Below are 142,360 nucleotides of genomic sequence, written 5' to 3'. Positions count from 1 at the left end.
GTCAAGGTATGCTGAAGATTTCGAAAGAGGTAAGAAACGGCCTCACAAGATTTTGAGATACTTTTTATTGACACCAAGACTTCAGAGATTTTATCAATCATCGAGAACCGTCGAGGCGATGATATGGCATCATGAGATGAGAATTTCTAAGGATAACATCATTAGTCATCCAACTAACTCTATAGTTTGAAGAAAATTTGATAAATAATATCCTCATTTTGCTAGTGACCCACACAATATTCATCTTGGCCTAGCATCTGATGGTTTCAATCCATTCGAGACCATGAGCAATGCTTACAGTATGTGATCGGTTGTGCTAATGCCATACAATGTTGCACCATGAAAATATATGAAAGAGCCATTTATATTTTTATCATTACTTATTCCTGGAACTACAACTCCGAGTAATGAGATAGATGTTTATCTGCGACCCCTAATCAATAAATTAAGAGAACTTTGGGAGATTGGTGTGGTAACATACGATTCAATCAGTAAAAAATTTTTTCAATTGTATGCGATGATGATGTGGATAATTAATGATTTTTTGGCAAATGGCAACCTATCTAGATGGAGTACAAAAGAATATTTGACATGCCCAATTTGCAACGGTGATAGCTATTCTATTAGACTGAAGCATGAAAGAAAAATTACTTATATGTGTTATCATCGATTTTTACCATCTAATCCTTCTTAGAGAATCCGTCAGAATTGATGCTTCAATGAAAAGTCAAAGATACATAGGCCACCTTGTGTGATGAGCAAATATGACATATTGGTACAACTAGAGGCCATTGGCAGTGTCAAATTCAATAAAATTTCTAGAAGTCACAAGCGAAAACGTAATGAATTAGAGTTGAACTGGATGAAGTGGAGTATATTTTTTGAATTATCTTATTGACAATATCTCCTATATTATTATAACTTAGATGTTATGCACATTTAGAAGAATATTTGTGATAATGTTATTGGGACACCTCTTAACATTAAAGAAAAAAATAAAGGATAATCTGAATTCTCGACTAGACTTAGAAAGAATAGGATTATGGCATGAGTTGCACTTGATGCCCCATGATGATAGAAAATTCTTAATGCCAACTATAAGTTATACATTACACGGAGATGAGAAAACAAGATTTTGTGAGCAGTTAAAAACTGTAAAGTTTTCTGATGGTTTTGCCTCCAACATTTTAAGATGTGTGAACTTGAAAGATAGCAGTATCTCGGATATGAAGAGTCATGACTCTCATGTTATGATACAGCATCTTATATCCATTATGATGCATAGCTTCTCCACCCTAAAGGTACAGAATGTATTTATTGAATTAAATATTTTCTTTCAAAAATTATGTTGTCGAAAACTCTCAGTTGATATACTTGAGAAGCTTCGATCAGACATTGTCCTAATTTTGTGTAAGCTCGAAAAAATTTTTTCTTCCTCATTTTTTGATATTATGATACCCTTGGTAGTTCACCTTCTAAGGGAGGCTTTGCTTGTCGGGCCAGTTCGATACCGATTGATGCATCCTATTGAAAGAAAATAATATTACAAAAAAAATAATTTTTTTTACTTAGTTTGCAACCATTACAATTCTAATTACATGTATTTTTTCAGAATTATTTTTATCATTTTGTATGTGTAGATTTTTGTATAAGTTGAAACAATATGTGTGAAATAAGACACGTCCAGAAGGATCAATTGCAGAAGCATATATTTTCATAGAATATCTTATATTTTGTTCGATGTACCTTGATGATATAGAATCACGATTCAATCATGAAGAGTGCAATGTAGATAAGGAGTGGGCCAACATTGAATCTATATTATCTGTTTTTAAGATTAATGTTCATCCCATTAGTGGAAGAAAGTGCAAATATATAGACATAGAAGAGCGCGACCTGACGCATTTCTATAAACTAAATAACTATGAAAAAATCTATCATTTTATAGATTAAGTATTTTTATATAATCAACATTATATACTTTTTATGTGACAAAATAAATAATAAGCATGTATTTATTGTAGAGAATATAAAGACATATTATTGCAACAAAATAATAGAGATATCGAGGGACGACATTAAAGGAAGTTCGCAACTTGATTCAGACAATATGTAAGTACTATGGTAATTTTATTCAATTTTTTATCGTATGTAATATATACAGATGATTTATCGTAACTTATACATATGCTGTTGTAGATGATGTTAATGTATCATAATAAAAAAGATGGTGCAATCGAGGATCTATATGATTTGGCATGCCATCTCGATCCTAAGGTTTTATATTATAGTTCATGTATTGTTGGTGGCATGAGATTTCATACAAGAGATTTTGATATATAGAGGCAGACTCAAAATAGTGAAATTTTGATATTGGAAACCAATGGAGATAATGAGATTGAATATTATGGTATCCTAACAGACATTATACAGTTAAGATGTGGGTCAAAATGATTTGGTTATGATCTGTTTAAATGTCAATGATGGGATATTAGCAATAATAGGACTAGTATTCATAAAGATGCATATTGCACAAGCATCAATTTTGCGAGAACATGGTACCAATCCAATCCTTCATACTTGTTAGTCAAGCAAAGCAGGTAATATACCTAAAGGATACGAGATATAAGGGTGAATGCCATGTTGTACAAAGGATTGCACCAAGGGATTTTTATGACATACATGTTCATTCTGAGATAGAAACAGATGAAGATTTCTTTCAGGAGAAATAGAATATAGATGACTTGGGACAATATAGTATCGATATTGATAGCGCATCTACTCCGATTAGGGATGACGTGTAATCTAATAATGTTAATGTCAGTGAATTAAATCTGAATGTGTCGGAGGATGATGATGACAACTTCATAAATAATGACAAGGAAGATTATACATTGGTGGATTATGATAATGAAGATGTTGATAATCCTTCTGATAAAGATACAGACATTGAATAATAATATGTAATTTTTCAAAAAAAAAACTCATATATCTTATATTTCATACATCATTTAGTATTAATATAATTTTTATCCATATTATATTATCTTTAATATATTATTGATACAGACATGCCATCAGGAGGCCGATCACACAAGGGGCCCACATTGAGATGTCGGTGCATCTTCATCTCAGCAGCAGTCATATCATCTTGAGGTAGGTACATCATCTCCTGCCATGATAAATTGATTTTATATATTATAATTTTTTATATTTAATTTATTTTAATTTTTTTATCATGTGTAAATAACTAATTTTAAGCTATGCCACCAGAAGGACGATCTGATGGGAGAGCCACATAGAGATGTCGGTACATCTCTATCTCAGCAGCAGTCACATCATCCTGAGGTAGGCACATTATCTGCCATGACAGGTTAATTTTATATATTATAATTTTTTATATTTAATTTACTTTAAATTTTTATCATATATAAATAATTGATTTTAAGCTATGCCATCAGGAAGATGATCTGATAAGGGGGACCCACATAGAGATGTCGGTACCTCCTCCTCATCTCAACAGCAGTCTATCGAGACATGCATATCATCTCCTACCATGATAGATTGATTTTACATATTATAATTTTTTATATTTAATTTATTTTAAATTTTTATCATATATAAATAATTGATATTAAGCTTTTATTTTGCTACAGCTGATACTGTCATTAGGCAGACTCATGGAGCCATCAGAAATGAGAAGTTGGAGGAGTGGAGGAGGGCACATCCTAGAGAGAGGATGAGGATTGTCATCCCATCGGGATATATTCTACCACTTCAACACCATATCAGGGATCCGTACATATGCAAGGTTGGCATTATTGTCCGAGCATACGATCCCTTAATGATGTTCGACTGGTGGAGAGTTACGAAGCCACAGAAGCAGATCCCCCTCGATCATTTATAGGTAACTAAATATAAATTATGTTGTATTTTAAATACAGATATTTCTTTTTATTTTATATTGAATTTGATAAATATTTAATTTTTATTTTTTTAAATCTCATATGTGGTACATTATTTATGCAGCACGACTTTGATATTGAGGAGATTGATATCCAATGCATGCTGGAGGCTATCCTTAGGTATATGGGGAGGTTGCTTAGGGGGTTCAGATATGGACTCCATAGCCACTGGAAGAAGGTCTTCAATGCATGTGGGGCGACAGCGGCATGTGAAACTGAAGCGAAAATTCAGTGTAGGGGCAAAATGATAATTTTAAAATTTTTTCAAAATTATTATTTTACAGTAAAATTATTAATTAATCTCATTAATTAATACTAATTAACTCTACACTAGGATCTAAATATGATACAACAGCATGCATTTAAATTTGAAATTCAAATTTGAAACAGTAAACTTTTTACTGTACTGTGTTCAGAACACATCACCTTTTGCGGGTAGTCGATCACCATAATCTGATCACCGTCTGGGGGCTCTGATCATCACATCGTAGCCACACTAGTGTCTGGTCTCTGCGGATCATCCACACGAAGCTCCCGTCTGATCGGCTCCTCACGAATGCTAGTTCGTGATTTCACCCTTTTGATGGCTGATGTTGATCGAACTCCTTCAATCGATGTGTGCCGACTCCTTGGATGCTCTGGATCATCTGCATGGTTGGTTGAGAGGCTGATGGATCTCTTCCTAAAATTTGGTGGACTCACGACACTCGTGGCACACCAATCTCACTTTCCGAACCCTAGGTAGAAACCCTAGGGTACACACTAAAAATCCTGCGCCCAATTTTTTTTCTTTTCTTTCTTTTTCTCTCGGAAGGTTTTGGACCTTCACCTCATGCACAAGGCTTCCTCACGCCCCACTTTCTTTCTCATAATTTTTCTACACACGCCCCAGCTCCCTATCTCTTTTAAAACAGTTCAAAACGTGTCTTATCCGCGTGAGAGGATAAAGACAAGTCGTTACACATTTGAATTCAAATCAAATTTGAATTCAAATGAAAATCAACTCATCCCTATCCACTTGTGGTGTGAGAAGAGAAGGGCATGGACTCTTTGTGCATGGAAAGGTTTCACGAGAAACTTTTTCTCGTGTGAATTATGTGGCACACAAGATGGATAAGCTTAAAGGCAAAAGAGATAAGTTATCTATTCAAATTCAAACACGCTTTGAATTTGAATGGTTAACTAATCAGCTTTATCCATCCATATGGTGCACAAGAGTGGGCGTGAGAAGGGCTTTGCGTGAGAAAAAATTCATGAGAAGTTTCTTCTCGTGAATTTAAATGGGCGCAGAGATTTAAGGTGGTGCAGGGATTCAAATTCAAATGGTGGTTTGATCTTAATTGAACCAACCTAATCAAAATAGGTTAAGCACAATTAGACTAAATTAAACTCAACTTAATTAGGCTCAATAAAATCCTAATCAAATCAGAAATTGACTAAGCCCAACCCCTGATCAAATCAGGGACCAAACCATCTCGACGATTAGGTCAACTCTTAACCTAATCGGGTCAAACCCAATTGAATCCAATTCAATTGGACTTGATCCAAAAATAATTGCTCAATCAAATTGAGTTAATTAATGATCAAATCACTAATAAAATCTCTCATAATTATTGAGTCCAAATTTGATGGACAATCGGGTATCAAAATCCATCAATATGAAACCTTGATCGAAGAGTTCAAATTTCAAATTCAAAATTTGAAATTCAAAATTTTGACCCCAGTACCCAAAATGTGTGGAACTCATGATCAGAGAATCTTAATTCTCAACATAGAGTCCCAGACACATAAGACTCATAATCAGCCATCAGATCAGAAAGGAACCTCTAATGTGTGTGACCCCGCAGGTTCGAACCTAAGCCGGTAGCACAGGAACCAATTCCTGTACTAATCGAAGTGACCATCTAGCAATGGTACCCGACGATCGGATAGGTCGAATAGTCACAATCGCAATATTCAGAACCTACATGAATATGGTTACCGTATAATTCATCCCTTTTGACCCCTGTGTTTAGGATGACTCAGGGTTAAACTGTTAACCTTGATGAGATCATCCGAATCGTGCTCAACTCAATTAGTCCTGTGACTCCTCACTAGGACTACCCTGGCCAAGATTTTGCTAAATTAAAATACGACTGTACACAGCTCCTAAACTGGAGTGGTCAATCCCATCTTGACACACACACCGACAAGTCAAGTACTTGACTACACCCAGCAGCCTTCCATCACTGAATTAAAAATTCAGGTAGTCCAGTGCCTAAGTGCAGTGAGTTGCTTGCAAGTCACCGTGGCGGTCTTAGGTCGGAGGGATATTTATACCCATATCCCATCGGAGCAAATCTTGACAGCAGAAATAGCTCCGGAGTCGGTCACGTTCAGTGCAGATATACCATTACATCTCACCTGTATGCCATACCAGTGTCTCCACACTCCTTGGTTAAGAGGACAACCAACCCATATGGCACACAACGACCTATGCTCGATAAACGTTGTCGTCCTTGGTAACAACGTATCATTTGGTCGTGAACAGGTTTAAGGACTAAGCGACAAATCCTCCTTTGTCGAGTCTAAATTGTCCTAAGGACTTCACCACAACACAGGAGTTCATTAGAAGATGAAATATTTGTGATGAAAAAATACCAAAATAATTTTTATTTATTTATAATTCATGTACTAATACAAAAGGAGCACAACCGTCAACAGGCTGACGATTGGCTTTGGGATACTATTTCCAACAATCTCCCACTTGGCCTAAAGCCAATCGGTGTAGTATCTAATACCCATCTTCAAGCCACTGATCCTTAGTATTTCTTAAATACTTCAGGATGGTTTTAACAACCTTTCAGTGATTCTCCCCTAGATCAGATTGGTATCTACTCACTACCCCTAGTGAGTATGCCACATCTGGTCGTGTACATGTCATGGCGTACATGATAGATCCTACTGCCGAAGCATATGGAATTCTACCCATACGCTCTCTCTCTTGAGGTGTTGTCGGACAATCCCTTTTCGAGAGAAAAATTTCATGGCCTATCGGTAGATAGCCTTTCTTGGAATTCTCCATGCTGAACCTTTTCAGCATTGTATCAATGTACGTGGACTGGGATAAGCCAAGCAACCTTTTGGATCTATCCCTATAGATCCTCATCCCTAGGATGTAGGAAGCTTCTCCCAGATCCTTCATGGAGAACTGTGACGATAGCCAAATCTTTATTTCCTGTAATGCGGGGACATCATTCTCGATTAAGAGAATGTCATCTACATACAATACAAGAAATACTACTACTGGACTATTAGCCCACTTATAAATGCAGGGCTCTTCTCCGTTCTTAACGAAGCCATACATTTTGATCGTCCTATCAAAACGTATGTTCCAACTCCGAGATGCCTGCTTAAGTCCATAAATGGACCTTTGCAGCTTGCATACCTTAGACTCATCTGTGGATGTGAACCCTTCAGGTTGTATCATATACACCTCTTCGTCCAGCTATCCGTTTAGGAAAACTGTCTTCACATCTATCTGTCAGATTTCATAGTCTAGATGGGCAGCTATCGCAAGCATAATCTGAATGGATTTGAGCATTGCCACAGGAGAAAATATCTCGTCATAGTCTATACCATAACGTTGACGATATCCCTTGGCAACCAGACGGGCTTTATAGGTCTCCACCTTACCGTCTGCGCCCCTCTTCCTCTTGAAGACCCACTTACACCCTATGGGTTTCACTCCTTCGGGTGAGTCAATCAATGTCCACACATCATTGACCTTCATGGACTCTATTTCGGATTTCATGGCCTCTAGCCATTTCTCAGAGTCAGGTCTCTGCATTGCATCCATGTAGGTGATCGGATCCTCATCATTTTCATCAAGTTCGACAGGATCGCCATCCCGGATCAAGAAACTATAGTATCTGTCCGGTTGATGTGGTACTCTACCAGACCGCCTTAAGGATGCATAATCAATGGGCTCCGGATCTGATCTAATCAAATCCAGTTCAGGTTCAGTAACATGTGTCGATTTTTTCACCTGTCGAACTTCGTCAAGTTCGACCTTAGAGGCAACAGTTCCTTCACTAAGGAACTCTTTTTCTAAAAAGATTGCCTTAAGGCTGACAAACACCTTTTGCTCATCAGCAAGGTAGAAATAATACCCTTTGGTCTCTTTTGGGTACCCTATAAAATTATACTTGTCAGACCTAGGTCCAAGCTTGTCTGTAATTAAACGTTTAACATAAGCCGGACACCCCCAAACCCTAAGGTGTGAGAGTACTGGCTTACGTCCTATCCATATCTCATATGACGTTTTGGCTACAGACTTACTCGAAACTCTATTTAGAAGGTAACAAGCCAATTCGAGCGCATATCCCCAGAGGGAGATCGGCAGACCAGCAAACCCCATCATGGATCGAACCATGTCCAATAAGGTCCGATTCCTCCTTTCAGACACACCATTATGCTGTGGTGTTCCAGGAGGAGTCCACTGAGAGAGAATCTCATTCTCTCCTAGATGCGTCAGAAACTCATTGGGAAGGTATTCACCTCCTCGATCAGATCGAAGAATTTTAATACACTTCCCAGTTTATTTTTCTATCTCATTTCGGAATAGTTTGAACATTTCAAATGACTCTGACTTATGCTTCATTAAGTAGACATACCCATACCTCGATAGGTCGTCTGTGAAGGTTATGAAGTAGAAATATCCATCTCTTGCACTTGAGCTCATAGGTCCACATACATCAGAATGTTCCAGACCCAAGAGTTCACTGGCTCGCTCACCTTTTTCAGTAAAAGATGACTTGGTCATCTTTCCAAGAAGACAAGACTCACAGGTTGGAAGTGATTCACAATCACCAAGTTTAAAAATTTCTTCTTGAGCCAACATGTTTATCCTATTCTTATTGATATGACCTAGCCTACAGTGCCAAAGGTGGACTTCTGACACATTATCTATTCTAGGGCGTTTACCAAAATTTTGAACCACATTAACAGGCTGTGATAGTAAGTAAATTTTATTATTTAATTGTCCAACAAACATTGTAACACCATTCAAAATGATATTGTAAATTTTTTTTTTATTAAAAAATTATAACCGTACATAGCCAAAAGGCCTACAGAAATAATATTTAATAAAAAGCTTGGACAATAGTGACATTCATTTAGAATTACATTACGAGAATTGATTACAAGACTCATGATTCCTAAAGCTAGAACTGGAACTTTGCTTCCATCTCCAACATTCAGGAACCTCTCGCCTTCATCAAATCTCCTACTGACCTGCAGACCCTGCATCGAATTACAAATATGATAAGGGCTTCCGGTATCCAATACCCAGGCAGTAGTATCACAAATGGCAGCAATGAATGATGAGTTCAGTCGCAGGTTTGAGAACGCCCAGCCACAGGAGATGCTTCAAATGTTGAACGACTCTTTTGGCACGCCTGACGACGTTGAAAGAAACAAAACTAGTTGTGCCATTTTCAATGCTCGGATGAGGGATGGGGCCTCAGTCACTAATCATGTACTGTACATGATCGAGATGATTGAGTGCCTAAGCAAATTGGGTTTTTCTCTGCACGAGCAGCTCGGTAATGATGCGATCCTTAATTCCTTGTCCAAGTCCTTCCTCCCATTCCTTACTCATTTTCGAATGACAAAGCCTGCAGTAAACTACCACGGGTTGTTGGGGTTACTGCAGAACTTTGAGAAGGATCACCAGCTCCATAAGGAGTCGGTAAGTGTCTCGGATCGCCTTACTAGCATTTGGAGCTGGCTCCTCAGGTGCTGGATCCGTTACTACATAAAGGATCCGCTCATGCTCAAGAACGATTTTCAATTTTCGATACCAGCTATCGAAATTAGGTCCCATGAACTTGTCATTATCTAATAATGACCGGAGCGACAGGGTAGTGGCCATAGCTGTATAAAGAAAAACCAGACCTCTATTAGTACATAAATTAATACTAAAGATTTGGACTTTAGTCTAAAGTTTTTCTCAATATTTTTACGAACTGGTAGCCTCAACCTCCAATTCGAAAAATTACTTTAATTCCTTAATGGGTACTAGAATCCACACAGACTACACACGAGCCCAACTTTGGTTGGTCAACCCATGTGCATCTATGGGTAGGTTCTTAACCAGTTGTTTCTCTAAACAACTTCTAATAATTAATTTTGCCCAGAACCTAATCAGTAGGCTTTGGCCTCCACTGAAAAGATCTAGTTAGGTCCAACCATTAACATGACTTAATTTGGTGAATCAGACCAATAAATGATCAGATCCGACTTTGGCCAGCCAACCTAACCACCATCAGAAAGACTCAACCAAATTATCATATTATGAATGATAATTCCATTAGCCAATGAGCACCAGGCCTTTGGACCTCCAATGATCATTGAACTAATGGACTCATTATTACTCACTTAATGGGAGGCATTGACTTAGTTATCATTATAACTTAATCATTTTAGGGACCTAATAATTTTTGAGGATTTTATTAAAGGATAGTAGAGAGGAAATCATCCAGCCAATTTCAATCCTTCCACTGACTTCACCAAGTCAGATTAAAAAAAGATTTAATTAAAGCTGGCATTAGAAGCACCTAAATCAGTCACACTGATTTACCTAATGACATGGGTGAGCTCTAATCACCAAGTGATCTAATCAAAATCTAACTTACCAGATTGGCCAGGTAAGTGAGATCAGTGGTGGGGATTTGCCATTAACTCGTCAATGATCGAATCAATGTGAGTAGCTCCCGCTTAAGAACCACTGGTCAAAACTGTCGAACTTACCTTCGACACCAACCGGTTCATTAGTTTTAATTTTGATCAACTTAGTAAATAGGGCTCTACCGCGTAGCCATGAATTAAGTCCATCTTGGTCTAGTTAAAGATATGGACCCATTCAACTACAACCATCGAAGTTGAGTCTAGAGTATTCTTGACCTAATCTAATTCAACTTTTGATTAGATTTGACCAATTACTCCATTTAGTCCATTTTTAAGCTAACCTTAGGTCTAACCCAATTATGGACCTAATTCATCTAACCCATTGACCCATAAGTTTATGCAATTGTCTTAGGTCTTAATTCACAATTCTAGACCTACTAGACAACACTTAATTCTTTTAATTAAGTACTTGGGCTGATGGGTCAGGGTTTGACATTTCGAAAATAATTTTTAAATTTTGAAAGATTTTATTTTCTGTTCACCAAATGTGTTGACTAATTTCACAAACGGTTCAGCACAATTCATAAACAGCAATCCTATTGCTCATTTCATAACAGAAAATAACTCAAAATAAATCATGAATTTTTTTTTAGATCTAATCTAACACATTCATGATAAATTTTATAATTAAGTCCTTTCGCTGCTTCATCAGCATGGGATATAATTGCATCGGCACCCCTACCGCCATAGGAGACTCCATCGAATGGGATAAGAGGGCCTTTAAACTCTACTTTTCTCCTGTGACCGGATGGCCATGGCAACCAACCCAATTAGATTACTTGCTACTTGGATCAAGTATATCTAAATATACCAATTTCAAAATTTAAATTTTGAATTTCAAATTTCAAATTTTAAATTTGAGATTTCAACCAAATTTCAAATTTCGAATTTCCAATCTTTGAATTTTAAATTTTGAATTTTGAATTTCAAATTTTAAATTTTGAATTTTGAATTTCAAATTTTAAATTTGAGATTTCAACCAAATTTCAAATTTCCAATCTTTGAATTTTAAATTTTGAATTTCAAATTTCAAATTTTGAATTTTAAATTTTAAATTTAAAATTTCAAAATTCAAATTTTAAATTTTGAATTTCAAATTTGAACTTATACATTACACCTTAATCTACGCATGCATATGTATATCATATTCTAGAACCATGCTCTGATACCATTTGAAGCGAAAATTCAGTGCAGGGGCAAAATGATAATTTTAAAATTTTTTTAAAATTACTATTTTACAGTGAAATTATTAATTAATCTCATTAATTAATACTAATTAACTCTACACTAGGATCTAAATATGATACAACAGCATGCATTTAAATTTGAAATTCAAATTTGAAACAGTAAACTTTTTACTGTACTATGTTCAGAACATATCACCTTTTGTGGGTAGTCGATCACCGTAATCTGATCACCGTCGGAGGGCTCTGATCATCACGTCGTAGCCACACTAGTGTCTGGCCTCTGCGGATCATCCACACGAAGCTCCCATCTGATCGGCTCCTCACGAATGCTAGTTCGTGATTTCACCCTTTTGATGGCTGATGTTGATCGAACTCCTTCGATCGATGTGTGTCGACTCCTCGGATGCTCTGGATCATCTACACGATTGGTTGAGAGGCTGATGGATCTCTTCCTAAAATTTGATGGACTCACGACACTCGTGGCACACCAATCTCACTTCCCGAACCCTAGGTAGAACCCTAGGATACACACCAAAAACCCTGCGTCCAATTTTCTTTCTTTTCTTTCTTTTTCTCTCGGAAGGTTTTGGACCTTTACCTCATGCACAAGGCTTCCTCACGCCCCACTTTCTTTCTCAGAATTTTTTTACGCATGCCCCAACTCCCTATCTCTTTTAAAACAGTTCAAAACGTGTCTTATCCGCGTGAGAGGATAAAGACAGGTGGTTACACATTTGAATTCAAATCAAATTTGAATTCAAATGAAAACCAACTCATCCCTATCCACTTGTGGCATGAGAAGAGAAGGCATGGACTCTTTGTGCATGGAAAGGTTTCACGAGAAACTTTTTCTCGTGTGAATTATGTGGCGCACAAGATGGATAAGCTTGAAGGAAAAAGAGATAAGTTATCCATTCAAATTCAAACACGCTTTGAATTTGAATGGTTAACTAATCAGCTTTATCCATCCATATGGTGCACAAGAGTGGGCATGAGAAGGGCTTTGCATGAGAAAAATTCACGAGAAGTTTCTTCTCGTGAATTCAAATGGGCGCAGAGATTTAAGGTGGTGCAGGGATTCAAATTCAAATGGTGGTTTGATCTTAATTGAACCAACCTAATCAAAATAGGTTAAGCACAATTAGACTAAATTAAACCCAACTTAATTAGGTTTAATTAGGCTCAATAAAATCCTAATCTAATCAAAAATTGACTAAGCCCAATCCCTGATCAAATCAGGGACCAAACCATCTCGACGATTAGGTCAACTCTTAACCTAATCGGGTCAAACCCAACTGAATCCAATTCAATTGGACTTGATCCAAAAATAATTACTCATCAAATTGAGTTAATTAGCGATCAAATCACTAATAAAACCTCTCATAATTATTGAGTCTAAATCCGATGGGCAATCGGATATCAAAGTCCATCAATATGAAACCTTGATCGAAGAGTTCAAATTTCAAATTCAAAATTTGAAATTCAAAATTTTGACCCCGGTACCCAAAATGTGTGGAACTCATGATCAGAGAATCTTAATTCTCAATCATAGAGTCTCAGACACATAAGACTCATAATCAGCCATCAGATCAGAAAGGAACCTCTAATGTGTGTGACCCCGCAGGTTCGAACCTAAGCCGGTAGCACAGGAACCAATTTCTGTACTAATCGAAGTGACCATCTAGTAATGGTACCCGACGATCGGATAGGTCGAATAGTCGCAATCGCAACATTCAGAACCTACGTGAATATGGTTACCGTATAATTCATCCCTTTTGACCCCTGTGTTTAGGATGACTCAGAGTTAAACTGTCAACCTTGATGAGATCATCCGAATCGTGCTCAACTCAATTAGTCTTGTGACTCCTCACTAGGACTACCCTGGCCAAGATTTTGCTAAATTGAAACACGACTGTACACAGCTCCTAAACTGGAGTGGTCAATCCCATCTTGACACACGCACCGACAAGTCAAGTACTTGACTACACCCAGCAGCCTTCCGTCACTGAATTAGAAATTCAGGTAGTCCAGTGCCTAAGTGCAGTGAGTTGCTTGCAAGTCACCGTGGCGGTCTCAGGTCGGAGGGATATTTATATCCATATCTCATCGGAGCAAATTTTGACAGCAGAAATAGCTCCGGAGTCAGTCACGTTCAGTACAGATGTACCATTACATCTCACCTGTATATCATACCAGTGCCTCCACACTCTTTGGTTACGAGGACAACCAACCCATATGGCACACAACGACCTATGCTCGATAAATATTGTCGTCCTTGGTAACAACGTATCATTTGATCGCGAACAGGTTTAAGGACTAAGCGACAAATCTTCTTTTGTCGAGTCTAAATAGTCTTAAGGACTTCACCACAACACAGGAGTTCATTAGAAGATGAAACATTTGTGATGAAAAAATATCAAAATAACTTTTATTTATTTATAATTCATGTACTAATACAAAAGGAGCACAATCGTCAACAGACTGATGATTGACTTTGGGACACTATTTTCAACAGAAACACCCCACAAAAATATTTCACATTCCGACTGGGATCTCCTATGCAACAAGTATGAGGACCTTGCATACCGGATATAACTATTATATATAATAAAAATGTGAATTATTGAATTGATGTGGTATGGTAATATGTTCACTCATATCTTGAATGCATTTGTTTATTAGGCTTTTTACGAAAAGAATATAGAGAACTGATCGAGACTCATTGTGATGCATTATGGCGGATCAAAGTCATTTGCACAGCATCAATATGAGCTGATAAATGTATATACATACATCTCTAATGATTTTTTAGAATATGTATGTGTTTGTGTGCTTACATTCATAAATTTTAGAGGGACATCGAGACAGGATAAATGTCGAGGCGGATTGAAGTCTACCAGAAGATCCATTATCGGGTGATGGGGGAGTAGCTTTCTGAGACTAGAGAGAGGTATGTAAGTATTAATTGATTAAGTTCTATATTTTAATTTTATTATAAAGTTTAAAATTTTGATTATATTTATTTTTTTCTTTAATTAGGATCGAATGATGCATATACAATCACAGCCCACTGCTGAGGGCTCCGTTCCATTCACAGATGATGATATCTGTGATGAGATGCTTGGTAGGAGATCGAGTTATATTACGGGATTGGGATATGCGGTTGTGGCTCCTAGCTCCTCTAGAGCATCATATATTTCTTATGATGGTTGTTTGTGTGAGGTAGAAAGGAGACATGAGGAGGAGCATCGTAGACATGATGAGGAGATAGCGGCCCTACAGCACACCAACATTCGGATTATGTCCCAACTTGAAGCATTTGGGGCGAAGCTCGATGAGTTATATCACCGTATGCCTCCCTTACTGACCTTCGACATCCCTGCTGATGCCTATGATATTGACTCTATCGATGATGATGGGTGTCCTCTTATGATCGATATTATTTTATATTATTTTTAATTTATATATTTTTATTATTTAGTAAATAATTAGTTTACTAACTTAATTTTTTATATTTTTTAATCTATTGCAGGTCTGTGATACGGCTTGGCATGTGGAGTTTAATTTTGTATGGATGTATATATTTATATTTGTATGTATATTACAAATAAACATATTATATGGTTGTATATATACTTATTTTGCTATCTGTGTGGTTGTAAAAATTAACATAATATTTTGCTATATATATATATAGATTGTGTCATTGTTAAAGTGAAATGAATTTGATTTTGGCATATGTGTGAATGAAGAAGATAGTATACATATTGTATATATTTATTTATCTATAGATTTGCAAGAAAAAATTATAAAAAATTGATATGAAAGCAATCAATTTTTTTTTAGGTTAAAAAGATAATTAACAATGCAAAGCAAGCATAGGTAAATCTCTTTGACGATGCTAATTAGCGTCGGTAAATGATCCATAGCGTCACTAAGGGGCATGCTGGTATGCCGTGCATGCCACTATTAGTGACGCTATGGACATTTATCGATGCTAATTACCATCGCCAAAGGGATTTACCTACGCTTCTTTTACGTCGCCCAACAGGCCAATTAGTGATGCAAAATAAGCATAGGCAAAGTCCTTTGGCAATGCAAAACTCTGACACGCCCCGGCTTCCTGGCACACCCTTTGGCGATGCTATGGAATATTTATCGATGCTTAATTGGCGTCGCCAATAATTTTTTCCAACGGAAAATTAGCATTGTAAAATATAGACTTTTGGCAATGCTTAATTAGCATCACTAATTATTTTTTCGATGAATATTTTGCATCACAAAAAATGGACTTTTTGCAACATTTATTTTGGCATAGGTAAAGTATTTACGTCGCTAAATATATTTGCCGATGCTTTTTAGGCATAGATAAATTGACTATAGCCGATACTACTTTTGCGTCACTACAAAAACTTTTTATCGATGCTTTTTTAAGTGTAGATAAATAATCAACGATATTTTTTATAAGCATCAATAAAAATTAATATTTGCTGATGAAAAAAATAAATGTCGGTAAATGGAATCAACGACCCTCTTTTTACCGACGCTTATTTGCCGACACATTTTACGTTTGTAATTATGTTTTGCGATATTGTTTGATATTTAGTTATATTTTTTTTGTATAGCTAATTATCTTATTTCTTGTAGTGATAAGAGTAGGTACATACGTATAGAAAGTAAGAGGAAATAGAAATTAGAGGATGTTGTGGATTTATAAGGTCGCCATTATGAAGTTCGGCTTGGAAACTCGGCATTGTCCTGTTAATTGGGAAGCGTCTGAATGAGAATTAGGATGCTCCTTTCCAGCGTTCCAATATATCCTTCGATCCAATTTTCTAGTACGTTGATTGTCTTTTTTAGGGTTTCCCATGGAGAACTCGCTTCCCATCTGAAAATTGTAGAGTTTCTTTCCTTCTAGATTTTCCATAACAGAGTTGTGAGGAAGCAGTCCCATTCATCAGGTTTTGTGGAGTGCTTCCTTGTTCTCCATGAATTCCACATGTGCCATCGGGTATCTGGGAGTGCTGTAATTGATAAGCATGTCTGTATTTGAACCCATATTATCCTTGTGTAAGCACATGTGATGAAAATATGGCCTGTCGTTTCGTCCATTTCTCCACACTTTATGCAAGTAACTGATTGGCACCATTTTCTTTTCCTCATATTCACCTTTATTAAAATTTTATCGTGAACAGCTAACCAGTTGAAGACTTTGGTTTTCTCCGGAAAAGGTAGGAACCAGTTAATCTTTATAAACTGTGATAATTTTCCTCCATTACTGAAAAATCTGTGGCTGTCTCTGACCGTGAATCCTTTGGCTGTGTTCCACTTCCATACCATGTGATCCTGTTCTTCCTTCAAGTGTGTGTTCTGTAGAATTTGTGATAGATAGCTTGTTTCCTCAATCCCCCTTTGACTCTGAATCTGAATTCCTTCTTGCTGCTGGTGCGTCGTTTGAAGAAAACCTGCTACCGTTGCGTCCTTATTTTCTGTGATTGGGTATATCATCGAAAACCAGTTTTTTAACGGAATGTTTCCCATCCACGCATCGCCCCAAAAGCTAATTTGCTTTCCATTGCCCAAACCAAATTTTACACTATGGAAGGACCACTCCTTTGATCTTTCGACACTTCTCCATGTTGCTGATAGGCGCCTGCAATTTGTTGAGGATACAATGCTTGGAGCCTGCTTTTTATAGTAGCTCTCGTGGATGAGCTTCCTCCATGGTCTTGACTGCTCTGTGAAGTATCTCCACCAGCGCTTCATCAACAAACATTTATTGAATAAGCGTAGATCAATTATTCTCAATCCTCCGTATGTTTTTGGTCTGGTGACCATTGCCCAGTTGGCAAGGCAATGTCCCCCTCTTGCAAGTTTTTTCCCCACGCCATAGGAAATCCCTTCTTTTTCTCTCAATTCTTTGAATTACTTCAGCTGGTAATAAGAAGGTTGATATCCAGTATGTAGGAATGGCTCTGAGAATGGCATTTACGAGTTATATAGATGATTCTTTGAATTATATATATGATTTTTTGCCCTTAAAAATCTGATTCAGCTCCTAAAATCCAACAAAGGGAAGACGTGTTAAGTTGGCAAGATCCGTACGTTCACGTATATAATTGAAAAAAATAAAAAAACTCGAAATAGTATGGAATTCATGGAAATTGCTGATCCCAGAGCAAGCACATGATACACGCATTGTTTCTTTTTTTTTTTTTTTTTTTTTTTTTGGGAGAAACATGAAATATGCGTTGGGTCGAAGCTGCTTTGTTTCACCGACATGCTATCCGTTACTTTTAGTGTTGTCTTTTTTTTTTTTGGTAAGTCGTTACTTTTAGTTTAAAGGGCATCACTAGCCGGACAAGAACATGAAGTGACGACAGAAATAACGGATCTGCTGGCCCTTCAATAGATTGCCAATTTGGGAGTGGTCTGACTCCAAACTTTCACAGCTCTAGGAAAGGCAAACGCGTCTATATCTCTTCCGGTCACCCACAGGTCCGAAACTTTAGGAGCAAGACTTGATGATACACAACAGCTCACCAGCATGCGAACCCACCGCAAAAACCATTAATGGCGGACCCTCTTAACTTCAGTATGTGGTTTGTTTTTTGTGATTCAGTTGTTGCGGTTTCAATGAAAGCCTAGCTAGCAGCTGAATAATTCTATCCAGCGCCAAGTAGTTAATTATAATATTCACCATAATAGATTCATATTCTTCAACTTATTCCAACCATCCAGCAAGTGAGAATGCTACATTAATCTCACCCCAAAGTCCTGGAGGAAAAAAACTTCGTTGCAACGACGATACTATGTCAAATGTATCACAACCCAATAAAAACACTTCTATTTCACCGATTGCCATGTATTTCACCGATTTCTATGATGACACCCAATATTGTCCCTCCGATTTTCTACTTTTGATTGGTTGTTATAAGTTTGATATGATATCACTATTGCAACCAATATTTACTTAGAGGACATGTTGTTTTACGTGGTCTGACTCACTGGTTTATTACGAGCAGCATATTGCTGTAAGCTTCTCTCATGATACATTTGAACGAAGCTCGAGACTCTGGATTTTGTAGGCCGATGTCAGCTTTTATTGTGAACCAAGTCATTGGCTTAGGGTCGGGCGAGAAAGGTGAGCAAAAGTGTGCGAGCAAAAAAAGTGCATAGGCGACAAACTCTAATACAGTCGTTAAAGTTTTAGAATAAAATTTTTTACTATATTCAAAAAGTATCGCAGGATGCCGTGCATATATTGAGATATCCATAAAAAAAAAAAAAAAAACAGTTATATAATATTTATCTAAATTATTTAAATATTTTTAAAATTTATCTATTTTTTAAATATTTTAATAAATATATATAAATATATATAATTATTTATTTTTTAATAAATAGTTTTGAAATATGCACAGCATCTTACGTACCGTAGAAGATCCATTCTCGTTTTGGAACGGGATAATGGTTATAACGAAGCTGCGATGTGGAGCTCTACTGGACATTCCCAGTCCGGTCAACTGGGTACATTCCGTATCTTTGATGCATTGATCTAGCCGGCCAGGTTGCATGTGATCCGCGGGTGGTTGTGCTACCAAACTGCTTCGATCGTGGTGGTCGATCGAGTTTTGTTTTTTATGGCAAGCGAGGCCAATCAAGTTCACCATCACCTAATCTTGATCTCTAGATTAATATAATTGTATAAAAAATTTTAATATTAAAACATAACTGGGTTTTCTTTAGACCCTTTTTTAATAAATAATTATTTTTGGTAGCACTTTTGCAATTCAACCGGAGGGGGGGGAGGGGGCTGGCTTAGACTAAATGGCAATTTTGAATTTTGAAGAAGAAATAGGGTTAGGTTTGAAAGAAAAAGATAGATAAAGAAGTAAAATATTATCAAGTTACTATTTTATCCTCGTATGAAATATGTGGTTGTCATGAAGGAGAGCATGAGATAAAGAACTTTTTCACGGGATAAAATTCTCATATATAAGAGAAAATCTTAGTTTGGATATTAAATATATTTATTTTTTATAATAGTAAAGCAAGATGAATGTATTGGAATTATATTTACCAAAATATTTATAATCTCTTGTGTGATCAAGACTATTGGTGCTTTTTTTTTCACCTATCTTAGCTAACGTCAATATTAGATCTCAAACAACAACCTTAAATATATCCACAAAGCTTTACATGCTAGCATATTTAATTATCATTTTGAAATACCTTATCTTCAATTAATATACTTCAATTATTCGGAATTCTTATTTTGAAACAATGAAACCAAAAAAACATTTTTAAAAAAGTATAATTATCAAATTTTATAATTAAATAAAATTATCTTCAATTATATTTGAAGATTTTTCATTAATTCATTCTATGTTCTAGATGTACTCATGTGCCGTACAGTATGCCCATGACAGGCATAATAATTTCTACTTATAGTCATAATTAATTCATGATTCAACTACAATTTGGCCAAATATGATATTTTAAAATTTAAAAAAAATAAAAAATATTAAAAATTAAGAAAAAAAATGGATAACAGAAATTAAAATAATAAAATAAAAAATATGATTTTTTAAAATAATTTTAAATTTATTTATTTGAGAAATAAATATAAGAAATGCAGAAATAATAAAAGATGGTAAAAAAGATCACCACCATACAACTATAACAACATGAATAATTTATAAATAAATCATAAAATTTATGCTAGTTAAGAATAATCAAATATTTCTGATTCAATTCATTTTTCAAAAACTAATTCAAAAAATTATTTGAACTAGAAAATAAAAATAATTATTTTTTAAATAATTTGGAAAATATTGTAACTAGGTTTCTGCAATATTTAAGGTGGGGAGAGGTGATGGGTGCCTTGAGTGTGTGGTTAGCGGTTAATTGTCGTGGAGCCCATTATGTACTATGTGGTGGATGAAGTGCCGTGATCTTACGGCGAGTCCATGTCGGGAACTAATTAGTTTGCAGCGGTTCTCCAACCCAAGAGAAACCCATCGCTCAGCCTCGGTGTTAGAACCAAATGTCGCGTACTTTTATACTAATATCTTGGATGCTGAATTTATATTGTGAACCATGGTGTACATTTTGCGATTACCGCAACAATGGGAGCCGTTGAAGGAGAATCCATTGGAATTCCTCTCCAGTGTTGAGGCCACCAGTAGACAGAACAATTAAATATTACATCAAAAAAAAAAAAAAAAGATGAATCAGTACGATCTGGACCATCAATAGGGTCTGTTGATGTCGTACATCATGACGTCAGGGGCTATAGAAGGTAAAAGTAATTAATAAGGTAAATTGATGAAGAGCCGAAACCAATTTAATTTGATACAAGAAAATTCACAAGCAAGAATAGCACCATATATTTTATGGCATGAGAAAAGCACCACGTCAATGGCGTAGTTTTAAATAGATATGGTCTTATAGCTAGTTGCCAAGCTATAGTAACACATTTTAGTGCTTCTGCAGAATCACCACAAACTTCCATGTCCATCTTTTGTTCACAATCCATGGCCATATATATAGATAGCAGATGAACCAACAAAATAAAGAAAAAAAATCGATAGAACTGGCCAAGAAACATCACAATTCTGATTGCAAATATGCAAGGACTTATACGTCTTACTCTTCCACAGTAGTTTAATTAAAGTAAATCATTTGATCATGTTATAGTGCAAACTGTGAGTTTTTAGTGTTATAGTATCCCCGGGCCTATGGCATGCTTAGGTACGCTGAGCACATATGATTGTAAGCATACAATAGATAATTTTAGAAAATTCTTTCCTACCTAGTATACAAGGAAAAATGTAACATGACAGCCAATGAGATCTTTTTTTTTTTTTCCTAGCTAACTAAAAAAGAAAGTCAATTGATTATTTTAAATGAGGAAAGTTGTTAATTTTGTTGATCCCCTATATCTAATATATTTTTTATTAGTATTCATATGTGTCAATCCTCAAATCAATAAGATCAACCATAACCACAATTATCAAATTAAACCTTGTTGTATTCATTTGGAATCAATTTTATGGATCTTTATTTGTCGAGCATCTATTAAGGATTGCTTTTAATGTTATTTCATACAACAGAAAACATCATGGAATTCAAGAACACCAAAGCTGAATTAATTTATGATTTTTGGCAAATCATTTACTGCGGATTTATAGTGCAATTATCAACTAAAAATTATATAATTTTGAGACTTTTGTCCAAACCAATACTTGAAATGAGAAATAAGTAGACAAACTAATGATATTATAATAGAATATTGAGTGGCATATTAAAAATTAAGCAAGCGAGTATAATGATCTTATGAAGTAAACGAATTGGATTCAATTTCAAGGCTCAAGGCAGAACGGCAGTAACACCCTCCAAACTCGTGTCAAAACATTAATTATATCCATACATGGGATATATCATGGTAGGGCCGAGCAGATAATGATAAAAATACTGGTCTTTTTCAAAAGCCTCTCCATACCAACAACGCGATGCTTTATACGGTGCTCCAGGTGCTGCAACGGTACTCTTTATCGCGTGCCTTTGAGTTTCACCATCGCTCACAGTGGAACACACTTGACTAGCTCAGGCGTGCTCGATGTTTGCCGAAAGGGGCCCCACCTGAAAAGTTTCCTTCGTACTAATCCCTGTCGCTACCTCGTTCCGTCCACTACCCAAGCTCCATTACGTATATCCAGCCATACACAAGCGGTGCCGACATGTATGGTTCTTCTTCGCAGCGCCACATAATTATTCCTATCTTTAGTCTTTAATTAAACAATTCTTTTCTAAGGTAAAAAAACTTTGGCCAAACGTTGCGAACGCACCGTAGCCATGAATTTGTGGATATTTCTCAATCTCTCAATTCCTAGCATATGCTATACACTTGAATATTACTATTTACTGAAGTTAAATTTTTGTTTGCAATTCTTTTAAAATTGTAATAAACTTGGATTGTTTTAACTCTCCTGTAATTATAACATTCGACCAGCTTTTCTTTTGAAGCTCTCTAACTACTCATTTTATTCTTATCGTTGTTCGCTTGTGATCCATCGTTGTCCATTAAACATTAACGAGAGATGGTGACTTAAAACGCCGTTAATTAATTAGACACGGTACTATTGTTTGCAGCTCTATAATAAGAAATAAGATGGTTCACCGAAGCGTGTAACTTTTAGATTCTATTCCCACCCCATTCTCATCATCATTGGATCTTGCTCGCTACTTTTCTCATGGAGCAGCCCTTGCTCTCCAATCCCAACATCTCCACCACCCCATGCGGTAGTTCTACAACCAACTCTCCTACAGCTGAATCCTCCCCTGCTCCTTCCACCACCCTCACTGGCCTCGCCTTCGTCGTCATCCTCGCATCCCTCTCCGTCTGGGCAAACCTCGAAGCCGGCAAAGGCTTCGACATATCCATCCTCAACGCCGCCCCCGCCGGCACTCTCGCTGCCCGGCGCTTCGATCTCCTCTTCGTCTCCAACGGCCGGGCCGCCCGAATTCTCCTGAATGCCAGCGAATCCGTGGAGCGCATCCTCTACCCCAACGAACTGTACCCTCGCAAGCCGGTACGCAGCGTGACCCTCCGCCTCGCCAGCCACGACCTCAGCGAGGCCGTCACGCTTAGTCATGGAGACGATCCCCACCTTCCCGGTGACTTCGTGATTCATGTGAGCCCGAGTGTGATCGCCGAGGCCGATCCGGGGTCGGCGTTGGCCTCGGCGGTGCAACGGGCCATGAGTCGCGTCTGGCTCTGGGACGGGGGCGGCGTGGCGCCCAAGTGGCTCGTGGACGCCATGGTGGAGTACCTTAGCTCGTCGGCGGGGTTCGCCAGTGACGACGCCGTTCCACTCCGATCCGGTGGTTCGTGCTGGGGAGAGGAGGACCCGGCTAGCGTTGCACGATTTTTCAAGTACTGCGAGGAGAGGAGGCGTGGGTTCGTGGCGCGGTTGAATCGAGCCATGAGGAAGCACTGGAACGAGATGATGGTGGACGTAGCGTTGGGCTCATCGTCTCAACGGCTGTGCTTGGCCTATCTTACGAGGCCACGTCAGCGAGGGGAGGTCTCGGGCAGTACAAGGTCCGTGTTGGGACTGAGCCAGGCCATGTGAAAAATTGATGGGGAGGGGTTTGAAATCATCCGTGTGGTGATGGTATGTGAGGGAAGGATTGGGTCGGGCTTCCCGGGGGTCGGAAGTATTATTGGTAGGAGATGGGGACCCCGGGAACCAGGAAGTCCAATCAATTACTTTAGCAGGTCTGCATATTTATGGCCCTGTAATGAATGCGTTGGCTGCATTGGATGCATGGTCCAACTTATATGGTCCCATAGTGTTTTTTTTGGTATTGTTGCTAGATTCGTGGTTTATGTCCTGTTGCGTTGTCTGATGTTTAATCTCTCATTGTTCGCTAAATAAGTAATCCACTTGCCGGAAAGTGCAACATATGGTCAAGCACATTAAGTGCAAATATTGTCATTTGCTTTGCTATATTCTTCTTGTAGGTGATCTATCTGGAGCAAGTTAATTCAGTTTTAATTTTTTCTTTCAAAAATTTTGTTGCTGATCCACTTCTTGGTTTTCTTTGTTCTATATATTTGATTGACGGTGGCACCCTGCCAACCACGGATAAAGTGGAGAACAGAGTGGTTGTTAATATTGAGTAAATTATAAAAATATTCTTAAGATTTATGTTTACTTTATTTACATTCAATAATTTGTAAAATTTACTTATATCTAATGAAATGAATGGCGTTAGTGAAACTGTTTTACTTATATGAAAAGTCAAAATTGCTTTTGAGTGGAGACTAGTATGCATACACTTTCTTTTGTCTTTTTGAATTATTTTAAAGATTATGTTGATCATTTTTAAATTTTTTCTAATGTGGCACTTAAATCTCATTTAAGGTTAATGATTTAATTAACATTATGTGAAGTTATGGGTTAAAGTATTAAATAAAAATAAATATTTTAGATATAAACATAGATTTTTCAAATTATTGGATGTAAGTATAATTTACCCTTAATTTAGAAGAGGGTTGTAATTTAGAAGAGGGTTGTAATATTCATTCAAATTTTTAGTGTCATTTCATATTCTCAACTATCTATATAAATAGAGTTTAATTGTAAGAATGTAATAATGTCAAACATTAATAATATAATTTAATTCCTATAAATAAGATTTAATGTGATTTTTTTATTAATCCAAGATTTGAATTTAATGTCTGAAAGATTGTTAAGTAGGAGGACACTGGCATAGAAAAACTTATTTATGTAGACAATCTCAAATGCTAAGGAATTTTCTCTCAGTTTCTACTTTATAATATATATTAGATTCTGTAAAGAGATAATGATCAAATTTATAGTTGGAGTCTATGATCCAGCAGTACCTTTTGGGAGGGCATATCCATGACAAAAGCTAGCTAGCTAGTTATCAGAAATATATACGATCAAGATGTGGGATGCTGTGCAACCTGGTTCCTCGTTCAACTCAAAGTGTGACTAGTGTAACGAGAAAGAGAATCTTGAAATCATTTTGTTTTATAAAAAATCCATCAATAAGTATAATCCATGAACAAGAAAATAATTATTACACAAAAGTGACTTGTATGATGAGATGATATAACATATATACAGTTTGTTGCAGATGAAATTCATCCTGGACCAGAGACGTTGGAGCATGATGAAGCCCAACGAGTCCATAGTGGCTGGACGTACAAAAAAAATCTCCACCAAAGGTGGCTCTGATGGAGATCCTTTGACACTAAAGTCAGATTTCTTGCAACAAGAGGAGAAGAGCGAGTATATTTTTTTTTAAGAGTAAGAGGAGGCATATCTTTTGGGATTTCCTGTTTATCTTTTTATAGATAAGATTGGAGCCATAGGAGAATATGAATAGTCGAAGATATTTTCTCCCATTAAATGTTCTCGTGAGTTGTGCCTAGCAGTATTGTCTCATAGCATATGGGGAGCCACCCATATTGATCACTGTCGTAGGCGTCAAAAATAATTACTTAACTCATAATTATATAGATAGAATGAGTTGAGATCATATCCACATAGATCGTATTATTTGCATTTGAGAGATTTAGATTTAAGTTAAAAGTAGGATAAAAATTAATTAAAGACTAGTCTTTAAATAAAAGAGCAAATAAATTGAGACTAATTGGTATTAAGTATGAGGATGGATTCTCAGAATCTCAATTGCTTTCTTGTTAGACAGCTCATATCCTTCTTAACATGCCTTAGATTGATATTTAATTAATAAAGATATAAACATGCCTTAGATTGATATTTAATTAATAAAGATATAATCTATTTTAGAGAGCATGGTCTGTTCTTTAAAGTTATAGGTTAGTCAAAATTGTTTAGATACATAAGCCAATAAATTTGTAATCAATTTTCAAGCATAGCCTATCTTACTAAGTACAGATCGTATCTTTAGATCGCGATCCATCTCTACGGAGTCATAGGCTATTCAAAGACTAGGATCTCATGCAAAATAAATAAAAGACATAAATAAGATGCACGAAAACCCAAGTCTTTTATTGCACGATAAGAAAAAAATACAAAAGATGGAGAAATAAAAATACTGTTATTACAAGTATTCCAGTGATTTTCTAAGACGTAGAGAACTAGCTGGCCATGGGTAGATTCTTCACTGCAATCTGCATCTTGAATTCTGGAGATTCTTTGCCACAGACTTAGAAAAGAGATCAAAAGTATGAATAAATGTTTGGTAGAGAAAAGGGCTTAGAGTTTTTGTTGTTTAGAGGATGGAAGAAGAAAGAAGGAAGTGGCTAGGTTTTGAGGAAGGAGGTGGCGTGTGATTGGAGGCTTTGGAAAGGAGAGGGAGAGAGGGGTGGCTTGATTTTAGATGATCCCCACAAGGGGGAGTATTTTTTTGAGGAGGAGGGCTAAGGCTTTATTTATAGAGTGGAGAGTGGGGTTTAGGGTTTAGAGGCATGGAATACTTTGGAGCGACACTAATCCTTCTCTAACTAGGAGTCTAGGGGCGGTTGCTTGATGGCGTGAAATAAGGGATGCATGAAAGAGGTTGGGCATGGGATTTTTGGTGGAAGAAAGAAGAGGCACATGAGGAGTTTTAGCATGAAAGAAAGAGGAGTTTGTTAGGTTTTGGGATTTTCTAATATGACACCAATTAGAGAAAAGAAAGGAAGTTGGTTAGGGCGTGTAAGAAAGAAAGATTGTTGAGGAGCGGGCATGAATTATTTTTGTGCATGAGAAGTAGTTGGTGTGCACTAAAAAGAAAGATGGGAGGTGTGAAATTAGTTTGGGGCATTGGAGACTCTAGAATTTCATGAGAAGAGAGGTAGGAGCATGAATAAGGACCCTTAGTTCTTCATATTGTTTTTTCTCCATTGATTAATAAGTAGTATTCACACTGGATCTTTATGAAGAGTGATCTTTTAATCCGAGGTCTTGAGATTTAAGTTGTGTTCATACTTGGTTCCATATAAAAGATTATCCTTTAATCTAGACCCTTCAATCTTTAGCTCGTATCTTATCTCTTCATGAATAAGTCGTGTTCATACTTGAAGAGGAGTTGGTTGTCTAGTTTCCTCAAATTTGATCTGACTTGAGTCCAATTTGAATCGTATAAACCCAAACTCCCAATCACCTATAAACTAAAATAGAGAGCATCAAATTCTTAATAAACAAAGAGTAATTAAATAAAATTATATATCTCTAGTAACTTAATTCAAGTGTTCATCATATATTTATAGCATAGGCTGATAAGGGGCAGCTGGATGGTGTGGAGAGCTTATTTTACTCATGATTATCTTCATTTATTAATGGAGTGATGTGATGAGCAATAAAAAGACCTCACGGAGGCTAATAGCCGAAGCTGACAATGGAGGTTGAAGCCAGGATCAAAGGTCAAGGATTGGAGGCTGAGGTGGGATCGGGCATGTGTGGAGATCATAAGCCTTTGTGGGCCAAAGTTAAGATGCAGAGGTGCCTCTCCTTGCCACCTTTGATTTTTTCTTTTTCTCATTTTTTTCTCTATCTTATTATGCTGCTCATGGGGAATAGGATGAAGGAAAAGAGGCAATTAATGCCTTTGTCAGATCCAGTTCAAAAGTCCTTCCCCATGTCTTTAACTAATACTAAAATATCCACAATAGGAGTCTGGGAGGGAGAAAGAGAGAGAAAGTTATAGAGCCCCTTTTTATTCCTCATGATGTCCTTAGGAACTGTGCCCGACCTTTAGATTTTCTAAAGGTCAGAAGGTGGTATCATCTCACAACAAATGGAGGGGGCTGTTGTCTTTGTTAATGATGTGGGCAGACAATCATAAAAATTATATGGCCTTGTTCATGGCCACCTTTATTATTAAATGGAGTGATATGACCACCCTCTTTAATTGTAGAATGGGGCCTTCAAGGAAGAAGCCATAATCGTAGCATCCCTAAGATCGAGGTGCTCTTTGGGTCTATGTCCGATGTCTGAGTGTCATGTCTGGACCAGTAGTCATGGACTCGACTGAAATAAGGATCGACTGTCGGGACCAAAGCGATCAGTCGAAGTCAGGATCAGTCTCATAAACTATAGGAATGTTTAATAGGTAGGGATCGATAAGATTCGATGTGGAGACTTCAATCAGATTACGTTAGATGACTTCTTGGATAAATATCTCACTGTTCTGGGATGGTGTGTCTTCCGTCAGGATTGTGCTCATTATTCTTCCTCTGACACTATAATAATATTCCTGCATGTCCCCTGTCATGACTCCCGTTCCGTTCTGTGTCTTCGATGTAACTGAGGTGCCACCCCCCAACAAGAGTCATCCCTCTCCAAAGTGATGGTTTGATATAGTCATTGAAGTGATATGTGATATAGTCATTGAAGAAGAAGCTTGAGTCGCATTATCTCTTGGATCGGCATCTGAGATTTGGTAGTTCGACTTCGACCTCAGTCATGCCCGTCTTCGGTACAGTCGGGGTATTACCCCCAATAGTTTTGATATTATTTGTTTCTTCTTTTCTTAGGTATTCTTTTGGAATACCTAGTCGGTGAGCTTTCAAGTCGGCCATCAATGGAATTCAAACAATACTCAAGATGCATTACATTAGATGAAGCCGAAGGTACCATCTTCTATTATTTTGTAGTGGCCGAGATATTACCCCCCAACATATGCCCTCCTACTCGTTGGCCTAAGCTGGGGCTAGGCCTAGGGAGTATGAATCAATATTTTGCTCCTGAAGATACGAGTCGGCCCTTGATTTTTCAAATAATACGGCATATCTATCATGTGACTTGGGCAGTCCATAGCTTCGACCTATTTTCTCTAGTTTCGTTGGTTGATGTGACACCTTTTGGTTTGTGGTTCGTTGTCCCTACAAATGGTCCAGGTTTGAGTCTTTTGAGCTTGATGGCTTGACATAACATGGTTTGACATGACTTAGTGCTTAGGCTTGATTTGGAAGGGGGCATGCAGAAGTCTACCATCAAACTTTTCATATAGAGTAACCAAAATGAGTGTCGGTCGAAGCTTGAGTCTGGGGATGACCGAATTGGGCCCATGGATGATCTCTTGAGAGGGGACGACATTGGAAGCTTTATTATGCAGTCTTTGAAAGAAATCCTTTAAGTCGCACTGTGGTCACTGCTGCTTCCCAAGTTTGGCTCAAAGAATATGGTATGGTACCCTTCGAGATTTGCCGAGAGCTTTCACTCCCTCCTTTTGCCGATGCTTTGAAGGCTTTTGATATGAACCTTTTGACATGACGGAATGCTTTGATAGCCAAGGTGTGATATCACGGTGCATATTATAATTTCTTATCAGAAGGGAGGTTTCCCATTTAGTATTTGGAACTTGACCGTGATGTCGCCCCACTCCCATCATGATGATAATGATGATGATGACGATGTCTGCACCAGCAATGGCGAGGCCCATCAGATACAACATGTGTATCTGGAGCATGGTATGCATGGTTCTATTATTGGTGCATGCCCATCACCTCCCAATCGCTTCTCACTGGGTTCGGACATAGCAGGTGTGGTTGTATCATGGGTCATGCAAATAGGTCCTTGCCAGTGGAGGACCGTCGGGCAGCATTGCCGTTGGTGGGCAATAATTTGGAGTTCCATGCAGGCATATTGGAGAGCTTCGGTGAGTGCCTTTGATTCCATCTAACGCTGGGTGCAGGGGTCGGGAGAGCGGTGATGTCCATGGGCGGCTTCGGCACTTACCGAAGTTGCACGCACAGAAGGTACTTCGATGCTGGGAAAGATACGCAAGAGGTCTTGGGCATCCAGATTTGGAGATGATTGGCATTGTCGGAGGCTCGGACATGCATGCGGGAAGCACGGTGCTGCTTGGGACCAGTTTCGATAGTGCCTACTTCGAGATTGCAAAGAGGGGGCTCTGGTGCTTTCAAATGGGTGCCGAAAGAGACTTCAGCATTATCAAAGGGAGGCTTTGGTGCTGTTTGGGACCGATCCTACCGATAGACTTCAGTGCGGCCTAGGATCAGTTTCGATGGCAAGCTTTTCTGATTTTGGCACTGTTGTGGACTGAATCGACCGATCAGGCTCGGCAAAGCCTAAGATTGGCCAGTAGACTTCGGCGTGGCTGGAAATAAGGTATGCAAAGGGGGACATTGGAGATGGATACCTAGGCAAACTCAGTGTTGCCGATGATGAGGCAAAGGGGCCGAAACTCGGGAGCCCAGATCTGGGCTGAGTCGATGTTGCCGTAGGGGAATCGATGTTGTCTGAAAGTGGGTTCATGGGTGGTCATTCTTGGTACCACCCGAGATGGATCGAACAGCAGGCATCGGTGTTGCTGGATAGGATTGCCAGGTCAGTATGTAAGATCTTAGGATCGGCCCTACCGAAGGTGTTCGGTGCTGCTCAGGGTTGAGTCGGCTGGGTGGGGCCCCAGGTTTAGGCACCACACGAAGAGGGGCTTTATCAGTGGGCCTTATCAGAGATGACGCGGGTGGTTTGGATTGCACCAAAGTGTGTGGGTGCATCAGAATGCTTCGATCCCGTGGATAGGGGTGTCGGCCACATCGGAGGGAGATGGGCACACGGGAGACTGGGTTTGCCAGTAGATAACTTCGATAGGACCTGCCTTAGTATCGAAGTCAAGCTAGGCTCGTATCGAGCAGTTTAGGGCTTCAGGTGACATTATAGGCTAGACTTACTTCTGCCTGCGCATGCAAGGGAGATGTGGTTGCCCCCGATGGCTTCGATGCCGGCAGGGGTGCACGCAAGAGGAGGCTAGAGGGCCTACTTCGGCCGATCTTACCTCGATTGGGTGCAAGGGAGGGGCATGGTGGCTCGCTAATAGTCTTGATGCCGGTGAAGATCGGGTGTGCAGGCAAAGCATGGTCGATCATGGGGGGTCCATGATGTTTGGCCTCGGCATCATCCGAGGCACACGTGCATGGAGGAAAGTTTGGGGCTATTGAAGGGCTGATTTAGCATCGTTGGGTGTGTGTGCAGGGAGCACGGCTCAGACATTGAATAGGGGGGTGCATATGCAGACTTCATCCATGCTGAGGTGGGTCCTGGACTATGAAGAGATTAGTAAAGAGGGACTCTAGTCCCACTATTCTTTCATTGACACTCCTTTATAGGTTTTTGTATAAATCTCTGACACTAGTGGATGGAACGTGGGTGATGCTGTCGTATAATGTGATTTTTTGTTTAGAGAGCGGTGCGGGTTTCATCACCTCAGAATTTCTCATCACCTCATGAACCGAACACCTCTCTTGCACTTTTACTTCATCCTAAGACCTTTCTTCTTTGTGAGGTATGGTCTACCTCGGCCTCAAAAATCTCAACGGCTTTAGCTTCATGAATTTCAAGGATTTCCAAAGAATGCCAAGGATCCGGAGGTCCCCACAGGATCTCGAGGATCTCAGGCACTTCTCGAAGGACGTCAGAGATCCATAGGTCCCCACAGGTATTGGTAGATCCTCACAGGGTTGTTGGGAAATAGGTAGTTTAAAGCATATATTTTTTAAAATTTTTATAGCGGAAGCAGTATATTAAATTATTAAATCTTCTATACATACTTTAGATCAGATCTAAACTATATTGCTAAGGATCTATGACGTGAAAATATTGCACAAAAAAAATTGATCTAAAAGAAAATACTGCATCGATCGTATTGATGCCCTGATCAGATCTAACGGTTAGATCTGATTCGATGAGTTCAAACCCATTACCTGATCATGGGTCAATGATCTCTACTACTAATGAATGTGGTAGAAGATCTTTTCTGATGTCGAGCAGCCGCATAGTATGTCCGATCTCTACAGGTGGTCTACTCGAAGTACCGAACAGATCATCCTTTCCGAAAGTACTAGCTCGCGATGAAGGCTCTGGATGGCTGATGGAGATTCTTTTCATTAGATCAAATGGACACCTCTAGATTAAAAGAAGGATCTTTTCAAGAAGGAGATGGTGTGGAAGAAGAAGAACAAAACTCTTTTTATTTTTCTCTCTCACAAAATAGGAACTAGGAAACCCTAGAACCCCCACCCTAGATCTCACACCCCAAAGAGGATCTTCTTCCGCTTTTTCTCATGCACGGACACCCATCCCTCTCTCTTAGATTTCTCATGCACTCTCTAAGATTTTCTTACACCAAATCTAAAGTTATTTAGTGCACAAAAATCAGTCCTTTTTAAAGGTGGCATCCCATGTAGAGTTTGGATAATCTGGTTTAGCTTCAAACAGCCTTTGATCTTATCATGAATTCAAATCAAATTTAAATTTTATTTTAAATCAAATTTAATCCACATATAAGGAACTCAGAAAGGATGGCGACACAACTCAGATTGGTGTAAAAAACATCACGCAAAAAATTCATATTACGTATGAGAAGAAGGCTGGTCGGCGGTTAGGTAGAGTTCCATAAAACTTAGACTCTTATTCTAAGTTTGATTTCAAACCAATTTGAACTCAAACTCAATCTAACAAAATTTTAATCTAAAGAGGATCAAAAGAAGGCATCACACACCTTCTAAGTATAAAAAATTCCAATATAAAAATCAGTCGCATGCGTGAAGAAGAGATGGGCGAAGGTAGAAGTGGCTCAAGGGGTGTTTTTATTCCATTTGAATTTGAACTTGTGTTCTTATCTAATTAGGTTCTTGATCCAACCAAATTAGGTTAAACCCAATTAGATTATCTGATCTAATTAGATAATAAATAATCTCAATTAAATCTTAATCAAATTAAAAATTAATCAAGCTCGAATCAAGAATCGAACATCTTTAACGATTAAGTCATTCAATAACCTAATCAGGTTAAACCAAATTGAATCCAATTCAATTAGATTTAATCCAAACCTTAATACTTAACTAAATTAAATTAATTAATAATCTAATTATTAATCAATCCTCTTATAATTCATCAATAATTAATAAATTAATTTATTATAATTTTTACATAAAATTAATCATCAATCGAATTGATGATTAAACTCTAGAATAATTTTCAATCGTTGATCAGCCACATGATCAGTCAGAAACTTCTTTTGAGTATGATCTTATAGATTCGAATCTAAGTCGATAGTATAGGAATGATCTTTCTATACCAATCAAAGTGACCATCTAGTAATGGTATCCGACGTCTGGATAGGTCGAAAGATTGCATAGCATCATTCTAGAACCTATTGGCATATGATTACCATATAATTCATTCTTTTGACCCTAATGCTCAAGGTGACCTAGAATTTTACTGTCAAATCCAGATTTGTTAACCACATTATGTCTCTACCTTTCAAATCCATCATATGGATTATCCTGATTAAGATTTTACTAAATTGAAACACACTGATGCATTAACTCCTTATTCGGAGGGATCAATTTCATCTTGACTCACACACTGACTTCGCAAGTACTTGACTGTATCCAAAAATCTTTCATCACTGAATTAGAAATTTAAATAGTCTGGCACCAAAGCACAGTGAGTTGCTTACAAGTCACCATGGTGATCTCAGATTGGAGGGATACTTATATCCATATCCTTCACGAGCTACTCTTGACAGCAGAATGCCTAGTAGTTGGTCATGTTCAATGAGATGTACTCCTACATCTCACTTATATGTCATACCGGTGTCTTCATACTACTTGGTTATGAGGACAACCAACACATATGATACACAATGGTCTATACTTGATAAACATTACCGGTCTAGTAATAGTATATCATTAGATCGTGAATTTAAATTTAAGGACTAAACAATATATTCTCCTATATCGATTAGGATAATCCTAAGGACTTCATCACAACAATTAAAGTTCATTAAAAAAATGTACACTACTTTATGATGAAAAAGTTAAATAATAAATTTATTAATTTATCAATTCATATATATTTATATTTTTTAGCACAACTGTCAGTAGACTGACGATTGATTTTGGGACATAATTCCCAACAAGGATCTCTTTTTGTGGTGCCTTGGGTATTGGTGCTTTAAACACCTTTTTCGTAATGAAGCTAGTTCTTCTAAAAAAATAAATTTGTATGTACTAAGTTCAAGTGACCCAAGGTGAGTGCTGAAGCATATGTATGGTGGGTAGCGCACAATCGAGAGTTGATGGGACAAGGGACAATGTGGCATCTTTTTCATCATAAACCTCCTAAGGCATGTGGTATGGAGGCAACAAAGATGCTGATGGGCTCTGTGCAGAGGGCAGGTCCCATGATATGGGGAGTAACTTCAGCGCCATCTGCCGGTGACTTTGGTAGTCATAAGAATGAGGGGAATCTTAAGGCGTCTCCCTGTGGGAGACTTCGGCTTTGCCAATGAGGATTTTGTGAGTCTTTCAAAGCTTGTTTTCCCCTCCAGCTGGGATTGCTTGGCCCTTATTTTTAGGACTGATCAAAATAGTTCTAGGTGCTGCCTCCTGTTGGGAGATGCTGGGGCAACCTGGCCAAGAGTTTGGAGGTTTCTACAGGGCTTAAGCTCATGGTAGGCAGCTCCGATGTGGCTCGAGGCTAGATAGTTGGCGCCGCTGGGGATCGGGGCGGCCACTGGTCTTTGTGCTAGTTCAGGACTTGATCCACCAGCGAGTAGGTTCGGTCCTGCTTATGGATAAACATGAAGATGCATGTGCAGAAAGTTTGTGAACAATCACAACCCAACAAACACATGAGCTTTTAGACTGAGGTTTTCAGCATCACAAGAAGTAGTCTAATGCTGAGGTGTGGGTCGACGTTGCTGGACATACGGAAGATGCACAGAAAAACCCTTCGGCCAGGATCGCATGCTTTGATCAAGCATATGAGAGGAACAAAAGAAACTTTGGTTCAATGAGTATATCAAAGGGGTTTCAGACCTACAGAGATCGGCCTTGGAGCCGTCCGAAACACGACGCTCATGTAGAAACTATGGGATCTCCTATCCTACCAAGTGGTGGGGTTTTCTGGCTCTCACTAAAGAGAGGTCTTCACACGCACTCCCACTAAAGAGTGGGAGCTTTCAGATGTGCTCCCACTGAATAATGGGGGCTTCGACTGCTCTTCCACTAAGGAGCGTGGGCTTCGACTGCTCTCCCACTAAGGAGTGTGGGCTTTGCTAGCTCTCCCATTAAAGAGTGAAGGCTTTGGCTACACTCCCATAGAGGAGTGGGGGCTTTACTGGCTCTCTTACTAAAGAGTGGAGGCTTCGGCTGCACTCCCACAAAGGAGTGAGGGCTTTGTCATCTCTTTCACGAAAGAGTGGGGGCTTCAGCTGCGCTTTTATGGAGAAGTGAAGATTTTATCGGCTCTCCTACTAAAGAGTGGGGGCTTTAGCTGTACTCCCATAGAGAAGCGGAGACTTTACCGGCTCTCTCACTAAAGAGTAGAGGCTTCGGTTGCTCTCCCATTGTGGCATAAGTGGCCGTTCATGCCCTCCTTCTGGTTTGGGTTTGAGCTTTTGCTAAATGCTCAAAGATTTGTTGCTTTATAAGAGAAAAATAGAATAATAGAAGAAGCTTAGATGTCTATTACCATAGAAGTTATGAGTTCTGTTAGAGAGCTCTTGGGTCCTGTTTGACTCCTCATTAATTGCTTTGATTTGCACTTGAGCTTTACCTCAATTTGGACTTATTTTTTTTTCTTTGGATTGACCTTATTCTGAAATTTGGATCGGTCAGGTTCTGTCTTTGGATTGGCTTGTTTCTGGACTTTGGATCAGTCTGTGTTTGACTTTGGATCGGTCAGGATATGACTTCAGATTGACCAGAATCTGACTTCTGATCGGCTAGGATCCTAGCTTCGGCCACAGTCTTGATTTTAACTTAGGCTCCAGGCTTGATTTCGACTTTGGCTTCAGCCTTAATTTCGACTTTGGCTTCGGCCTCAATTTTGTTTTTGGCTTCGGCCTCGATTTTGACTTTGGCCTCAGCTTTAATTTCGACTTCAGTCTCGATTCTGACTTCGGTCTCAGCCTTGATTTTGATGCTCACAGGCCTGTAATTTTTTTTGAATGAAAAGAAAATAAAATAGAAAGTGAGGGCTTAAGAACCTCTTTTCAAAAAAATTTTGTGTAAGTCTTTTGAAGCTTGCTTCCTCTTCTGGCTGGGATCACACACCCTTCGTTCTGAAGCCTTGTTTCTTCTGAAAGCCGGCAGAGGGGGTTTGCAACACTACCTTCGGTGGCTACCACAAAGCATGATTTTTGGGTAGAGCTTGTGTCGGCGGGCGTGTCTCAACGTCAAGACACCTCAAGGATTCTCTCCTCAACAATATTATGATAGGTTGCGTGCTCTTCTCCAAAATTGGGTATAGGTCCCTTCCTCTAGTGCCAATCTATTGTAGATGAAATTCATCTCAGATCGAAGATGCTGGAGCATGATGAAGTCCGACGAGTCGATGGTGGTCGGACCTACAAGAAAAATCTTCATTAGAGGTGGCTTCGATGGGAGTCCTCCGACACTCAAGTCAGATTTCTCGCAATAGGAGGAGAAGAGCGAGTATATATTTTTTTAGAAGAAGAGGAGGTGTACCTTTTGGAATCTCCTGTTTATCTTTTTATAAGTGAGATTGGAGCCGTGGAAGAACATGAATAGTCAAAGATATTTTCTCCATCGAATGTCCTCGTGAGTTATGCCTAGCAATATTGCCTCATGGCATATGGAGAGTCGTCTATATTTATGGCATAAGCTGATAAAGGAGTCGCTGGATGGCGTGGAGAGCTTACTCCACTCATGATTATATTCATTTATTAATGGGGTGATGTGACGGACCATAAAAAGATCTCATGGGGGCTAATGGCTGAAGCTGATAATAGAGGCTGAAGCCAGGATCAGAGGCTGAGGATCGGAGGTTGAGGTGGGATCAGGCATGCATGGAGATCACAGGCCTTTTTGGGCCGAAGTCAAGATGCAGAGGTGCCTCTCCTTGCCACATTTTCTCTTTCTTTTTCCTCATTTTCTCTATCTTATTATGCTGCTTATGGGAAATAGGATGAAGAAAAGAGGCAATTAATACCTCTGTCAGATCTAGTTCAGAAGTCCTTCCCTATATCTTTAACTAATACTAAAATATTCACAACAGGAGCCTGGGAGAGAGAAAGAGAGAGAAAGTCATAGAGTCTCTTTTTGCCCCTCATGATATCCTTAGGAACTATCCCTGGCCCTTAGATTTTCTAATGGTCGGAAGGTAGTGTCGTCTCACAATAAGTGGAGAGGACAGTTGTCTTTGTTAATGATATGGGCATGCAATTATGAAAACGGCGTGGCTTTGTTCATGGTCACCTTTATTATTAAATAGAGTGACATGACCACTCTCTTTAATTGTAGAATGGGGCATTCAAAGAAGAAGCCACAATCATGGCATCCCTGGGATCGGGACACTCCTTTGGTCTATGTCCGATGTCTGGGTGTCATATCTGGACCAGCAGTCATAGATTCGACTGAAATAAGGATTAGCCGCCGAGACCAAAGCGGTCGGCCGAAGTCAGGATCAGCCCCATAAACTACAGGAATGTTTAACAGGTAGAGATCGATAAGATCCGATGTGAAGCCTTCAATCAGGTTACATTAGATAACTTCCTGGATAAATGTCCCATTGTTCCAGGACGGTGTGTCTTCCATCAGGATCGTGCTCATTATTCTTCCTCTGGCACTGTAATAATATTCCTGCATAATATTCTTGCATATCCCCTATCATGACTCCCCTTTCATTCTATGTCTACAATGTAATTGAGGTACCATCCCCTAATAGGAGTCATCCCCCTTCAAAATGTTGGTCTGATATAGTCATTGATATGATATGTGATTAAGAGTAAAGATTGGCCGCGGTATCCCTTGGATTGGTATTTGAGGTTTGACAGTTCGACTTCGACCTTGGTCATGCTCGTCTTTGGCACAGTCGGGGTATTACCTCCAACAGTTTTGATATTATTTGTTTCTTCTTTTCTTAGGCATTCTTTTGAAACACTTAGTCGGTGAGCTTCCAGACCGGCCATCAATGGAATTCAAATAATATGTAGGGTATATTACATTAGATGAAGCCAAAGGTACCGACTTTGATTATTTTGTAGTCACTGAGGTATTACCCCCCAACACAGCCTCTTAGCTTATCAGAGTGTGTATCACGGACTTGAGGTATGGTGCTTAACACGAGGCCTTGCGCCTACATTAGAGTCTAAATCAGACATTTCCTTCTTTGTTAACATCACCGTATGGGTTTAAAATTTTTGTTCTCCAAGAGAAAAAGTGAAATAAATAAAGCAATGAGTCTTTGTGCCAGTCAATTGGCATCCTTCCTTGCATTTGAGAGAGTCCCTGTTCGAAAACCAGCACATTTTCATTCCGATATGTCCTATCCTCACTCAAGAAAATTTGCTTTTTCTCCACTTTCTTTTTTTGAGCAAACGCACTCCATTTTCTAAACTCATGAGACCATTTCTTCACGAAGTCCCAATTAGTTCCAATCCTCTATTTATCTACTCTCTTGACTACAAGTCGATTCCATGAATAACTGCAGGGGCATCATACCATCCAGAGATATTCGTGGCTCATGATATGAGATTTTATTAGCCTCAACCCTTTTGTCTTTTTTTTTTTTTCTTGTTTTTGTTTTAATTTCTACGAACATAGGTGCTCATATCACGGTAATCACTCCCTCTTTGTATCGTCCTGCACAACATGTCACAACCATAGATACATAGACAAGTGGTGCTGACAGCTGTAGCGGTCGTTGCAGCACATTACAACCATGGAACTCATTCTTAGTTTTAGCCAAGCAACCCAAGTAGCCAACGTAGCCAGAAACTAAGATCTTAGTCACCATTCAAATTGCCAATATTGACGGCAGGGCATGAACTATCATTGCCTATCATTATCGTCCCTTATTCCCTCTCATTTTCACCTCTACGGATGATCAAAATAGCTTACCTCACTGTATAAGCAAGAGTAGATCTTCATTCAGGTCATAACCTTTTTTCTTTTAATGCCAAGGGAGGCACAGCCACCCACTTTAAAACTGAGAACCTACTGCTGTTTCAGAAATGAGCCATGCCATGTGAGAATCTGGAGGTGTGTGTATATATATATATATATATATATATATATATATATATACACACGTGTGTGTCTCTAGACACACACACACACATATATATATATATATACATATGTATATATACATATGTATATATATATATACATATGTATATATATACATATGTATATATATATATATATATGTGTGTGTGTGGGTGTGTGTGTGTAAAGTGGGCAGAATATATATATATATATATATATATATATGTGTGTGTGTGTGTGTGTGGGTGTGTGTGTAAAGTGGGCAGAATCGAGAAACTTGGTTGATGTAAAATTTGGAGATGTGTATATATATATATATATATATATATATATATATATATATATATATATATATATATATGTGTGTGTGTGTGTGTGTGTGTGTGTGTGTGTGTGTGTAAAGTGGGCAGAATCGAGGAACTTGGTTGATGTAAAATTTGGAGATGTCACTTTGTGGGGCGAGGACCAAGATTTTGTGGTCCTGTGGGAGCAGATCTATGAGGTGGTCCCAAAAGGGACCGTGGAATCTAATCTGCTATCCAAGTAGGTCTGCTCTATTTTGTGATGAATTGCTAGGCTACCTGAATTATTTGATTGTTTGATATTGCAATGTACATTTCTTTTGTGTCTCCCTAGATTTGGTTATGGACATTGCTTTTTGTATGATTCACACACTACACTATGTATCTGACATTTTGAAACATTTGAATAAGTTACACTACCTGTGCATGCTTGTTTAATTTTGGAAGATGCCATCCAGAATGAAATACTTGACATGGAGAACCCATGATGCATGTGGTGAAGAATGCTTCATGCCAATTATGAAATTAATTTATAGGATTACTCAATAAGGGTTGCATCTTTCATGTGAAAGAACGATTCTCCTTCACGCGAATCCACCGTTGGATAGTTCCTGGCGCAGACGGATAAAAAAAGAAGTTCTAAATGCTTCAAGAGCTGTATAGAGTATAATTTAATGATCGATATTGTAGAAAAAGATCAATCAATTTTTTATGAAAGAGATACAACCAAATCCAATCAAATCATCTTTATTCAACCAAGCACAATACGAATGCAATCAGATGGGCTGGGTTGCACAAACCGGAAAAAAGGGAAAAAAAAACTGCCTTGTACCTGATTAATCTTATGAATTTTTCACAACTACTATTGTGGCAAATTTAGACTATCCCTAGAGTGAGGTTTTCGGTTGTGGCTAGCTCTCGCTCGGGCATTACTCAAGTACGAGCTTTGATAGCAGATTGAAGGGATATTAGGTTGGCGAAATTTTTTGTACATCACGTGCGGTGTAAAAAATCTGACATGGAGTGCATCATCCCGTCTATTAGATTATATAGCCAGCACTTTCCAACGTATATTTAATATCTATAGTTTTATTTTTTCGTTTGAAATTTTGAATGATAAAAATTTTTCTTCTCTTCTGAAAGAATTATAACATTCTGCACTGGTATTATAGTATCCTGCGTTGAAATTATGATTTCATCATAATTTTTCACAGAATGTCATAATTATGATAAGAACATTTTTGTTTTTGAAAAATTTAAATATTAAATATCTCCAGTAAAATTATGACATTGAAAAATTATGACATTCTGTACAGAAAGTCATAATTTCAATGTAAAATGTCATAATATCGGCACAAAATATCATAATTTTTCAAAATGAATGGGATATTTTCGTAATTCAAAATTTCAAACGAAAAAGTAGAACCGTAGACATTAATTACACATTGAAAAGTGGTGGTTATGTGGCCCAATCGAATGAGATGATGTGCTCTACATCAAATTTTCTACACCGTGGGCGGTGTATAAAGAATTTCTCTGTTAGGTAGATGCCATGTTGATGTGGTATTGGGCCGATATTATGGCCCATGTAACTGTGCAGTCTGCTGTCCAGATGTTATGCATCGTCCTATGAGCCATTGCATAACACCGCAATTAAGGGGCACCTAGATTTTACTGGAGATATTTACAATATGTAATGGTTACAAACCAGTCTGTTCTATGAAGTCGTTATTAATACACAATGCTTATAGACATGTACTCTATATGTTTGAGTTGGATCAATCATCTGTGAAAGATTATCCTATATTCTGAGTCGGATCTTTGATTTTCTTATCTATTTTTAAGTAGAAGCTCGTTACTATCATGCAGATTTATACGAACATGTATTTAATTCTGAATCGGTTATTCATTGTGAAGTCCTAAATATTTATACAGGATCAAAAAAATTCAAATAATATTTTTTATTAAATTTTTTTGGATAAGATCCTGCATTATTACAAATGATATCGGAGCGGATCCGAGATTTACAACATCAGTTTATTAGACTGATCACGAGTTGATCGTGATGTTTATGAATGGATGCATAAATTTGGACCCTCGATCTAGCGACGATGCTAGAACTTAAATAGAAAAAATGTATTTAGTGCCACATCGATTATTCGTTGAAAATTTTTTGAATCATTGTACAAGATCGAAGAATTTAAATAATATCATTCGACTAATTTTTTTTGGATGAAATTTTAAATTATTATAATTATTATTGTTCAAAATTCAGCCAATAAGTTTGATTTAACTGATACGTGTATTTGATGGTTTATTCGAGAGTAATGTTCGTGTACGATGCTGAGGAATTTGAGAATACATAGCATGCAACTTCGGTTGCCCTTCTCCAAGGATGGCTGTAACTGATCAACTTGATCATAATTTAATTCAGACCAACCATCTTTCTGCCTGTTTGGATCATCGTGAATTATCTTAATGGAGATTGGCTCAAATAAGATTTTTTCTTTGTTTTGACCCTCACATTAAACAAGTTATTTAGATTTGGTCAGGCCATCTGGACAATGTATAGTTACTTGTTTCGGTTATCTTATAGTGGTCAGTTGCTTCACCATTAGCGTTTAGGTTTTGTATGGTAGTGGAATAAAAAAATTTGGCTTTGTTGGGATATACCGACGGACGACCCCGACGGACGACTCCGACCGACGACTCCGACGGACGACCCCAACTGACGACTCCGACGGACGACCCCGACCGACTCCGACGGACGACCCCGACGGACGACTCCGACCGACGACTCCGACGGACGACCCCGACCGACCCCGACGGACGACTCCGACGGACAACCCCGACGGACGACTCCGACGGACGACCCCGACCGACTCCGACGGACGACTCCGACCGACTCCGACGGACGACTCCGACGGACGACTCCGACGGACGACCCCGACCGACTCCGACGGACGACTCCGACGGACGACGCCGACGGACGACCCCGACCGACTCCGACGGATGACTCCGACGGACGACCCCGACGGACGACCCCGACGGACGACTCCGACCGACGACTCCGACGGACAACCCCGACGGACGACCCCGACCGACCCCGACGGACGACCCCGACGGACGACTCCGACCGACGACTCCGACGGACAACCCCAACGGACGACTCCGACGGACGACCCCGACCGACTCCGACGGACGATCCCGACGGACGACTCCGACCGACGACTCCGACGGACGACCCCGACCGACCCCGACGGACGACTCCGACCGACCCCGACCGACGACTCCGACGGACGACCCCGACGGACGACCCCGACAGACGGCTGCCGACAATATCCGACCGAAGGTGTGTCGGCCGAACCAACCCATGCTGTTCCCGACCGACCGAGTGGCCGAACCCATATTACCGACTCACTGTCGGGGGTGGCAGCCGACGTCCGACTTAAGCAAGACACCAGACCAACCGACGGTGCCTCCGGGTCATCACCCGACGTCTCGGCAGCCGAATACCGACGTATGATCGGTCAGCCCTCCCAAACGCCGTACGACTGCTAGAAACTGTCAGTCCTGACAACGGCATGCGGCACTGCCGCCTAGGGGCATTATCCCACCTAAGGCATGAGGCAACCCTAGTGATTTGACAGCCCCACGGCGATTTGACATCCTTACGGCGACTCTGACAGTCTTCAGTAAGTTGACAATTCTTCAATTGTCCACGCCATTAATGACGGCGCCATACCATGCTCCACTATATATATCGGGGAAGGCAACAGTGCTAGAGGTCTCTTCGAAACTCTTAGGCTTGCTCCCTCTCTCTCTCTTTCCCTCTCTCGTTGAGCTCCTTGTTTTCTTTTCACTGTTGCCCAGTCACTTCTCTGACTTGACCGTCGGAGGGTCCCCACCGGAGCCACCTCCGGTCAGTGTGGACTTCCTTTTTTGCAGGCGCTCGTTCCTGGCGACCAGACGACGAGGGGATTGGCCGCAACAGATTGGCGCGCCAGGTAGGGGGGATGACAAAGACAAGAGCTCAGCGATCGAGGGTCACCGGCTCGGCGAGGCGCTCTTCCCGTCGGGAAGAGGCCTCTCCTCCACCCTCCACGGCAGAACCAGCTCTCCGCACCCCGCGGTGACCACGGAGGCGCAGATCGCGGCGATCGTGCGACAGATGACCGTGCTGACGGACGCGATCAAAAGCCTTCAGCAACAGCCGGTCCAGCTGCCGCCATCACCGGTCGGACAACCGGCGGCACGTCCGATGCCCTCCAGGAGCAGCCACCGACGCCCGCGTCGATCTCCGTCGCCTCCGTGGGAGCACCTGCCACAGCGCTCCCACGGAGAGGAGGGGCGGCCGCGGCGTGACGCCCATCGGTCCCGACAGCATTCTCCCTCCCAGCTGGAACGAGCGAGGAAGGAGAAGCGACCGCGAACGCCATCCGCCTCTCTCTCGGACTCTTCTGGAGACTCCACTCCTGGGGTCTCCCAGCATCGACGGACAGACGACTACGAACGCAGGTTCGAGAAAATCGACCGTCGGCTCGCGCAGCTGCAGGTGGACGGACAGAAGTCTTCAAACGACGTCGACTTCCAGACCGTCTAACCTCTCTCCCGACTCATCATCGACGAACCGATCCCCAGTCGGTTCAAGATGCCGCACGTGGAGTCTTACGACGGCTCCACCGACCCAATCTACCATCTGGAGAGCTACAAAGCTCTCATGACGATTCAAGGGGCAACCGACGCTCTCTTTTGCATCGGCTTCCCCGCCACGCTCCGCAAAGCTGCCAGGGCCTGATACTCCGGTCTTCGATCGGGAAGTATCCACTCCTTCGGACAGCTCGAGCATTCCTTCGTGGTCCATTTCAGCACCAGTCGGAAGCCGCCACGAACCTCGGACAGTCTTTTCTCCCTCAAGCAGAGAGAAAATGAGACTCTACGACACTTCGTGACGCGATTCAACGCGGCCACGCTTGAGGTCCGGGACCTCAATGGAGACATGGCCATCTCGGCCATGAAATGGGGGCTAAGGACATCCCGGTTCACCTACTCCCTGGATAAAACCCTCCCCCGAACATACGCCGAACTGCTGGAGCGCGCGTACAAGTACATGCACGCGGACGAAGGAGCTTCCGACCGGCGCCTGACTTAAGGCACGGGCCAAAAAGAAAAATGGAAGAAAGGTCGGGCCCATGCTGAACCCAGCAGGCCCTCCATCGATAGACGGGTCTTGCCCCGACGACGGAGTCCGAGACCGACGCATCGCAGGTATGACTCCTACACCCCTCTCCCCGCTCCTCATGCGCAGATCCTGATAGAGATCGAAGGAGCGAAAAATCTACGACGGCCTCGGCCTCTGAAGGCAAAAGGCCCCGACCAACATGGCCGATCGTCGATCGCCGAATCAACGGCTCGATCACCGATCGTCGGAACCGACGGCCTCGGCCTCTGAAGGCAAAAGGCCCCGACCAACATGACTCGATCACCGATCGTCGAACCGACGGCCTCGGCCTCTGAAGGCAAAAGGCCCCGACCAACATGGCCGATCGTCGATCGCCGAATCAACGGCTCGATCATCGATCGCCGAAATCGACGGCCTCAGCCTTTGAAGGCAAAAGGCCCCGACCAACATGGCTCGATTGCCGATCGCCGAATCAACGACTCGATCACCAATCGCCGGAACCGACGGCCTCGACCTCTGAAGGCAAAAGGCCCCGACCAATATGGCCGATCGTCGATCGCCGAATCAACGGCTCGATCACCGATCGCCGAAATCGACGGCCTCAGCCTTTGAAGGCAAAAGGCCCCGACCAACATGGCTCGATTGCCGATCGCCGAATCAACGGCTCGATCACCGATCGCCAAATCAACGGCTCGATCACCGATCGTCGAACCGACGGCCTCGGCCTTTGAAGGCAAAAGGCCCCGACCAACATGGCCGATCATCGATCGCCGAATCAACGGCTCGATCACCGATCGCCGAAATCGACGGCCTCAGCCTTTGAAGGCAAAAGGCCCCGACCAACATGGCTCGATTGTCGATCGTCGAATCTACGACTCCGTCGTCGGCCTGATCGTCGAATCGCCGAACCAACGGCTCAATCTACGTCTCGATCGTTGAGGACACATCGGATTCTACGACGGAGATCGAAGGGGCAGAATATCTACGATGGCCCCCACCTCTGAAGGCAAAGGGCTTCGACTAATGCGGCTGGCTAACTTGCCGACTTAGTTTCGACTAAGAAGGGCAAAATGCCAAGATGACCGCAGTCGCATTCGCGACATACCGATCTGGTCATGACCGATCGAAGGATATTCGACTTGCCATCGTTTATCATACATCCCGACGCATACGTCCGACCAAGGGCTAGACAATGGATATTTGACTTGCCATCGTTATCCTATCTGAATACGTCGGACGCTACTCGACTATCAGATTCTGCGGAATGATCATGTCGACAAGCAACGTTCGGAGGTTGGCCGACCTCCGACCCGATGTGCATGCTCGACCTACAGTCGGGATGACCGATATTGGATCGTTCGTTGATGTGATCGCCAGAGTCAGGGCAAGAAAAGACGGAAAACCACTCCTTTCGTCCGAAGCCGTCGCCCACGTGTTCACGCGAGCCAACACGACATCGGGCTCAAGAGTGGGGGGGCAACTGTTGGGATATACCGACCGACGACCCCGACGGACGACTCCGACCGACGACTCCGACGGACGACCCCGACGGACGACTCCAACGGACGACCCCGACCAACTCCGACGGACGACCTCGACCGACTCCGACGGACGACCCCGACGGACGACTCCGACCGACGACTCCGACGGACGACCCCGACCGACCCCGACGGACGACTCCGACGGACGACCCCGACCGACTCCGACGGACGACCCCGACGGACGACTCCGACCGACTCCGATGGACGACTCTGACGGACAACCCCGACGGACGACCCCGACGGACGACCCCGATCGACTCCGACGGACGACCCCGACGGACGACCCCGACGGACGACCCCGACGAACGACTCCGACCGACGACTCCGACGGACAACCCCGACGGACGACTCCGACGGACGACCCCGACCGACTCCGACGGACGACTCCGACGGACGACCCCGACGGACGACTCCGACCGACGACTCCGACGGACGACCCCGATCGACCCCGACGGACGACTCTGACCGACGACCCCGACGGACGACCCCGACAGACGGCTGCCGACAATATCCGACCGAAGGTGTGTCGGCCGAACCGACCCATGCTGTTTCCGACCTTCCGAGTGGCCGAACCCATATTACCGACTCACTGTCGGGGGTGGCAGCCGACGTCCGACTTAAGCAAGACACCAGACCAACCGACGGTGCCTCCGGGTCATCACCCGACGTCTCGGCAGTCGAATACCGACGTATGATCGGCCAGCCCTCCCAAACGTCGTACGACTGCCAGAAACTGTCAGTCCTGACAACGGCATGCGGCACTGCTGCCTAGGGGCATTATCCCACCTAAGGCATGGGGCAACCCTAGTGATTTGACAGTCCCACGACGATTTGATACCCTTACGGCGACTCTGACAGTCCTCAGTAAGTTGACAATTCTTCAATTGTCCGCGCCATTAATGACGGCGCCATACCATGCTCCACTATATATATCGGGGAAGGCAACAGTGCTAGAGGTCTCTTCGAAACTCTTGGGCTTGCTCCCTCTCTCTCTTTCCCTCTCTCGTTGAGCTCCTTGTTTTCTTTTCACTGTTGCCCAGTCACCTCTCTGACTTGACCGTCGGAGGGTCCCCGCCGGAGCCACCTCCGGTCAGTGTGGACTTCTTTTTTTGCAGGCGCTCGTTCCTGGCGACCAGACGACGAAGGGATTGGCCGCAACAGGCTTAGTTGGGTTAAATAAAATAATTTTGTAATAAAAGAGGTGGGTTAATTATTCTATCATTTTTTTCAGGTGAATGAATTATTCTAGCATTTCAAAGGAGCAAGTAGTTCCCGGGTTAAGCAGGGTAACATAGGCTAGGAGGTAAAAACTATAGCATTTGTGATGGATCAATTTTTCTGAAATGCCAATTTTGTTTTTCTAAAAAAATGATTTATCCCATATGCTTGAGACTTCCTGGCTGAAATAGGCGGAATAACTGCGCTAAGTAACTTTTATTCCTTCTTATTCTGCGCTCAAATACGGTTTTCGATTTTTTTTAAAAAAAAAAAATTAATATTGATGTAATCATGTTACATCGAGATGGTTACAATGGCATAATTGACTTCAATCTAGAAGGTCCGAATCGGACCTTGATAATTGAACTATGGATGGATTTGGATTAGGATGTTCTGATTCAATAGCAAGCAAGGTTAGAACCGAGCCAAACATGATGAGGGCTCGATCTATTTCTTATTTTTTGGCCTTTTCTTTAGGTCGTGTGATCTTAGATCCAAACTCAACATCTTGACTAACACAAATTTTTTTTGTTTACTTTGGTAGCAGAACCATTCAACGACAAAACTTGGAATGCAGCATGCTAAGCTTTCCTTACAAAACTATAGCCAATGGCACCATCGCTAACGTAAGCCATTAACTAGCTAGCGAGATCGTTAAATATTGACATGGGCATCAACATCATGACCAACTAACCAGTTCGCTACTTGGTTACCTTCTTGCTGGAACCAATTGTAGGCCTTTGCTGAATTCCATAAAATATCTAAGAAGTGGCAAGCTTCATAGGTCCATCCATTCGCCACCCTTAATCCACTCTATTCCAATTTAGCAGTCCCCCTCAAGACAAACTGAAGTAGCTCCCACTGCAAGCAAACCATGTGGAGACTATCCTATGCTGACTCTTTTCCCTGGTAGTCTTTTACAACAACAAAACTATAATGAGCATTTTTTGGTTGGTCACAACGACCTTGTGGTTTCTTGCGTTTCTTGACTTGTTATAATTAGCCAGTTATCCATCCTAAGTTCCCAATATGAATGCTATTCGGTTGAGTTGGATTTGAATATCTTCCAACATACCTATTGGAAAGTTCAGGGCTAAACTATGACCCAAACTCTGGCCATTTGATTTATTTGGTATGGTCTAGGCCTATATAGGACAGCGTAGATTTTATAAGATTCATAGTATCTGCAGGTTGGATTCGGGTCTATGGCCTAACTTGATGAAGTTTGGATCTAGACCTCATCTAGGTACTACTGTTTGATAAACTCAATTCCTTTCATGTTCTCAATATAAATTATCATGATAAAAATGCGAAATATATTAGTAAATTTTGTTAAAAAAACATTAAGCTATAAGAGTAAAACTATCAACTATATATTAAGTTAAAACCATGAGATATAGGTTCATGTCTAGGTCTAAGTTAGGTTAAGTTCACTTAAACAATCCCACACCTCACGTATTATATAAGCGGGTCGAATCCAAGCCAGATTCACCTTTGCTACGTCTAGGTCTAGATCCAGAATATTTGTGGGCCTATGGTTGCCATGGATGTAAAGAGTACAATGGGTCAAGCCAAGTATGGGGGCAATTAACCGGACTCAAGCAGATAGAATTTAACGAGATTTGTTTATGTTTGTTATTTATACACTGGATGGATCCTGAGAAAGTTACCAGAAGGAAAATATATATATATATATTTTTGTACCATTAACCACTGTGCTATTAGCAATAGAGTGAACAAATTTTGGAGTGCGTCAATTTAATTAATAATTTTGATAAATCATATAATTTAATTAATAAGCTTGATAAATCATGCCAAATTCGAAGATCGATAGAGATTAACATTGATTGCTTTTCAGTGTCACGTGACCGCATATAACTTTTAAATTTATTGATATGATATTTTAAGGATTAAATGAGAGTCGTGGCAGACACTATTGCTGCCACCATCATCCTCCTTCCTAGGGGACAGGTGGGGATGGAGCAAAGAGCTCTAAGTGAGTCGAGGCTTTGGCGAAGGAGGTGGCTCATAGCAGTAAAGTGGTTCTTTGCCGGATTGGCCGGTGACAATGCCAATCAAAAGTTCCATCAGAAGCTCATGTGTTGATGGAGCACCTTCTCCATAGATATCTGCCATCTGGCGTAGCAGATCTCTTTCTTGATGACCTCACCATAGATGCCATAGGCCGATTGTCCATTGTACTGCTCGTATATCTCTATGATGTACACCAAAATGCACTCTTTTGTCAACCTCTGGCACTTGCACTTTGCAAATTTCTCCTTGATCTGCCCACCGCCCTTGCCCTTCAATGCTATTGTGATTGCCACCGCATCACCGCCATCGAATATCTTTACTAATATGTCTTCAAATTCAAAATAGGCCCTGTTGCGGCCAATCTCCTGTTGCGTCTGTCGTCGGTGAAGAGCACTTGCAAGATGAAGTTCTCACAGATCGAAATTGTGTCCGACGGAGACCCTCCAATACTTAAGTCAAAGAGGGGGTTGGTGAACAGCAAATAAAAAAAATTTGAAATGACAGAGTCTTCACCCAGAATTGACTTACCCGTGCTGTTTCTTTACCTTCCTTTTTATAGATGATTCTGATGTAACTATCGAGTACGTAGTCCTACTTTTTATGGTGCTAAATTATCGGACCATAATCATGGAGTTAATGGGTTGTTTATTTTCACTAATGATCATGACACGTAGTCGATAACCATTCATAATGGTTAGGGTATGTTGAGAAGATAGGCCGACTATATGTCGGTAATAGTGATAAATCGGTAGTCTTGGAGATCCGAATGAGCATCAGTCGGTAACTCTGATATGCCGATGGTCTTTGATCGAAGGTTAATCAAATTATCCATTATTGGTTGATAGTAGCTGACTGTCGATCGATCAACCGATTGTGAGTCAGCGTAATATGTTCATTCGGCCGATATAAGGTCAGAATCGGAGGTCGATTGTATTGTCCCAACAGTTGCCCTCCACTCCTAAGTCCAAGGTGATTCGACGTGTATATCATCATGTAGTCTGTCACGTTGGACAAAGGGAGTCGTCACGTATTGCCTCGAGTCCCGACTCAGCTACTGGCTTTTATGAGTTTTTGAAATATGAGAGATCTTCGGTTGTTTTGCTGTTTTGATAGCTGTGAAATCATTATTGGACTGTCATTTTGATAAGATAATTCTGAAGGAAAGCATGGTGGGTTTTGTGCATGCATTTTAAAAAATTTATAGCAGAACATACATAGATTAAATAATTTAATCTACAATGCATGTATAGATCAAATCTAAAATCACCATACAGGATCTATGACATGAACTAATATACATGTATCCAAAACTAAAATCTAAAATTCAGCAAGTATAGACCATATCTATATGTAATTAGATCATATCTAATTAATATTTAGATTACATCCAAATATTAATTGAGATCAAAACCTCATATCTGAGCGTGGGTAGTAGATCACCACATCTAAAATCTGTGGTATTTGGTTCTTCATGATGCTTGGCAGCTACACACGCATCCGGTCTCTACGGATATTCACATGAAGCTCTTATGCTGATCGATGTCCCCGAAAGTGCTAGCTCACGAAGACATCAGACTTTGGCTGATCTAAGAGGAATTACGAAGATGAAGAATAAGGAGATCCTCTTCTTTTCTTTTTGGATCCATGCATCAGATCTCTATAATAAAAATCAAAAGAAGAATCTTTTCTTCTCAATTTTCTCACGCATAAAAGAGAATCTTTCTCTATTCCTTTCACGCCCTTAAGAAGAACTTTTCTTCTCTAATTTTCTATGATGAAAATTATATCTAATCTGATTTCTCATACTAAAAATCATATAGATTTCTGAGCTTTAGAAAAATCTAAAAGAGAGACTCAAGAGAAGAATCGTTCTTCTATCTTCTTCTCTCTTTTTTCCTTCGATCTAGAACTCTAGGGAGCCCGAAACACCCAACCAGATTTTTTTAATATTTTTTCTCTAAATCTTCATATTAAAAATCAAATCTAATCTAATTTTTATCCTAGAAAAAAAGTAGAGAAAAAATCTAGAAGAAGAACTCCTTCTTCAAGACTGCGCACAAGAAAGAAGACCCTTCTTCTTCCTTCTCTTTCTCTCTTTGGGAAGAACTTTTCTTCTCTAATTTTCTATTGTAAAACTAGCAGAGAAGCCTCTCTTTGATACTCAAAAATCAGTAAGAAAAACCTCATAAAATCACACAAAGATGGAAGGAGAGGAGGGGTGGGTGTGTGAAGCTTGGGGCATCCAACTCTTGGATGCCCCAACCCTCTTTTCTTTTTGTGACAAGGGAGAAGGGAGGATGCCTCCTTTTCACGGAAGGAAGAGAGGAGAGGGGCACACATCGGGTGGGGTGTGGAGGTTTTTTCATGATAAAAGGGTTGTGGCATGGAGATTTATATCACATGGGTTTTGGATTTTAGTTTTTAGGTTGGTTAAGTCCTACTCCAAATAGGACTCAAGATCTTGTTCCAACTCTAACAAACTCTTGGACCCAATACTAATCAATTTAGGAATTAGTTATAACAAACTAACTAATTGGATCTTAGCCCAATTATAAAATCAATTAGGCCTCAATCCAATTGAAAATTGGTTAGATGAAAATTTTATTGATCCAGGGATTATTTCTTGATGGATATCAAGGAAGCTATTTGATAATAGGGCTTGATTCAATCAAGCCTATTATCCAATAGGATTTGATCCAATCCAAACTTATATAAAACTAATTGAATCATATTCAACTTAAAATTTGATTTGCATCTTTGAGATCAATTGAAACAAGTCTTGTTACTCAACAGGAATGCATCCAATCAATCCAAAGCCAATCTAATTGAATCCAATTCAATTAGATCTGATCCAATCTCCATTGCTCAATCAAATTGAGCTAATTAACAATTATATTATTAATTAATTATTTTTTTAATTTATCAATCATTAGTAAATTATTTATTGCAATCTTTACATAAAATTAATCATCAATCAAATTGATAATTAAATCCTTCAACGATTCATAATCATCAATCAGTCAGTTGATCAGATAAGTACTTCTATGTGTGTGACCCCATAGGTTCAAATATAAGCCAGTAGCACAAGAATAATTTCTGTACTAATCGATGTTACTATCTAGCAATAGTTTCCGACGTCCAGATAGGTTGAATGTATATCCAGCAATACTCTAGAACCCATGTGTATATAGTTACCGTATAATTCATCCCTTTGACACTTGATGCTCAAGGACGATTAAGGGTTAAATTATCAATCCTAGAAGAATGGTCTACATTGCGTCTCAATCTAAAAAATTCTGTGACTCCTCACTAAGACTACTTTGTCCAAAGATTTGCTGAATTGAAATATAGTGATGCATCATCTCCAATTTTACTTGAAGCGATCAATTCTATCTTGACTCGCACTCAAACTTCACAAATATTTGACTGTACCCAAAAATCTTTCATCATCGAATTAAAAATTCAGATAGTCCTGCACCAAAGCATAGTGAGTTGCTTGCAAATCACTAAGACAGTCTTAGATCAGAGGGATACATATATCCATATCCCATCAGAGCAATCCCTGACAGTAGAGTACTCCAGAAGTAGTCACGCTCAGTGAAATATACTTCTATAAATCACCCATATGCCATATCCATGTCACCATACGTCTGATTAAGAGGACAACCAACTAATATGGCATACAATGATCTACACTCGATACAATTATTGTCATTTTGACAATTGTATCATTTGATCGCGAGTAGGATTTAAAAACTACATGATAAATCCTCTTTTATCATTTTGATAGTAGTTCTAAGGACTTCATCATAACATATGAGTTCTATTTTGAAAGATACATTTCTTATGATGAATCTGTTAGATAATATTTATCATTTTATAATTCATATATTTGTATGGAGCACAATCATCTACAACCTAGATGATTGGTTTTAGGACACATTTTCTAACAACTCCCACTTGGACTAAAGCCAATCAGATTGGAATCAAATATCCATATTCTATTTTAGATCATTGAACTCTTTAGATCCGATTGCTCTAATCAATGGGTCGGTTAAGTTCTCCTTTCAGTCGATCTTCCTGAGGTCGATTTTATTTCGATCTTATCGAACAAGTTGATTGCAATACAAAAAATATTTGGTTCTTAGATGGAACATCAATTCTTCAGCTTGAGCTATGGCTCCAGTATTGCTGTCAATACAGAAAGACTGGACCATCAATGAAGGATGCTACTCCATGCTCGCTGATGAACTTCTATAACCAAATAACTTCTTTACCAGTATCAAATGCCTCCAAAAACTCCATATTGCAAATAAAATTGGCCACTGACTATTGCATGGAACCTTTCCAGCACGTTGCTCTTCTTTTTAGGATAAAAATACAATCTGACACAATTTTGTCATTTCGATTTGACTAGAAACTGGAATCAATATTTCATGAATTTTAAGTCGGACTCTCCATAAATGAGTCATTGATCCTTAGTACTTCACAAATACTTAAAGATGGTTCTAATAACCTTTCAAATCTTTATGGAGAATGGAGATGATAATCAAGCTTTTATTTCTTATAATGTAGGAATGTCATTCCTGATTAAGAGAATATCATCCAAATAATACAAAGAATACTTTTACAGAACTATTAGTCCATTTGTACATACATGATTCTGCTTTGTTTTCAACAAAGCCATACATTCAAAATATATATTTCAACTTCGAAAAGCTTGATTTAATCTGAATGGACTTGAGGATTGACACAAAAAAATTTCTCATCATAGTCAACACTATAATTTTGATGAAATTCTTTGATAATCAGACAGAATTAATAGGTCTTTACCTTTTCATTTGTGCCTTTAATCTATTTAGAATCCACTCACACTCTATGGGTCTTACTCTTTTAGGTGAATCAATGAATGTTCATACATCGTTGATCTTCATGGATCTCATTTCAGATTTAATTGCTCCAATCCACTTCTTAAGATTAGATCTCTATATTGCATCCATATGGGAGATCAAATCTCCATCCCAAACTTAAAAATCGAAGTATTTGTTCGGCTGATACGGTACTCTACCGTATCTACTCAAGGATGTTTTTACATCGAGCTCCGGATTTGATCTAATCAATTCTAGTTCTGTTGATTTGTGTCAGAGTTGGTTCCTCTACCTATCAAGCTTCATCAAGTTTGTTTTTAACGGCATTAGTTTCTTCACCAAAAAACTTTTTTTTCGAATAGAATGCCTTAAAATTCATAAATATCTTATGTCTATCAGGAAGGTAGAAGAAATATCCTTAATATAATATTTATCATATCAAGATCCAAGTTAGTCGGTTTGTGAATATTTCACATAAGCTCAACACCCCAAATATTAAAGTAAGAGAGTATCAAATTATCCAAGTCCATATCCTATATAGAGTTTTGGTGATTGATTTGCTCAGAATGTTCTCGAGCACATATCAAGTAGTCTCTAAAATATAACCTCAGACAGACCAGCAAACCCCATAGTGGATCGAACCATGTCTAACAATATTTAATTTTTTTTTTCAGACATCCTTTTTAAATAGTGATATCCTAGAAGAGGTCCATTAAGAGAGAATCCAATTCTCTTCAAGACATGTCAAAAACTTATTGTAAAAGTATTCACTTCATCAGTCAAATCGATGAATTCTAATACTCTTTTTAGTTTATTTTTCTACCTCATTATGGAATTGTTTAAACATTTCAATCGATTTGGATTTGTGCTTCATAAGCAAGACGCACCCATGCCAAGATAGATCGTTAGAGATTTTAATAAACTAGTAAAGTCCTTTTTTGGGACTAATGTTCATGAGTGTAAATACATTAATATGTACCAAACTCAGAACATTACTGGTTCATTCACCTTTTTCAATAAAAGGTGACTCAGTCAATTATGCCAAAGGCGGGCTTCAATGATATTATCTAATCTAGGATGCTAGTTAGAAGTGTACTTTACACTAACAAGCTATGGTATTGAGTTTATACTATTTTCAATTATCCACTCATTATTGTAATATCATTCATAATGATATTACAATAGTCATACTTATTAACTCCATCAATAAGATTGGACAATAGTGACAATCACTTAAAATGACATCTTCAGAATTGAGAACAAGCTCGACGATTTTTAATATTAAGACTGGAACAGACTTCCATATTTTGCATTTAGGAGTCTCTTACTATTTTCAAATCTTCTACTATCCTGAAGTGTTTTACAATTATTTGCAAACATGACTTATACTGTCGGTATTCTATAACCAGGTAGTAGTATTATCAGTAGAGAAATTTTAAAAATCTTATCATATAACTATCTTGACCAGTAACCATTTGCTGATTTCTCTTTTAAGCCTGTTTGGGTTAGCTTGAGACTTCTTGATCAATTTGCTCAAAAACTATACTCAACTTCTGATACTGACTATCGAAGTTAGGTTTGATAACATTATCACTGTCTAACAGCAAACAGAACAATAATTTTCTAGCCATTTTTAAAAAAATAATTGATCTATTAATATATAAACTATTTTAAGCCTAAAGACTTAGACTTTAGTCTAAAGATTCTCCCACTATTTTATATGAATTGATAGCCTCTACTTCTAATTTAAAGAATTATCTTAATATCTTAACGGATACTAGAATTCACACAGATTGCATATAAATCCGAGGATGGCTCGATCAACCTATATGCATCCATGGATAGATTTTCAACCAATTATTTCTCCAAACAACTTCTAGTATTTAATTTTGCCCCAGATTTTATTTCAATAGACGTTGGACCTCCACTAAAAGTCTCGATTAGGTCCAACCATTAACATGAACCTACTCAATGATTCTAGCCAAAGAATGATCGACCCAAGGATGGCTCGATCAATCTGACCACCATCAGATAGTTCAACAGAGTCATCATATGATGAATAATAATTCCATCATTCATAGAGAACACCAGACGGATGGTACCTGTAATGTCAATTTGAAATAATGGACCCATTATCATTCACCTTAATGGAAGGCTGAGATCTAGTTATCCCTATAACTAGTTCATTTTATAGATCTAATAATTTAGAGAATTTGATTAAATCTTTTAAAAAATATCAGTCGACCCACAAGTCATAAATCCTCCTATTGACTTCATCAAGTTATGTAAAGGACTAGACACTGGCTGGTCCAATGGACATATCGTAAATCCTCTCACTGACTTCACCAAGTTATGAGAAGGACTAGAGATAAGTCAGTCCAACTGACAAGTTGATTCAGGACACCTAAATCAGTCATACTAATTAAGCTTAACAACATGGGTCAACTCGAGTCACCTAACGATCTAATCAGCCTAATGATTTGGGCTCAACTTTTGAGTCTTAATCAAGGTCCATTTGGTTTAATCAAAGATATAGACTCCATCATTTACAACTATTATTTTTGATCTAGAGTATCCTTGATCTAATCAAAATCAACTATTGGTTAGATTGGATCAACTACTCTTTTTAGTCCATTAAGTCTTTGATTCTAATCTTCAGTTTAACCCAATTAAAAGAACCTGATTTGAGCTAACCCATGCCCCATATTTTATGCAATGTCATTAGATCTTTAATCACAATTCTAGATCTATAATATATTTTTTAATTCTCAATTAAGTATAGCATCAACATGAGTTAAGATTATTAAGTGAAACCATTTTAATTTTGTAAAATAATTTTACATCATTTTTATGCAAAATTTTCTGTTCCAAAAACTAGATCGGCTCATCCCTGAACTGAGTTGGCTCACTTCAGTAGATCGACTAAGTTTGATACTTGATCGACTAACTGATAATGAACAGTAACCATTACTGTTTGGCCTGAGACAATTAGGTCAGGTCAGTCAACACTGAACCGATAAAAAATAGGAGATTGGATCGATTCAGTTCCAAACTAGTCAGCTCAGTTGGCATGCCAATATGTATCACATAGTTTCAGATCTGAAAATTCTCGCATAAATTAAAATAAAATCAATCATAACAAACTTTAGATCATATCTAAATATTTTATAATTTTAAATTTTATTTTTATGATTAAAATAATTTTAATCATATAGATTAAATATTTTACTTTTCATACAATTTATGTTTTGTATCACATACAATAAATCTTAGAGTTTCAACATCTAGAATTTTGCAGAAAAGTAAGTTCTTGCATTCTTCTTCATTGGACCTCACAGTGGCACCCCTACACGTCATGAAGAGCACCCTATTAAATGAAAAGAGAGAGTCATATAACCCTACTTGCTTTTATGATTAGACAGCCTGATGATTATCCAATTCAAGTACTTTGCTACTTAGAATATCTAATCTAATTCAGATATCATATATGCAAAAATTTTACTAATCTAAGAAGCCCCAAACACCCAACCAAATTTTTTTGATATTTTTTCTCTAAATCTTCATATTAAAAATCAGATCTAATCTGATTTTCATTCTAGAGAAAAGTAGAGAAAAAATCTGAAAGAAGAACTCCTTCTTCAAGGCTACGTATAAAAAAGAAGACCCTTCTTCTACCTTCTCTTTCTCTCTTTGAGAAGAACTTTTTTTCTTCAATTTTTTACTGTAAAACCAGCAAAGAAGGCTCTCTTTGATGCCCAAAAATTAGCAAAAAAAATCTCACAAAATCATACAAAGATGGAAGGAGAGGAGGGGTGGGCGTGTGAAGCTTGGGGCATCCAACTCTTGGATGCCCCAACCCTCTTTTCTTTTTGCGACAAGGGAGAAGGGAGGATGCCTCCTTTTCATGGAAGGAAGAGAGGAGAGGGGCACACATTTGGTGGGGTGTGGAGGTTTTTTCACGATAAAAGGGTTGTGGCATGGAGATTTATATCACATAGGGTTTAGATTTTAAGTTGGTTAAGTCCTGTTCCAAATATGAACTCAAGATCTTGTTCTAACTCTAACTAACTCTTGGATCCAATCCTAACCAATTTAGAAATTAGTTATAACAAACTAACTAATTGGGTCCTAGTCCAATTGTGAAACCAATTAGGCCCCAATCCAATTGAGAATTGGTTAGATAAAAATCCTATTGATCTAGGGATTATTTCTTGATGGATATCAGAGAAGCTATTTAATAATAGGGCTTGATCCAATCAAGTCTTTTATCTAATAAAGTTTGATCTAATCTAAACCTATATAAAACTAATTGAATTATATTCAACTTAAAATTTGATTTGCATCCCTGAGATTAATTGGAACAAATCCTGTTACTCAATAGGAATGCATCCAATCAATCCAAAGCCAATCTAATTGAATCCAATCCAATTAGATCTGATCCAATCCTTATTACTCAATCAAATTGAGCCAATTAACAATCATATTATTAATTAATTATTTTTTAATTTATCAATCATTAGTAAATTATTTATTGCAATCTTTGCATAGGATTAATTATCAATCAAATTGATAATTAAACTCTTCAATGATCCACAATCGTCATTCAGCCATTTGATCAGACAGGTACTTATATGTGTGTGACTCCATAAGTTCAAACCTAAGTCAGTAGCACAAGAATAATTTCTGTACTAATCGATGTTACCATCTAGCAATGATTCCTGACATCCAGATAGACTGAATGTATGCCCAGCAATATTTTAGAACCTATATGGATATAGTTATCATATAATTTATCCCTTTGACACTTGATGCTCAAGTACGACTAAGGGTTAAACTGTCAACCCTGAAGAGTGGTCCACATTATGTCTCAACTTTAAAAATCCTATGACTCCTCACTAGGACTACTTTGGTCAAAGTTTTACTGAATTGAAACATAGTGATGCATCATCTCCAATTTTACTTGGAGCAAACAATCCCATCTTGACTCGCACTCAGATTTCACAAGTACTTGACTGTATCCAGAAATCTTCCGTCATCGAATTAAAAATTCTAAGAGTCTGGCACCAAAATACAGTGAGTTGCTTGCAAGTCACCAACACAGTCTCAGGTCAGAGGGACACATATATCCATATCCTATCAGAGCAATCTTTAACAGTGGAATGCTCTGAAAGTGATCACGCTCAGTGAAATATACTCCTACAAATCATCCATATGCTATATTTATGTCACCACATGCCTTGGTTAAGAGGACAACCAACCAATATGACATACAACGATCTACACTCGATATAATTATCATCCTTTGAACAATTGTATCATTTGATTGCGAATAGGATTTAAGAACTACATGATAAATTCTTCTTTATCATTTTGGTAATAGTTCTAAGGACTTCATCATAACATATGAGTTTTATTTTGAAAGATATATTTCTTATAATGAATCTATCAGATAATATTTATCATTTTATAATTTATATACTTGTATGGAGCACAATCATCTACAACCTAAATGATTAGCTTTAGGACATATTTTCCAACAAATTTGATACCGGACATCGTTTCAGAAAGATAATTCGACGTCGGACGATTTGATTCTGACTAGTAAATCTTGGCCACATGTCCGAACATCATTAGATCGGAGCTGTTCATGCGGATAACGATGAGGTGGCACGATCAAGAGTAGGTGCATCGAACCGTCTGACCAATGATCTGACTGGATGTTGTGACGTGTCGTCATCTGATGAAATCCAAATTTAATATATTTCATTCCAACCGTTGAGGGATCCTATATATATAGGGTCACTTTCAGCCAAACTTTTACTTTACATTTTGTCATCATTCTCTACTGTGGAAAGTTTTGCCAGAAGATCGCCCCAGTACCAGAGCTCCATGGTCTCTTCTCCTTCCCTTTTTGGCTTTCAGGTCAAGTTTTTTCGCCTTTCTCCTTGGGTCCTTCTCTCCTTTGGGTTTTTGTTTTAGGGTTTTTCTTTAGTTTTCCATCTTCATGGCTAGGGCTTCTTCTTCTCGGGATAGTCAGTCGGAAATCCGACCAATGACTCTCCTTCAGATTCGAAAGTGGAGGTTTGTTCTCTATCCGAATCCAATGTTGATCGGCTTCGAGAGTAGTATCGTATCCCAGAGCAGTATCAGCTCTTCGCTCCTGGCTCTGATGGTTGGATGAACTCCCTTCCTCTGAGCTAGATTGCGTTCTACGTTGAAGACCTTCGGGCCGGTCTTCAATTCTCGATTTCGAAATTCATCCAAAATCTCCTTGACTATTATGGTCTCTATCCTACTCAGCTGGCTGCGAACTCCATCCGACTGATCATTAGTTTTGCTTTGCTCTATTGGCTCATACCGACTAAACCTTGCCCTTCTCTCTTCCAAACTTTCTTAGTCCTTCATCTCCATCTGAAGGCTAAAGGTTGGTGGTTCTACAATACCAGAAAAGGCCTTTCTTTTATTACCGATCTTCCATCATCCATTCGTGGATTGAAGAACCAATTCTTTTTTGTTTCTTCTTCTTCTCCCTGGGGCTTTTCTTCGTGCTGGGGTGATTCGAGGATCGGCCCAACGAAAATAATCGGGTGGAGGTTGATGATCGAAAAAATTTTCACCAACTGAAAGACATGGCAGTTCCACCGCAAAGAGAGCTGATGACCGAATAAGCTCTCTACGATATCGGCCTTAGTTCGGTCACCTCATTAGGTATAGCATAGTTGACCACTTTTATTTTTACTTTTGTTTGTTTTTGAATTGTATTAACTTTTTTGTTCTGATTGCAGCTATGCAGCTGAGGGTACGAGTGTTGGCTGCTGATATTCATCAGCATGCTACCAAAAAGAAGGGAGCATCTGAAGTTGGATCCTCCCGACCGTCGAAGAAGGGTCGGGTAACTACTCCACTGTGAGGAAATCTGACATTCCGTCGAAGACGATTTTCGAATCGATCTTGGTGTTGTCGGCCCCAATAATGCTCTCTGAAATGATGTCCGCTGAAGATGGGGTAGCAAGAGAAGACGGAACTGCTGCAGTTCCATCGGCGGCTCCATTAACAGAGGTTCGGGCTGAGGCAAAAGTCGCGGCCAAACCAGAACAGTCCACGACTGTGCCAACCATTCCGACGGTGAAACCTTCTTGGACGCAGTCGAGTGCCGACTTCCCTGCATTCTCAAGCGTGGGGTTGCCGATCAGGGATCGGGGGAAGGCTCCAACAACTTCGGTCGATGACGGATCGACTGAAGGCCTTTCGACACTCGTCGACATTCGGATATCTGAGGGTGAGTCGGTCTTGGCCAATCCAGTATTGGCCAGGAGGCTTATCGAAGCTGCCCTTCTCCCGACTGATCGGGAGAATAGGAAGAACCGGACCGTCGTCAAGATATTTTCCTCCTTTTATCCAATGATACTCGGGGTAAGTTCTTCAACATATCTTTCTTTTTTTTTTTTTTATCTGAGAGCATCTGCAAGACGAAGTCCTCACAAACTGAAATTGTAGCCGATGGAGATCCTTCGATGCTTAAATTAGAAAGGGAGCCAACAGATTCCAAATTAAAATCAATTTTTATTTAATAGCCCAGTCATGCACCATGATTCTTTTGGGAAATAGATACCAAGACCAATGTGATGGCTACTTAGTGTCCTAAAATCTTATGGTTCGAGCACAATTAAGCTATTGCACCTATCAAATGACGAAGATTTCCTCCTTTTCGATCAGTATTGCCATCGTAATTTAAAATTTAATATCATTCAAATTTAAGTAGATGTCATGTTAGCAAATGCAAAAATCATGCATGGTCACGCGGCACTAAATAGCAAATGACGTTGAGCTCCATTAGTATGATTTTACATGATTTGTTAAGCATGTCCGCTAAATTACATGATTTGCCGACAACTTATCATATTCCGAAGTTCACTCACTCAATGGCTTGGAGCACGGTGGTACCTAATTACATTTTTCCAAACTAAAAAGACTGGACTTCGAATATGGTATGCGCGCCCAACCCTAGCCGATGGTAATGGATTCCCGTTGCACGGCCCTTCGCTGGCAGAACGAAAATCCAACCAAGGCACCGTGTAGTATCCCTTCTGCTCCTGCTTCTCCTCCTCCTCCTCCTTCCACACGCTCCTCGCGCTAGTTTTAATTTCTTCGGGATTACGGATTTACGGTTGCATATTATAAATGACGTCTACGTTTGAGTTAGGGAACCCCCCACAGCGGCAGCAGGCCGATCACCAACTGCCTTCGGGCGGAAGCGCCGCTGCGTCGCCCGTCGCCGCTCCGCCGGCGTCCGGCAGGAAGTTCTCGTTGGAGGAGATCTCCAAGTACTTCTCCCTCCCCATTGCGGAGGCCGCGTCTATCCTTGGTACTTCTTTCTTCCTATTTCCCCTATAGTTTCATGATTTCTTGTTTCTCGTCTCTGTCTTGGATTATTAAAGCAAAGATGTCTTTCTTCTGAGGACTAGGATTTTTCTCCTACTAGCATGTAATGGGTTGAGTATGCCCTTCTGGTATTCGAGAAGTTCTTGGATTGGTTTTCCTGATGCTTTGGCATATACAGAATCTCATTTTCTGAGGAAACTTGGATTTTTCTTCAATCGGCATGTTATGGCTTGCTTATCTCTTTTTTCGTCTTCAATTAATTCTCAGATTGGTTTTCTTGATTTGTTGGTGGATCGTTAGCTTCAAATTTCCTTCTTTTTTGGCCAGATGCTCGGGGCAATTCTTGAACTAAAAATCAAACTTGAGGTCCCCCACCCCTCTGATTTTTTGTTTTCATTGTTGTTGTCGTCGTCGTCGGAGTGCTTTATTGTTCCTTTACAGGAGCAAGTGTGCAATTTGTGTGACGATGTTAAGGAAGGATTCTTGTTTTTCTAAACCCAGTTAAAGATATGAGGTTTATATCCGAATTATGTAAGGAATATGAAGTCTGTAAGAAAGAAAGAGAAAGATTATCAGTTGATAAATAACTGATTGCAGTCTTCAAAATCATGTTCTTGAATCAATCAGTAGTGAAATGACAGTTTGTTGAGAGAATATTATGGAAGTCTGAAAGCATCCCAATGTTCGTTAGACAATATGTTCAAAATTGAATATGATATTATGATGGATGATTTGTGTGACTTGAAAATTATAAAGATGGTTTAGGATCTGAGCGGTTACTAAAATCCATTTGCCTGGTTATCTTAGTCCGGAAGAGTTCAACTTAAGTGGTTGGTTTCCACGATTGGGTTACCAAGTCATATGTGCTCCCATTATGTTTTGGGCCGTGTGGTGTTATTTTAATTTCTGTTTTTTTTCTTTGTTTTGAGTTTTTTGTTATTTTTTTTTCTTTTTACTAGATTCTCTATTGTGCAGTTTTCCAGTTGGATGGAAGATAGAAAGGAATGAAAATTTTAGTCTTATTGCTATTTATTGCAGTTCCCATAATTAGAACTGTCCTTGCCATGATCAGTGATATCCATGTTATAATGCTGTTTCATTGATAAGGAGAGTATACTTAGGGTTAGGGGTCTATGATGTGTACTATATTATGCCGTTGGAGAAAGATGCTTAGCTCAAAATAGAAGTAGGAATTGTATTGTCAAACAATGGTACTTTGGGTTCCTACATATCTCATTGGTAGTATGTAGGTGCTTAGGTGGAGGAAGCAGAAGGGAGAAGGAGAATGAAGTGGTGTGGAAGAGGGGGGGAGTGGAGAGGCAGGGAGGGGTAGGAGGAAGGTGGGGGTGGAGGGGAAGGAGATGTGGAATGCAAGTGGTGGAGAAAAAGAGAATGAAGAAGTAAGGTGGATAAAGCAGAGTGCAGGATATGGAGTAAGAGGGAGGAGTTGAAGTAAACAGGTGCGAAGGGCAGACAATTCAAATAAAAACAGACTTCACTGTTTTTGTCTGAGTAAGTTTTGCTGTTTGACATTCATTGCCAGCTACTATCATTATTCCCTTTGCTCTCTTCTCATTGATTCCTCTCTCTCAATCTATTATTTAGGGTTTAAAGTAAATTAGGGGTGAAGTGAATTTCAAAGCCTGCTCAGCATTACCTGTCTTGTTGGAGTGTCTTGTTTTGTACAAAAGGCAAAACAACAAATGAGCTGAAGGGGATTCAGACTTATTTGGAGCTAGCAGGAAATCAGCTGTGGGTTTTATAATAAGCGGGAGAATGATGCACTATCTTGTGGTGGTTTGCAAAGAACAAAGATGAGGCCATATTTTGCTCGTATGGTTTATATACCTTTTTGTATGATTGGAAGTGGGGCTTGGCTCACCAATGAAGGGAAAAAGATTTCCTTTCATTCACACATGGATTTCAATGAGGGAAAGGAAGGGCTGCTTTTGAAAGGAAAGGATAAGATGGTTCACATGGAACTCAAGCATGCTAGTATGTTCTTGGTTCTTTTGTCTTCCCTTTTCCAGCTATGCTTTTCAGTAAATGGGCTGGACTTGTTTTATGTATAGGCCTCCAATGGTTGGAGTCTCTCTACTAAGTATTTGGGAATTATTTAAAGGACCCGTGTTTAAGGTTATGTTTGCATACAAAAAGCAAGGGCTTTTTTACTTATAGAGGAGGCTGCAGCATGATAAGGGTTTCAGCAACAAAAAGTGGGGCGTTCTCTCAGAAGGTGAGTGGTAATCTCATCTTATTCTTGTAATATTTACTGGGGGTTTCTTTGAGGGGAGTGGCTGTATCACTCCATGGGTTTGAAATATTGTTTAGGGGACATCTTTTTCTTGCTTTCTAATGGATCTCTCTGTCTTCTGAAGGTGTACATAGCTCAGTTCTGGGCCAACCACATTATTCTTGTGCCTTGCATTATTTTATTGTGTTTTGCATGTAATTGCATTGAATTGTGCAGGTTGTTTCTCTTACAGCTCGTTGGCCGATCCTCATTATCTTTGTCGATCCCATATATCACTGGTTTACTTGCATACTGGTCAGATCACATATGCAAGTGGTTTTGGCCTATTTGGTGCGTGAGTGATTAACAGGCAACTTGGTTGCATACGAGGGTAATGTTGGCTGTATTTGTGACAACACATTCAAGGGTCCCAGAACAATATGATATGCTTTAATATGATGCCAATTGATTTCTGGCTTACCTTGTTTTTATTTATTTTCCACTTTTCCTGTTTTTAGTATTTATTTTAGGTTTTCTGTGATTCTTAACCAAAATTGCAAACAGTAAAGTTCATTGGGTATGACTGAAACCAAAATATGGATGTTTTAAATCTTTATTAAGATTTTATGTAGCAAGAATGGAAAGAGGAAAGAAACCTAAACATCGGTTGATCCATTAAGAAAATATATTGGCCGATGAATTGCTAGAAAAAAGTAGAGGAGATATGAGCTAGAGAGTAAAGAGTCCAAGGAAGGGGCCATGAAAGACCAAAAAACATTCAGCTAGAGGGCAGAAGGTTTATCACAATTGCAAGGATGCCCAAGTTTAAGAGATGACGAAATTGGTATAGTGTAGCTTGTTAGTGATTTGGAATGGAGCCAAAAATAAATAGTTAGTGGCCAGAATCACCTATTAACAGCACAATGCTGATGGAAGTTGACCGAAAACTGATCGGGTGCTCCTAGATAGAGCCAAAGGTGTGGAAGACCAAATGAAATGATCTTTACGAGTTTTGGTAGAGGAAGTGATCCAAGTTAAAGTCAAATCGGATGGCATTAGAAGGGTGCCTTTTGTTGGACTTGTACACATAAAATAGAGATAGAAGGAATTTACTCTAGTTTGTGACTGAAGCTTAATAAGGTCAAAATGACCGTTCCACTCCAATCTTGTTTTTGAATATCCTAATTGGAAAGAGCAAAATAAAAAGAAAGAAAGAAAACTACTTTAGTTGTAAGCTTTTAGTGCCAAAATGAAACTACTGAAATTCAATGTTGCTGGATGGCCAAAAATTTGGACATATCCTATTCTGTTAAAAACTGGCAAACTTTCCTGATCTCTCTCTCTCCCCCTCATATATATATATATATATATATATATGGCTACTAGGATTGTAAATTGGATGCTGGTTTAACTCTATGAGGAAGGCCTAATTTGTGATGTATAGTGCAATTAGATTTGGTGGAGGGATGGATTTACTTGGGCCTGTCTGAAAGAAGGTAATTGGATGGAAGGTTACTTATATTTTTCTTCTGTTGATTAATTTATATAATTCTGTTAATTGGTCCATGAGAACCTCAAAGAGTTGGGACCATGCTTGTTGGTTATGTTTATGTTTATTTGTCCATAAGAAACTAAAAGTGTCCATCTGAAATTATTGACATTAAGTTGCATGTATGGTTTCAAAGTTCATGTAATATTCAACTATATATATATATATATTTTTGGGGGATATTTGTTTCTAAAATGTTGTAATTCAACTACAATCATGGGATGGGGCTTGTTCTGCAAAATTAAATGTCGACATTTATGTGATATATCTTATGGATTTTGAATTCTTGCAGGTGTTTGTACACGTGTATTGAAGAGGATATGCCGTGAGAATGGTATTGTAAGGTGGCCTTATCGTAAGGTGTGTTCAATAAATATTGAAGATGTATTTTATTTGTATGTGGTTCTGCACTATTTCTTGCTTAGGAACATCATCTCTCCATTCTGAATATAAGGAAAAAAATGATAGCGATTTTTTTAGTATTATCCATCTATTTTGGTCCCATTGCAAAATAGACCTTTTGGAAATGATATGTTTTTGTAAATAACATGAAAAAGAAAAGTAAACTTTTCTTGGTTATTTTGACAAATCACTAACTGATTCTTTACCTAGGATGCCCCTGCTTTCCAGAGTCTTGCTTACTGAGAACTTCCTTTATTCTTTTCATTTTCTTTTCTGAATGTTTGCCCCTTCACTCCCTCCTTCCTTTTCCCATGCCCGGTTTAATAGCTAAGAGGTACATCATACAAAACTACATATACAGAGACATTCACATGTACATAAATCAATAAACACACAGAGAAGATATATAGATAGATACAGAGATATGATAGAAATGTGCTTTAGGTAGAACTTCTAGTTATGATGCTATGCTATGGCAAGCTTGATGAGTTGATTTTTTTTTGTCATTCAACTGATTCTGATTTATCTTAATTTTTTCTAGAACATTTCATCATAATTTCTATACAAAGGAAAGATATGTTGATGCTAAATGAAGTCTAACCATACAGGTTACTGGACAAATACTGATTCTAATGCAAGACATATATTGCTTAAAAATAAACGATACTGTCACCAAAAAAATAAACGACACTTGATGCAAATCATATCTTGATACCTTCCATCTGTAATTTTTATTTCCTTTAATTCCTTGTTTAACCATTTCAACTCTTTATATAATTTGTAATGGTATACGCATTAAATTTTATGTATACATTTGATCGTAGAGTCTTTCACGTCCGCAACAGAATTCATTAAAATTTGAGATCATGGTTGGGATCTTGAAAGAAATCAGAACCAAAATGGAATTCCAACAAAGATTAGGGTCAAGATCAGAAGACTTGTAGCATTCAGTTCATGATCATGTGGCTGGTTCTGATCATGCTGGAGAGAGATGGATCACCTATCTCGTTGTGTTATTTTGATTTCATTTCACCTCTTTTGGAAAATCGATCGTGCGTAATGAAATAAAAAGAATACTAGGATTAGGTCTGTACTATCTGATCCAACAAAAGGACTATTTGCTGTTAGATTAGGTGATAGGCACATTATATGTGACAAAGATTTTAATGAAAATGACCCACTTAATTCAAAAATTTAGCTGCTACTGATGAGCATCTTTAAGATGATCTCAAACCAAATTTCAGTTCAAACAAGCATTGATTCCCTTATTAATATAATAGCAGAGAAACGCTTTCTAGAAAAACATTTTAGATGGTTTCTTCTTCTTTCTGTTATGCTAAATCTTTTTAAGTCTCCTACTCAAGTTCACTTCAGCTCATGATATTCACTTCATCAGCTTTTGTAGCAATATTGATTCTTGAGAGCCATTTTTCATGGGTGCAACGTTCCATTTTTTCCACTGTTTTTGATGGTATTGCAACTTATGAACTTTGCATTCTGTAGTTTCTTGCGGGTAAGACTGTTGAAGATATCAAAAAGGATACTGAAAGAGAGAGAACTAAAGATCTAACTGAGTTGCCAAAGATGGCAAACCAGAGAACTGATGTTTCAAGAGTGATGCCTTCATCCTCAACCTTGTGAGCAAAGTCGCCTTACTGTTTTATTACAAAACTAACCTGCATTTTTATCTGCATGCTTTTGTTGTTTAATTTAATGCAACATATATCTTTTGTCTTTACATCTTTGCTTTGTCAAGTTAGTATCTTTCACACATTCTAGTGCTCCTTCCGATACTTTGATAAATTTTACAATGTAACATACTGGTTAATTATGGAAAATTTTTCCTATATTAAAATTTTGTTTTTATGAAAATATAGGAATCACAAGGAGCTCTTCCCCCAAAACAATATAGACCACTAGAAGATACTGGCTGTTTTATTTATCATATTGATGCTAAAAAGTTTTGTACCCATCTTGGATAACGAAGCCATTAATAGGGGGCTATATTTATCTTTCACCATTTTAATTTATTTCCCCAAGTTCTTGTGCTTACTATCCCATAACTAAATTGTATAGAAGGGTAGCAATAACGATTAATTGTTTAATGACCTTTTATAATTCTATTAACCAATGTCATATCAATGGTTGTGATAAATGAATAGATAAATGGACAATCTCTCTTTTTAATAAGTTGTTCAGTCAAGTCATTAAAGATGACCATAAGGATTGGAGAAGAACATCTAAGAGAGTAAGAAAAGTATTTCTTTCATTTAAGAAACCTAATAAATAGGCAAAATATGACCAAATTTTAAATTAGTTTAAGTGCTTTGTATTGAATATCCAATTTCTTGTGTATTAAACATCATAGAGCTTGCTTCTCTAAAACTAGGTCCTTTCAAACTATTAGATGTTGTTTTATTTTAGTCCAATGAAATTTACTTTTATATGCATAATATGTATTAGCTATCTATAATTGTAGCCTAAAAACAATAAATTTGACAATATAACTGTGTAACAGTAGCATTTTAGTAGGCAACTGCAAATTGCAGATTGTTAGAGGACTACATACACCAGGTAGAGGGTGCATGCTTGGGTGGATTAAGGGCTTTTTGCATATCACGCCCAAAATTATTGAAAATATACATAAAATCTTTTCTTATCTCTATTTACAAAATGATGTAGATAATGTTAATTTAATTTGCGAGGAGCGCCAAAAATTATTGAAAATATACATAAAACCTTTTCTTATCTCTATTTACAAAATGACGCAGATAATGTTAATTTAATTTGCAAGGAGCACCGTTTTTTTTTTTTTAACCTGTTGTCTCCCCTATTAACCATAGACATTGGTTAGTCGGAGATGATAAATGAGGATTGTACCCCTAGTTACTCCTACCCATGGTTCAAGAACACTAAAAGCAAACAGTGTCTTCTTCTTTTTCCACAACATAACCTGATCTCTTAGGCCCCTGTATTAAACTCATGCCAACACGACCTATCCCTGTATGAACGCCTCATACCGAACTCCCTTCATAATTCGCGATGCTCCCTTCTTCTCTTGGCCTCCTCAACTTGCTAGAGTTCCACCTTGCCCCTCCCTTTACTGTTGCCTCCATTGCCATATGGTCTAACTTTGCCCATCGCCAATGCCTTGTCATCATGGATGCCGACTTCAATGCTGTCGCTGGCCAACCATTGGTGGGCTGAACAAAATTTTTTGGTCTTTATCTCCTTTGGTAATTGCTGCATCAATTTCTTTTGTGAGGTTGCTCCAACACGCTCGCCAAAACCCTAACCACCTTCCTTGTCGCCGATTGGGCTCTTGACACCCTCACCACCCTGAAGCTCACTTACCACCTCTATGATGTTTGTCCCAACCGCCCTCATGGTCGTTGATGGGGCTTGTGACACTGTCACCGCCGTGAAGCTCACTTACCACCTCTACGATATTTGTGGCACCAACAAGTCCAACTATAAGGGCCGTGATCACATCATTGTCCACCCATAGGAATGCTGTCCTCATCCTCTTTTGGGAGAGGCACCTCTATTGTCTTGCCAACTTTCTTGAATCTTGATCCACTTGGGTTGTAGTTTTTTTGGCTTTGGCAGCCTCAGGGCTAGAGTTTTGGCAACTCCACCATGATCTTGCCCCTGACCGAGTGCTCCCTATGTGTTGGATTGGGGATGGAGTGAGATTGTATGTGGCTGAGAAGTAACTCGCGATCACTATGTTGGTTTGAGGCCAAGAAAAGGAGGATGGGATTAACGTATACCTCCATCTTGGGTTCTTGATTCTGCTGCTGTTTGGCAGCATTAGAGGTGGTGCGCCAAAGATGGGCCATGCTTGCATGTACAACTAGAGGTTGCTAAAGCACTTGAGGTTGGGTATGGAGACGCTAGTGCAAAGGGAGGGGGTCATGGAAGTCAAGGGAAGGGGAGGAAACATGGAAGAGAAACAAAGCCAAGGGCTTTCCAAAGCTTTAAAAATACCGATAGGAGTAATTTTGTCCCCTAATTTCCCATAATCCCACCAACATTTAAGAAAATGGTCATCCAGTATTCTGTTAGATTAGATCTACCTATAATGTTCATGGCAAAATAGGTTGATATTTTTCGAGTCATTTTGTGAAAAGGGATAAGAGGTTGTATGTAATTTTGACAAAATCTTGGATGCGATATGCAAAAAATCCTGTTATTAGAAAAGTAGATTAAAATAGGAAGATATATAAATATGACTTAAAAATTGGAATAAGTTAGAAGAAATCAAAGGAGATAAGATGTCGATTAAAGAAATAGTTAACATTAATTTGAGAATTTATTTTATTCTACTAATTGAAATGTTAACCAGTAAAATTGTATTTTCCCAAATAAATTATATAATATAATGATCATCCAAAAATTATGCTTAATTATTTCAAGTAAGTTATTGCAACAAATAACTTTGTGAATGATAAATATATGGTTGGAGATAAAAAACAGAATTAGAACATAGCGAAACTTGTAAGTAATGGGTTTTGGCACAAATGAGAAAGACAATAGGGTCTCAATTTGCCCATTTGACATGACTAAATCCTTGATCCATTTTTAAGATAATATAGTCCAAACTCAGCCATCTATGTTTCAGCAGTAATTGGGGCCTAGGTAATTGCATATTTGCACCTTTAGGTCTGTTTATATGGATAGCAACCTATAAAATTAGAAACTATATGGAACTAAGCCTAATTGCTTTAATGTAACACAACTTTTGTTGTTTGACCTACTATCACTTTGGCTGTGGGTCAAAATGCTGTAGTTGGGTCAGTAGTTGTGGTTATATATTGGATATTGAACTATGCTAAATTCTAGGAAGCATAGATACCGGTATGCGGTACAGATATTTTATGATACGGATACGTCGATATGGCAAAATTTGAAAAAATTACGATACGGATATAGCTAGATATTTTATATTTTTATTAATATTTAAATATATATAGTATTTCAATATTAATAAAAATATATGAAAAATCTAAATTATATATATAATATATGAATATTAATAAAATTAAGTTCTCAAATCTTAACTAAATTTATAAGTATCATCATAAAAAACAAACAAACACTTGCAATTAACGAAAAGAAAAAAACTAGCAGTCTAAATAAATAGAAGAAATCAAAATAGTAAGTTTTGATAATCAAGTGATAATAGTTTCAGCTGCTTCATTATTTGCATCATCAGCAAAAAGTTTCTTCTCCACATTTGGTTCATCAAGGGATGAACTCACAATCTCAAGAATGCAAAGATAGTAGTACTGGTGCCGTACCAGAAATGTACCCACACCGAAAATGTATCCGATACTGGTACACGTCTGAAATAGGAGTACCCGTACTTCATAGGCTAAACCACATGCTAGATCAGTAAACTAAATTGCTGCAAGTCCAGTTCTATGAAACCAAAATGATTCTTAGTTTAGAGCTATGAAATGAAAAGAGATAAAGATTCCAAGAAGGAAACACTTTCATTGTTTACCACCTGAAGCAGCTGAACAATTAAGAGAATCCATTAACAAATCAGTTGGTCAATAATGTTGAATATGCCAGATCACTCATCTACACCAAGAAGGTGATGTGTTTTAGCTTGGCAATGCTTCACCATATCATTTGCCTTTGTTATTTTTGTGATGATATAAAGTAAAGTGGCATAACTCTGTTGGTTGATGGCGGTCCATAGTGTTTCTTGTTGGTGTGCTGCCATATACAAATTGTTATATGTACAAGTTTCTTGGTTTTTCTTTTTTCTTTCGTTGAAAATTGTATGGGTTATTTGTTGCTGTGGGTTGTTTGTGTAGATTTAGATGGCTCTGATGTTGTGCTTGATTCTTTCCTCTTGCGTAATCCTGTCTTGTTTTGAATTTAGTGGCAATCAAGTTCAGAGCAGAACACTGAGTGGCACACAAGAAGCATTGAAATTGCAGCGAGGAGTTCCCATGCCAGGACATGTTTTACAATCACAAGGAAATAAGTTTTCACATAATAATTGGCCCAATATGATCCAATATAGAGGCATTCCTACTTACATGGATGAATTTATAAATGGATTTCCAGCGAATGGCTTGTCATCTGTTTCTATCAAATGGTGGGGACGCAGCAGCAAGGAAGATACTGAAAAGGCATTGCCAGAAGAAACCATAAAAGGGGATAATCAAGAATCCTGTCAGTTGTCAAATGAAATTTCTAGGCATATGGTGAAAGATGATCACCCTGGCGGACCTGACCATAGTACAGAGGACAGTGCCGCTATAACTGAGCCATCCTCTTCCTTGTGCTCACTGAGAAGAAAAGCTGTAGAATGTGGCCGCAAAACATTGAAGGGTGGAGTTTCTAAGGGCTACACAACTTACAAATTGGGGAAGAGACAGAGGTTAGCATTATTCCAAGTATTCAAATCATCATTACCAGATCAATGGATGAATGCCCTTTCTTGATCTAAGGACTGTCCCATAATTCATTATTCATGAGTTCCAAAGGTAAGGCCCGTACTTTTCATTCATTATTGACATATTTCTGTCAACTCAAGAGGAGACTGCATGTTAGCTGGTTAGCTGACCTGAAATATTGCTATAACTGCTGCCTATTCATTATCATTTTAACTCATTCTACCTCAGGGTCTGCTGTAAATGTTGCTGAAGACTGCAATTGGTTACTTTTAGTGCCATCTTCACACCTTTGTATAATTTTTTTTCCCCCTTTTTTGAGCAAAATAACGATAATCCACCTGATTTCTTGTGTGCCATGTATGTACCAAGACTTGGGGTTAAGAGAAAGTTTGTTGCCCTGTCTCCAACACTTCTGGTATCTCTCATCCATTGGCTGTATATCCATTATTATTTAGATTTTGTTGTATATCGTGGCACGTAGTCTTGCTAGTTATCCTAGTTAAAATGTTTGTTTCTAAAGTGGGTTTTAGTTACCAGCACTGCAGTTTGCTGATAAAAAGTTGTCCTGAATATGACCTCTGTCTGTAGGCTTATGCGTCCTACTCAAAGGCAATGAGCATATCGGCTTCATCTGTGGTGAGCAAGTAATATAATTGCTTCGACTGCTTAGGCACCAGGGGTACTTACATGCTATTGTTGTATCATCATTTAGCTATCATATCAAGCATATGACCTCGTTTTCATGCTTCTGGTCGATCAATTTAATCATGCCTTAATAGTTGACATCCCATGTCCCATCCTGGAATGAAACAATCTTCATCTTGCCAGCTGAGTGCTTTCTCTTCTGCTTACTTCTCAAGTCAGTTTGTACAATATTGCTCTACGAAGGTATGGGTTATTATGTGGAAATTAACAGGACCTGATAGTCAGGGAAAAACAAAAGATCTTCCATGTGGTGTTGCATTATTTTTATTGTATACCTGTTGGGACAAACAGCATCACCTTAAAACCAGAATTTGTATATCCAGTCTTTCAAGACCTTTCCACCTTCCCATGGCTTCAGCATGTGGCATAATGATCCAAGTCTGAAGGTTTAGCTTAGAAACTAGAAACATACTACCTAGATTCTGGAGTCTGACGCTGTCTAGTGATCATTTTGAAGTGATGCCTTTTGATTGAAGTGATCATTTATTGTACCAACACAAGATTATATTTCGTAAATTTTCTCTGATTTTCTGAATGTATGTGTACTATTGAGTTGATAAAGTTATTGGTAAAATGCCTTTACCTACCATGCCATATATTAAAAGAAACAGAGGAAAATAACATGACATGCATGTTCCAGGAGGATAAAGGCACATTTGGTTTTGATATCTTGCTTCATAATTTACCCTCGCCAACAATTTTCCAATTTATAAGGCATCAACCTTTGCTTAAATTGAACTTATAATCATCTTTAATTACAAGTAAATTAGAATAGATCTATTGATTAGTTTTCTCTGAAGATTTGTTTCGCTTTGACAAAAGTCTCCAGAAATTTATACATTAAATTCGGTTGTTCATATAATATATGCATAGAATAAGATAAACTGCTAACTCTCAGATCTTTATTGTAAACCTATTAGAAAGCACATGAATGTTTGCACCATATCTCTTGCTAAAGATTGAAATACGCTGGCCCATAAATTAGTTCTAGAATCTTTGATTCAGTGGTTAGCTCATTGACTTGGGTAGGGCACAAGCTCAAAAAGACTTCTAGGGAAAGTCCTTTCAGCAGTGGTAGTTTTGTTCGGATGGTTCAGCCTGCCACTGATGCAAAAAACCATTTTTTCTTTGATTTTTAATTTAGTTTTGATGTTGTCTTGTTGATTATTTTTGAAAGTGGAGATTGTTTTAACAATAGTTCTTTCACTTAACGTTTTAATTATTTTGACTGTTTTAATTTCTACTTCTAATTTCATCTCCAATATATCTGTTTTAATGTTTTTGGTTGGTTTGGGAGAAATGACCAAATCATATTATCTCTCCTTTTTAACGTCAAGTGACTCCTATGTAAGTCTCCTTTCATCAGACTTGTCAAGATATTCAAGTCAGAGATTGTTCAATTACAATTTGCTGTCAGTTAACTTCTTGAATTCATGATAGCTATTGGTCAAAGTTATTTTCTATGATACATCCTAAGTTCAACCATTATGTTGCAGTATTTGAAATATCAGGTTAGGTTTTAAATGAGAATAGATAGGACCCTGTCACAGCACGAGTACTGATAGAACATAGGAGAAGGTTGAGTCACCAATAACCTCATTATGCTTGCACTGGCAGAATTATGAACACTGAACATCAGTAATTTAGAGTAACTTTATTATGGGTGCTGTAAACGGTGGTATTGCATGACATTAGGGATGAACCTATCTCTTCTGTAGTTGTTTACATGGGCTGATCAATGATCAGTGACTGTAAACTTCTGCAAAGTGCATAAGAACTTAATTAACAGTTGGAAAAAAGAAAATGAAACTAGATCCTCAGAAGTTTTGCTGGCCAGTCTTTTTGGTTTCTACCTGAAGATACTGTCTTGTTATGTCTATGGTAACATGTTCGAAGAATGTGATCTTGTTTCTTTTATTTCGAATGGGAATGTTGCCTCTTACATCGAGCTTCAAATGGGAATCTTGTTGCTTGGTCTTGAATCACCTGTTTCTCAAGTTTGACTCAATGAATCTGTGTTGAGCAGAGGTCATACAAGAATGACTACTTCAATGGCCCTAGAGCTTACTCCGCAGATCTTATCGCATATCATCTTACGACAAAGCACCAGAGATCTCATCTTGATGCATATTTGAAGACACAGGCCCCAAAATAGTTCCCCGAGGTTTCATATTAATTGGCAAATAACCTTACTTAAATTACGTACAAAGACATTTGATTGGCATGGTCTGCACTTGTAAATTGAGAGAATTTATTATGCAACATATACTGATATTTTCGTACTAAATAGATATATGCTAGATAATGATATAATAAGGGTTCATTTTTTTAAAAATATGAAGCTAGATGAATCAGGTGGAACATGAGGGAGCCCATTGCACTTATCACGAGCTCGGCTTGACTACTCTGAGTCAGCCATCAAAGAGTCAAGTGCATTGGCCTGATGATGGGTGCCAACTTTATTTTACTTGCCATCTGAACGGTCAGGGGATCCATCAGATTTAAGATTTATCATGAAAATCCACATTCTCGAAAAGCAAAGGTGATGATATGTGTATATTTTTTATCAACCATGGTTGTGAGCTTGCTAATCAATCAATACAACCACATGGCTTTCATGAACATCTGACAACATTATTACAATCTCTCCTCAGTTTCAGATGTCAACTTGCGTCCAGGAAGGCACGTGCCGTCTTTAATCCAATATGACCATGATAAACTTTCTCTCGTGAATAAAAAATTGGGCATTGTAAAGCAAATGAAGGAGGGAGAAAATGCCAGAATGGATTCATTGTATGTTTCTCTGATAGCAAGATAGCAATCGCTTCCTTTTGAATTCATTGGTAACAATTGATGCAAATGCATGGCACTGCTGATGTGCTATCTTTAGTCCATTGTTACATGAATAAGTAAATGAAGAAAGGAGAAAGTTCCAGAAGAGATGGCCACAATGTGCAATATCTAGATGATTATATATTTCTCTGATAGCAAGATGGTAACGACTTCCTTTTGAATTTGCTAGAAAAAACTGATCCAAAATGCCCGGCACTGCTGCTGGACTTGTTTGGTCGAGCAACGCTGTTGTCTTCTTGGTTAGGCACTAGGCATAAGCACAGCTACCAAAACCTGCAAGAGGTGATGAGAAGACTTGATTTTATTCTGCTGGAATTGGATTTGAGTGGTAAGCAACAAAATCTGCCAGAGAAATCTGATATAGTTGGTCTGGAAATTTACTTGGATCGGTCATTGTTATGATCCCCGAATTCTTAAAGTAGCAATTCCAGTAGTTCCTGCCCTTGGCTTGGTAGTAGAGGTTCATGGCAACGGAAGCATGGGACATGAGGTTATCTGGGTAGAAGCACGGGCGGCCCCTTTGCAGTATACTGCAATCCACCTGAGAGCAAGCATAGTTGATGTTGGCTAGAAGAGTAGCATCATCAGATGAAGGCTTTGCGATACACCAAGTTTTCTGGAAGATAACAACATTTCTTTCGGAACAGTTAGATTCTTTTCACTTTCTGTATCTTTTGTTCTGTTTATGGTTAGAATGCTTGGATTACAAAAAATATTAGAGCATGCGTATTAGAATTTATATGATTATTCTATAGTCGATTTTGGAATTACCTGTCCTTGTACCAACTGTATTGTTCCCCCTGGTAAAGCATATCAAGCAAAGACTAGTAAGAAGTTTGCTGATATGAACGGATGCAAAGCTTGAAAGAACTACGATTGTGAAAACGGGGGAAAGAAACTAAATAATAATAATAATAATAATGGTTTATAAGATCAGGGAACTTGTTTCTGGGATATAAGGAAAACAGAAATAATTTAATTAACATTTTTGAGGTTTAAAGATCTGTAGAAATCCGAAAATATCTACATCAGAAGAAAGTTGAAAGATGGGCCTTCAATCAAAGAAGATCAATGGAGCAGCCAGCCATTTGCCAGCCCAGTCATAAAAATCAAAAGGAAAACCAATCTCAGCTGTACACTCAGCCAAGACAATTTTCTTCCTCACATCAAACTTCCACGTTGATGTTTGCTCAAACAAAAAAATAAAAAAAATCTCATCAATGGCAGCATCTCCTCAGAAAACCATGCCAGATTTCTAGGTAGAATAAGAACTCCAACAGTAAATTGGTTACCAGCAAGCAAGAGCACTGCAAAAGAGAAGAGTAGGAGAAACGGAGATGCTTCAACTCTTCTGGCCATTGCTCTACGTTTGGAGGCCTTCAGTATTGAAGTGAGAGCAGGGGGACTGCTTTTAAGATTGGGCGAGGGAGGAGGGCAACGGCTAAAGGGCAACGGCTATATTTTCGGCTTTGTCTCGGCTTTGCCAAGTTGGGGGCTGCAGACGACAGAGTCCACAGTGGATAGAAAAAGATACAAGGGAGCATCCCACGTGACTGACCCCGCGTAGGGCCAAACTTCAGTTGAGATATCCGTGCGTGCGAATATGTGGGAATCTGATGAGGTAAAAAACATGCTTACGAGGTACTTTTAGCGTCGGTTTAGATAGTGCACAGGGTGGTGAATATGTGGGATGGGTTGGTACCACGGGACACACCTCTTGGATCGATTCGATGCCTGAGGAGTCCGATGCAGCCTCAGATTAGTGCTGGTCTCAAATAGCTGTCATTTATGGTCTCAAAGAACATGGCTCTCAACTAGCAAAAAGGCCAAGGAAAAAAAAAAAAAAAGCATGGCTCTCGTTTACGAGCCGGCTGTAGGGGAGTTGATAGGAAACAGACGATTTAGCAAAATCGCTGCAAAAAGTATCAGAAATCATCCAGCAAAATTTTGGTCGTTGCTATATTATTGATAAATGTGCCATCATTGTTTCAATTGGACATTTTAAACAACCTGTTGCGGCCAATCGCCTTGTCGTCCGATCGCCGGAGAATGTGCACCTGTAAAAACGAGAAGTCCACACTGACCGGAGGCGGCTCCGGCGGGGACCCTCCGACGGTCAAGTCAGAGAGGTGACTAGGCAACAGTGAAATGAAGACAGAGAGCTCGATCGAGAGAGAGAGAGAGGAACGAGCCTATGGTTTTGGAGTCGAGAAGTGGGGGGAGCGGGTCGGATCCCTTGCACTGTTGCCTTCCCCAGTTTATATAGTGGAGCACGGTATGGCGCCGTCATTAATGGCGCAGACAAGTGAGGAATTGTCAACTCACTGTAGATTGTCAGAGTCGCCGTGAAAGTGTCATGTCGCCGTGGGGCTGTCAAATCACCAGGGTTGACAATGCCCTCGACGGGACAATGCCCCTAGATGGCCGTGCCGCATGTTGCTGTCAGAACTGACAAGGTCTGGCGGCTGTACGGCGATCAGAGGAGTCGACCGACCCTAGGTCGGTGATCAGCTGAGTGGCGTCGGGCCCCTCTATTGGTCGATCGGTCGGCCGGTCGGTCGGTCGGCCGGTCGGTCGGTCGGTCGGTCTGCCAGTCGGTCGGTCGGTCGGTCGGTCGGTCGGTCGGCCAGTTGGTCGGTCGGCCAGTCGGAGTCGGTCGGGGTCGTCGGTCGGGGTCGTCCGTCGGAGTCGGTCGGTCGGTCGGTCGGCCAGTCGGTCGGTCGGTCGGCCAGTCGGTCGGTCGGCCGGCCAGTCGGAGTCGGTCGGGGTCGTCCGTCGGGGTCGTCCGTCGGAGTCGGTCGGTCGGCCGGTCGGTCGGTCGGTCGGTCGGCCAGTCGGTCGGTCGGCCGGCCAGTTGGTCGGTCGGCCAGTCGGAGTCGGTCGGGGTCGTCCGTCGGGGTCATCCGTCGGAGTCGGTCGGGGTCGTCCGTCGGGGTCATCCGTCGGAGTCGGTCGGGGTCGGGGTCGTCCGTCGGGGTCATCGGTCGGTATATCCCAACAGTTGCCCCCCCCCACTCCTGAGCCCGATGTCGTGTTGGCTCGCGTGAACACGTGGGCGACGGCTTCGGACGAAAGGAATGGTTTTCCGTCTTTTCCTGCCCTGACTCTGGCGATCACATCAACGAAGGATCCAATATCGGTCGTCCCGACTGTAGGTCGAGCATGCACGTCGGGTCGGAGGTCGGCCAACCTCCGAACGTTGCTCGTCGACACGATCATTCCGCAGAATCTGATAGTCGAGTAGCATCCGACGTATTCAGATAGAATAACGATGGCAAGTCGAATATCCATTGTCCGGCCCTTGGTCGGACGTATGCGTCGGGATGTATGATAAACGGTGGCAAGCCGAATATTCTTCGATCGGTCGTGACCAGATCGGTATGTCGCAAATACGACTGCGGTCGTCTTGGCGTTTTGCCTTTCTTAGTCGAAGCTAAGTCGGCAAGTTAGCCAGCCGCATTAGTCGAAGCCCTTTGCCTTCAGAGGTGGGGGCCGTCGGTTCGGCGATCGGTGATCGGCCATGTTGGTCGGGGCCTTTTGCCTTCAGAGGCCGAGGCCGTCGGTTCGACGATCGGTGATCGAGCCGTTGATTCGGCGATCGACGATCGGCCGTGTTGGTCGGGGCCTTTTGCCTTCAGAGGCCGAGGCCGTCGGTTCGACGATCGGTGATCGAGCCGTTGATTCGGCGATCGACGATCGACCGTGTTGGTCGGGGCCTTTTGCCTTCAAAGGCCGAGGCCGTCGGTTCGGCGATCGGTGATCGAGCCGTTGATTCGACGATCGACGATCGGCCATGTTGGTCGGGGCCTTTTGCCTTCAGAGGCCGAGGCCGTCGGTTCGGCGATCGGTGATCGAGCCGTTGATTCGGCGATCGTCGATCGGCCGTGTTGGTCAGGGCCTTTTGCCTTCAGAGGCCGAGGCCGTCGGTTCGGCGATCGGTGATCGAGCTGTTGATTCGGCGATCGACGATCGGCCATGTTGGTCGGGGCCTTTTGCCTTCAGAGGCCGAGGCCGTCGGTTCGGCGATCGGTGATCGAGCCGTTGATTCGGCGATCGACGATCGGTCGTGTTGGTCGGGGCCTTTTGCCTTCAAAGGCTGAGGCCGTCGATTTCGGCGATCGGTGATCGAGCCGTTGATTCGGCGATCGACGATCGGCCATGTTGGTCGGGGCCTTTTGCCTTCAAAGGTTGAGGCCGTCGATTTCGGCGATCGATGATCGAGCCGTTGATTCGGCGATCGACGATCGGCCGTGTTGGTCGGGGCCTTTTGCCTTCAGAGGCCGAGGCCGTCGGTTCGGCGATCGGTGATCGAGCCGTTGATTCGGCGATCGACGATCGGCCATGTTGGTCGGGGCCTTTTGCCTTCAGAGGCCGAGGCCGTCGGTTCGGCGATCGGTGATCGAGCCGTTGATTCGGCGATCGACGATCGGCCGTGTTGGTCGGGGCCTTTTGCCTTCAGAGGTCGAGGCCGTCGGTTCGGCGATCGATGATCGAGCCGTTGATTCGGCGATCGACGATCGGCCGTGTTGGTCGGGGCCTTTTGCCTTCAAAGGCTGAGGCCGTCAATTTCGGCGATCGATGATCGAGCCGTTGATTCGGCGATCGACGATCGGCCGTGTTGGTCGGGGCCTTTTGCCTTCAGAGGCCGAGGCCGTCGTAGATTCTCCGCTCCTTCGATCTCTATCAGGATCTGCGCACGAGGAGCGGGGAGAGGGGCGTAGGAGTCATACCTGCGATGCATCGGTCTCGGACTCCATTGTCGGGGCAAGACCCATCTATCGGTGGAGGGCCTGCTGGGTTCAGCATGGGCCCGACCTTTCTTTCATTTTTCTTTTCGGCCCGTGCCTTAAGTCAGGCGCCGGTCGGAAGCTCCTTCGTCCGCGCGCATGTACTTGTACGCGCGCTCCAGCAGTTCGGCATATGTTCGCGGGAGGGTTTTGTCCAGGGAGTAGATGAACCGGGATGTCCTTAGCCCCCGTTTCATGGCCGAGATGGCCATGTCTCCATTGAGGTCCCGGACCTCAAGCGTGGCCGTGTTGAATCGCGTCACGAAGTGTCGTAGAGTCTCATTTTCTCTCTGCTTGAGGGAGAAAAGACTGTCCGAGGTCCGTGGCGGCTTCCGACTGGTGCTGAAATAGACCACGAAGGAATGCTCGAGCTGTCCGAAGGAGTGGATACTTCTCGATCGAAGACCGGAGTACCAGGCCCTGGCAGCTTTGCGGAGCGTGGCGTGGCGGGGAAGCCGATGCAAAGGAGAGCGTCGGTTGCCCCTTGAATCATCATGAGAGCTTTGTAGCTTTTCAGATGGTCGATTGGGTCGGTGGAGCCGTCGTAAGACTCCACGTGCGGCATCTTGAACCGACTGGGGATCGGTTCGTCGAGGATGAGTCGGAAGAGAGGTTGGGCGGTCTGGAAGTTGACGTCGTTTGAAGACTTCTGCCCGTCCACCTGCAGCTGCGCGAGCCGGCGGTCGATTTCCTCGAACCGGCGCTCGTAGTCGTCCGCTCGTCGGTGCTGGGAGACCCCAGGGGTGGAGTCTCCGGAAGATTCCGAGAGGGGGGCCGACGGCGTGCGCGGTCGCTTCTCCTTCCTTGCCCGTTCCAGCAGGGAAGGAGAGGGCTGCTGGGACCGTCGGTCATCGCGCCATGGCCGTCCCTCCTCCTCTCCGTGGGAGCGCTGTTGAGGGCGCTCGCACGGAGGCGACGGGGATCGGCGCGGGCGTCGGCGGCTGCTCCTGGAGGACATCGGACGGGCCGTCGGTTGTTGCTGGAGGCTTTTGACCGCGTCCGTCAGTACGGTCATCTGTCGTACGATGGCCGCGATCTGCGCCTCCGTGGTCACCGCGGGGTGTGGAGAGCTGGGCTCCGCCGCTGAGGGTGGCGGGGAGGCCTCTTCCCGGCGGGAAGAGCACCTCGCCGACCCGGTGATCCTCAATCGCTGGGCTCTTGTCTTTGTCATCGTGTCCCCCTACCTGGCATGCCAATCTGTTGCGGCCAATCGCCTCGTCGTCCGATCGCCGGAGAACGTGCACCTGCAAAAATGAGAAGTCCACACTGACCGGAGGCGGCTCCGGTGGGGACCCTCCGACGGTCAAGTCAGAGAGGTGACTGGGCAACAGTGAAATGAAGACAGAGAGCTCGATCGAGAGAGAGAGGGAGAGAGGAGCGAGCCTATGGTTTTGGAGTCGAGAAGTGGGGGGAGCGGGTCGGATCCCTTGCACTGTTGCCTTCCCCGGTTTATATAGTGGAGCACGGTATGGCGCCGTCATTAATGGCGCAGACAAGTGAGGAATTGTCAACTCACTGTAGATTGTCAGAGTCGCCGTGAAAGTGTCATGTCACCGTGGGGCTGTCAAATCACCAGGGTTGACAATGCCCTCGGCGGGACAATGCCCCTAGATGGCCGTGCCGCATGTTGCTGTCAAAACTGACAAGGTCTGGCGGCTGTACGGCGATCAGAGGAGTCGACCGACCCTAGGTCGGTGGTCAGCTGAGTGGCGTCGGGCCCCTCCGTTGGCCGACCGACCGACCGGCCGACCGATCGACCGACCGACCGATCGACCAACGGAGGGGTCCGACGTCACTCAGCTGACCACCGACCTAGGGTCGGTCGACTCCTTTGATCGCCGTACAGCCGCCAGACCTTGTCAGTTCTGACAGCAACATGCGGCACGGCCATCTAGGGGCATTGTCCCGCCGAGGGCATTGTCAACCCTGGTGATTTGACAGTCCCACGACGACATGACACTTTCACGGCGACTCTGACAATCTACAGTGAGTTGACAATTCCTCACTTGTCTGCGCCATTAATGACGGCGCCATACCGTGCTCCACTATATAAACCGAAAAAGGCAACAGTGCAAGGGATCTGATCCGCTCCCCCCACTTCTCGACTCCAAAACCATAGGCTCGCTCCTCTCTCACTCTCTCTCTCGATCGAGCTCTCTGTCTTCATTTCACTGTTGCCCAGTCACCTCTCTGACTTGACCGTCGGAGGGTCCCCGCCGGAACCGCCTCCGGTCAGTGTGGACTTCTCATTTTTGCAGGTGCACGTTTCCCGGTGATCGGACGACGAGGCGATTGGTCGCAACACAACCACTTGAAACAATAAAGTTTTAGTAGCAATTCTTTTTCATAATTTAATAACATTTTTCTTCACTGTAGAAATTTTTCTCAGCAGTCATAACTGCTGCAAAAAAAAGCATTTACAATTAGTCATATGATTCATTTTTTGAACTTTTTAGCAGTGGTTTTGATTATTGGAATTAACCCTTTAGTGGCAATTTTTATCGCTTGAAGTAATCTCTTGGCAATGGTTTCTACCACCAATAAGTAATACTTTATATATATATATATATATATATATATATATATATATATATATATATATATATATATATATATATATATATAATGTGTATGTATGTACAGACCTAAGATACATAGTTAATCTGATAAATTTAGTATGAATATATACATCAATTCTATTTTCATGTGTATCTAAAAGCCACCGATATATTAAAATAAATTGATATAAATTAAGTAATCAAAATGCTATATTTAACTTCCATAAATGATTTTTAGCTATAAGCGAGCATCTAGATATACTTTGGTATGACACATCCAATTCTAGGCAAAAGACATATGGGTGGAGAATCTTCTTTTGTACAAATATCATGATAAATCTGTAAACCTGGCATCTTTTTTTTTTTTTTTTCTAAATCCAGCTTTAATTTCCTCCTTTACTGAAAAAACACTACAAATGATTAGAATTCATTACACCGTAAGCAAGAAAAAATATTTACAGAAGAATAGCTTATCATATAAGAAAAGAACAATGATGAAGATTCAACTTCTTTAAACAAGATTGTAGATATGTCTGTTAGGGTTTTGATAAAAAAAAAATTCTCCTATCTTTGTTAGACCAAAAAAAGTATATAATCAATAGGAGCCATGCACACATCTTTTATCAACAAGTTCAATTTACAAAAAGAAACATCAAAATTAGCTCATTAGTGACTAACGTGTAAAAAGTAATAAAAATTAATAAAAAGAATTATAATAAACTGTAAAATATATAAAAGTAGAGAATCACTCTTAATTTGTTAGGTCTAATAATGTACTTGGTGCGTGATAATATTATTTCTATGCACTGAGTAATTAGTGATGATTTAGAAAAAAATCGAAGTGGAAAAAAAAGAACTCAACTGTTATTGTTCGAGTAACAATAATAGAGGGTAGGGTTATTGGATGTAGATTAAAATAATTGAGTTACATAAGGTAAGGAAATTCTTTCTTCTTTGAATTCCTGCTATTTCGATGGTGAGAGAGATCCATGCTAGTTTTGAAACAATAAAAGGCTTTGTGTATATTTTGCTATATTGATTAGATTAAAATCCTATTTGGGGCTACTACGGATAGTAGAGCTCTTGAGAAATAGAATATTTAAAAATAATATTTTTATAAAAAGCTGTTTGCTATTTGGTAACTATATTTATAGAAAGCTTTGAAACTTTAATATATGTTTGGTAACTAAAATAAAAAAGTACTTTTGATATAATAAAATGATAATATAATATATTATATAATATTATATAATAAATAATAATATAATATAATATTATATATTAAAATAAAATAAAATAATATAATATTAATATAATATAATTCTAATATAACATAATATAATATAATAAATTATAATCTAATAAAATATTATAATGTAACAAATTATATTATTACAATATAATAATATAATATTATTAGTAAATATTATTATATTTTGAAAATATTATATTTCATAATATTATTATCATGTAATGTAATATAATATTATAATACTATATTATATTATGTTATACTATAATATAATATTATTATAATATAATATAATATAATATAATAGATTATAATATAATAATATAATATTATTATATTAATTTATTATTATACTATATTATATTTATAGTATGATAATATAATATGATATGATATAAGATATAATCATAATATTTGTTTGTGGGTATTTTGGTTATAAAAAAAATTATTTAAATTAAAATAGCTTCCAAGCATTGGTTAGAAAGCTCTTTTAGGAAGAAAGTTAGATGATACACAGAAAGGTAAATGCAAATACTAAGTAACCAAAAATGTTCAAGACACTCTCAAGTTGGTGCATGAAGATTTGAAATATCCAACTTGTCAAGTAAGAAGTGGAAGCGTTCTTGTCCCAAAACCTTAGTAAAAATATCAGCAAGCTGTGACGAAGAAGATACATGACGTGTAACCAACTCCTTGGATTAAACATGCTCTCGGACAAAGTGGTAGTCAATCTCAATATGCTTCATTCGCTCACGGAAGACAGGGTTAGCGGCAATATACAGTGCAACTTAGTTGTCACAATATAATATAGTGCTTGTCCCAAAACCTTAGTAAAAATGTCAACAAGCTGCGACGAAGAAGATACATAACGTGTAACCAACTTCTTGGATGGAACATGTTCTCGGACAAAGTGGTAGTCAATCTCAATGTGCTTCATTCGTTCGTGGAAGACAGGGTTAGCGGCAATACACAGTGCAACTTGGTTGTCACAATACAATATAGTTGAACTATAATATAGGAAAGTAGATCATGGAGTAGTCATCGAAGCTAGATCAATTCACTAATAGTGTGAGCCATGGCATGATACTCAGCTTCAGCAGATGATTTGGAAATAGTTGTCTATTTCTTGGATGGCCAACAGATGGGTGCATTACCCAAGTAAATAATATATCCAATGATGGAGCGATGAGTCATTAAGCAGTTGGCCTAGTTAGCATCACAATAAGCTCGAAGAAAAGATGGCTAGTCAATGGAAAAAAAAATATCCTATCCTAGGGCCGACTTAAGATATCGCAAGACTTGCATGGTGGCATCCAGATGCAACTAGTAGGGCTCATGGATGAATTGAGTGAGTATATGCACTACATAGCTGATATCGGGGCGCATGATGGTCAAGTATAGTAGGTCTCCCACTAGTCACCTATATTGCCTTGGGTCTGCATACAAAGGACCAGATTCACCAGACATATGATGATGTTGGTCAATGAGGAAGGAACATGGCCTAGAGCTAGCATCCCACACTCCTCCAGATGGTCAAGAGTAGACTTCCACTGATTGAGAATATGCCAGAAAGAGATCGTGCCACCTCGATCCCTAAAAAGTATTTTAGACTGCTCAGGTCTTTAATACAAAATTTATCATTAAGATAGTGCTTGAGGAAAGCAATCTTATCAGGAGTATTATCGGCCATAATTACATCATCGACATATATTAGAACGGTAACAAAAGAAGTGCTATGACAAATGTGTACAAGGAATAATCTACTTTTGATGGGCGAAAACCAACCTTGATCAAGGAGGTAGTTAACTTTTGATACCAATTACGAGATGCTTGTTGCAGCCCATACAGAGACTTACGTAGCCAATGCACTCTAGTCTCCCCCTATCTAGCAAATTCCTGTGGAATCTTCATATAGATTTTTTCCTCAAAATCCCCATGAAAATGGTGTTATTAACATCCAATTGGTGTAACTCCCAATTGCGAACCACCGCTACTATAATAAACAATGTACAGTGTTCAACTTGGCGACCAGTGCGAATGTCTTGTGAAAGTCTACACCCTCGATCTGTGTATGCCCCTTGGCAACGAGCCGAACCTTATAATGCTCAATACTGTCATTTGATTTGCACTTTATCTTATACACCCACTTGAAGTCAATGGCATGTTTGCCTGGTGGCAAAGGCTCAAGCATCCACATATTATTCTGTTCTAGAGCTGCAATCTCTTTAGCCATCGCTTCTTGCCAGTGAGGGTGCTTGATTGCTTGTGCAAAACTCTTCGGCTCATCGTTGGCTGTAATGGCTACAAAAAAAACATTACGTATACTAAAAAAAATCTATCATTAGATATAAAATAAGATAAAGGATATACCATAGAGTTAGCCAATGTTGTGGGAGAGCGAGATAGTGCGAGAGATGATAGTAATTCAAACTGATATCCATCCAACTTCTTAAAGATTGTTCGAGTTCGCTTTGATCCAATAGTAATATTACTTCTCTCTACACCCCGACTGTGTCTTTGTACTTCTTCTGTGTCATCTCTAACATTGCTCAAGCCCAAATCAATCTTGGTGGATTGAATTAGTTGTTGGTTCATGTCGGCCTGGGAAGGCCTAGTAGCACCATGCTGCAATGGACCAGTCCCATTGGAACTTTGATGGGCTGGTTTATCAAGATAAGAGCTAGAGTTGTGTTCGCTCCTTATGTTTACAGTATTAGATAACTATAGGTGTGGGTCCATCTGTCAACGGATCAGCCCACCCACTCTCCATGATTGGCCCAACTGGAACTCTCTCTCCCTTACCCATGTGTATAGTAGTCGCTGCAAGGAGAATATCCGCTCATAAAATTGGGCATCCCTAGTGACATGTATTATTCTTCTCTCCATATCATAAAACCTAAAGCCCTTTTGTCCATCTAGATAACCCAGACACACACCCGACCTTGCTCTTGGCGCAAACTTGTCTTCATGTCATATATTGTCATGGATGTAGCATAAACAACCAAAAGCTCTCAAGTGATCATGTGAGAGAGATCGTCCTAAAAGCATCTCATATGGGCTTTTGTTATCTAAAAGCTTCGTGGGAGTTCTATTAATCAAATACACCATAGTAAGGATGCACTCTCCCTAAAACCTAATTGGTAACCCAGTATAAAAATGCAAAGCTCAACTACTTCCAATATATGCCTGTATTTATGCTCCACTACTCCATTTTGTTGCGGTGTGTTGGTGCATGAAGTTTGGTGAATTATGCCATTTTCATGAAAAAATGATTGCATTTGAGTTGACCAAAACTCCATTCCATTATTACTACAAACCATCTTAACGTGACTCTAAATTGAGTCTTAACCAAATTGCAAAAATGAGTCAAGTAATAAAATGTTTTAGACTTGTATCTCATCAAGTCATGCGACTAAAATCATCAATGATAAATAAAAAATAATATACTCCCGAAAATAAAAGTGTATTGTATGCTCCCCAAATATCACAGTGAACTAACTCAAAACAATAGAAATTTTTATTTTCTCTAATAGAAAAAGGCAATCTAGTTTGCTTGGCCCTATTACAAGCATGACAAATAAATAAATATCTTGAATCAAATAAGGAAGACAAACTCGAAATGTCCGTTAAATGTTCCAATGGTGCATGTCCCATGTGATGATGCCAAAGAGTCGCATTCTGTGCTTGATCCACCACACATGCCATCTCTCGCCTCTGCACGGGCTCCAAATAGTACAATCCATCTTGATCTCTATCCATCCCAATAAGCATTCTCATTGGCAATTCATATATCACACAAAAGTTCAAAAAGAAAGTTAGTGCAAAATTGCTATTCTTTATCAATTCACTAACCATCAATAGATTACAGCAAAAATTAGGGACCACAAGAACATCCTCCAAAGATAAATCATTGGTGATTTTAGTTTTTGCAATACCATAAACTGGTCCTACGACCCTATTTGGAATGCACATAGGTGGCATAGATCTCGATTTCACATTGCCCATCAATGAATCAATTGAGTGATATGTATTGAAGTGCCTGAGTCGATTATCCATGAATTTGCAAAATTAAACACCTTATTAGTGAAGTTTAATGGGCCAGCAGTTGGGCCTTGTCCTAGCAGGCTTAGTAACTGATTGTACTGCACTGCACTAAGGCCTAAAATAGGGGATTGCACTCTTGAATCTGCTTCCATCGCTATAGTGAAAGCTAGATTCTCCTGCGCTTGGATTGAGCCTACTGCCATAGCTCTTGGCCCACTGAACTCGTCCTTAGGTCTCCGTCTCTACCCGAGCGGATAGCCCACTAGCTCAAAATATTTTTTTTATTGTGGTGTACTTTTTTTATAGTGTTCACATATAGGCCTATCTGAGCTAATGGATCAGTTGTCTTGCCCTGCTTCTTTCCTAGTACCTTTACTGTTCGAGCCAATAAAGCTAAAGTTCTTCAGCATCTTGGCTAGTAGTGCTGCTGCATCTACGATAGGATACTGAGATGTCATAATTTGTTGTTGTTTTTCTTCTTCATTGAATAGAGAAGGCACAACCAAGACTCGGCAATAGATCTGTGATTAGAATTTGGGAGCGGATGGTATTAAAAGTGCTATCAAGTCCCACAAGAAAATTGTAGACTTCACCCTCTCGTGCATGTCCTAGCATCTCTTAGACACATTACATATGCATTTACCATACATATACTGAGGGATGGGATCGAATGTCTACAACTCATCCTACAATCATCTTAATTGTGAGTAATATGTTGCTACATGAGTCTTCTCTTGTTGCGATAACGAGATTGCTCATCTAATTTGATATATCCTTGGTACATTACCTTTCAAGTAGCATTCTTCAAGGTCGAATTAGACATCCCTGGCGCTCTTGGTATACTGAATGCTTTCAAGAAATTTTTTTGATATGGAGTTCTTGAACCATGACTCAACCATGGCATTACAATGCACTCAGTTTCTAAAATTCAGTGAGCCCTTTTTAGGTCTTGGGATTGTGCCATCCACAAATCCTATTTTGTTCTTCGCATTCAAGGCATCTTCCATGCCTTGCCTCCAAGTATAGTAGTTTTCTCAAATTAGTAATGTCATCACAAATATCTGCCCTAGATTGTCTGATGGATGTACGTAGAAGGGTGAATTGAAATCCACCATTTCTGTCTGGTTCATGGCTGCGCCTATGTTTCTTACGGCCTCACCAAGAGTCCCGACTCTATTGGTTCTCAATCTTTCAGTGTCGGCAACTTCTGTGGCTCCGATCTTCTGCACTTCGCTCATGTTGATAGTGGTGGTGATATAGATCGCGGCAGGATGGTTTGCATATTAGGATTTCTAGCTATTAGAGATAAATCTGCTCTGATACCATGAAAAGATTATTGCTGCATCAAAAGGCATTGCTTTCATTGAGTGTGTGTATATATATATATACACAGATTATTACAAAAGATATGGATGAGATATGGTCATTACAAAATGCCTATTATAGAAGATATGGGTGATATATAGTTATTACAACAAATATGGGTGATGTGGGTGAGATATGGTTAGATATGGCTATAAAATTAGGAAGAAAATCAGTGGATATATACAGAATCAGGTAAATACAAATATTAAGTAACTAAAAATGCTGGAGAGATGTATGTATGTGTATTTTTTTCTTCCTTCGTATGGTTTGTTTGTAAATTTATTTATATATTTCAATTTTAAATGCAGAATCAGTATTTAAATTATTCAAATTATTTAATTAATAAGAGCTTCACAGACTCATTAATTAATTTGATGACTAGAACAAACTAAAATTTAAAAGGAAATATAACCAATTAACGATAAAGTTAATCACAGCTCCGCAGCACAAGCTCCCATTTATGACGTGCCAATGCAAAGGAAATTTGAGAATTTGTTTTGCATTTTATTTTTGATGTTAACAATTATATTACCATAGATTCGTTCTCGAATCTTTTTCCTAATGAAGATCTTGTCGATATTATTGGTTGAAGTTTATAGAAGTCAAAGGGATCCTTTAGTGCTCATAATTTATTTTTTTAAATGTATTTTCTTTTTTTGGGTACAGGTAGGCGGTCACATCATTTTAGTGCAAAAGCAACCTAAATGATCAAGATACAAAAGATCCTATAGGCCTGGCGTGCAAACATCTCCTGGCCTCCAAACCTAATCCTCCGAGTACTCCACCACAAAGACAGCAATCCAGTCAGCTACGCTATTTACCTCTCGATAGACGTACCAGATAGACGATGCAGTAGAAAGATGAAGGGAAGTCCAAATATCATGGATCAGTGGATAAGCCTCCTACTGCTCCGAGCCACCCTAGATCCAAGCGATGATAGTAGCAGAATCGCCCTTGATGTAGATCTTCTCTGCACAAAGCTCCCGTACCGTAAGATGATGTTAATCCAAGCAGCATGGAGCTTCACTCTCAGGACTGATGGCTTATAGAGATGAAAACTACCAGCCACAAGCAGCCAAGCATCAAGGTCGCGGATGACGAATTCAGCTCTGCCTCTACTCTTTCTAACACTACCATCAAAATTCACTTTGACACACACCGAGGGGGGCTCCCAGTAGATAAATAAGGTTCGTCGAGGTGCTACAGGAACAGCGTAGGAGTCTCAGTGGTCAGGAGTATTAAGAGAACTAGTGGCAGCATCAAATCAAAGGTACTCCACAGTGAGGCACTAGGCTCTCTCAAGCACCCTGCATGTAGAAACCACCTCATTCTTAAAAATAAGGTAGTTTCTAGAGATCCAGTCTGATAAGCTATATAAATCATCGGACCATCGAAGGAATGCCCCCCCTCAGACATACTCTGACGAATCATGCGCAGAAAGAACTCCATCCACGGGTCACTTCTCACCTCTCAGTGGTAGATACTAGCCATCTCGAAACCAGCCTCGCCCACAGGCAGTGCAGGATGGCGTGCTTGGTCGACTCCTCCTCGAGTCCGCACATCGGACAAGAAGTCGGAATGTCCATGCCCCTCCTACTGAGAAGAGAGCACGTTGGAAGGCGATCATAGGCAAGCTTCCAAAGGAAGAGCCTCACCTTAAGATGGGTAGCCACTCTCCAAATCCAAGCCATCTCAATCCTCCTGACAGCCATCGGTCTGCACATCTGGGTCAGATCATGCAAGGAGATCCTCGGAGAGCAAGACCGACCCTAGAACCTCACGTCACCATAGGGATGCATCAGGATCGGAGTGGCAAGAATCCGGTCAGCAAGCGAACCATCGAATAGGCTGTGGATCTCCTGTACTTGCTAGCTCATGTCGTCCTCAATCATCAAGTCACAGACCCGCCCTTGAGCAATCACCTCACTGCTAACAAAGGTTGGCCAACGGACAAGGGGCAGTCTCAAGATCCAAGCATCAAGAGTCAAGTCGATCGAGCGACCATTCTCAATCAACCAACTGACCTCATCCATCATATTAGGCTCCCTAGTACAGATATCCTTCCATATGAAGGAGCACCCACGAGCTGCATGGATTATGGACCCCTGACTCCACTCTCCATATCGGGCCCTCATCACCCTACTCCACAGGCAATCCAGTTGTATAAGAATCTAGCAGTATGTCTGATGATTAAGGCCTCCCTCCTGACCAAAAAGGACTAGATCCCAAGTCCTCCATCACTCATAGGCTGGCAAATCACCTCCCAGACCAGAAGGTAAATCCCATGACGATTGTGACCAGAACCCCAGAGAAAGTCTCGAAACTGCTGCTCCAGTGCTCTGAGGTAGGAGATCAGCACAATCATATTTGCCAGTAGATAGATAGGGAGAGAACTTAGTACTGGCCTCACAAGAGTCGTTCCGTCCATCGGAGAGAGGGTAGTGGCTTGCCATCCCTCGAGGCGCTCCTAGATCCGTTGCTCCAAGGGTTTGCACTCGGCTCTCTGGAGGTGCCTCCTCACAATCGAAATGCCAAGATAGGTCAGCATCCCAGTTAGCTCCTAGATCCCAAGCCTCGTTCGAATCGCTTGCTTCACTGGGATCCTTGTTCGGGGTCTAAAGATGATCGAAGACTTCTGGAGGTTCACCATCGGGCCAGATGCTCGACAGTATGCCTTGATAATGGATGCAAAACACTCCGTATTTCAAGCCGAAATTTGACTGATAAGGAGGTAGTCATCTATGAAAAGGAGATGCGAGAGTGGTTGGGCACCAGGGGCAAACCAGTAGGGATCTAGCATCTGCCCCCCAACGGCAGCCCTCAAAGCACAGGACAAAAAATTAGCACACAAAATAAATAAATAGGAGGATAGAGGGCAACCTTGGTGAAGACCCATAGAAGAGTGGAAGAACTCCATCGGGGTGTCATTGATCAGGATAGCAAAGCTCGAAAACTCCACACAGTCCATGATCCAACCCATCCACTGCTCCCAGAAGCTTAGCTCCTGAAGAGTTTGTCGGAGGAAGGATCAGCTCATTCGATCGTACGTCTACTCCATATCCAATTTGATCACCATTAGGCTACCACGATTAGGGGCATGCTCTAGGTCATGCTAAACTCCTATGCTAGCAGAATATTGTTGGTAATGGACCGACCACTGATAAAGGCACCTTGCTCCGGACTGATCAGGCGAGGCATGATCGGCTTCAACCAGTCGATCAAGATCCTAGCATACATCTTGTACAAAGTGGTGTAGAGACTAATTGGTCTATAGTGGCTTGGAAGAGACACATCAAGCCGCTTTGGGATAAGAGTGATTAGAGTCTTCTTCCACTCTGTTGGAATATCTCTGCACTCAAAAATCAGTTGAATCGCCTCCACCACCTCCTCATGAACAAGCGACCAGTACCTGCAAAAGAAAAGAGGAAAAAAACTATGTGGCCCTGGGGCTTTGTTCTCCTTAAGGGATCAAAGAGCCCCCCTCACTTCCTCGACCGACATCGGATGAGTCAGGACAGAATTCTCCTACTCGGAGATGTAGGTCACTGGCTATGCCCCCTGGATGGGGTAGTCCTCCCCCAAAGGTGCCAACCAACGATCCCTAAAAAAATAGAGAAGCTGCCCACGAATTCCCTCACAGTCATCCATAGCCCTACCATCACAATCTTGTAGCTATCTGATGTGCTTGGTGGACCTCTGGATTATAGTAGACTGGTGAAAGAATCTGATATTCTTGTCGTCCTCTCGAATCCACTGAACCCTAGACTTTTGCCTCCAGGACATCTCATACTATCTTAACAAAGAGTGACGCTCCGAGAGCTTGCCCCAAAGCTCCTGCAAAGCTGTCTCCTGAAGACCCCCTCTCGATCCTTCATTAGCTGCAACTCCATGATGTTCTCCTCTACTTGCTCCACCCGTCTGAAAATATCACCCATCTTACAATGGTTCCACCAAAGGAGCCTACGTTTAGCCAGCTCCAACCTCTGAGTCATCCTATACGTTGCATCCCCATGCACTGGCATCCTCCACACCTTCCGAATGAGGTCCTATGACTATAGATAGAAAGTCCAGAACTTCTCATACTGGAACAAGACCTTAGGAAGATCAAAACCATCCATGATGATGAGAACCGGATAGTGGTCTGAGGCAATCCTCGGCAAGTGCTGAACTCGATACTCGAAAAATACTGGGTCCACCCTGAAGAAGCAAGTGCTCGATCTATCCTCTCTTAGACCCGAGCAGCTCTCAGACGATTGTTACATTAGGTGAATTGAGGTGCCGTATAGCCCAGATCGATTAGACTAGTCTCACTAATGAAGTTCTGAAACTCACGAGACTCTATGTTGTCCCCTGCCAACCTACCACCTCTCTTCTTATGAGGGTCCACAATACACTTGAAATCACCAATGACGAGGGATGGCAAACCTTACAGCATCAGCTTAAAAATCTTGGCTCAAAGCATCCTTCGCTCCTTATAGTCGGTGCTCGCATAAATGCCAGAAAGGAGCCAAGGTTCGCCAGTCTACTCCGAGGTAACTAGAGCCACCTACTGCTCACATCTGTGAAAAGCATCCACCCAGATCGAGTCACGTTGCCACATCACCAAGATACCTCTGGATAAGCCCCTAGACTCCACCATGTAGGAACTTCAAGTCCTCAAAATCTGCTGTCTAGCCCAAGCAATACTCACCCTGGACAGTCGAGTCTCACTCAAGACATAAATATCAAGACTATACTACTGGATCAACTGATCGAAGGTCGATCGGAATGAAGGCTTCCCCTCCCTTTCAGAATTCCAAACTAGTAGTCTCATGGAGAAGGCACGACTGGAGGGGGGCCTGCACTAGACCCCTCCCCATCCTGTGCACCTCCCCCAGCCCCATCCTCCATCAGATCGAGTGGCTCTACGCTCACTTCCATCTCCTACATGGCTTGTCTCAATCTGGCTACAGCATGTTTATGGGAGGAGGTTGTACCGCCACCCAGCTGCCTCGACTTTCCACCTGCAAGATCCTCCTGGGTATCATCCACTAGGCTGAGCTCCATCGTCTGCACTGAATCCCTATGCAAACGAGATCCTCTCGGGCTCCCCTGCCTATCTCCGAATTCACCGCACTCACACCCTCATGGACTTTGGTAGAGAAAAGGAAGACCCCAGACTTCCCAAGGCCAACAGCCTCCTCCCTAGATGGCATAGAAGAAGCATGGGCCTTCCCTTCAGCCCTGGTTTTATTTGAAGACCCATTCTTAGGGCCATCTAAACCTAATGCCTTCTCATTGGGCTTCAAAGTCGCCCGGCCCACATCAAACTCAAGGGGCCGGGCTCGCTTGGGCTGGGATGAGCCCGCCACCCACGGCCTAACCATCAGGCCCGACGCCCGCTCCATTCAGCCCACCACGCCATGGCCCAGAGCCCCCTTGTCCCGCGGACCGAAGGGGTTCACGCCCGTCTCCAACGCCTCCCCCACGCCCCCGTCGTCCAGCTTCGCAGGTGATCGCCGCCGGGCGATTTTGTTCGGCTGTCTCCAGCCGTCAGCATCAGCGGCTGGCTCCACTGCTCCCGCCGAGCTGGGTCGACACGAGTCGGATTGGGGAGAAGACTCACCGGTCTTCTTCCTCCCTCCGACCGTCGACCCAACCACCGCCTCGCACCGCTGGACAGCCAGCAACCATGGTCCCAGGTGTGGACCATCCGCTCCCAGCCTCCCCTCCGATTCCTCTGCCCAGACCACGTTCGCCGGGTTCAGGCCGGCCGCCGCACCCCCTGGACGCCCTCCGGCCCGACACCCCTCCTCTGGTTGGTGGAAGAGACCGCACCGCAGGCAGACCACCTCCAAGTTTTCAAACACGAACCGTTGCCAGAAGGGCCCGTCCGGCCCTTTCACAAGCACCCCCGGCGTCAACAGTCGGGAAAGCTCGATCTTCACCTCCACCCGGGCAAAACCCAATCTTCTCATCTCCGACGTACAGTCGTCGACGGAGCAAAGAACACCGGCGAGGCGCACAATGTCCCAGATCGCCGCTTCCTCCCAGAACTCCGCCGGTAACCGTAGCAGCCGGATCCACACCAACGCAGTGCTGATCGCACTGTCAGCCGAAAAGAATCCCGGTCGCCACGGTTCCGTCTCCAACGGTTGCCCTGCCTCATTCCATGGGCGTCGGAGGATCAAATCACGGTCCTCAGCAACACCGAACCGGAAAAGGAGGAACCCCTATCAAGGCCGTACGCCGCCACAGTTCCCTTGATTCCGGTACGAAGCTGGAACTCTTGGGCCAACATCTCCGGTGACACCCACCTTCCCAAGCTCCACGCGACCACTGCCGTAGCCGCCCAGAACTCCAATCTCTCCCTGAGGCCCTCCACCGGGACCTCAACAACCTCCGGGAACCGCCGCGATAGGTCGTTCACCTCCGTCGACGTCGGCTCCGGCGAGATCCAGATGGTGCGACCCTGCATCTCTCTCCTCCGGCTCGATTCTGGCCGTTCCCCACCCTTCGAGGCCTTCGGAGGCTTCCACGAGCTGGTCGCCATAAGCTCCAGCACTGACGAGGACGGCAGCCCACCGGATCTCCGGCAATCACGCCAAGAAGGGACACAGCACTACTCCCAAAGCACCACACAGACAGAAGCCGTAACGGACCAAAATTCAAAAATGATCACTTTAAATGTATTTTCAAACTGGGCATAATTCTCTTTTTCTGGATCCTTTCCATTTCCATGTGCAATCGAAATTCAATTCTAAGTCTCTTAGAAAAATGCTAAGGGCTTATTTGGTGTCAAGGAATAGAAATGAGGGCTAAAAATAGGAGAATAAGTACAGATAAGAGTAAAAAATGACAATTACTCATTTCTATTACCATGAAAAGAGAAATAGGAATGAGATTGTAATATATTTTTATCACCATGGGGAGGAGTGAGAATAAAATTACGGGAATGAAAATAGAAATGCTACGATTTCATCCATAATTTAAGAGTTATATTTTAATTACTCATTTGTTTGTTATTGTTTATACTTGTTTTGTCATTACGATTCTCCATTTCGATTATCCATTCTTTATTTTTCATTCCTATTCTCTCACACCAAACGAGCCCTGAGAGATTTACCAAGCTAGTTGTAAGTACAAATACTCAAAAAATTGGTGCTATTTGATCTACTAATTTGTACCCATTTTTTTTTGTATCGCATAATATGACATGTTATTATCAATCCACTGAAAATTCATATTGCTCTTCACACACAAATTTACAAGTGAAAGTGAGAATTATAATTAATAGTAATCTATCATGTTAGTGATACTTTTGTTGGTAGAAAAATATCTAGCTTGATAACATTTTTCTATTCATAGAACTGAAACCAGATCGGATATCGATATATCCATATACATATTTATTTTATTTGATAAATATAAATATGAATATTAGTTGGATACAAAAATTTATATCCATATTTGTTTTAGATGAATACGGATATAAATCTGATACGAATAATATAGATTTAAATATGGATATAAATCAGATAATTAAATTTTATGATCATAAAATCGAAGATGTTACTAAATGGATGATAAATCAAGTTTATATAATATTAATATGGTTATATATATTTTTTAAAAATTAATAAATATTATACAAAATTAAATAGAATTATAAGGAGAATCGGATGTTTGGATACGGATTGGATACTTGTCTATCCATATCCATATATTTTTTTTTTATGAATATTTATGAGAATATGGATATAGTTGCATATTCAAATTTTTATCCATATTCGGATAGATTCGAACATAAAATCGAATCCGATTATCTATACTACTTCCATCCCTACCCACTCGTAACCATAGAATACCATACGGAATATGCTACCTGCGAAAGCTTGGCGATGGATACTCCATTGACTATATACTATCCTAGTTTGGGTGTGCAGCTGTAGAACCTTTCCTCAAACAAAGGTCCACGTAAGTCGGTAGAGCCAGAAGTAGAGAAACGAAATACAACTCAGGTTTTGCGTCGGACCATCTCCCTTAACATCAAAGAGTCAACTACGTTACGCATCCAAAAGAAGTCAACAAATTACAGTTATGCAAAGATGTCAGCATTCAGATATTGGGAAAACCTTATTTTAGAGAAACAATATTTTAAGAATTGCTCAGTCTCCTGGAACTCAAAGAGCTAATTCTGTTTACGAGTACAAATCCTTTTCTTTAAGGGCCTTTTAGGCTGCGTAAGATATTCAAAGAGTGTTTGATTGGAGAGAGTTGGGTGGAGGTCTGAAATTAGAATCGGAATGGATAACTTTCATTCCAACTGTTTGATTGAAAAGAATCAAATTTCGATTTCAGAGTAGAATAGAAATAACTCAATCTATATAGAACTCAATCCCTACTCTCTTCTCTGAATTTAAATTTTTATTCCAATTTCAATTCCAATTCCAGTCATGAACCAAACAATTCGAAAGATTTGGCGATTCCGATTCTGATTCCAAGCTCTTTCGATTCTCATTCCTATTCTGATTTCGGTTACGAACCTAACACCCCCTTATATCTACTGGTTGGTTTGCCGCATAGACATTATGTATTGGATTTGAGCTAAGGGGGTAAAAGATTGGGTTGCCAAATTGGCTCTGATATTATTTTAAGAAACTTATATATTGAACCCAAAAGTCTGAATTATTGGGTGATGATTCTCATAAACATTATATATTAAGCCTAAACTCTTTATCTTATCATTGTGGGATTTATATTCTTAACAGTTCAAATCGTAGAATCGCAAATAATATTGAAATTAGAAGTAGAACCATGTGAAATGTAATGAAAATGAAATGGCGTCTACACGTTAACGTGAAATCAAAATTTAATTCATAATATCAAAATAAAAATTAATTAATTAAATAGAAATGAGAATGAGTAATTCTCTCACTTAAAAAATGAGTTTCCCCATTAAACAGAAAATGAAAAGAGATTCCAAAATTAAATTTTAGGGGAAAAAAAACCACGGAAACTTAAGGTGGAATCATTAGGTGCTTGAACTTCTTGTCAAGAGTTACTGAATTCAAGTTGTTCTCCTGCAGTAGAGTGGGGTAAGACCTAGCCCCAATAACTTGGTATGAACTGACTCTTATACTGTCTCTGTGTGGGAATAATCACACAATTTTGGTAGTAGATACAATAATCTCTCCTTTTACACTTTTTTCTAATACAAAAGAATGGCCATAAGAAATGAAATGGGCAATTCTCATTTAAATTCCCACATAATTTTTTACTTCAACTGAACAAATGAATCCATTAAAAAAAAGGAGAACAAGTGAATGTGTGCATGCATCCAGACCACCTTATCGAAAAATGGAGAACAAATGAATCATATATAAGTTCTTGACTTATCAAAATCCTTAGACAAATCAATTTTTTTTTATTACTAAAAATTATTGTTCATGCAACCATCATAAACAGCGTTTACATTAAAAGGTCAACCACTCACAATTTCAGACCACCTTTTTTTGTCCACAATTCCTTGGACAAGTCAATCCAATTTATTAATGATTCTACACTTCCATCCACATAAAAGGATTTGACTGATTTTACTGCCAATTAAGCAGTGGTAAACAAAATAGTGACGTTTATTTAAAATACAGAAATTATAAACTTGAGGTAATGTCTTATGCTCTGTTTGCTTAAGAAAGTATGTGAGCCAAGCATTAAATTACAATCACATACACCAAACATTCTTCAAATTTATTAGTACAAACCAGAATATGACTGTCACATTTGCAATACAGGGCACCAACGAAGTAAGAACTGTGAGAATCCGAACTTTAACCAAATTGAGAATTTCAGTGGGTGCGAACATCAGCTGAAACCCCATATATAAAAGCTGCCATTGTCAAAAAACAAAATAACATATGGGTAAAAATTTAAAAGGAAATTTTAGCTAATTCAATCTGTTATTCTAACACTTGGAAAAATAATGTTTCCCAGACAATAAAAGAGTCTAATGTAGTGATGTAAAATTCCTCCAAGTATTACTAAATAGGATAGAATAATATATGTAAAGCATTTACCATATTACCATGCATTCTTCGCCTCTGGGTTAGTGTTATTCTGAAACTCAAAACAACTGTGTCCTGCTAACTTGAGTAGGGAATATCGCACATAACATTTGAACAACAGAAAATCAAACGTTAGAAGAATAATGTCGCCCTCCACAAATTTTCTAGAATAGAGAGAGAACAAAATTAGATAATCCGTACCTAAACATCCGTTGATCTAATGTCAACACTATCAATGTTAACATTAGGGATATGAGCAATCTTGGGCCAATCTTCACCGGTCTCTAGTTTGCATCTTTCATCCAGAAGAGGACAACCTAAAATCCAAAGTTGTTCAAGTGACTTAAAATTCTTCAGGTACTCTGGCAATTCGGTGAGGCCAGGACAGAATTCAACCCTCAGGTACTCCAAAGTATCAGCAGATTTTCCAAGAAGCCATTGTGGTAATTCCACCATTTCCGTTACAAACGATATCACCAGTTTTCTAAGGCTAAATTGACTAGAATTTTGATCATCTTGCCCTCCCACCCTTGCCAGATTAAGACTTTCACAACCACTAATAAGAAGGATCTCTAATGCAGTAAGTTGTTTAATACATGGTGGCAAAGAGACCAAGCTTTGACATGTACAAATATAGAGTGTCCGAAGGTTTGTCAGGGCCTGCATATCTTCAAATAAGTGTTCTACATTTTCACATGAATAGATCCATAGAACCCGAAGTGACTTCAAGCACCCTATTTCACCTTTTGGCAAGCTTTTTTGCCTTGTGGTTATGCATAGAAATCTGAGGCTCACCATGTATCTTAGATTTCTGGGTAACTTTTCAATTTCGTCACATCCAGCAAGTATTAGAGTTTGCAGATTCTGTAATTTGTAAATAGAACTGGGGAGTTTTCTGATCTTATGATTCCATGATAAATCAAGATATCTCAAATGCTTGAAGTTGCCAATTCCTTTGGGCAGTTGATCAAATTGGGACCTGGACAAATTCAATACTCGCAAGTACTGAAATCTTGACAAACATGTTTCAATGACTGACTTGCAACTAGGTCCCTCCTTGGCACTTTGAAAGCAAACAGTCCGAACCCTGTCCAAATCTTGTAAGATCGTAGGAAGATCCTGGGGAAGTGAGTCGGGATCAGGAAATGACAAATGCCGGACGTTTTTGGCAATTTTTTGTCTATTGGCAGTTACAACTGAGCACTCGTCTTTTGACACTGATAATGCAAGTTCGTGCATTACATCATGCATTCTGAATCGAACTACTCCATAATGATCTCTGAAGTCTTGCACGAAAAATCCATGTCCTAGCTTCTCCAAATAACGGAAGCCAACATCTTCCAACTCTTGTCTTTCATTCATGGGTACTATCAGCCCAAGCGCCATCCAAAACTGGACCACCTCAAAATCATTGAACTCGTAATCTTTTGGAAAAATGGAACAATAAGCAAAGCATCTTTTCAAGGGAGAAGGCAATTGTTCATAACTCACTCTTAAAGCAGGTAGAATACCACTTTCAGTTTCCTTTTCTTCAATTTCCCATATCCCGCTGTCTTTTATAACATTCCAATCCCTTTCCCTAGTATTTAAAAAGAGTTGGCCTGCTAGAGTCATCACAGCTAATGGAACACCTCCACACTTTCTGACAATGTCATCTCCAATTTTTACCAAGTTTGGATATTGTCTCTCTTGTCCTTCCATGAATGCATACCTAACAAACAATGATAAACACTCGTCATGACGAAGACCCAACAAGTTGTATGTGGGCGTGGTGCACATGATTGAAGCAACTAGATGACTGCGTGTGGTCACCATGATCATACTTCCACTGGCACCCACCATTAACAAATCTTTCAGTTCCTCCCATTTCTTGCGGTCCTCGTTCCATACGTCATCTAAGACAAGCAAAATTTTCTTATCTTTTATCGCATCTCGCAAGCCTATTTGAAGTTGGTCCATTGTAAAGTTGCCATAGTCTTGACCATCACCGGTTGCAGTTTTAACTGTATTTTCCATCAATTTTCTTTCACCAAAATCTTTTGAAACGTAGACCCACATTTTCAACTCAAAATGCCTGATTATCCTTTCATCATTATAAACCAATTTAGCAAGTGTTGTCTTCCCCAAACCTCCAATTCCAACTATAGGAATGACATTAATATTTCTGTCAGTATTGGGGTGCAGTAGAAGTTCAATAATCTTTTCCTTATCTTCATCTCTTCCAATGATATTAGAAGCTCGTACAAAGGAGTGCTTCTCCTTCTCTTCTTGGAAGAGAGGCCTATAATTGTTAACAGGACCCTCAACGAGTTGAAAATCAATCTTCTTACGCACAATCCCATCTAATCTTTCATTTAGTTTCTTTAGTTTGTGACTCATATTGGTGCGGAATATAAGTGGATTAGAACGCGAACAAAATCGATGTACCTGAAAATCAATACATATCATTTGTTTTATATAGTTTCAACACAGAATATATATATATATATATATATATATATATATATATATATATATATATATATATATATATATATATATATATATATATATATATATATATAACACAATTAATGAGTAAATTATGCTTTCTACTGACAATAAATCAACAAAACTAATCAAAAAAAAAAAGATGACTAGTCCTCGATGATTTATGATTTTGGATTTTTGAGAATGCATGGGTTATTTTGGTGATGATCATAACAAGGAAAGATGGGCTATGTTATTCCTATTGTGAAAAACTGTGAGTCACTTGAACAATGGTGCATGAACTATAAATAGATGCTTTGAGCCTTTGACCAAATTAGTGTGGAAGTTGGAGCACATAAAGATAAGAGAAAAAATTGTTTCCTTTTCCCTTATATTCGAAAAGAAAAAAAGATAAGAGGAAAAAGTAATTGCTCTTACCCAAAAAACAAAAAAAAGAAACAAAAGATAACTGGGAAGAGGGGAGAGATGGGGAGACTTGGAGGTACCTAAACAAATATTTTTTGGCATGACTAAAGTCTAGTTATAACTAAAATACGAAAAAAAAAATATTCAGTTATAACTGGGAGCAAACAGCAAATAATGAACATTGCATGAGAACATTTCCTATGATTTTTTTTTTTTTAAAAAAAGATAGCAAAATATAGATTCAATTAACACATGCAAATAGGGATCAATATAAAACAAAGATTAAGAGGGTGTTTAGTCACAGAGAATTGAGCCTATTTTCCAGAAAATATCTCTACAGAGAATGAAAATTGGAGATTGTTCAACTTGAGTAATTTTCTAAATCAAAAAGTGGAGAACAGGATTCTCCATTTCTCCAAGTTTATAAAGGAATTGGAGAACGGCTAAAAGAGGTTTTCTAGATTTTCTAAATTTTCGTGGATAACCTGCAACCCAAAAATTTTTAAAATGTGAAAGAGTAAAAAATATATATTTCAAAAAATAAAATTTTATTTTCACTATTATTTTTTAATTTTTTTATTCTAAATTAAATTATATTTTTTAGTTCAAAATTATAAAAGTATGAATTAATCATAATAAATGCTTAACGAATATTAAAATCAATATTGTAGACTTTGTTTCAGCTAATTTAAAGAAAATTTAGGATCGGATTATGATTAACTTGTGTGTTGACCCAAATTCAAAAATTTAAAAAAATAAATAAAATAAATAAAAAATAAAATTTTACTTACTTTAAAATTATAATAAATTACACATTAATTATAATTGATATTTAAAGAATGACTAAAAAATTATAGTGTAGACTTTATTTATGCTTATTTAGAATGTCACTTTATTTTAAACAATCTAATTAGGTGAGATAATCTAAAAAATTAGTAAGAATTTAAAAATTAATGATACAAATGATAATTAATATGTAAATATTCTAAAAAATGAATAAAGTTTCGAACCTCAAATGTCTCATTGATCCGATGATCTAAAACTGAAATTATCTTAAATACAATTTGGCCTAACCCGAATATGCCCAAACCCAACCCAATTGCCATCTCTAATATTTGAATATTGTTGTGGCCAATCCCTTGTTGCATCCGTCGTCGGAAAAGAGCACCTACAAAAAAAATCCTCGCTGATCGAAATTATGTCCGACGGAGATCCTCTGATGCTTAAGTCAGTAGAGAGTGATGAACAGTAGATGAGAATTTTGAAATGACAGAATCTCGGTACAGAATTATCTTACCAATACGGTTTAATTACATTCTTTTTATAGATGATTCAGGTGTAACCGTCGAGCACGTAGTCTCACTTTTATGGCATTAAATTATCGGACCATAATCATGAAGTTAATAAGATGTTTATGCCCACTAATGACTGTGACACGTAGTCGATAATCATTTATAACGGTTAGATATGTAGGTTTCACATATTCCGGCCTTATATGATCATGGAAAGATAAACCGACTATATGTCAGCAATAGTAATAGGTCGATAGTCGTGGAGATCCAAATGAGTATCGGACGGTGATTCTGATATGCCGATGGTCATCAGTCAAATATTAACTGAGTCGTCGTAGTTGTCCGTTGTTGGTTGATAATAGCCGACTGTCGGTTGGTCAACTGATTGTAAGTCGAAGTATTGTATTCATAAGGCCAATGTGGAGTCGGAGTCGGAGGTTGGTTAAATTGTCCCAATAGTTGCCTCCCACTTTCAAGTCCAAGGTGGCTTGACATATATATTGTCACGTGGTCAGTCATGTGGGACAAAGGGAGTTGTCATATCACGTACTGCTTCGAGCCCCAATTCGACTGTTGGCCTTTATGATTTTTGAAATACGAGAGATCTCCAACTATTTTGTTGTATCGATAGCTGCGAAATCATCATTAGGCTATTGTTTCGATAAGATAATTTGGCACCTAGGACATCCAGATGATTTGATTCTAACTAGTAGATCTTGGCCACGTATCCAAATATCATTGGCTCTAAGCTGTTCATGCGAATAATGGTGAGGTGGCACGATCTGGGAACATGTGCGTCAAACTGTCCGACCAATAGTCGGTCTTGATATCACCACGTGTCGATATCTGAGGAGATCCAGATTTGATCGATTTCATCCGGATCGTTGAAGGGTCCTATATATATGAAGTCACTTTCAGCCAGATTTTTACTTTGCATTTGTCACCATCCTCTACAACGGAAGGTTCTGCCGGTTGTCCCAGTACTAGGAGTTCTCGGGTTTTATTTCTTGCACTATTTTTGATTTCAGATTGAGTTCCCTTATCTTCCTCTTTGGTTTTTCTTCCCCTTATGGTTTTCTTTCTCTCTTTTTAGTTCTTCATTTTTCATGGCTAAAAAAGCTTCTTCTTCTCAGGATAGTTGGTCAGGGAATTCGATCGACGAATCTCCATCGGATCCAAAAATAGAAGCTTCTTCCTTATCCGAACCCAATATTGAACGACTTTGAGAACAGTACCATATCTCGGAGCAGTATTAGCTTTCCACTCCTAATTCGGACGGTCGAGTAAATTTTTCTCCTCCGGATCAGGTCGCAATTTATGTCGAGGACCTTCGGATCGATTTTTGATTCTCGATTTCGGAGTTCGTCTGAAATCCTCTTGATTATTATGGCCTCTATCCTGCTCAGCTGGCCTCGAGTTTTATCCGACTGATCATCAGCTTTGCTCTGCTGTGTCAGCTTATACCGACTGTTCCGCATCCTTCTTTTTTTTGATCTTTCTTGGTCCTTCGTCCTCATCCGAAGGTCAAGGATTGGTGGTTCTTCAACCTGAGGAAAGGCCTTTCTTTTATCACCAATCTTCCATCGTCCATTCATAGATGAAAAAATCAATTTTTCTTTATTTCTTCTTCTCCCTGAGACTTTCCTTCGTACTGGAGTGATCCAAGGACTGGCCCTAACGAGAACAGTCGGATGGTGACCGATGATTGGAAAGATTTTTTCTGACTGAAGGACATGACAGTTCCACTGTAGTGAAAGCTGATGATCGAATAAGCTCTCTACGATACCGAACATAGTTCGGTCACTTCTTTAAGTATAACATAGTCGATTACTTTATCTTTCTTGTCTATTTTTGAACTTAATACTGATCTCTTTATTTTGATTGTAGCTATGCAGCCAAGAGCATGAGTGTTGGCTGCTGATTTCCACATGCACGTTGCTAAGAAGAAAGCAGCAACTGAAGCTGGATCCTTCCGACCATCGAAGAAGGGTCGGGTCAATACTCCACTGGCGAGGGATTCTGACATTCCGTCGGAAATAATTTTCGAACCAGTCTTGACATTGTCGGCCCCGACAACGCTTCCTGAGATACCGTCTGCTGAAGATGGGACGGTGGGAGAGGACAGAGCTGCAACAGTACCATCGACAGCTCCATCAATAAAAGTTCGAATCGAAGTGGGAGTCGCGATCGAACCTGAGCAATCTGCGGCTGCACCGGCCATTCCTCTAGCGGAACATTCTCGGGCACAATCGAGCTCCGACTTCCCAGTGTTCTCTAGTGCTGGACTGCCGACCGAAGATTAGGGGAAGGCACCAGTGACTTCAACCGATGATAGATCATCTGTAGGCCTTTGAACTCTTTTCAACGTTCGGATCTCTGAGGGTGAGTCAGTCTTGGCCAATCTGACATTGGCCAGGTGGCTCATCGAAGCTGCTCTTCTTCCGACTGATCGGGAGAATAGGAAGAATCAGACTATCGCTAAAATATTTTCTTCCTTTTACCTGATGATACTCGAGGTAAGTTTTCTGACATTTCTTTTTTTTTTTATCTGGCTTGACTTGATTTATCTTCTGCTTTCAGTGGGCACATGATATACACGATCTTGAGAGCGACTATTGAAAGATTGCTGACTTTCATCGATCATGGATGGATAAGGTGGTGGCCATCACTGTCGAAAAGAATATTATCATCGAACAACTCCAGGCAGCAACTGAACGGAAGAAGGAACTTCTAGAGCAGATCTCCCAAATGACGACTGACCTACAGTCTTTCGAGGCTGAACTTGAATTGGCTTGCCAAAATATCTCATCCCTCAAGTCTTGGATCAGGAGCAAGAAGCACTCCATCCATCGATTTCGACGAGAGAGGGATGGATGCATTGATAAACTTGAAGCCGAATGTGGAAGGCATCGGGTCACCCTAAAAAGACTGGCACTAGCCGATGCTGAGTCAGCCTCCGTGCGAGCTGAGGCAGAGTCGACGAGGGAAGCCTTGAGTTTGGCCATTGAGAACTTCAAGAATTCTGAAGAATTCAAGAAAGAAATTCTCGAAGGTGGATATGCTTCCTACTACGTCGAGTATGAGGACGACCGAGATGCGATCGAAAAACTGTATCTAGATCTGGACTTAAGCAGCATCATTCGTCTTGGCTCGGGAGATGAAGCTGCTGAAGAAGGGGCTGCACTGACTGAAGATGATGTACCGACTGCACCAGAAGCTATTCCAGTCACCGATTCTGTGCTGGAGTAAGGAGATGAAGACAACGACTGGTGATCGATGTAGCATTTTCATTTTTTTTTTGTAATTGAAAGAATTTTGTAATCAAACTTTAGTCCAAATTTTGTAACTTCCTTTTCAATGAATGAAAGAATTTTTTCAAGTGCAAACTCTTTCTTTCTATGTACTTGCAATATCGTAGAATCGTAGTTTGACTACCGAATATCGATCAACGAATTGAACATTCAGTAATAATTGTAGAATTGTTCGTTAGTTGAATATCAATTAACATACTTTATCTTTTAAGTATTAGGATAAATAGTGGTAAGTCAAATATCCTTCGACCAACCGTAGTCAAGTCAGTATGTCTAGTTATTTGATAAACGGTGGCAAACCGAATATGTTTCGACTGACCGCAGTCAAGTTGGTATAGTTCCAATTCGATCTGGATCGTATTGACATAGTATTCTGCTTAGTTAAAACTAAGTCAGCATAAATAGTCGTTCGACTAGAGTCGGCTTTTACAGTGAAAAATTGAGATATAGTCGGTACCGAGATACAGTCGGTATATCGACTTTTTATAGTGAAAATTGAGATATAGTCGATGTATCAGTTTTTATAGTGAAAAATCAAAATATAGTCAATAAAAATTGATCGTCCATTATCGGTCTAATATCACTTTGGAGTTGGTCGAAACTTTTGTGATTCTAAAATTTAATGTTTCATTATGAGCATTGTACATATGAATAACTTTATTGATAATACATCTTTAAATCGTCAGCATTTCACATTCGAGGAATAGCTGTTTCCTCAAGAGTCTCCAGTCGATATGCATCCGATCTAAGTGTCTCAATTATTCTATAGGATCCTTCTCAATTTGGAGATAATTTCTCCTGATCCAAAGGCTTTGAGACTTCTGCCTTTCTTAGGATTAGGTCTCCTGGATGGAAGACTTTCGGCTTAACTTTTATATTATAATATCAGACTACTCTTTACCGATATGCTGCCATCTGAACTTGAGCTTGTTGTCGAACTTCTGAAAGTAGGTCTAGATCAGCTCTTCGATATTTTAAATTGCTCGGCTCATTGTATTGTTCCACCCTTGCTGATAGTAATCCGATCTCAAGTGAGATCATCGATTCTGTTCCATAAGTTAGATTGAATGGCAATTTTCTCATTAGTATACGAAGAGTTGTTCGGTATGCCTATAGGATCGGATATAGTTCTTCCACCCAGAGACCTTTAGCTTCATTCAGTCTGATTTTGAGTCCATGCAAGATTGTTCGGTTTGTCACTTTCACTTCACCGTTGGATTGTAGATGGCCGACTGATGTGAGTTTATGCGTAATATAAAATTTTGTATAGAACTATTTGAAGTTCTGATAGTTGAATTATCGACCATTATTAGTGATGATGGTGTGTAATAGATCGAATCTGCATATGATTAATTTTTGAATGAAATCTTCAATCTTACTTTCAGTGATTTATGTCAGAGGTTCAGTTTCCACCCATTTGATGAGGTAATCATTGGCGACCACTATGAACTTCTTTTGACCAGATACCGGAGGGAAAGGTCCAAGTATGTCAATTTTTCATTATGCGAAGGGTCATGGTGCAATAATTGATGTTAACTGACTGGCCGGCTGGTATTGTATATTTACATATTTCTGACATAGTTCACACCTTCGGACAAGTTTAGCTATATCTTTCTTCATGGTGGGCTAATAATATTCTTATCATAAGATTTTATAAGCTAGAGATTTGCCCCCCAAAGTGATTTCCACAAATCTCTTCGTGAACTTCTCTGAATGCATAGTCGGCATTTGTTGATCCCAAACACTTCAGTAAGGGAAGAGAGAACGATCTCTTATAGAGCTGGTCATTCATTAGAATATATTATGAGACCGTCTATTTAAGTCATTTGACTTCTGAAGAATCTATTGGTAGAGTTCCATCAGTCAAGTATTGGATGATTGGGTCCATCCAACTTGGCTCATCATTGATTTGTAGCACTTTTTCGACTTTATCGATACTCGACTGTTCAAGGCATTCGATGAATGTTTGATCAGGCGAGTTAAATGAAGTGGTTGTGAGTCGAGAAAATACATCGGTTCGAGCATTTTCTATCCTTGAGATGTGAAAGATTTTAAAATATTTTAAGGTTGATATTAGATCTTTTACCTTCTGAAGATACTTCATCATGATGGGGTCTTAGGCTTCAAACTCACCTTTAACCTGTCCGATAATCAATTATGAGTCGGTGAAGATCTTCAAGTTGTCGATGTCAAGCTCTTTGATAATCTTCAAGCCGGTTAGGAGAGCTTCATACTTGACTTGGTTATTTGAAGCTTGAAAATTGAGTCAAAGGGCATACTCGATTACCATCCCTTCAAAATTGATGAGGATGAGACCAGCTCCACTGCCCTATGTATTAGATGCTCCATCAATATGTAGCACCCATACCGATATTAATTCGGGCTTGAGAGTTATAGCTTACTTTATTTTATCGTTCGATTCATTCTCAAAATTATTATCAGGTATAGTACACTCGACGATGAAGTCGGCTAATATTTATGCCTTCATCGATGGACGTGGGCGATATTGGATGTCAAACTCACTGAGTTTTATTGCCTATTTTATCATTCGATCTGAAGTATCAGGTTAGTGTAAAATTGCCTTCAACGGCTGATCTGTCAGGACGACAATGGGATGTGCTTAGAAGTATAAGCGAAGTTGCTGCGATGATATGATTCGAGCATAGACCATCTTCTCCGTCTTTGAATATCTTATTTCGGTATTATGAAGCACCTTGTTGGTGTAGTAGATAGGCTGTTGAATTCAATTTTCATCCTCTTAGACGAGTACCAAACTAACTGCTTTAGTTGAAGTCGCCAAATAGAAATACAAAATTTTTTTGACCTTTGGTTTTGTGAGTAATGGTGGAGATGCCAGATATTGTTTTAGAGCTTCGAAGGACTGTCGGTACTTATCTGACCATGTGAAGTCTTTTGCTTGTCTCAAGATTTTGAAGAAAGATAAGCATCTTTCTGCCGACCTTGAGATAAATCGACTGAATGCAGTGATCATTCCATTAAGCTGTTATATCTTTTTCTTTGAGCTTGGATACTTTATATTGATGATGGTCTTTATTTTCTCGAGATTGACTTTGATTCTTTATTGTGATATAAGAAATTGAAAAAATTTTTCGAAAGTTATCCCAAATGCATACTTAGTCGATTTAACTTCATTTGATGTCGTCGAAGTGTGCTGAAGACTTCTTTCAGATTTCGAACATGATCAGTAGTTTAAAATTTTTTTACTAGCATATCATCTACATAAACTTTCATATTTTGTCTAATTTGTATCTTGAATATTTTGTTGACTAATCGTTGATAAGTTACTCTGGTATTTTTTAAATCAAACGGTATTACTTTATAACAGTAGACGCCTTTGTCGGTTACGAAGGCTGTGTGCTCCTCATTTTCAGGTGCCATCCGAATCTGATTGTAGCCTACAAAGGCATCCATGAACCTTAAGAGTCGGTGTCTTGAAGTTGCATCAACTAGTTGGTCGATCTTCGGCAAAAAAAAACTGTCGTTCGAATAGACTTCATTTAGGTTTGTATAGTCTATGTAGATTCTCTATTTTTCATTGACTTTTCTCACCATTACTATATTGACGAGCCAATCGGGATAATTTGCTTCTCTAATAAAATTAACTACGGGGAGCTTGTCGACTTCTTCGTCGATGACCTTCTACTTTTGGGAGCAAAAGACTTTTTCTTTTGTCTCACCGGCTTAATCTTTGGATCAATGTTTAGTCGATGGATTATTACCTCTGGAGGAATGCCTGGCATGTCAGTAGCCGACCAAACAAAAATATCAGTATTTGCTCTTAGTAGATTTATTAGTGGTTGCTGCTCTGGATCAGGCAACTGCGATCCAATTTGGACCGTCCTTTCTGGATCCTATTCTTTTAGTGGGATGGAAACTAATTGCTCAGCTAGTTCATCCTTTTCTTCATTTTCTCTTTGATCCAATTTATCGACGGATAAAGAGTTTTCAGGTTAATTATTCTGTATGAAAATCAGAAAGCAGCGTCGAACAAGTTGTTAATCTCTACGTAATTTTTTAACTCCATTTTTTATTAAAAATCGGACTAGCAGATGATATATTGAGGTTATTGCTCTCAAGGCATTAAGTTTAAGTTGTCCGAGTATGACATTATAAGTCGAAGGAACTCAGACAACCGTGAATGTTAAGAGAATAGTACTCTGTCATGGATCTGTTCCGATAGTTAGTGAGAGAGTAATTTTTTCTTTCACGGTAACTGCATCTCCAGTGAAATCGATTAATGATGTTGAGACTCTCCTGAGTCGATCAGTCGATAGTCACGTTTGGAAGAAAATCGAGTAAAATAGAATATCTGTTGAGCTTCCATTATACACTAATTTTTTTTTTACATCATAGTTTGCTATCGTTGTCAAGACAACGATAGCATCATCATGGAGAGTTTGTATTCTTCGAACATCATCTTTCAAAAAAGTAATTACATTGTCGAGTCGTCATTTTTTCATCGACTCTTCTTCGGAAGTTACCCCCTATTTCTTCTATCGCCCGGAGATCATGTTGATTACTCCCATCGTTGGTCGATTATTGATTATCTCCTCAACTTACGGCTGAGGTTGTTGGTCGGTGGAAGGTTGAGTCGGGCGATCACGTCGAAACTTTTTGAGGTAGTCTCATCGAATCAGGATCTCTATCTCATTCCTGAGCTAGATACACTGCTCGGTATCGTGACCGTTATCACGATGGAACAGACAGTACTCTTCCTATCATGGCTCCTCGATGGTGCTTTCATTGATGGGGAGTGTTGTAAATACTTCTCTCCTTCGATCTTCATCAAAATTTATACATAGAGAGCAGGAAGAAGAGTATAGGAGTCATACCTGCTATAGCTATTCAGCTTTGGACTCCGTCGTCAAGATGAAGCTCGCTTATTGATAATTGGCCGACTTGATTCGACCAGAGTTTCACTCTTTTTCTATTTCTTCTTCTAATCTTTTCTATCTGTCTGGTGTTGGTTAGAAGCAGCTTCATCCGCGTGAATGTACTTATATGTATGCTCTAAAAGTTCAGCATAGGTCCGAAGGAGAGTCTTGTCTAAAAAGTAGGTGAATCTTGATCCCCTTAGATCCCTCTTCAAGGTCGATATGGCCATATCTTCATTGAGATCCCTGACCTCAAGTGTGGCCGCATTAAATCGAGTCATAAAATCCCTCAACGTCTCTGTCACACCTTGCTTGATAGAGAAGAGACTATCTGATGTCCGTGATGGGCTTCGCTAGTGCTGAAGTGGGTCATGAAAGATTGTTCGAGCTGTTCAAAGGAGTTAATGCTCTCCGACTGAAGTCCAAAATATCAGGCTCGAATAGTCTTCCGAATGGTTGTCGAAAAACTGATGCATAAGGGGGTGTCGGTTGCCCCTTGGATTATCATAAGAGACTTATAGCTCTTCAAATGGTCGATCGGATTGGTGGAACCATCGTATGGCTCCATCTGTGGCATCTTGAACTGAGATAGAATCGGTTTATCTAAGATACACTGAGAGAGAGGCTGGGCAGTGTGAAAATCGTAATCGTTGAAGGACTTCCGATCTTCCACCTAAAGTCGGACAAGTCAGTGGTCGATCTCTTTGAACTTGCATTTATAGTCGTTAAGCCGTCGTTGCTGAGAAACTCCAAGGATCGAACTCCCTGAAGAGCTTGAAGATGGAGAAGCAGAAGGTGTCTGTGGCCTTTTCCCCTTCTTGATACTATGTGCACGAGAAGGAGAGGGAGAATGCCATGAATGATGAATGGCACAATGGAAGTGTCAAGAACGTGACTGTCCATCTCGATGAGAGTGTCGAGACGGTCGCTGCTCTAAAGAAGAGGGTGAATGCCGTGGTGGATGGCGATTGTGCCTAGATGGCACTGTTTGAGCTACCGGCTCCTCCGTCAGCAGCTGTTGCTGCTGCTGAGTTTGCTGCTGTTGGAGGCTTTGAACCACCTCCGTTGATACCTTCATTTGCTGCATAAGTGCAATAATTTATACATCTGTAGTAACTACAGGATGTGAAGAACTGGACTCTGCCACTCGAGGTAGGGGAGGAACATCTTTCTGACGGAAAGACTGCCTCGCTGATCCTGTTAAGTGTTGGGCTCTGATTTTTGGCATGATTGATTGTATTCCTCCCCTTACCTGATGCGTCAATTTGTTGCAGCCAATCCCCTATTGCGTCCGTTGTCGGAAAAGAGCACCTGCAAAAGAAGTCCTCGCTAACCAGAATTATGTCCAACGGGGATCCTCCGATGCTTAAGTCAGTAGGGAGTGATGAACAGCAGATGAGAATTTTGAAATGGCAGAATCTCGGCCCAGAATTGTCTTACCAATACTGTTCAATTACCTCCCTTTTATAGATGATTCAAGTATAACCGTCGTGCATGTGGTCTCATTTTTTATGGCACTAAATTATCGGATGATAATCGTGGAGTTAATGAGCTGTTTATGCCCACTAATGATCGTGATATGTAGTCGATAACCATTTATAACGGTTAGATGTATAGGTTTCGTACATTCTGACCTTATGTGATCGTGGGAAGATAAGCCGACTTTATGTCGGTAATAGTAGTAGGTCGGTAGTCGTAGAGATCCGAATGAGCATCGAATGGTGACTTTGATATACTGATGGTCATCAGTCAAATATTAACTGAGTCGTTATGGTTGTCCATTGTTGGTTGATAAATAGCCGACTGTCGGTCGGTCCACTGATTGTAAGTTGGAGTATTGTGTTCATAAGGCCGATGTAAAGTCGGAGTTGGAGGTCGGTTAAATTGTCCCAACAAATATAATTTTTAATTTTTGGAGTTTATATATAGAAAACAAGTCTACTTTGAACACATTCTTTAATTTTCTAACTTGGAAAATAGTATTATGTTTTTACAGTTTGAACGTTTTCTCCGGTTCTCCAACAGAAAATAAAAATTAGAAAGAGAGAACAAAACTGGAGATAGAGAATGAAAAATATTCTTTGTAACTAACTAACCTCTAAGTTTTGCAACTTCTAGGCATTTTTATAAAACCCAAAAAAAAAAAAAAAAGGAAACGAGAAACAAGAGGATGACCAAAAGATGAAAAGAGGAATTTAGTGTTCCTACAATTCTTCCTGATCAGATTTGTCCCAACATTTCCGCATAATTACATCTAGAAAAAAAATTCCAAAAATTAACTTAACTTACGCAAATAGGAATCAAATCATGTCAACAATTGTTATATAAAAATTGAAGTCAAAGAAGTTAAGATTTCAATTGGAACTATTGAGGAAAGGAAAGAAGCAGAGAGGACAAAGCAAGGAGCTGGCAAATAGGCTCAACTATTACTTGCCATATTTGGCTACAAAATGAAACGTAGTTGAGAGTTACCTTTCTCAAGATGTCACCACGGCTAACTACTTGCCTCCTCAAGTCTTCAACCTCGAAGTCATTTAGAATATCTTCTGCATCATAAAAGACATTCTTGAGTAGCTCCAGCCAGACCCTTAGTCCTTGTGTCGTTGACTGTTTCTTCTCGGCGTCCATGAGCACAGCTTTAACAAGGGTTATGCTGTCCTTGAGCTTGTCTAGCTCCTTTTCCATACCCCGTGCCGATGAAATCTCATCGTAAACCAAGCCTCCCAACTTCTTCAACACTTTTTCAGCTATGGTAAAGGCAAATTCAATCATCGTTTCTTTTTTGGAAAAGAGTTAATTATTTCTTTGCCAATTGGTCGTGGTGGAGAACAGAAATGGTGATTGTGAGAAGGTCTGTACCATATTTGTAACTTGGGTCTTGGTGGCTTTTGGATTCGTTTTCACCTTCCGTTGCGTTGGAGTCAACTGCTCTTTTTCCCCACGGACTATTCTATGCTTTGCATTGAAGTCAAGTCAGGCGCTCCAAATCAAGTGGGAGATTTGGAGTGGCAGCAACTTTGCAGCCAAAGAAAATCCTTTCTAACAAAAATCCCCAAAACCCCATAATCTCATGCTTCTACCAAGATTAAGCTCCCGCCACAACTCTTACAAATCCCCGATGTTGAGAAGAAAACCCTCGAACCAAAGAAAACCCCTCCGGTTTCGGTGCTCTCCTTCCCCACAGAAAAAATAAATGAAATGAAAAGAAAAGGATGTGAAAAGAAGAAAAAAATCTGGAAAAGGGTCTTACCTTTTTTTTTATTTTTTTATTTTTCATCTTCCCCTTGTTTTCGCTGATTTTTCGATGTTCTCCCCAACTTTCTTCTTTTTTTTTTCTGTCCTCAGGAGGAGCATTGATTGATCTTTAAATTGAAATACTGATGCGTTTATTTGTGTAGATATTTTGTCAACGTGGAGTCACACGCTGATAGAATTGAAAGCTTCAACTTTATTGATATTTTATAATATATTTATACATGTATAATTTAGTGAGCAAGCAAGTTTGATGAGCAAACAAATTTAAATAAGAAATATAAATTTAAAGATTTGTTTGATAAATTTCTGAAGAGAAAAAACTGTTTACTTTTAAAAAAATATTTATTTTAAAAAAATAAAATATTTAATTAAATTTATTTTAAAAAATAAACTACTTCTGAACAGTAACAGAAGTAGTTTTTCTGCTGCAGAAAAAAATAGAAAATAAAAAATTATTTTTGGATCAAAAATAAAAATAAAAAATTAATTTTTTTAAAATAAAAATATTATCTTTCAATATTATTGTTTTGATCATTTGCTTTTCTTTCAATCAAAGATTCTTGCCATCTACGACAGAAGTAAAAAATTAAAATTTTTTTCGAATCAAAAAGAAGAATAAAAAATTAATTTTTTAAAAATAAAAATATTTTTTAATATTATTTTTTTGTCTCAAGATATTATTGGCCATTTGCTTTTCTTTCGATCAAAGATTCTTGCCATCTACGACAGTGGAAGAGCTGAAAATGTCTCATTTTTCTGCCCCGATGCCCTGGTGGTTGCGCAGCATCACGCCTCTAAAATAAAATCAAAGGGCAAGAGCAAATTCAGTAAAGAGCCCCGCTTCTGGTTGATTTGATCAACTTCTCTTTCTTTTTGTACAATGAGATGTGGAGCCCACTTCACACGTATCTTTGATTACAAACATTCTTGCCAAGCCATTACTTTCAAGGTGGGTCATGCACCGTCCTTTTCTCCTCGACTCCCCAGCTAGCAATGACTGATCATTTGGCTGGCATGTCGGCAGCTTTTCTTTTTAGGGGAGATGCTTCCTTTCACATACAAAAAAAGGTTTATCCTTTTTTTTTATCAGCAAATAAAATATAAGTGCACCGTCCTTTTCTCCTTGACTCCACAGCTAGCAATGACTGATCATTTGGCTGGCGCGTCGGCAGCTCTTCTTCTTAGGGAGATGCTTCCTTTCACATACAAAAAAAAAGTTTATTCTTTTTTTTATCAGCAAATAAAATATAAGTTTAAAATTATTATAATGTTACAATGCAGGGGGGGAGGTGTTGGTCATCTCTACCGTACTATCCTGCACCAAAAGATATCACCATAAATTTTCACTGCTATCCAGTAGTTATAACGTGTTTTATGCCACCAATCATAGGAGTTGCCGATTGATTTTATAGTTGCTTTGCATATACATTTTACTCCATAAATAAATCAATGAAATGATTTAAGTTGTAGCGCTGCATATTGCCGCCAGAATTAATGAAATATTATAGTGTACCTGAAAGTTATGCGAATCCAGTTCAATAATGCTTCTATCGTTCTTCTGTTGGTGGTGGATTCTTGTTAAAGATCAATAATGACACGTTGATCTAGTTGCTTAAACTCAATTGATACGACTTATGCAAACATTCTATACATCATTGAATAAATATATTATATTTATAATATTTTTTTTGATAATTCAATCTATAATCACAGAACATAATATTCTAAGCTGCTTCGATATTCTGCTATTTCTATCATTTGCACATCAACGCAGGATCGCAATACTTAAGATATTGATAAACATATTTATTTTATTAAAAAAATAAAAAATATATTATTAACTGTTTAAACATAATATTTCTAATAAAGAATCAGAAAAGTGGATTGTTTTCATATTTATTTTATTAAAAAAATAAAAAAAATATTATTAACTGTTTAAACATAATATTTCTAATAAAGAATCAGGAAAGTGGATTGTTTACCTCCATATGTCCTCACCATCGTATCTTCAAAATAATAATGATGGGACCTTCGCTTTCTTTTTCGTGCATAATTTTTGAGTTGAATTCTTTAGCAAATTAGGCCCAAAAAATTATAAAAAATTTTTAATTCCTAATAATTTAATAAAATTATCATAGATGATTTACTTTTTTATAGTAAAAAAATTATTTGTATAATAATAACTCAAATTTTAAATTAAGTCATTGAAACTTATCTCACACTACTATAAAAAAGATCTATGACAGCGGTTTAAAATCGCTATAGTAGCTCAAAAAATTATTGTCGTAGCCTATAACAGCGGTCGTCTAACCATTGCCATTGTCGTCATTACCGTAGCTTACGACAGTAGTTATGCCAACCACTACCATAGATAACCTAAGGCAGCGATTCTTTAAGCTACGACAGCGGTTAACAAACTGCTTCCGTAGCCTTTGAACGGTCAATACATCCATTTAGCTACGGCAACGGTTATGTCAATCGCTACCATAGGGATCTATGATAGTGGTTGGCAAATCGCTGTTGTAGCCTTTGATCGGTCAAAATGATCAGTCGAGGGTTGGACGATTGTCGACAGCCTACTAGCAGGGCGGGGGGAGGGGATGGCGATGGCAGGCAGCGGCAGCGGTGGGGTCCTTAGCGGGCGATGGTGGTGGCACCCGATGGCAGGCGATGATGGGTGGTGGCAGCTCGATGGGTGGGGCCCGCAGTGAAATGCTCAACCTCATGCTGTTAGTGGTTGACAACTTAAGCCTTTATGTACCGTTCATTCATTATTTGCACAGCCAATGTGGGACTATCAAAATCAATAATTGTTGGACCTACGGTAATGGTTGCTTGATCGCTGTCGTTGGACCTACGGTAGTATTGATGGGCAACCACTATCGTAGGTCAACCTACGGCAGTGGTTGCCCTTGACTGTTATCGGACCTATGGTAGTGATTCGCAATAACCGCTGTCGTTGGTAGAATATAATTTTTTTCCTAAATATGATATAATTTTAGAATTTAAATTTTATTTTTACTATTTATTATCTAAATAATTATCGTTAGAGTATCATTCTAAAAGACCGTCTCAATTCGATAGCCCTAAGTATGTCGATCAATAAAATTTAATTTCGATAGTCACGAACGATCGCATAATAATCTGATAGATAGAGATCACTGATGGATCTGAAAATTTACAACGATGATTTCGGTGATATTTATAGCACATTATCAAAATTTTACTTCAATCAGATATTATTATCATGATCAATTTAGTACAGGATAATTTGGACCGTTAAATAAAAAATAAGTGATCAAAAGGCCAAACGGCATCTAATTATAAGACGTCCGATTAGATAAATGATATTTGCTACTATTTTAATTATTAATACGATGATGATCATAAATATAATTAATACATATATATCAATGATCTAAAATTATATGTCTTTTGATTTTTATTTTTAAAGTCCTTAAGTAATTATACTTATATTTTTGTAAGATCTGCTTAATATGAATGGTTTATATATGTGCAGTTTGGATTTTATGATCATCATCATACAAATGATTAAAGTAGTAGCTAAAATTATTTATCTAAAAATCATCTTAATCAGATACCGTTTGATCTTTTGATCACTCATTTTTCAATTAACGATCGAAATCATCCTATGCTAAATTGACCATACTGGTGATGTTCGATTGAAATAAAATTTAGATAGTATAATAAAAATATTAACAAGATTATTGTTAAAAATTTTTACATCCATTGGTGGTCTCTATCTATTAGATCATCATACGATCGTTCGTGACCATTGAAATCAAATTTTAATGATCGATATAGCGAGAGCTATCGGATCGAAGCTATCTTTTATGACAATACTCTAATGATAATTATTTAGATAATAAATAATAATTTTAAATTTTAAAATTATATCATATTTAGAAAAAAATTATATTCTACCAACGGCAACGATTATTGCGAACCGCTGCTATAAATTTAACCTACATCAACGGTTATTAACAACCATTGAGTGGTTACTGTAACTAATGCTATAGATCCAATCTAAAGCAGCTGTTGGTGATAACCGCTATTGTAGGATTGACTTACAATAATGGTTGGTGATAATCACTACTATAGATCAATTTACAATAGTGGTTATACCTACTACTGTCGTTGGTCTATGACAGTGATTTTTCATAGATCAAAATCACTATCATAATAATTACTGTCATAGATGTTTATTATAGTAGCGTCAGGTTCTTTATTTCTAAATTTTTTTCATCACTAACTTTTGTCTAACTTGCACTTGGTTGAGAGCCCAATGGTTCTTTATTTCTAAATTTCTTTTCATCACTAACTTTTGTCTAACTTGTACTTGATTGAGAGACCCAATGGAGATAACGTGGCCGATGAAGTCTAGAAAGGGTGTAACCACTGCAATTGGTCTATGACAATGATTTTTGAAATCACTGTCATAGTAATTGTTGTCATAGATCTTTATTATAGTAGCGTCAGGTTCTTTATTTTTAAATTTCTTTTCATCACTAACCTTTGTCTAACTTGTACTTGGTTGAGAGACCCAATGGAGACAATGTGGCCGATGAAGTCCAGAAAGGAAGCCAGTAATATAGCAAACTTTGCCTATTTCTATATAACTGAGCAAAAAAAAAGTTTTTCTATTGTGTACCTATCAAACAGAGATCGTTGTAATTTCTCTACTGCAAATCATCAAAATCAATAAAATTAATTTTGTGAAGCGATATGCAGCTATTGTCCCCTTTTTGCTTGATGGACAGTTGTCTATCTATTGATGTATATAATATACTGATGAACAGCTGCTTTAAATTTTTTTTTTGTTCGGAGAGATGTTAAATTTTTTAAAAAAATATACAACGCCTTCAATTAGCAGATTTCTGAATTATGCAACATCTTCCTTTCGAATTGATGCTTGAATTATCATGCCCTTTACAGAACAAATACATTATAAATATAAAAAAATTATAATTTTTTTTAAAAAATATTAAAGCTAATTGCTATAACCTCTTCATCAATCATGATGCAGTCAATACTCAGCAACTGATTATCAGTATTTGGATTCATCAAATCTCAAATCCGTATAATCCTAACTTTCATTTTCCAAAAGTGCTTTTCGAGCATTAACTATGCTACTAAATTGTATTCCATTTCTTCCGCTATTCTGTTAAAAGAAATGCATACAACTAATTCCTCTACAAAATTTTGAATTAAAAAAAAGAAATAATAATTCATTATATGATCTTGTGTACTTCAAAAAGTTACCTAAAGGTAGTGCACACAAAATTTCACTATAAACAATATTCATGGTATGATTATCATGCATAGAATATTTATTTTTTATCAAAACCTTTAATCCATGATGTGATGTGGTTCATGAAAGTGCAACATACAGTTAGTCATGAGAAAATACTGGTCTTGGTAGATATAATCCAACCATATTTAATGTCTGACTCTGATTTTTATTAATTATCATGGCATAACATACCCTAATTGGAAACCGTCTTCTCTTGAACATAAATGGCCATTTTGTTTTGGTCACCTGCATAATAATCCATGGAATATAAATCTTGGTATCTATATGGCTATCGATGATGATCTTTGCTTTGATCACTCTTATTGTGTTATTATCAATCTGGTTCTATTGCAAAGCCCAGTATTTTGATTGATATTTTGCAATAACATTATAGGCACTCCTTTTTTTAGCTCCAATTAATGATGTGGCACGCTATTAAATTTCAAAGAGTTTAAAAATTTTATTGGATAAAGAAAATTTTTGGATGAGGTATCTATTGATATTCTATAAATTATATCAGAGCTTAAATAAACCTTCTCTTCATGAAGCACCAAAAAAAGCATTTGCATATTTATTTCATTTACGGTCTCATTTTTGGGTATAATTATGGCCCTCTCTTTTAAATACCCAGGATCATCATAATTTACAAAAAAATTAGAATAAATAGTAGAAGCAATGCATTGAATATGATTTTTTGTTCTTAAAAGCAAATTTTTATGAATCTCTATCCAACTTGATTCTTCTTCTTCATCATTGAGTTTGGTAGCAGGTATTGTACCATTTTCCACATCCAAAATCTATTTGCCAAAATTAGCTATTGATATTCTAGATTCTTCATCTAGATGAGTATCTTGCAGCCTCATATTTTTTTCAGAACAAATATTTGATAATATTTTCATTAGTATTATCTACTTATTGAAGCATCAACTATCTTGATCCAGCTATCTCCAACAACTATAGAAAATATTTGCCTAAAATCTTCTCCAAGAAGTATCATTTTTCCGTCGAAAGATTGCTCTTCACCATTTGTATTCTTTGATCCCAAAATATCTTTTAAAGATCTATCGAGTGATTCAAAATAATTTGTATGATTCATAGGAGCTTCATCTCAAATTATTAAACTCATGGACTCGATCAATTTTGCAAGTTGAGTGTCTCTTTTAACTTTACATCACTACAAGAAAAGAATTTTTTTATGACAAATTTATTGGCGACGAAAATATTTTCATCGCCAACAAGATTATTTATGATAAAAAATTAAATTCATCACTAATAATAAAATATTTACGATAAAAGTTTATTTTCATCACAAATAGCTTCATATTTATGATGAAAATTTTTTTTATCATAAATACCTATTATTTATGATGATATTAATCATTATAAATAATAAAATATTTATTTTAATTTTAAATTTTTAAATATTAGTGATCAAAATAATTTTATCATAAATAATACAAGTATTTGCGATGAAAGCTCATTTTTCATCGTAAATACTGGTTATTTATGATAAAAAAATTTTATCACTAATATTTGAAAGAAAATAAAAAAATAAAAAAATTATAGATTATTTATAATGTAAATATTACATCGTAAATAATGAAATATTGATGATGAAAACAAAATTTTTATCATAAATACCTATTATTTATGATAAAACTTTTTCATCACTAATATGTGAAAAAAATAAAAAATTTTAAAAATTTTAAAATTATAGATATTTACGATGAAAATATTACATCGTAAATACTTGAATATTGATGATGAAAAATTATTTTTCATCATCAATACTTGAGTATTTACGATGAAAAATTTTCATCGCTAATATTTGAAAGAAAATAAAAAATTTAAAAATTATATATTATTTGCAACAAAATATTACATTGCAAATACTGGAGTATTGGTGACGGAAAGTCATTTTTTATCGTCAATACTCGAGTATTTACGACATAATATTTTTGTCACTAATATTTGAAAAAAAATTATTGATAATACGTGAAAAAAATAAAAAAATAAAAAAATTATAGATTATTTATGATAAAAATATTTCATCATAAATACTAGAGTATTGATGATGAAAGCCAATTTTTCATTGTTAATACTCATTATTTATGATGAAAAATTTTCATTACTAATACTTAAAAAAATAAAAAATTTTAAAAAATATAAAAATTATAGATTATTTATAAAAAAATATTACATCATAAATAATGAGTATTGATGATGAAAACTAAATTTTCATCATCAATACCACTTATTTACGATAAAAAAATTTTCATCGCTAATACATGAAAAAATTAAAAAAATTTAAAAATTTAAAAATTATATATTATTTATGATAAAAATATTACGTCGTAAATATTGAAGTATTGATGATGGAAAGTCATTTTTCGTCGCCAATACTCTACTATTTATGATGAAAAATTTTCGTCACTAATATTTAAAATAAAATAAAAATTTTAAAAATATAAAAATTATAGATTATTTATGATGAAAATATTGTGTCGTAAATAACTTAATATTTGCAATGAAAATATATTTTTCATCATAAATAGTCTATTATTTATAATAAAAAAAATAAAAAAATTGATCATTATTTGCGATAATACTTTTCGTCTCTAAGTTTTTCTGAATTTATCTCATTACTCAATTTTGCATAGGTTGTTAGTTCTATGGACCGACAAAGATCACAAAGTACAAAAGCCTTGTATCTGTCCAAAAATATAGAAAGGAGATGATACTGGATCTTTATACGTTAAAACATGATCTACAAAAAGATTATTCATCTGGTACTTGATCTTTATACATTAAAATATGATACTGGATCTCAATTATTTACAATAAAAAATTTTGATCATTAATATTTAAAAAAATAAAAAAATTAAAAATTATTGATTATTTATGATAAAAATTAAATTTTTATTGTTAATATTTTTTAAAAAATAAAAACTTTAAAAATATAAAAATTATAAATTTTTTACAATAAAATGCTAGAAACGTCGTAAATACTTCATATACTTAAATTTCTAACTGTATAAAAAATAAAACTTTATCAACTGTTCGATAGACTAAATTATGTCATATACTTCTAAACTGTATGTGAAAGACCTTTGCTGGGTCCTTCGGTATTATTTTTCAAGAGGTATTCATGGTCTTAATTGGTATACGATAATTGTTGGTCGCAGATACTCTCTAACTAGCTGAACTCTTATTATTGCTATCAAGTTCAAGATTTATCCTAATATTGACATACTCTTAAGCAGGTATTATCCTTTCTACTTGCTCCTTTGCGTCAGATCTCATGGGTCTTGGCTACTCGCAGATTAAATTTGAGTTTGGATATCCATTCAAACCTTTCGATCAACTCATAGCAGTGTTGCCATCAAAAAAGTAAATCTAATTAGTTAGATTTTTTAATTATAAATTATGTTTGATTGTTAGTTAATAATCTAATAAGATTCTTAATGACTAAAATTTAATTTTCATCATAAATAAATTTTTTTATGAAATTTTTTTAAGAGGAAAAAATTTTTTAGTGGAGAATTTTTTATTTTTTGATAGAATTATAGGTGATAAAAAATTAGATTTTATTGTTAATAACATTATTGATGATGAATATTTTTCATCATAAATATTTTTTTATTTTTTGGTGAGAATTATTAGTGATGGATATTATTTTTCATTGCTAATAAGATAATTAATGATGAAATATTTTATTTTCATCACAAATAATTTTTTGAAAAATGGAGATAATTTTTTTTGATGGAAATTATTAGCGACGAAAATTATTTTTTCATTGCTAATAATATTATTAGCGATGATAATTTTTTTTATGGCAAATTTTTTTTATCGGAGAAATTTTTTTGGTGGGAAGAGAATAGTTTTAGTGAAAAAATGGGAGAAATTTTTTTTGATGAGAATTATTAGCGATAAAAATTATTTTTTCATCACTAATAAGGTTATTAGCGATGAAAAATTATGTTTCATCGTAAATAATTTTTTTTTGTGATAAAATTTTTTTATTGAAGATTTTTTTTTGAATTATTAGCGAAAAAATTAGTTTTCATCGTAAATAATATTATTAGCAACAAAAAATTACATCGCTAATACTCCTACTTTCAATCAACATCAAATTGATGTCTCTTCATGCAAAACCGCACGAAATCCTTATTTCCCCTACCCTCCCTCTCTTCTTTCCCTGATCTCTCTCCCTCTCCCTGAGCTCTCCTCTCTCCGTGCTCTCCCCTCCATCTCTTCACGCTGGCGAGCCCCTCTCCACCACCATTGTCCGTCGTTCGACCAAGTCTGCCGACTGCGCCGCCCGCCGTCCGCCATCCATCGAAGGTAAGGTTTTCAACCCTTTTTTTTTGTTGATCGGGCCACTGGGAGGCGAAGCCGTCCGTCGGAGGGTGGGTGGGTGGGGTGCCGTGGGCCGTCGGTGGCAGAATGGGGTCAGGGAGGGGTCGACCGATGGAGAGGGGGCGGGATCCAAACGGGGGCGGGGCGGCATGGGGCTGGAGGGGGGATGGGGTCAGAAAGGGGGCGGTCGGCGGTGATGGAGACGGGGCCGAGGAGGTGGTCGACCGACGGGGAGGTTGTCGACTGGTGGGGAGGGGGTCTGGGGTGTAGGCACGTGGGATGGGGTGGGGGGCAAGATGGGGCCAAGGGAGATGGGGCCGGGGAGGGGGCGACCTGCGACGACGGAGATGGGACCGGGGAGGCTGTCGCCGATGGAGATGGGGCCAGGGAGACGGCGGTCGACGGTCGGGGGAGACGGGGTCGGGGAGGGGGCAGCGGCAGGGAGGGGTTTGCACGATGGGGAGAGAGGAGGGAAGAGAGAAAGGAGGGGGAAAAAAGAAAAAAAGAAAAGAAAGAAAGAAATAAAAAGAAATAAAAAAAATAAAAAATTAATCAAATATTTTATTATTTGATTAATAAAAATAAAATCTGAATCACGATCTGAATTGGATCGAGGTCGGAATCTGGGTCGAGACCTTGATTCGGATTGGGATCCAGATCGAGATCTCATCCGGGTGGCATAGGGTCTATGACAGTGTCAGCACCGTGGGAGAAAGGGCCGTGGGAGGCCAAGTCCGGGCGGCACGGGGTGTGTGACAGCACCGGTGCCGGCACCGTGGAAGCGAGGGTCGCGGGGGCCAAGTCCGGGTGATACGGGGTGTGTGACGACACCGGCATCATGGGAGTAGGGGCCATGGGAGGCCGACTCCGAAGCTCGTTCAGAAAAAAATTATTTAAAAAAAATATTTTTAAATAAAAAATATTTTAGAAAAAATAAAAAATAATAAAATAAAATTTAGATTAAAAATATTTTAAAAAGAATAAAAAATTATCGAGCCCTCGAGATTAGGTTTTGTGTTATTATTTTGCATTAATATTATTTTGCATGCTCAACTGCTTATAGTTTATTTTATATTTATTGCATAAATTTATTTTATATTTATTGTATGCTCAATTATTTATAGTTTTTATTATTATTATTTAATATTATATTTATTTATATATCAAGAATTACAGGTATGGTATCAGGAGACAGACGATGACGTTTGTGTTCGCTGTCTACCTCGAAGGCTTAGGCACCTTCATCGATTTCTACTGTCGCACTAGTTCCATCATCAGAAGGTCCTGCACTGGCAGGTCCCAGTGAGATGGGTTCGAGTGAAGCGGGTCCAAGTGGTATTATTATTTTCTTATATAATAAAAATTAATTTTTTTTAAATTTGGATAGCTATCATATTAATGATTTATTTATTATTGTTTCAGGTCAGTCTCCACCGGTAGTGAGGCGAGGGCGAGGTCTATCAAAGAACCTCATTCTAGAGCATTGGAGACATCCAAACTTTTTTTTTTGAGTTTAATTATTGAATCATTTATTCTTAAATTAAATTTATTATCTACTAATTTGACTGATAACTGTATAGAGAAGATATGTCCAGAACGTCGCGAATCGGACGAGACAATAATGATGGAGTAGATGCATCGATGACTATCAGTGCTTTTAGATTCAGATGATGGAGTGGATGGCGTAGATGGTGCAGACGATACAGCTGATGAGGCAGCAGCAGGCTGATCCAAGCTCCGTCGAGCGCTCTCCGTCTCCAGCTCGTTCTCCAGATATCGATATTTAATGACTTATTGATGTATTTTTTTAAAATTTTAAATATCTTATAATTTTAATTTAATATAATAAAATAATAAATTTTATTTATCAATTTATTATATAAATTTTTTATTTTTATTTTTTTAATTTATAAAAAATATTATACATATAAATTTAAAATATATATTCATAAAATTTTTTCAAAAAATATGACTAAATTATTAGTAACAGAATTATTTTTGATGAAATATTCATCATCAAAAATATTTTACTAACATAATTTAATTTATCAATAAATATATAATTAACAGTGATGAAATTTTTTTTATCATAAATAATTATTAGCGATATAAATTTTCATAAAAAATTACCTTATTTAGGATAAAAATTTTCATCGCTAATATTATTTAATTTTATTTATTTTTATTAAATTAATATCGATGACTTATTTTCATTATAAAAAATCTTTTTTGCGATGTAAATTTTTCATCGCTAAAACTTTTTAAATTAATAGCGACAAAAATAATTTTATTGTTATTAATTTTTAATTTATCATCGATGATTTTTTCATCACAAATACCTTTTTTTAGATTAAATTTTTTCATCTTATTTTTTTAATGATGAAAAAAATTCATTGTAAATATCATTTATTAGCGACGAAATTTTTTTTCATCATAAAATATTATCAATGATGAGATTATTTGCAACGAATTATTAGCGACCAAAATTTCATCGCTAATATGTATTAGCGACGAAAATCGATTATTAGTGATGAAAAATTTTCATCGCTAATAACATATTTTGTTGTAGTGCATATAGAATATTCATCAACTTGGATAGAGATTTTGAATCTTGAATGTACCGTTCATCCATCAGATAATAAAAATGATGCTATTTTGGAAGAATAATTTTTTCTATCATCTTATCTTTGAAACTATTGTTTGCAAAAGAAATATCTTTTTCATTCCTTCATGACCATACACAAAAAAAAATCCACCTTTACCCTCATTTATAGCTTCTAAAATAGCATTATAAATAACTTTCTATTCTTTATTTAATGCTTCAAATAATGTTTAGTGTAGCTGTTCCAACTCTTGTATATCATAACTCAACTCTTCTCTGAACAATATATTATTTACTTCCTCGGCTATGGTCCTGTTTACCACAAGAAAGTTTAATTTGAAAGGGAGCAATGATTTTTGTTAAATAATTTTTCAAGCTCAAATAGAACAAAATTTTTCAATTGCAATTCCCGTATTTATAGATTGGATAGTTCTAGCATATTCTGTAATCTATAACAATATCATCCGAAAAAAAATTTCGATGTGCTTTCAATAATTTATTAGGATCAACTATCTCACAATAAATAATCAATGTGACAAATAATTACCTTAATTCAAATACTGTTGCTTAGTTAGAAGCTTCATCCAATGCTTCATGCCATTTTCTATCATCACCCAATAATCCAAATGCATTACAGACTGACTGAAAAATAGGATGCAAGATTCCATCTATGGTTTTGATTTCATTATAGTTCCATGGCCCTTTGATCATATTTAAAAGTATTCTTAATTAATATAATTAATCAGAGCTTGGATGAATATAGACAATTCTTTCAATTCATCTTTTCAACTTTCTTCTTATCCAAATTTTATCTTTAGAGCTTCGTACCCATCTTGTAAGGAATTCTGCATATGTTAAGTTTCGAGCATCCTCAAACATTTCATTAGTATGCATCCATTCTGTAAACATCATTTTCTCCACATCTTTTCTTGCAAGAACGGATGTCAAACTCTGACTTTCATAATAAGTAATTCTATTCATTAATAAGAGATAACTAATCATTCTTTCAACTGTTGGTCCTTTGTAATGAATATCAAATTGAAATAATCTTCATATAGATTTGTATGCTGTTAAATATCTACAATCCAAATAGGTTTTAATTTCATCAACATACTCATATTGATGCTCACTAATGTCTTTATTGCACAAAATATTTTTTTGTGACCATGACTCTTATCCTATTAACACCTTTATTAATATACTTAAACATATATTTAATCATTCTTGATTTGTTACACCATTAAACATTTATATGTACTTCATATCATACAACCAAATCTAGATTATGCAAAACAACAAATCTATTATTAAGTTCAATACCATCCTTTATGGTATTGCGATAATCATTCTTCCTATAAATAGCAAATCTATTTTCATCAACCATTGTTTTTCTTTGAAATTTTTTAAAAAATATTTTGAGCATTATCCTTTAATCATGCATGGTGATTTTAAGTTAGCTAATCCACATGGACCGTGCATCATAAATTTTACAACATTTTCATATCCAATTGGATCAACAATTTTATCTGATAATTCCATACAAATTATGCAATCTATATCATCAGTCGATAGAACTTTATCTTCCAAAGATAACCAAAGTATAAGATATATATATATATATATGTGTGTGTGTGTGTGTGTGTGTGTGGCAAATTTTATTTTTGAAATTCTATTGTATACAAAGCTGCAAAAAAAATTTAAATAAATATTATAAAATAATTGCTTTGTCTAGTGTGATTAAAAAATATATCCATAAAAAATCTAAGAGCACATTCCTACAACTATTTTTCTAAAATGCTCTTTTCTAGTGATATCTGACATCAATTTTTCAAGTTTCATTTTAAAACTCTCCCAACAATATCAGGCCTATTCTCTAGGTTTTGGCTAGAGATTAGGTTCAAAGTAGCATGAATTTCGAGCTCATCGTGCATTACAAGTAAATGTGATGAATAAATCTGGATGCCCATACCATTTATAAATAGCTATTATATCTTGTTAATTTTGGATCATGTATCTTAGGATATTGGTAAAATTTGATGGTAAACTTATCCTTTTTCCAATAGCATTTCCATCAATGTCCCCTCTAACAACTATATTTTTATACCTTGATAAATTTTTGATCTTAAATCTTTTTGATTTTTTCTAATATAGTCTAATATTTCTTCTTCAATATATAAAAAAGTATCTACTATATATTACTAGAACAACATTCTTCCTCTCATCAATGTTGTCCCTTCACTAATTCTTTGCCACAGTTTAAAAGCATATAATTCTATCATAGTAATGTACTTTCTAATGGATGATTGTCTTTCAAAAAAATCTCTGTATTTAATATTAATCTTGAATCCATCTTCACCAAATGACAATAAAATCGGATACCACATAGCCATAAAGCTAGATAGAGGTTGCTAATACATTTTAATCCCTCCGATCTATGATCCACAATAATATCTCGCTAATGATCTGCTTGTCCGATGTCACCAATAATCAAGTCCACAATTTCAAAACATGAAGGAGTAATATACTGTGCACTATTTTCTTGATGCCTTTCGAATAACTTTAATTATACAAGCAAGAATTCTTACTACTTAAAATGATCCCTAACCATTCTAAAAGTTTTAATGTTTTGATTCTCAACATCAAACATTTGCATCAATCCATTTACAATTTCTTGATCTATGTCCGATGAAGTATCCCTTGAATTTAATGCTCTGATTCTATTGCTAACTTCATTTTTAGTATCATATATATAGAGTTTTGCAAATTTAGATCTATCTCCATCAATTGAAAGTAAAGAACCCATCTTATGATGATTTTGGCCATTTATCTGGAATACATATGGTTCAGGTTTGCTATTGATTTCATGATCAATTTTTGCTCCAATTGATGTAAAAACAAATATTGAGTTATAAGCTTTGATATTTTTTCGAAACTTCGCTACTCTTTTGCCTCCAGAATGATTCAATAAAGCATCCAAAAAGTTTGGAGTCTACTTTAGCAATGGTATATTTATTTTTCCTTCACGATAGCATAAACTAAACACGGGCCTTCTCTTGTTTTGTGATTTATGGATATGCTCCTCATACCAAAATAAAGTTCTATAAAATTTTCATTCATGTTTGGACAATCAAATATTCAATGGCTCATCAAATTTTTCTACAGCATAATTTTTTTTTTCATTCCCAAGAAATTTTTTTTTTCTATCTAACAAAAATATGATGGGAAAATGATAGATAACCAATCAACTTACTTTGATATCCATGCAAAGATATGCTAAAGATTTGTTGGTCATGTTGTTCAACAGCAACTATAGATGCAATACATCAAGGATCAAAAAAATATTGTAAGTCATACTCACTAATTTCCAAATTACTAAAAATGAACTGCATCTTTGCCAATTGTAGATGCAGTATTCTGTTATAGGGAAACATCGTCTACAACAGATGATGGATTTCTATTTGCATAAAAAGCTCCTTCATTGCTTTCACTAACTATAATCGAACTTCTTTCAGCTTCAACAATGTTATTGTGGCTATGAATTTCTAGTCTATCATATGCAATCGTTTACAAATTTCTTTCATTATTCACTTTAAAATGACATCGTATATGTATACCCTTCATTTTTTCATCAATATTGTTTGAATATTTTTTCATCCGAGATGATCTTCGTATTCTATGTTGGGCAATTATATTCCTCCTCCTTATTCTGTTTTCTCTATATATATCCACCAGATCCATTCTAATTATCTGAATAATACACATGCAAAAAGCATCTTATATACCTTGACAATTTTAAATACGAAGTATAATATTATAAAAATTCAACATAATGATGTTCATCCATAATAAACATTTTTTTTTTATTTAAGTAGCAAGTAATAATTGCCATGCCTTTCTTTCAATCACTCCATAACAAAATTAATGATGAATAATAAATGCAACATAACTATCTCAATGTAAGGTTTTATGTTAGATAATAGATGGCATTCATAGATAGAAAACAGTATATATTCATTTACATATGCAGCGAATATTACAGTGCTAAAGCAAATATTTATAATAAACACATATCTCCATCGAATATTACAACAAAGAACTAAAAATGAACTCATCAAACTTTCCTCAGGATAGACTCTATAATTTTTCTAAGAACATGCTTAGGTGTTGCCCTTGGCAGGGAGGAACCATTTAACATAATATTGCCATGATGATGAAAATCAGGATACAACGATAGAGCTGACCTAGTTATGTTCCTTATTATGTACTCATTCACAAAAGCTTTCACTAACCAAAAATATATTTTTTATGGCCTAGACAATCTCCAAAATTGATCTAACAAACATTGCCAAATTTCAGTTAAACTCTCTCTTAATGCCAATAATTTTTCATCCTCAGCCATAATATATCCCACAAATATAAGATCTTGTATCTTTTCATTGACTATTTTGATATACTCAATCATGTGAAGATTAGATTCTGTCACCGCAGCGCTCCGAACTGGATGGTGGGCCTCTTCAAGTGGCAGGAATGGTGCTGGATTAGCCACCGGCGAAGAGGACCTGCAAGAGGGGAAGTCTGACATGTCAGGGTGTGGTCCGATAGTGGATCTTTCAGAACTCAGAAAATAAAAAAAAGAAGAATAATGGTGAGAGGGAGAAAGTGAGGATGATAGAACCTGTCTTCCTTACGTTTCTTTGGGTCTCTTTTATAGAGCAGCTCTAACAGAATAGTGGCCGACCATGTGGGCCGTTAGGATTTGAGAAGATTCTGTTAGTGGGCGATTTGTGAGAGAAAGGAATCGCCGTTGTTGAATGTGGGGAATCTTTTTCTGTTACCGCCTGTCAGGTGGCAGAGTAATGGCGGCATGATGAGAGGTGGCTCCCGGGATCAAAGATTCTAACGATCTGTCCCCGTGCAGTTCGGAGGATATTATGGTATTGTTTATCGAAATGGGCATTTCCCCGAATGGGCTGCTCTCCGAAGTGAATGACCTTCGATGTGAGAGGGTTCCAAAGTGAAAAAGACCAAGTTGCAATTTGATGATGAGTTCCGCTTCGATCGCGGATGTGTGCATTATGGCCAATGTGGGGCCCTTCTATGTCTCAAATCCAATTTGCGTGACCTCAAGTTACATAAGTCGGAAGTATCTATAATACCTGCCTTTCACTTTTTTGCTTGAAGTTTACTTTGCGCTTCGGCGAACAAGTAGTTGCTAGGCTTGGATCTTTGGTTGAAGGGTATTCTCGTCCGTCCATGGTTGACTTTTTTCGACAACAGTACCATTAATTATCTGATGGGACCGATGAGGTGATATCTCCGCCAGATCGAGAAGACCCGCTTGAATCCCACGGTCATGATTGCAACGTGGATCTTGAGAGGTGGAGCGGGACTCAAGGGATGGCTGGTACTAAAGGTGGGGATACATCCCGCGATGCGTCTTTTGGAGTTCCCAACTACCTGCACATATCTGAGATCAGTTGGCTATCATTGGTCTCACCTAGATCGATCTGACATGATAGAATCTGAATGACGATGCGTCGAAGAGGCGTTGACTCTGAACCGTCAATATTTAGACACATATCAACCATCGAAACGCATCCTGAGGCAATCTCCACCATCAAGGACTTCTATCAGGGGGAGCTTTTTCTCTACTCTTGCTATTACCATTGCATTGTTGTTGCTGTCAGGAGCTCAAGCCTCCTGCAAATTTTTTGATGGTCCTCCGACAGTGTTAGGATTTTTCAGCCATCTTCCTTCTCCCAATTAGGGTTTAGGTACATCTTCCCTTCCTAATTTTGCACCTTAGTCTTTTCTTCACTTTGCCAATCTCATTTTGATTCCTTGCTTCCTTTCTTCTTTTCACTACTCAAATTTTTGATGGCCATCATGATAGAAAATTAAAGGACAAAAACAGTCAGGATAGTTAGGGTTCTGGATCACCCTCTACACAAGATAGGCTCGAAACCGCACTTTGGACCATCGTTAACAAGTAACATAAATTTATTTATAAAAATATTAATTTATAAAATAAATTATTTTTATTTTTTAAAATTTTTATTTTTTATATTTTATAAAAAATATATCAATATAAAAAATTTAATTTACAGATTTAAAAAAATCAAATAGGATCAATGTGGTATGAGAAGTGGTGCTGGGTGCGCCAAAAATAAAAGGTCCGTGGTGTGCACGAAACAAAGTGGACCCATGAAACAAAGTGGACCCATGACGTGAGTTTTTACATTAGGATTTGAGTATTTAAAAAAGAACCGAGACCCATGAGCTTTATGCTGCATTAATTACATGAAGTTAGAGAGGAGAAGCTGAACCCATGACGTTTGCTTTTACCTTAGGATTTGGGTATTTAAAAAAAGAAGTGGGACTCATGGGCTTTATACTGCATTAATTGCATGAAGTTAGAGAGGAGAAGCTGAAGCGTATGTGGACGCGTGGAGGATCTTTTTGTGGGCTGTGCGGGTGGAAAGGAAATAGGACGCAGGAAGCTTGCAAGCGCCCATTTTTTAGTTTGTATTTCTTTCCTCCCATATGAGAAAAATAAAAATCTTCTCCTCCAGACAGCCGATAAAACACCACATATCCCTTATTGGAGAGCATCTGATCTGTTCTTAAACTTTAGTATTCGTAAGTTTTGTTCTATCCAAAATCTTATCTTCACTCATTGGTCTCTAAGTCTTTTATTCCCACTTTCTTCCACTCTTCAGAAGAGTCAATCAGGGAGAGATTGGCCCAAAGCTAAGAGAGGGAGAGAAATTAGATTCTATGGGAGAGTTTTATTTTATTTTTTTTATTTTTTATTCCAACTCCAAATCTTATTATAGGAGTTAAAGATTTTTATATCAAAATTTTTATTTAGCAATAAATTAATTTTTCTCTTCCTTCTATATGATTTTTATAATTTTTATTTCTACAATAGAATAATTTAAATTTTTATATTTTTTAATTTTATAATTTTTAATTTCTACAAGTTCAATTCGTTTCGGACTCCAAATCAAATTATGTCTGGCTAAACAATCTCTCTGGAATTTGCGATGAAGTTAGACCATAAATAGAAGTCTTCTTCTTGAAATTTTTCTTCATACTTTTAATTTTTAAGAGTCCTCCCTTCATCTTTCTTGCTAAGAGATTTGATGAGCTATAGTTGGATCATAATCCCTTCATAGTCCATACTTGATTCGGTGTAAGAGGGGATGATAGGTAGAAGGCTACAAATCTATAGATCCTTTCTTTTTATTCTTTGTGGAAAAGCTTAATGGGCTACAGTTGGGTTTAAGTCTCTTCATAGTCCATACTTGGATAACACAAGAGAAAAAAGAGAAAGAAAAAGTCTGTTAATTAGGATGAAAGCGAAATATTTGATGGATCATAGTTGAGTTAAATCTTTCATGATCCATGCTTGTTCATGTTTTATATCTTGATCAAAGGACAATATAAGAGAAACCATGAGAAGGCCTTCTAATTCATTGGTTGAGTGGATTCAAAAGTCCTAAATCTTTTAGATAATTTATCTTTATAATTGATTAATTTACTGCTTTGGTAGGTAGTAATTCGACAAATAAATCTCTTCCTCCGTTAAAGCTCGTTCGAGTAAGAATTTAAATATACTTTAAAAATCTAATTCTTTATGAGATCGATTTGTACTCACTAGACGTGCTACATAACACTCCGTATGCTTGTGGTAAAATTAAGACACATTAACTGCCAAAGCAATGACTTTCGAATGGGGTCAGACTTCTCTCGGCCCAGACCTCGAGAGGTCATTGATGGGCGAGTTTGATCTCGAAAGACTTTGGACTCGCTTTTCCATTCCTTCCGATATCTTCCTCATTGCGCCTACCATGATGCACGGCATGACTGACCCTCCTGAGGGGTCAGTTGCTTTGTACGAGGAATTCTTCGAAGCTGATCTTCAATTTCCTCGTCATCCCTTCTTCCCTAACATTTTAGATTATTATTTGGTTGAGCCGACCCAGCTTATCTCCAATAGTATCAAGGTCATAGTAGCTTGCTTTCTCCTTGCATGCGATTTACTCTAGGTCATGCTGAGGTGCTCTCTCTTCCACTCCCTCTTCTTTTTGAAGAGGCACCTGTATGATAATGGGTGCAGGTACTTCACCCCTCAAGTGAAGTGTAAGTTTGGTGAGGGGTTCCCTTCTGCTATCCATGGTTGGAAGCAGTGGTTTTTCTTTGCCTCGCACCTTGATCTTAGAGTGTTTAGGAAGAGATGGGTAGACCGGCCATAGAGTTAAATAAGCCAAGCCCCAACCCGAGGACCAGGAAGACCACGGTAGATTCGAGTTGGTGGTCCTTATCCAAAGTTTTATAGAGGACGTGACCGAACAAAGGTTGTACGATGCAGGGCTTTCCCCGATCGATAATCATAGGTTTTTCATTCCAGTCGCTTTTTCTTCTCTCTTTTTTTTTTTGAATCCAAGTATCTTCTCTTTTCTTAATCTGCTGACCTTTTTTTTGCATTTCCAATAATCATGGTGGACAAGAAAGACTTGCTAGCCACGGCCCCAAGGAAGCGAGGCGGTGGAGGTCCAGTTCGTCCCACCTTGTGAAGAAGGCGAGGCATCTCCTCCCCGAAGTGCACGGGAAGCCACTTCGCCAGCTCTTTCGGTGCCTCCCTGAGCTCCGGCCCTAGCTCCATCCTCACAGGGCGCTATTCGAAAATCCAAAGCGAAGGACACCTGATATGCACGATGTTGTCTTTAAAAAAATTGATGCTTCTTCATATATTTTGCAGGAGAGAGATTTACTAATATAAAGAGCCCGATCAGCGAGTCAAAATGGAGCAAATTGGGCTCAAAATGGATCCAAAACCCATTGAAATAGGCCAGTCTAAATCAAGATAAACCAGTCGATCTACGGTGGACCACCGGTTGGTCCATAGAAGCCACTGTGCGATGTGGACTGCACGGTGTTTATCGTGGCTCATGGGTGAAAACAGCGGTGGGCTGGTTTCTTGTACGATCCGATGGCTGGTGTTGCATTTACATCCGATCGAATGGCCATGAGAGCTCCATTCTATATCAAGCAGTGGTGGCCCACATTTTGTGCGCAATTAGGTAGTTGGTAGTGATTCTTGGACACGATCCAATGGCCATGAAGGATGCCGGCTGGGAGAAGGAATTGCAGATGATCCTTTGTGCGCAATCCTATGACTATAAACTGATTCAAGCAAGATCAAATGACCATGAACAATGCGAGCTGGGAGGAAGAGTCTTGGATGCGATCAGATGGCCGAAAGCATCCTGAAGACTTGATCAAACAACCAGAAATGAATTCGAGATGATCTGGGTGTGATTTGATGAAGTTTGAGCAATTTGGACTCTTCTAAAGGCAATCGGATGGCAGAAACTATCCCCAGCTTCCTCTCAACCATCCAGATCCTTTCTTTGCTCCAAAAACATTAGTCCCACATGGAAAACTTGTAAAAACCTCTTAGAACCTTATACCTATAAAAAGAACCCTATACCCCAAGGGTCAAGGCATCAAGAAATCGATTAAGAAATTCATCAATGGCCGCAAGGCTTATTTTCTTTTTATTTTTTTTCTTATTTTGGAGAGTTATTTTGAGAGAAGAAAGAGAGAAAAGATGATGGCGAGCGGGAGCAACATCATGCATGGCTAGGCTCCATCATCTCAGGAGGGAAGATGAATCTTGTAAATAGATGGTTTGATGTTGATCTATCTTATGTATCTTTTTTCTTTTATTAATAAAATTTTTAATTTATTTAAAAATTAAAAGTATACTGTTCTTTTATGCTTTATTTATAAGATTTAGATTTTAAACAATCTATACTCTAAAAGATGCATCATGATCTGAGGATACAGAGCATGCTCAGACAAGAGATAAATTATCTCAAAAGGACTAGATTTTCTCTTTATAGTTTTTTTTATTTATGAGATTTAGTTAGATAGCTTATGCTCTAAGAGATAGGTCATGATATGAGGATATGGTCCGTGCTTAAAAAGAAAATAAGCTATACTAACTGAAATCACAAATAGCAGTGCTGCAGCAAGAAATAGATGTGACATCTATTTTGCTAGGGGGATTCGATCTCCTGAGGCTTTTCTTTAAAATCGATTTCATTAAGTTCTTTTCTTTTAGTTATTAACTAGATTAGTTCTCCAACTCTAAAAAAAAACAACCAAGCCTTCTTTTAAATTCTCTAAACAACTGCCCTAGGTCCTTGAAGATTCGACCCGACTCATTCTATTCTACAGAGCAGTAGTCAGTTAACTTTTACCTTTGATCGCACTCACAATAAGAATGCATCAAATTTTGGCACCATTGCTAGGGATCTTGGCACGGTTGTTTCAAAATTTTTTTACTATTATTGCTCTTCACGATATTAATTTTACTATCCTTTACTACTTTGCTTTTTATTGCTTTGTGAATCAATCTAGGATTGCCCTGATATAAGGTTGTCCTGGCATAATGCAAGTTATGTTACAAGGTTGTCCTAGGGTAAGAGCAAATTGAGGAACAAAATCTATTTGCCTGCTTTATTAATCTTATTGCCTTTCATAATTGATTTACTAATTTGATTTACTGCCTTAATTTCCTGTCCTTAAAAGTAAATTTGATATTCTGCTTAATTTAAATTTGCCTTTTATTCTTAGAATAATTTACTTTTTTTTTAGTAGATTCTCTAGATCCTCTCTTTCCTATTATCCTTAATCTAGATTTAATCTACTTTCTTTTTTTTTTTCAAACTTAATCACTTGAACTTACTTTTTTGCTGAACCAAAAGACAAAAACCTAAAAAATACAAAACCTAAAAGACAAAACCCTAACACTAAAAATATTTGACATTATATAACATTTAACTAACATGGAGAAACTAATTAAATCCTAAAAGCTTCATACTTGTATTAGATATCTTTTCTTTTTGCATTGCATATTTTCATAAGACATCTTAAGGGTATAACCCATAAACAATATAAGGTGGAGGTTTCATCATCCTTTCTTGACCCACAAATCATCATCTTATATTTGTATTAACCCAAGCCTCTAAATTAAAATTAATTAGATGTTGATTACTAAGGTGTTCACACTAGGATAAGGTACTCAGAAGAGTTGGATCGGATCAGGATTGGCTAGTTGAGTGGTGTCTAAGAAAGGGGTTCAGAGACAAGAGCTCGAAGAAAGGTGATTCTTTAATTGGTTCTGTTCGCTTATCTGGCCAATCTAATTGGTGTATAAGAAAAACAATGGGAGGACCTCCATCGATGTTATCCTTATCTGGCTAGTTGGCTAGTTTGTTTCTGATTTGGAGGGATCCAAGACGGCCTTGGCAGTTAGGAGTTATCTAGACCTAGGGTAACCTTAGCTAGAGTTTTAATTTGTTTGAAAACTTACTTGCTATTGAAATTTTAACCTAATTAAAATACTCTTCTCTTTCATCTCTAGATTTAGGACTCCTTAGGACTTATCTAAAGGACTCTTTTCTTATCTATCTCTCCTTTCTCTTCTCTCTTCTTTTATAAAATTTAAAAAAAAGATTTACAAAATTATGACTTGAAAAAGAGAATCCGATCGAATTGTGAGAATTGAGTCAAACCCCATTTCAAGTCAAAAAATTACCGAGTCCATCATGGGTGAACCCAACCACGAACCCAAATTTCTTAAAGACCTATGCCACCCTATGGGCTCAATCCAACCATCATGTATAAGACTCCCCAAGGTTATGGTTAGTAATTTTGAAATTAAGCCTCAAATAATTAATATGCTTTCCAAATTTATCAAAATTGAGGATGCATACATTTTCATTAGAGAATTTGAGGAGGTCTGTGAAAGCATAAGAATACACCAAATGTCAAAAGATGCTATAAAACTTAGGCTGATTAACTTTGCATTTAAGGACAATGCAAAGAAATTTTTATACAGCCTACCCAACTAGTCAATCATGACATGGGAAGGCTTCGCAAAGATGTTCTTAAGAAAAATTTTTCTCCATCATAAAACAACCAAGTCTAGAAATGAGATTAACCAGTTGTATCAGTTAGGAGGAGTCTTTCTAGAAGAACCTAGTCCAATTTAAGAACCTCCTAAGTTAATATCTACATTATGATATAGAGATTCGGAGGTTGTACCAAATCGTCTATGAAGGTCTAAACCCAAGTTCCAAAACCATGCTAGAATCAATATGTCAGGGCCAATTCATATATAAAAAATCCAATGAGGCCTGACAATTTCTGAAAGATCTAGCAGAAAAGAGTCTGCAATAGGAATCGACTATGAAAACTGAAAAATCCACACCAGTAAGAGGTGGGATATACCAAGTCCAAACATCCCTAGTTGCAGAGGCTAGAATTGCGACCTTGATCGATAGGATCGAAGTCCTAGAACTTCAAGGACATCCCCAAGCAAATCAAATATCCTCATCCATGTGCAATGGATGCGGTGCACTAGATCACATCTTGAAAGAATGTTCTTCACTAAAAAATCCAATTGAAAATGGGCTTGCACAAGTAAATGCAGCCTATCAAAGGCCTATAAACGATCCATATGCACCAACATATAACTTGGGATGGAGGAACCATCCAAATTTTTCATGATCACAAGGTTCCAATTTAGGTAGGTCACAAGGTTCCAATTTAGGTAGTTATGTCCCGAACCAGTCCTATCTAAGGACCAACCAAGCACCAATAACCTACCAAGATTTGGTTGAGAGAAAAGGTGAAACACTTTAGAAAAGGAGTTGGAAGTCTTGCTCAAATCAACCTCTAAAACCATGAGTACACTAAACAATTTTATGCAGACCACAAGCCAACTATTAAATACAAACACCTAGACAATTACCCATCTAGAAATGTAGCTAGGTCAGTGAGCCATCACAGTTCGTAAAAGATAAAAGGAGAGACTACTAAGTTAATTCGAGACTAATCCTAGGAGCCAGAACAACCAACTACACCAACATAGATCCTAGATCAACCAATTGAATGCCATTCACATACTAAGATTTGAAAAACAAATAGATAACTATATGGGCATATCTGAAGTAGAAAAAGAAATAAAAGACTCACTATCTGAGTCATTGTTTGAACAGAGCCAGCCTAAAAAATCCAAGGCATCAGAACCTGATGCAGCACCAAATTCGCCAGTAGAGCCCATACTAGGAGTTGATGGATTAACTACTCAGATTGTAGCATCCTTCCCTAACAGACTTAAGCTCAACCGGAACTCAACCCAATTAGATAAGATCTTGGAGGTCTTCAAGCAAGTTAAGATGAATATTTCCT

The 142,360-nt window shown here is 38.7% G+C and overlaps 4 protein-coding genes and 1 long non-coding RNA gene across 17 annotated transcripts; 2 read left to right on the top strand and 3 right to left on the bottom strand.

The window, feature by feature from the left end:
- The first annotated feature begins 23,070 nt into the window (after positions 1-23,070).
- LOC105032181 (uncharacterized) lies at positions 23,071-24,399 on the top strand. The gene has a single exon (XM_010906555.4). It carries the CDS (start codon positions 23,140-23,142, stop codon positions 24,019-24,021), a length of 882 nt encoding a protein of 293 aa, XP_010904857.1. The 5' UTR covers positions 23,071-23,139; the 3' UTR covers positions 24,022-24,399.
- Positions 24,400-62,537: 38,138 nt separating this feature from the next.
- Positions 62,538-76,582, top strand: LOC105032179 (uncharacterized). Of its 9 annotated transcripts, none has more exons than XR_012142463.1 (6): positions 62,538-62,944; positions 67,036-67,103; positions 68,649-68,782; positions 73,042-73,651; positions 74,150-74,197; positions 76,293-76,582. XR_012142463.1 is itself a non-coding variant. In XM_029260948.2 (5 exons), the coding sequence occupies exons 1-4, from the start codon at positions 62,761-62,763 to the stop codon at positions 73,607-73,609; spliced, it is 954 nt and encodes a 317-aa protein (XP_029116781.1). In that variant the 5' UTR covers positions 62,538-62,760; the 3' UTR covers positions 73,610-73,651; positions 76,293-76,582. The 9 variants fall into 9 exon arrangements, 5 of the variants coding, with proteins under 5 accessions (XP_029116781.1, XP_073116325.1, XP_073116324.1 ...); XR_012142464.1 differs by having other exon boundaries at positions 74,150-74,205; XR_012142462.1 differs by having other exon boundaries at positions 74,150-74,240.
- A 500-nt stretch (positions 76,583-77,082) lies between these two features.
- LOC105032178 (major pollen allergen Ole e 10) lies at positions 77,083-78,569 on the bottom strand. The gene is made up of 4 exons (XM_010906553.4): positions 78,412-78,569; positions 77,891-77,919; positions 77,501-77,735; positions 77,083-77,392 (listed from the first exon to the last, which is right to left on the bottom strand). The coding sequence occupies exons 1-4, from the start codon at positions 78,476-78,478 to the stop codon at positions 77,367-77,369; spliced, it is 357 nt and encodes a 118-aa protein (XP_010904855.1). The 5' UTR covers positions 78,479-78,569; the 3' UTR covers positions 77,083-77,366.
- A 22,106-nt stretch (positions 78,570-100,675) lies between these two features.
- On the bottom strand, positions 100,676-116,977 carry LOC105032177 (putative disease resistance protein RGA3). Of its 5 annotated transcripts, none has more exons than XM_010906549.4 (5): positions 116,421-116,976; positions 116,034-116,338; positions 101,370-103,595; positions 101,189-101,250; positions 100,676-100,993 (listed from the first exon to the last, which is right to left on the bottom strand). In XM_010906549.4, the coding sequence occupies exons 2-3, from the start codon at positions 116,331-116,333 to the stop codon at positions 101,370-101,372; spliced, it is 2,526 nt and encodes an 841-aa protein (XP_010904851.1). In that variant the 5' UTR covers positions 116,334-116,338; positions 116,421-116,976; the 3' UTR covers positions 100,676-100,993; positions 101,189-101,250. The 5 variants fall into 5 exon arrangements, with proteins under 5 accessions (XP_010904851.1, XP_073116319.1, XP_073116320.1 ...); XM_073260218.1 differs by having other exon boundaries at positions 116,034-116,734; positions 116,812-116,976; XM_073260219.1 differs by having other exon boundaries at positions 116,034-116,731; positions 116,812-116,976.
- A 16,106-nt stretch (positions 116,978-133,083) lies between these two features.
- LOC140859046 (uncharacterized) lies at positions 133,084-135,241 on the bottom strand. The gene is made up of 2 exons (XR_012142460.1): positions 133,780-135,241; positions 133,084-133,650 (listed from the first exon to the last, which is right to left on the bottom strand). It is a non-coding gene; the product is annotated as an uncharacterized lncRNA (long non-coding RNA).
- Positions 135,242-142,360: the final 7,119 nt, after the last annotated feature.

Source organism: Elaeis guineensis, chromosome 7 (assembly GCF_000442705.2).
Source record: "Elaeis guineensis isolate ETL-2024a chromosome 7, EG11, whole genome shotgun sequence".
Lineage (NCBI taxonomy): Eukaryota > Viridiplantae > Streptophyta > Magnoliopsida > Arecales > Arecaceae > Elaeis > Elaeis guineensis.
The sequence above is the reverse complement of the archived record's forward strand: the minus strand, read 5'-3'. Positions and strand labels throughout refer to the sequence as shown.

Coding starts and splice junctions, on each gene's coding strand:
- LOC105032179 (XM_029260948.2), top strand. CDS start 62,761: ATGACGTCTACGTTTGAGTTAGGGAACCCCCCACAGCGGCAGCAGGCC. Junction 62,945..67,035: donor GGAGGCCGCGTCTATCCTTG/GTACTTCTTTCT, acceptor GAATTCTTGCAG/GTGTTTGTACACGTGTATTG. Junction 68,783..73,041: donor ATGCCTTCATCCTCAACCTT/GTGAGCAAAGTC, acceptor TTTTGAATTTAG/TGGCAATCAAGTTCAGAGCA.
- LOC105032178 (XM_010906553.4), bottom strand. CDS start 78,478: ATGGCCAGAAGAGTTGAAGCATCTCCGTTTCTCCTACTCTTCTCTTTT. Junction 77,920..78,411: donor TGCAGTGCTCTTGCTTGCTG/GTAACCAATTTA, acceptor ATGCTTTACCAG/GGGGAACAATACAGTTGGTA. Junction 77,736..77,890: donor TACAGTTGGTACAAGGACAG/GTAATTCCAAAA, acceptor GTTATCTTCCAG/AAAACTTGGTGTATCGCAAA.
- LOC105032181 (XM_010906555.4), top strand. CDS start 23,140: ATGGAGCAGCCCTTGCTCTCCAATCCCAACATCTCCACCACCCCATGC.
- LOC105032177 (XM_010906550.4), bottom strand. CDS start 116,333: ATGATTGAATTTGCCTTTACCATAGCTGAAAAAGTGTTGAAGAAGTTG. Junction 103,596..116,033: donor GTGGTGACATCTTGAGAAAG/GTAACTCTCAAC, acceptor ATTGATTTTCAG/GTACATCGATTTTGTTCGCG.